The 141,906-nt window shown below is 36.1% G+C and overlaps 13 protein-coding genes, 2 long non-coding RNA genes and 2 pseudogenes across 32 annotated transcripts in view; 10 read left to right on the forward strand and 7 right to left on the reverse strand.

Moving 5' to 3' along the window:
• Window positions 1-505: 505 nt before the first annotated feature.
• On the reverse strand, window positions 506-1,345 carry LOC110658348 (uncharacterized). The gene has a single exon (XM_021815922.2). The coding sequence runs from the start codon at window positions 1,250-1,252 to the stop codon at window positions 629-631; it is 624 nt and encodes a 207-aa protein (XP_021671614.2). The 5' UTR covers window positions 1,253-1,345; the 3' UTR covers window positions 506-628.
• Window positions 1,346-3,709: 2,364 nt separating this feature from the next.
• On the reverse strand, window positions 3,710-5,769 carry LOC131175440 (uncharacterized). Its single transcript, XM_058139789.1, has 4 exons — window positions 5,337-5,769; window positions 5,096-5,249; window positions 4,600-4,664; window positions 3,710-3,925 (listed from the first exon to the last, which is right to left on the reverse strand). Exons 1-4 carry the CDS (start codon window positions 5,418-5,420, stop codon window positions 3,788-3,790), a joined length of 441 nt encoding a protein of 146 aa, XP_057995772.1. The 5' UTR covers window positions 5,421-5,769; the 3' UTR covers window positions 3,710-3,787.
• A 1,922-nt stretch (window positions 5,770-7,691) lies between these two features.
• On the reverse strand, window positions 7,692-15,326 carry LOC110658332 (E3 ubiquitin protein ligase RIN2). 4 transcript variants are annotated; one of them, XM_021815890.2, is made up of 13 exons: window positions 15,181-15,326; window positions 14,231-14,603; window positions 13,453-13,530; window positions 12,949-13,035; window positions 12,727-12,848; window positions 11,908-12,004; window positions 11,689-11,794; window positions 10,652-10,809; window positions 10,400-10,537; window positions 10,254-10,321; window positions 9,938-10,162; window positions 8,812-9,175; window positions 7,692-8,278 (listed from the first exon to the last, which is right to left on the reverse strand). In XM_021815890.2, exons 2-13 carry the CDS (start codon window positions 14,468-14,470, stop codon window positions 8,222-8,224), a joined length of 1,740 nt encoding a protein of 579 aa, XP_021671582.2. In that variant the 5' UTR covers window positions 14,471-14,603; window positions 15,181-15,326; the 3' UTR covers window positions 7,692-8,221. The 4 variants fall into 4 exon arrangements, with proteins under 4 accessions (XP_021671582.2, XP_021671584.2, XP_021671586.2 ...); XM_021815892.2 differs by having other exon boundaries at window positions 15,185-15,322; XM_021815894.2 differs by having other exon boundaries at window positions 15,147-15,312.
• A 2,778-nt stretch (window positions 15,327-18,104) lies between these two features.
• LOC110658331 (putative glycerol-3-phosphate transporter 1) lies at window positions 18,105-21,640 on the reverse strand. The gene is made up of 3 exons (XM_021815889.2): window positions 21,482-21,640; window positions 19,364-20,441; window positions 18,105-18,929 (listed from the first exon to the last, which is right to left on the reverse strand). Exons 2-3 carry the CDS (start codon window positions 20,361-20,363, stop codon window positions 18,364-18,366), a joined length of 1,566 nt encoding a protein of 521 aa, XP_021671581.2. The 5' UTR covers window positions 20,364-20,441; window positions 21,482-21,640; the 3' UTR covers window positions 18,105-18,363.
• Window positions 21,641-23,134: 1,494 nt separating this feature from the next.
• Window positions 23,135-41,724, forward strand: LOC110658329 (conserved oligomeric Golgi complex subunit 7). Its single transcript, XM_058139927.1, has 7 exons — window positions 23,135-23,340; window positions 23,971-24,116; window positions 38,557-38,755; window positions 39,499-39,862; window positions 39,965-40,207; window positions 40,437-40,769; window positions 41,360-41,724. The coding sequence occupies exons 1-7, from the start codon at window positions 23,135-23,137 to the stop codon at window positions 41,636-41,638; spliced, it is 1,770 nt and encodes a 589-aa protein (XP_057995910.1). The 3' UTR covers window positions 41,639-41,724.
• A 1,640-nt stretch (window positions 41,725-43,364) lies between these two features.
• Window positions 43,365-47,591, reverse strand: LOC110658330 (uncharacterized). 9 transcript variants are annotated; one of them, XR_002495550.2, is made up of 9 exons: window positions 47,335-47,591; window positions 46,993-47,121; window positions 46,850-46,889; window positions 46,018-46,093; window positions 45,723-45,923; window positions 45,215-45,421; window positions 44,723-45,130; window positions 44,572-44,628; window positions 43,365-43,578 (listed from the first exon to the last, which is right to left on the reverse strand). XR_002495550.2 is itself a non-coding variant. In XM_021815887.2 (8 exons), exons 1-7 carry the CDS (start codon window positions 47,375-47,377, stop codon window positions 44,765-44,767), a joined length of 1,062 nt encoding a protein of 353 aa, XP_021671579.2. In that variant the 5' UTR covers window positions 47,378-47,591; the 3' UTR covers window positions 44,181-44,628; window positions 44,723-44,764. The 9 variants fall into 9 exon arrangements, 2 of the variants coding, with proteins under 2 accessions (XP_021671579.2, XP_057995074.1); XR_002495549.2 differs by having other exon boundaries at window positions 43,365-43,851; XR_002495548.2 differs by having other exon boundaries at window positions 43,365-44,140.
• Window positions 47,592-49,929: 2,338 nt separating this feature from the next.
• LOC110658296 (peroxisomal membrane protein 11B-like) lies at window positions 49,930-51,005 on the forward strand (annotated as a pseudogene).
• A 403-nt stretch (window positions 51,006-51,408) lies between these two features.
• On the forward strand, window positions 51,409-55,476 carry LOC131175378 (cell number regulator 6-like). Its single transcript, XM_058139466.1, has 4 exons — window positions 51,409-51,793; window positions 52,040-52,154; window positions 53,615-53,880; window positions 54,950-55,476. The coding sequence occupies exons 1-4, from the start codon at window positions 51,686-51,688 to the stop codon at window positions 55,166-55,168; spliced, it is 708 nt and encodes a 235-aa protein (XP_057995449.1). The 5' UTR covers window positions 51,409-51,685; the 3' UTR covers window positions 55,169-55,476.
• A 561-nt stretch (window positions 55,477-56,037) lies between these two features.
• LOC110658327 (uncharacterized) lies at window positions 56,038-57,119 on the forward strand. The gene is made up of 2 exons (XM_058140097.1): window positions 56,038-56,491; window positions 56,875-57,119. Exons 1-2 carry the CDS (start codon window positions 56,198-56,200, stop codon window positions 57,073-57,075), a joined length of 495 nt encoding a protein of 164 aa, XP_057996080.1. The 5' UTR covers window positions 56,038-56,197; the 3' UTR covers window positions 57,076-57,119.
• Window positions 57,120-57,397: 278 nt separating this feature from the next.
• Window positions 57,398-59,588, forward strand: LOC110658325 (probable aquaporin TIP5-1; annotated as a pseudogene).
• Window positions 59,589-59,987: 399 nt separating this feature from the next.
• LOC131168812 (structural maintenance of chromosomes protein 2-1-like) lies at window positions 59,988-69,712 on the forward strand. 2 transcript variants are annotated; one of them, XM_058139628.1, is made up of 20 exons: window positions 59,989-60,631; window positions 61,357-62,037; window positions 62,206-62,349; window positions 62,467-62,757; window positions 62,854-63,039; window positions 63,126-63,290; window positions 63,380-63,439; window positions 63,745-63,807; window positions 63,996-64,087; window positions 64,256-64,352; window positions 66,116-66,232; window positions 66,376-66,594; window positions 67,235-67,375; window positions 67,445-67,612; window positions 67,688-67,872; window positions 68,068-68,161; window positions 68,244-68,332; window positions 68,480-68,705; window positions 69,115-69,189; window positions 69,400-69,712. In XM_058139628.1, exons 1-20 carry the CDS (start codon window positions 60,314-60,316, stop codon window positions 69,517-69,519), a joined length of 3,531 nt encoding a protein of 1,176 aa, XP_057995611.1. In that variant the 5' UTR covers window positions 59,989-60,313; the 3' UTR covers window positions 69,520-69,712. The 2 variants fall into 2 exon arrangements, with proteins under 2 accessions (XP_057995612.1, XP_057995611.1); XM_058139629.1 differs by lacking the exon at window positions 66,376-66,594 and having other exon boundaries at window positions 59,988-60,631.
• A 10,511-nt stretch (window positions 69,713-80,223) lies between these two features.
• On the forward strand, window positions 80,224-83,378 carry LOC131168805 (MDIS1-interacting receptor like kinase 2-like). Of its 2 annotated transcripts, none has more exons than XM_058140134.1 (2): window positions 80,224-82,846; window positions 82,947-83,378. In XM_058140134.1, exons 1-2 carry the CDS (start codon window positions 80,278-80,280, stop codon window positions 83,264-83,266), a joined length of 2,889 nt encoding a protein of 962 aa, XP_057996117.1. In that variant the 5' UTR covers window positions 80,224-80,277; the 3' UTR covers window positions 83,267-83,378. The 2 variants fall into 2 exon arrangements, with proteins under 2 accessions (XP_057996117.1, XP_021641249.2); XM_021785557.2 differs by having other exon boundaries at window positions 80,224-82,822.
• Window positions 83,379-96,805: 13,427 nt separating this feature from the next.
• Window positions 96,806-97,733, forward strand: LOC131175430 (uncharacterized). The gene is made up of 2 exons (XR_009145624.1): window positions 96,806-97,208; window positions 97,363-97,733. It is a non-coding gene; the product is annotated as an uncharacterized LOC131175430 (long non-coding RNA).
• A 761-nt stretch (window positions 97,734-98,494) lies between these two features.
• On the forward strand, window positions 98,495-102,722 carry LOC110636030 (pentatricopeptide repeat-containing protein At5g64320, mitochondrial). Its single transcript, XM_058140270.1, is given in 5 exon segments — window positions 98,495-98,829; window positions 99,235-100,047; window positions 100,049-101,653; window positions 101,728-101,952; window positions 102,487-102,722. Coding segments are annotated over 2 exon segments (2,172 nt in total). The 5' UTR covers window positions 98,495-98,829; window positions 99,235-99,322; the 3' UTR covers window positions 101,496-101,653; window positions 101,728-101,952; window positions 102,487-102,722.
• A 3,192-nt stretch (window positions 102,723-105,914) lies between these two features.
• Window positions 105,915-127,759, reverse strand: LOC110662473 (uncharacterized). Of its 5 annotated transcripts, XM_021821440.2 has the most exons (16): window positions 127,473-127,759; window positions 127,309-127,392; window positions 126,890-126,963; window positions 126,714-126,747; window positions 126,455-126,513; window positions 126,129-126,243; window positions 125,989-126,026; window positions 125,457-125,554; window positions 125,230-125,285; window positions 124,330-124,597; window positions 124,074-124,186; window positions 123,837-123,893; window positions 123,373-123,438; window positions 122,523-122,597; window positions 121,871-121,950; window positions 121,466-121,729 (listed from the first exon to the last, which is right to left on the reverse strand). In XM_021821440.2, the coding sequence occupies exons 1-16, from the start codon at window positions 127,632-127,634 to the stop codon at window positions 121,711-121,713; spliced, it is 1,398 nt and encodes a 465-aa protein (XP_021677132.2). In that variant the 5' UTR covers window positions 127,635-127,759; the 3' UTR covers window positions 121,466-121,710. The 5 variants fall into 5 exon arrangements, 3 of the variants coding, with proteins under 3 accessions (XP_057996255.1, XP_057996256.1, XP_021677132.2); XM_058140272.1 differs by lacking the exons at window positions 121,466-121,729; window positions 121,871-121,950 and adding an exon at window positions 105,915-106,057; XR_002496293.2 differs by lacking the exons at window positions 121,466-121,729; window positions 121,871-121,950 and adding an exon at window positions 122,201-122,215 and having other exon boundaries at window positions 122,344-122,597.
• Window positions 127,760-137,873: 10,114 nt separating this feature from the next.
• LOC131175406 (uncharacterized) lies at window positions 137,874-139,281 on the forward strand. The gene is made up of 2 exons (XR_009145598.1): window positions 137,874-138,452; window positions 139,018-139,281. It is a non-coding gene; the product is annotated as an uncharacterized LOC131175406 (long non-coding RNA).
• A 2,050-nt stretch (window positions 139,282-141,331) lies between these two features.
• Window positions 141,332-141,906, reverse strand: part of LOC110662475 (F-box protein At5g51380) — a 3,097-nt gene continuing 2,522 nt past the window's right edge. The window contains exon 2 of the mRNA XM_021821441.2: window positions 141,332-141,906. This exon is cut by the window's right edge and continues 168 nt beyond it. Coding sequence (XP_021677133.2) covers window positions 141,780-141,906 — 127 coding nt within the window. The 3' untranslated portion in view covers window positions 141,332-141,779.

Genomic DNA, 141,906 nt, shown 5'->3' on the forward strand with positions numbered 1-141,906 from the left:
AGTAATCATTATTATATAAAGTTTACACCATACATAAATTTGTTTTTTATAAAGTAAATTGATAAATTTTAATAAGAATAAAATAAAAATATAGTAAACTAAACATTCCTAAAAATAATAATAATTAAAAATTCACATATAAATTTGCAAGTTAATTAAAGGGCAAAGAAAGAAACTTATCATTAACTAATTTTCCTCCGTTCTGTCAAAATTGCCCAAAATCGACAGAGTAGAGAGGGCAATTCCTCTTAACCGTTTAACTTGTTTCTTTTTTCCTCCTCTCTTATCTCTAAACCAAATTAATATAGTGTAAATATGCAAGGTGTTCAAAAATTATCAAAAATCCTGGAAAATAATAAAGCAGTAATTGAGAAAATGAACAAGAATAAATGGTTAATCAAAGTGATTGTTTTTATATATATATAATCATTTCTAGTTTTGCAATTCAATAATATGTATTTGATTTGCTGCAATTAATAGCTCCTGCAAATTCATATATGTGGATCAATATGATTGCAAAACTACAATTATATTTAATTACATTGCATAAAATGTAAGACATGGAAGCTAATTTCTGCATATATCCTCAAATCTAAAAATACAAGAGTATAGCAATGTCAAAAGTAGTTTAAGTAGGAGGAAGGCACACATACATAGTAGTTTCTCCACAAGCAAAACGTCTACATAACCTTGCCATCACAAAACCCATCAAAGCCATGCCAATTAGCATCCCACCAGCCATACTCCCCAAAACCCACCCAACCCCCTTCTCTCCTTTCCTCTTGAGCGGTGCCTTCTCATCTTCTACTAGAGCTTTAACCACATGTTCCTGCATTTCAGGGGAAGCCTCAGCTTCATCATTGAGACACGACTCGGTGCATGAACACGTTGAAAACATCTCTACATAGTCATGCGTGGTTCCTTCCTTCTCCAGCGGAGCCTTCTCATCATCTTCTACCAAAGCTTCAACGTACCCATTTTCCTGCTTCACATGGTCATGCGTGATGGTGGTTCTGAACTCGTTCCAATTACCGAAAGCAGTTTCAAGGTCCGAGATTTTGGCAATGTGTTGAAAGTGGTGTGGTTTTGAGGGGCTGGAAGTGATTTCCGCTGATAAGAGAGTTTTCAGGAAGTCAAGGCTTTGTTGAATGTCTTGAGAGTAGAGTTCATGGTATGGGGTTTCAAGAACCTGATTAAGTTTTGATTCAAGTTCTTCCAGTTTCTTGTCCAAGATTGAGTTTGGCTTCGTCATTGTTTATGGAATAGGATGATTTTGCAAGCCAACTTTGCAGTTAATAATTTGGTGACTTCTCCTTGAGGAGGTTTTGGGATTTCGACAGAAACGGTTATAATCATTCTTGACGGTTGAGTACTTGAGACCCGTACCTGGTTTTTTAGGGCCTCCTCCAGGGTTAAGCCCTTCCTGCCAAGAAAACGTTCATGGTTAATGCTTATTAATTAATCAAAGCCCATGAAGTCCAACTTACTTACAGTCTATGGGTCCAAACCAATCCAAGTTTTTCTCATCATAAATCATTGTGTGCACTAAACAAAGCCTTCGTCTTTCATAATAAGAAGAGTTTTATTAATTTATACTATTTCTTACATGGTGATAGAAAAAATAATTAGATAATATTATTTTTATAAAAATATATTAATAATTTACTAAATTATCATTTATCTCATTTAATTATTTATTATATTTAATAGAAATAGAGGGTAAAATTAAAAAAAAAAATAATACTCCTTAATTTTTTAAATATGATAAATAATTTTAAACAAAAAAATACTTAAATGTAATAGATAAAAATAAATAAAGAGAGTAATTAAATTAACGAAAATAAAAGATTTTGTATTTTTTTTAATATTATTGAAACTTATTATCCTACTCTCTTTCTTTTTTCCTTTCACCAATAAACATAGAGATGTGCTGTTGAAGAAACCAAAAAATAAAATTCCATCTCTAAAGTTAAACCAGAACTAGCCTGAATCAAAAAATCATTTGAATTGAAACATCAAGGCATTGTCTGCTCAACTTGGGGGACACATCCCTAATTATTAATTAATTAAGGCATGTTTATTGTCGAGAGCAGATTAGTGCATGCTAATTTACCTCTCTGTGATCATGTCATTGAGATCCAATTTAATTTGTCACTATGCTTGCGTCCTTATTGAAATTTTTCTTGGGGATTTGAGCTTCTATAGTCAATCAACTCTTTAACTAAGTTATTCAAAATTTTAATGCATATCCTTGATTTTTGTTATAAGGAATTAAGGATTGATTGAATTTGTCTGGGAGACATACAAAATGCTAACACATTCCTTTGTCTTGGTCTCCTAATAAAGTTAACCCTAGCTACATTCCACCAGCTCACTATCCTTCAACATATATGTAGTATCTAGTTTACAGTGATAAATTGATAATTAAGGTTCAAGAACTACTGTTGTAATGCAGTATTTTGGAAAATGTTACATAACAGAACGAGTGTAGTCGTATAGCACATCATTTTACTTGTAATACTGTGTAAATTTGTTGATTTTTAGTGCATAATGTTGATTTGGTACCAACAAAAATATATAATGTAGTATGAAAAAAAAAAAAATTTGAGATAGACACTCAATCAAGGCCGATTCAAGTATCGAATTGGACTAGAGACGGCTCAGATTAAATTTGGAATCATTACAAATTAAGATTTAAGAGTTTGAATTGAAATCGAATCTAAATTAATTACAAGGGTTAGTTTAAGTCTCCTTCCCTAACATTAAATTAAATTTAGACTAGAACTGTTAGTTCTAATACTATTCAAATTAATTTTATTTTTTTTAAAAGTTGCAATTTTAGAGGGTGCCATGTAAACTAAATCATTTATAAATAAAAATAAAATGTCAAAAATCAAAATTAAAATTAAACCGTATCAAGATCAGAAAAAAAAATTAATTAAAATGTATAGCTAATTCTATTCCAATTCATTTTTTAGCTAGAACTATTCATACTAATTTAAAATTGACTCTAATCGAATTAACGATCACCCTTATTGAGATATATATATATATATATATATTGCTTTATAATGAAAATGACTTCGAAAATAACTAAAGTTGAGAGGCTATTTAATTACCAACTTCGTAATGTTTTAATTATAAAACAGGTACCATATATATATGTTAGAATAGGTAACAAGCATTGTTGTCAATATTCAAAACCAAAAGCGAAGCACATGATATTAGAGCTTATTTTATATCAGCTTATCTAGGCAAATTGAAAGCAACAATCCAACCACTGCTAATTTATAGTGTAGGGCTGGGACCAATTTTAACAATTATCACTTCACTTATTATATGCGAAAACCAAAAGGTAATCATTCCCCTACTGGCTACCTTCAATAGATCACGCAAACTTATCTACGTACTGTTGAAAATGAAAGTGAACTTCATCTTATTAGGAAACATGATTTGACTCTACATATCTATCTATAAAATGACGTTTAGGATGAGTTTGAAAAATGCCCATTTACAAAAATGTAGTTTTACATATTTAGAAAATTGTAAGTAATTTATATCCAATAATTCTAATCCCTTTATATATATATATATCTTAATTTGATTAAGAATAAAAAAAACTTGAGCTAAATATAAGATCGAGACTTAATTTTTAAGATAGAATTAAACTTAATTTATTTTTTTTTATAAGGATGACCAGTAATTAAGAAATATTCCTCCATTTTATTATACATAAGAGAAAATTAGGGTTGAGCATTACATTATGTATAGCTAGGCGGCTATATATCTAGACTTTTCTATTATGAATCGGCGGTGTCCGATGTGGTGGGTCATAATCTATCACCTCTGCAACTTCATGTACTTTGCGGTTGAAAAGATTGGAGCCAAATCTTACTAACGAAAGTCCTTTTCTTCTTGTTGATCCCTACGTACACAAGCAACACCATAATTTCCATGCATGTTTTATATTAATATCAACAACTCTATCCATCCAACTTTCATTTCTAATAATATAAATCAATTATTGCCAATTGTCGGTCAATATATATATATATATATCATTTTCTTCTTATAGTCCGTACCATTAGTTACTTCATCCATTCCTCGAATTATTTCAATTCTTATGAAAAATGATCCCATAATTAACTTTTTCCCTCTTCACTTCACTGGGACTAAATTTTGAATCTACATGCCATATATGCAACCAAATTTATTCAATAAAATTATTGCTATCTATACAAACATCGTATGCCCACTGATGCTTAGATGTGCACTTGTATTGATTCATATGCATCATGCATGCTAACTGTACATTATCTCGCTCTCATTTCTTCGACTTAATATTTATAAAAAATAGATCATATACGTGCATATGGTATTTTCTTCACCTTTAAGTTTTAATATAGTTTTTTTGCATTCGAGTTATTTTTATTTATATTCGGTGCAAATTTTTATAGAATATATAATTGATATATTATGTAAAATTATGGTGATTTCTATACAAAATCAATGTGTAAATTAATTCATTCCTGTATATCAAGTAAAGGTCCAAACTGATGATCACATGAAAATCATTGAACATATATTATTAATAATTACCTCTACACTTGTTGCCTTTAGTGGTACCACGAGGGAAGAAGGAGACTTAAATATCTCATCATCTCCTGCATGTTCCATTCCTAATGCTAATATTAGTGATGAATATTTAAGAACAAAAGCAGTGGCACATTGTAAAAGGTATAAATTAATCTAGCTATGGTGTACAAAATTGGCAAGGGAAGAAGGAATTATATATATATGTTGGAGATAGGGTAGAAGCAGCAAGATTAATATATATACAGTTCTTAAGGTTCTTAGCTAATCTCTTAATGCCACAAATTAAAGCTCATATCAAGTAAAGTATGCGCATAAATCGCAAGAGAAAATCGCAGGTAGTAAAATGAAGGACATATAGAGAGAGGAAAACTTCAGTTGTGAGATGGAGTGCGCATTCTTGGCATAGAATAATCAGAGTGAAACCCAGGTTTTTTGTCTGATCTGTTCTTGCTGGGCACTCTCCAAGAAACCGAAACAGGAGGCTTGGTGGGAACTTGACCTGAACTTTCTCCGACAACCTTTGAGTCGATTTTTGGTTCTTGATGGTTAGTCATCATAGCACCATCAATGTTATCAACGATGCCCTCTCTAATTGTCCCTTGAACTGGTGGGTCGACATCGATCTTGATCTTTTGCTTAACCCTTCCTCCAACCTGCACCGGACACAACAGATTAAAGCAATAATACTTGAAATCAGGAAGCATATTTACGAACATATACAGTAGGGCATATGAACCAACATTGACTGAACCAATATGCCGAGCGATACATGCATGCATGGAAAGACACAAGAAGACGATGAAAAATGAGGGAATGAATGACATGATTAGCCAACGAGAGGACTCTTAAGGATCACAAAGTTGAAAAGATAAAAGAAGAAGTTGGGAGTATATGTCTCTGTGTTGTCGTGTAGAGGACTATTTGTACTTGAAGGGTTTGTAAGAGACAAGAGAACATGCAAATACATCGAGTGATGAACATTCTAATTGAAAGGTATATATATGGTGGCTTCAATTCTCTTGTTTCCTTTAGCTAGTCACTTCTTTGCAAGCTGTGAACCCCAAAAACAGGATTACACTAAAAAAGCTAAGAGATTAAGTACAGAAAAATAATATTTAATTGAAAACCGTGGCCAATTCTGCCTCTGATCGAGGATTGCTAGTGAGTTTAGAACTGTTCTTTCTACCTGTGATTAAGGATTAGAAGGTTGTCTTCATAGGGACAAATCACTATAGGAGCCACACATGCAATTTTTTTTTTTTCTGAGGGAATTAAATTAACGAACTTGGCAGCACTTTGGAACATCTTTCCCTGGATATGTAGAGTGAGAATTGATGGGTATATTAGAAAAAAAAAAAGGTATGAAATTGTAGAAAGAAAAATTAATAAGAGGGGTGAAAATGTATACAAAGAAGAGAATTGTCCACGTCATTACCGTTTTGATTATATAAAATGTTATTGTAAATCAAAAGAATTTTATTATATAAAATTTTAAAATTTAAAGAATTTCATATTAATTTTTAAATTTAAAGACGTTTTTATTATAATATCTAAAAATAAAATGAAATTTATTCCTAATTTTTAGGGTAGGATTACAAAGCCATGAGAGGCAGCCCTTTCGTTTATAGTCAAGAATAGTGCCAATTTTTGTCTTCCGATTTCATGCATGTGGTGCTCCGTGTTTGTTGGTCTTCCCCATGAAGCTAAAAAATAAATAAATAAAAAGTGTCGTTCTGGTTTTATTTTTTTTTATTTTTATGTAAGAACTTTCAATCTTGGCAAATTTAATAAGTTTGGAATGTTATTACTATATTATTTTATTTTTGACAAATTATATGCATTAAAAATGTGCACTAATTACTCACAAAATGACAATTGAAGTTTCAATAGGGCAGTATATATAATAATAATTTATTTATATTTTAAAAAATTTTAAATAATAGTAAATAATAAATGTGATTCAAATTTATACCTATAACAATTTTTTTTTTAACTTAAATATAAGTTTATTTTAACATTAAATATAACTCAAAATATGACTTTTTACTTATTAACATAATTAGGATTATATGATTGTATATATTGTAAGATAATATCATTCTGAGATTTTTCTAAATATTAAAGTGAAAATTTCTAATGCTAGATTAAGGGTCTCTCCCTAGATTCTTCTTTAATTGCAGCTACTGCGCGTTGTGATAAATAAGAAAAATATTCCAACTTGGATCAATAGATGAGTTTGCTCTCTCCCGCAAACTCAAGGATGCTGTGCTTTTATTATTTTTCCCATTTATTTAATTTTAATAAGGTTTTAGTTAGAATGAAGATATCTCATATAATTACTTAATTGTAAATCCTTGAGCAAAAAGTAAAAATGAATTTGGTGTTGGGTTTGGAGCTCTGAATCTGAGGACGCAGACCTCAACAGCTATCTGGGAATGCCGGTCGTCGGCGGGCGAATACGCGCACGGCACGGCAAAAGATCTTCGGGCTGCGGACTGTCACAGGCAACTCAGCATGTGCTTTCCGTTTACCCAACATCTCGATCTCCGCAGCGCCGTTGTTTGCGCTCAATTACCCCTTCATTATTCGTCTCCTTTAAAATCACTAATCAAACTGAAAAAGGCAACAGATAATACCTACAATTAAAGCTTAAATTCACCTCTAAATAACTTTTTTACGATTAATTTGGGTTAATACATAAGAACGATTATTTCATTTTATTTTATTTTAATAAGTATTTTAAATAAATAAAAAAAAGTAAAACCTTTCCAAAAAATTAAAATTTTCTTAAATACACAATCTCTCTTAAAAATTTCCTTCGAACGATAAACCAGCCTAAATGCACTTGTTCGAAATAGAATTGTTCATTAATATGATCAAAGCTCCACTTTCGTGTTTCATTTCTCTCGTCTGATTAACAAGCTTCTCAATCACTCAGTCACTCTCAGGTTGAATTATTTTACATTCTTTAATTGTAGGACGAATTCAAAAGTCCTTCAATCTAACATTAATTTCCACCGACATTCAAACTGAAATTCTTTAATTTGCTGGGTTGGGCGTTTGAATCATAACACTTTAAACAATAGGCTCAAAAGTCAAAAAGCGCCAAGAAACATTTTCAAGTTAAAATAAGCATTGTTGAGGTCCTCCACAAATAGCTTCATTAGTTCCCTCAGAATCTAACAAGAGCTACTTGTGCATCTTAGCATTACAAACAATTCATTCATTATTGTACACTATATATTCAGAAATAGAAAGCAAAGCTTCGTCCCTGTCATGCTTGGACAATGAAGCAAACACAGTGGTTAGCTCAAAATCACAATGCAAGGCCGAGCTGTCTATCTATGTGTACGGCCCAACTTTATTTTTTCCATGGAAAACCAAACTCAAAACGGTAATAATGTGCCTTTTCCCTTCTTTTATAAAATAAAACCGACTTGATATATACACAGAATGAAGCTTGTAGATATTTGAAAAAAGGCAAAAATGAGATGACGAGAAAAGTGTTGGGGGTGTAATTGAACAAGCTCAATTAGTGCACAGCTCCAAGCCTTCCGATATTTGGTGTGCACAAGACAGGTTTGATTACTTGGAGACATTAAACCATGTCATAATATTACTCATTTCACATCTGGAGAAGATTGTTCACAGTAACAGTGACAGAATTTGTTCGCTGCAAGTCCTGCAAAGTTTAATGCATTGGATTCTTAATTCACAAACTAGGGGACTCTAGTTACTGAAAGAAAAAGAACAAGTTCCTAGATCATCACCCTTTTAAGCTAAACAAGTTGGTCCAATAATAATAAATTTCAGCACAATAACCATTGTTCTAATCTCTAAATGAAAATTGTTGATTTCATTAAATTCATATTGTGCTTTGGACACACAATTCCAAAATCTAGCGCTTAGACAAAAATGGGTCGAAACTATGATAATAATGGTTAGGAACCAAATAGGCCTTCCGCCTCCACACCGTCAGATTATAAAAAAAGACAGTATTGTAATTTTTTGCAGTATTACTCAGCAAGTCAGCAATCAGTCACACAAAAGCAAAGCCTAAATTTCAAAAAAAAAAAAAAAAAGCACAAAAACACAAACACAACTCTCACTTGGCACTTACACACATGCATATATATTTATAGAGCACAAGAGATATACTAATCAAAGATGGGAACATTTAGGAACCTATATGTTACAAGGAAATTCAAGCCATACCTGAAGAATCAACTCATCTGGAATGTGAGGCAAAACCTCCCGTACTGTCTCAGCCATGGCAAGCATGTTTACCATGTTGTCACTTGCAGAGCGTGAGGCAGTCCTCATGTGTAAACCACCAGAACCTCCAGCTGATCTTCCAAAACTAGGAGTGACAGTAGATCCAGATGCAACAGCTTGAGAGTGATTCATGGGCCACAGGCTCCAAGCAGCATCTTCAAGGGCAGTCTGAGCGTAGGTTTCTCCTACAGATGCAAGATGTCTCATCATCATTCCTACTGATCTCATGGCAGTAGATGGACCAGCTCCGTCTACACTCTGGCCAGGCCAGGTGTGCAGCCAACTTGAATCCGAACCTGCGCTTCTATAGACCACCCACCAAAAACAAAGACCTATTACAATATTACGACCATACCAGTGGGCAAAGAGAGAGATTGAGAGAGGTATTTGGTCTTTGAACCACATTTTATGCAATGAGAACTTGCCATTCACTTAATATCAAAAGATTTGATGAAAGATTAAATGATTTGTTTAGTTGTTTTAAACCAGATAACATTCCAGGCATCTGAAGGGCATCATATCTTTATTTTGGTCTGCATCCTAAGCAGATAGACATTGTACATGTAAGGAATTTACATAACAAGAAGAGGCTTAAGGAACGCTTGGTTAAAATCAAGTCAAACATAACAATATCCAATGGATAACAGCAGTCAGACAGCTAAGGCATAGGTATAATATTTATCCCAAATATACCAGTTTTCAACTCTTCTGGCAAAGGAGTACACCCAAGATATAGTTCTATTCAGTTTTGTTGCAATTGTTGTTGCGAAAAGAACACTCTTCAAAATTTTTTTATTAAAAGCAACTAAAAGCTACCTTTGAAAAGCATTTTGGATGTTTTGGCCATAAGATTTACAAAATAATATCAAAAATAGTTTCCAACTGCTTTTTTATTGAAAAAAAAAATAAAAAGAAAGAAAAATCTAAAATGGTACTTTTTCCAAAACCCAAAGTAGCCTTTTCCAAATGTAATTTAACCCTTAAAAAGAAATTATTGGTAGGTAACGTGAACATTGGCCAACAGCAGAAAAAAGAGACTATTCTGATATCAAGTAAGAATTTGAACCTCCAGGGGCGGCCTTCTATAGAGTTATGAGTCTGATTTGGTAAAACTCCAGCAGATAGAGTAGATGTGGTTTGTTGATCAAGCTCTTCACTTATTTGACGAGCAAGCTGCTCGTCAGATAAAATGTCTCCACCATGACGATTTGCTTCATTGTCAGGTCTGCCTACAAAAAGCGGCTTTCGACAAGTGGGACATGAATACATTTCATTTAAACCCTGATCCAACCTGGCATTATTCAGCGATATTCATCATTGTATTCTGTCACATGCAATGCAAGCCCAAGAATATTTTTCGGAAAAAAAATTTTACATCATACCAGGATCTCAAGCATGCAAGATGAAAAATGTGACTGCAATGTAGCTTCTTTGCCTTAGCCATAGGTTCCTGTTATTTGCCCAATGCATTATATTTCATAGATCCAATGAAAAACTGAAGGGAAAGGAAGGAAAAACCTAAGTGTACCCTGCAGATAGCACATTCATCATCATATGCTCGTAGCTCTTCATATGTTGCATCTGGAAGTGCTGCATGAAGAGCACCTAAAGCTATTCTTAGTTTGGCATATCCTTTTACACGCTTTATGATAGCACTAAGCAAGGCCTGCACAAAATTACAGGCTCCGTGAATAGAAAGGACATGAAACTGTAGTGAGTAAATGATAACCAGGCACGGGATGCTAAAGGGTCCCTTTAACCAGCAGAATAAGATGATTACACGTGTATTTAAAAAAAGGACTGCATCCACTAGATGAAATGCCACACCATGAAGCCACCAAATATGCATGTAATGACCAAGTGCCATCAACAAAGTTGCCATGTCAAGGGAAAACCCTAAATTCCGGATAAGAATGTTTTTCCACTCAGACAAAGAACCTGCAGTAGCACTCCTTAATCAGAAGACGCTAGCACATCAATTCCACTAAAAGCATGGCAAATATTATTAAAAGAAAGAAGAAGAAGAAAAAAGCACTACCAATCAAATCAACCAACATTGTCAAAATCATCCTAGGCACCATTTGGAGCAAGGGTGTGCTTGCCACAACACAGTGCTTTCACAATGCAGCTTTGAATTGCAGGATTGATTCGCACAATCGCAGATAGGTCATAGGTGCCAGTAGACCCAAGTGCAGGTTTACTTGCATTACCAAATAGGTTGCTTTCGCAACTGTGGCTGTAGGTGTGTGGGGCCAAAAGTCCATCTGGCCACACAAACTGCAGTACTAAATGAGGTTCCAAAGCACAATAGAACATGCTTTTAGCTGACCTGCTAGGTGAAAGCTAAAAAGGCTTTGTCGTCTTTTATTAGGATGTGAACATAAAATGCATTTAACTCTTGATCAACATTTGTTACAAATTAATTGTTGACTACTTGGACATTCTTATTGCATCCACTATGTTACACATGTTTTCCAATTATCTTAATGGATAAGGTCTCAAAAACCTTGAAGACCAAGCAATGAGATCACTTCTAAAGTACATAAACTGCAGAGTAGAAGGCCCTCCCTCCCTCTATATTCTAGCTTCCTATTGCAGATTCTTAATGTTTCTCTTGCAAATAACTGTGCATCGCCTCTTTAAAATACACGCTTTATTTTCCTAGGAATACTCCTGCATTTTGTGCTTTAGACATACGCTCTACGAGATCTTAGCACTTCAGTGAACTTTCCACTTTTCACATAACTGCCACAAGCTACCCCCATACAGCTCAGGATAATCACTTGCACACACCATAGCAAAAATTTCAGAAAATACCTGCTGCTATTGCATCAAAAAATTTGAACCTTTGGCAATTTGTACTATTCCCAGCAGAATGATGGAGCCAAATGTCAAGCAACTGAAACCCATGTACCAACATTGCCTACAGTGAAAATTGGCTGGGTCAATATCACTTGTACTAATTCATAAAATACAAAATCAATAAATAGATTCATTCATCATCAAGGACGAGAACAATTGCTTCAAATACATTACCTGCATAGTCTCAAATGCAATACTGAACGGCTCAAAAAACAATAATAGAAACATGGATGAACCCAGTGTTCTGTATATCACCAAACACAGCCTTATCCTGTAACCACCAAAACATGCATAAAGAAATATTTTTAATGCTATTGCTATCTGAATTCATGCAGAATTTAAAAATTTGAATATCAGTTAAAACAGGAAAATAAAAACAAGATTTAAAGGAGAAAAATAAGTTAAACAATCTCCATCCTGTCTGCAAAATGCAAGTCTTTCGTGATTGTGAAGCAGCATTCCCTTTTGGACCTGTAGAATTAAAAAGTTATGTAGCTGGTAGGAGATCAACTCCTGTTTAGGCTCCTCAGAATTTAAGACTGATGTTTAAAACAAACAAACCAGTTCTAAACTTGCTATTCTCATTGTCTGTCTCCATTCTCAGCCCCATCACAGCTACCACAATTGCTTATATTGAATCCGTACACATCACCACTAATCTAGAAAGATACAATTTCCATAGACACAAGAACAAAGAACTTGCTTTTTTCTTATTAAAAACAATTTTCTGTAGTGCTCCCGCTTTCTAGTTTCTAACACCTGCTGAATAAGAATTTAGTTTCTACTAAAGAAATACACATTAACTCTCTAGTTTATACCAAAGCCAAATATTATTTTTCTCTGGAAGAAATACTAACACCCTTCATACATTTCACACAATTAGGTTTAGTGTTTCTCATTCAGTTTGACTGTTAATATTACAGAAACAATGCAATCGCAATGCCAGTTCCTAAATCACATTTATCAATAAAAGATAGAGATTCCAGAGACTACCAGAAGAAGTCAACAAAGAGGACCAATAACAGTGCTGAATACACACGAAAATAAGTCCATGGCAATGCAGAAGGAGATGCATTCAGACGTTCAAGTCGATCTCTAGCCAAAACTTGAAACATCTGTACAGATATAACATCAGACATTTAAGTATGCCTTGTAGCAATTCATTATGTCTACTACCAAAACAACATAACTATCATAAAATATCACATCACATACCTTTAAAGAACAGAGAACAGTCAACCAGATCGACCACAATCCTGCTTGAAATATTGTTCCAGGAATAACCAATGGCAGAAATGTCCCCTGTTAAACATTCATCACCAAAAATATAGAATTGCTTAACCACAAACATCACCAAGAAAACAGGGTATAGTGTTTTGACTGATATGTAGCGTATTCAAATGTAAAAAAATTTAAACTTCAAAAACAAATCTGACAACAACCTATATTATTACCCGATACCCACCAAACTGTCCAAAACAATGAGGGGGAAAAAGTGGGACATGATTTACATTTGAATATCTACATAATTTTTGCTTCGAAAAGTGGGGGAAAAAGTGAGCTTATCATATTTTTTGCTTCAACAAATCATTATTTTTGACCCAACAACAAGAATATCTAAGAACAAAATGCAATAAACTAAAATAAATTAGCACATCAATAGCATTACAAATGAAAATCAAAAATATGTTCCACCAGTTGCTTGGTAAGAAATTTTACCTTGTAAATAACATAATTAATAAGACGTTCCACAAGTTTTCGAGTTTCAGAAGGGTATAATTCCACAAAGAAAATAGTCTGCATATTGAATACAAAAACTATAACTAAAGTGATAAAATACATAAAAAAGCAAATGCATCATTATGACAATATCAAAGTGGGAAAAAAAAAAAATTCCACATTCTAAATACAAACATGAAATTTGAAGAAGCTCCTTTGTCAAGTAGCAAGGTGCAACTATTAGGGCCTCTTTCAATAGCTAAGGCTCAAGTGCAAAATCCTTTATTTATAGATTTACAATTTATATTTACTTAAAACCAGCAGCCTCTAAGACATGTATGGTTTGCTTTGAAAATAGAGTGGGAAAGGAAATGGACATCTTAAACCAATGTCTGCAGCAACATAAAAAATTCTTTCACAGCAGCAAACTAAAGTGAAAGCAAACTAAAGTGTGTATTTTGATTTTAGGACTTGTACGGGTAAAATATAAATATCTGTTTAGGATCAGAACATCAGAATTATGGGTGATTACAGTCAAACATGAACAATTTTGAAAATTTCTCTTTGTTAGAATTGAACACAAAGAATATCAGGATCTTAAGGGAAGATATATTTAAATGGGAAAATATAAGATCTTGTTTTCACTGACATTGCTTACGTCTGAACTGATGAGAACAACACTTCTAAATCAACTCAATTTGTTAATCACTAGCAAGACATGATTGTGAATATCTAATACGTGAAATCCAGCAGTCCTTTGGTAAAACATCAAACTGACCTTAAGACAAAGATTGATTAGAATGAATGCATTAAATACAAAATTTGCCAGCAGCGCAACAGTGGCATAAGAACCCAGCAGCAACTCAAGAGCACGGTTCGCATTCTCATGGCTAATAAAATTATCGCTAATTAAACCATCTGCTTTTAGTTTGTCTACCGACAACTCTGTCCAACATTGTAGACCCACGAAGCTCAGGGCTGTGAACGCTGCTGAAATTGCTAAATAGCCCACACCCATTAGTAATAAGAAAGCCTCTTCAGCACCCAAATCCCAGATTCTCAATAAAAACTACATTAGCATGGTTCTACCGGGCATTGATCAATAATTTGCATTGACATGCCGAGAAGCAGATATGTCAAGTGAGCTGAAACTGTCCAAAACCAACGTATTTTAAATAAATAATTGTAGCAAAATATAATATACATATATAAGGAGTGATTTGTCATATCATGATCAGAAACAACAACCGACTACAGAGAAAAAAGCAGAAGATAATTTTATATGTGATTACAAATAAAATTTCAAAGAAAACAATAAGCGATTAACAATTTACTGCGTTTTCTTACCAGTCTCAATTGAGGTCAGCTGCCATGAACCAAATTAATATAAATCCAATAAAATTTCAGAATCCATAGAAATATAGAGAGCCATTTGAAAAAAAAAAACTAACAATTAAGTGCAAAAGGTCAATTCCAATTCATTTTATAGCTCAATCAACAAAGAAACACAAATACAACTTAAAATACCTTTATAAAAATGGAAAACATGAGAAATAAACCCTAAGTTTTGAATCCAAAACGAAAGAACCAACTAGGAGAATGATTAGGTGACAGGAGGAATACAAAAGAATTCCCAATCGGCAAATAGATTATAACAACAATCAAAATATCGTGATTGGAAGAAATTTAAGAACCTGAATTGATCTGAGAAGGAAGTCAAAAACGTACTAACATGGCGTCGGTGGCAGTCGCATTCTGCGTCGAACCAAAAATTTTTCTTTTTTTCCTAGAGAGAGAAACTAAAAATACCAAAATTTTAGAGGGTGGAAGAGATATATAGGGGTGCTCTGTTTTTGCGGGAAAGCGAAAGCCATATTCTAAAATAAATATACTGTCATTGTATACATGTAACGTAATTACAATAAAATAAAATATCCAACCTTTTTTTTTTTAAGTATATCCACTTTTTTTTTAATAAAAAAGTTTTTTAATTATGCCACCCTCATTCCATTTATTTCATTTGCTATTGACTTAGAGTCTGTTTGGTTTAACAGTCGAATACAACTGATAGCTATTAGCTGATAGTTATTACTGTTAATTGATAGCTGATAACTCATAGTTGTTTTATGTTAATGTTTGATAAAATTATATTTAACTGTTGTTGTTGATATGTGAAATGACTAATAAGAGTATATATTATATAATTTATTTTATTATTTAAATAAATATAAAATTATAAATTTATTACATTTTATTATTTATTTTATTATTAAATTAAATATATAATTATTAAATTAATATATTATATTATTTAAATAAATATATAATTATTAATATTTTATATTATATCATTTATTTTATTATTGAAATAAGAAAATAATTTTTTTTAGATAATTAAATAATTTTAAAAATATAAATAAAATAATAAAATAATTATTATTGTTAATAGAAAAATTTATAATTAATTTTAAGTTTTTAGATATAAATAAATATTTTATATTTTATGTTATTAATAAAAAATATTTTATCAAAGTTGAAATAAGTTAATTAAAATGTCAAAATTACAAATAAAAAAATAAAAATACTAATAATATTAATTTTTAAGTTAAATAAAAAAGAAAATATGGTCAAAATAAAAAATAAAATCAAATCAGCTATCAGCTGATGAGAAACAAGCTGATACAAACTGCAGCTGATGGGTATTATATCAGTTACCCATCAACTATCAGCTCTTTTTTTTAACCTTGCCAAACACTATAATTTACTTGTTTAGGTATCTATCAGCTATCAGCTGCACCCAATAAATAAACTAAACACCCCCTTAGACTCTATTAGATAAGAGCTTTTGAATAGTATTTACTGATCAAAGCGCTGATTTTTTTTTATTTATATTAATATTTAAAAATTATTATTTTTATCAAATATTAATTTAAATAAATAATTAATTAATATATAATTACTAATAATTAGTAAAATAATGAATAATAATTAAAATAATTAACTTTTATTAGATCAGGGTTAATATTTTAAAACAAGTGTTTGTGCTTACTCAACTGTCTTGGACACATCAATTCTTAAATTATTAACTTAGCCCCCACTTTGTTTTTAATAAATAATACATTTAAAACAAATATCTCCTTGATAAAGTGTCCTCAATTATTTAAGATTATTGATTGATTTAGAGATAAGTGGAATTTTAGGACGGGAATATTTTTATAGATGAAATTAATTAATTTCACGTAAAGTGTTGATCATTAAATTGTTTATTTTTTGAAGAAATACAAAAAAATATAATAGTAATGTAATTATGCAAATTTCTTATTTAATTTATTGTATTAAAATAAAAAATAATTATTAAATATAAATGAGTGGCTAATCATTAAGATACATGTTATTCATTTAAATTTATTTATTGATTTGATGAAATGTACGTCAAAGCCTGTAATGAGATTCCACGTTCGCTGCGGTGGGAGCTGCTTCGCCAGTCGCGAGTCATGGGATGTTGTAATATTAAAGTATTTTGCTTTACAATAAAACGACGTCGCTTAATTAAGATGATGGCGTGATTCCCTTTTCACTGAACCGGACTGCCAAAGAGACGTTTGATCTTAAAGATGGGCTCAATCATGCCTAAACTCGTCTTTTAATTTTAGCAAGGGTTGGATTGCACTTGCTTGAGGTAATCTCAATTTTGACCCTTAAAATGCCAAATGAGATAAAAATTAATTTTTGGTTAAATTAGAATTCAACTTTTTTTTTCAACTTAATTTGATTAAATTTTAAATTATTTGATTACTACCTATAAAAGCTAAAACTTTATGAATAAAGAAAAATAAATTTGTAAAAGTTTAATTTATTTTTATTTATTATATTTAAATTTTACATAATAATTAAAAAAATAATTAAATAATTTTATTTCACTTAATTATTTTTATATAAATATTTATTATATTTAATAGAGATAAAAAAAAAAACATTATATTTAATATTTTTTTTGGCTTTTTTAGGGGAAAAAATTCAGATTTATGCAAAATTATAGATTTATCGGGTCGAAATCTGACGTGCATATCACGACATGACTCACCTCTTGTTGTCTTTATTAGGCTCGGCAAACCGCAATTGATTTCCTTGATTAAGCAGAAACGCAGAGACTGAAAATTGTAAAACTTTTACCTTGGGCTTTCGTTGACACTGCCATCAGCATCTGCCTTGGTATCTGATTTTCAGAAACATGTTTCACGAGTCATCCCGTGGTGCAAAGATTTCTTGCTCATATTCCAAGTTTGTACCAATATTATCTTAAGAAGATATTTCTTTTTCCCGTTTGATAGGGAATAAAGAGATTGTTGGGATAAATTACTCAATATACAAGGTCATATACTCTTTTTAAAATAGTGTTATTTTCTCATAATTATGTCAACTTATTTTTTAATTAATTTCAAGCCAAAATTATGATATTTGCAACAAAAATATTCGCAGTTTCATGGGAGAATGAATCCAAGTAATTTGCAACACACACTCAATGCCTTTGCTTGTTAGCCGGCCATGGGTATGGGATGCGGGGAATTCATGCTTTGGTCGGGTAGATCCCCCTGGAGAGCAGGGAATCCCTGTCACATTTCCCAATTCAACGGAAACGAAGAAGCCAACTCTGAATTAACAAAGAATCCTTCTTGATGCTCTAATAGTCAAATTTATATGAAACATACAAAAAATGTACATACAAAGATCGACATGATCAACCCCAACCTGACCCCCTCCCATTTTCTTTTCCAATCTTTCCTTTATGTGAAATAAGAATATAAAGCATGGAGAAGATTTTAAAACATCCTCTACCATCTTCAACTACCATCAGAGGAATCGTTCATTTTAATCATTAGAGCCCATAAACACTAAGAGAAATTCTACAAATCACACATCAATCTGAACTGCTGGTGTTGTTGATGCTGCAGATGTTTGAGACCTCGATTCGGCCATTTTCGCAACAAGTTCAGCGATAACAAGTCTAGTCAGAAGCAGACCAGCAATTAAAGCTGCCCCCATTAGCATTGTGAAAACTGCACTCCAGCTAAAAGCAGAAATATAACCTGTTAGTAAAGGTCCAATTGCAGCCCCAACTGAGCCTGTGCCATCTATAATTGCTGTAACTGTTGCCAATGCCCTTGAGTTCTCTTTCAAAGAACTGTGGGTTCCCAAGTCAGCTGAGACTGCTGTTGTTATAAGAGCATAAGGCCCATTCACAAACATGCCGGTGATCAACATAAGGGCAATATTTACAGCCAAAGAAATATGTCCATAACTTCGGTATAAGAAGAGAGCAGGGATTGCACAGTACATGAAACTTGCTGCTGTAATGGCTCTGGCATCTAGACGATCAGACATGTGCCCAGCTAAGATTCCTCCAATCACCCCTCCAACATCAAACAATGTTGACAAGTTCCCGGCTGCGCCACTTGATAAATACTTCCCATCGATAGCTGCAATATTGACAAATCATTGATTCAACATATGTAAGGAAGCCTAAGGACGTATTCTATGATCTATAAGTTGATAAATACAGGTTTTAATTTTTAACTCTAATAATTTTTATGAATGCATATGCTAAAAAGATATCATAAGAGCAATGCATGTTGCATCTGAAAGTTTTGTCTAGTTGAGTTGGATTGAGCACAGAATTTCATCAAAAGCAAACAGATGAACCTCAAACAAATTCAACCAAAGGTCAATTAAAAGGTGCAATTCTCTTGCATTGAAGAGATGACATAATCCACCACTCCGAATTCAATCCATATTATACCCGAGAGTTAAATTTTCAACTGCAGTAAAAATTTTATGGGCAGTTAAGCATGTTCAACACTCTGCAATGTCAAGCATACCACAAAATTAAAAAAAGCCAGCAAGCCCAAATTACCTGTATGGCTAATGTAGAAAGGAAGCCAGTAGAGAAACGTGTAAGCCACCAATTTGGTGAAGAAAAGGCAAAGGGCAAATGGAGCAACCCCTGGAATTTTCCATGCTTGAATGAACCCAACTGCTGTCTCCTTAACCTCAGAGTTTGATCCTAAAAGAGGCATTCTAACTTCCTCTCCAGTTTTCCTTGGAGAATGAAATTCATGTTCATCTCTGTCAATTCCAACAGATTCAGGACTATCAGGAAGAAATAGAAAAACCACCAAGCCTATAAAAGCAATAAGGAAACCAGGCACGACAAATGACCAGCCCCATCCATAGCTCAACATTGCAGCAGCAATCAAAGACCCTGAAATGTTCCCAACAGAGGTGTGAGCATTCCATATACCCATAATTAGTCCTCTCTTTCTTTTCCCAAACCAGTTTCCGACCACAGCAACCACTGAAGGCCATCCAGTTGACTGAAACAAACCAGCAACCATTTGCATTATTAAGAAGTAGTATAAGTTATGTACACTTGCCCAATATCCAACACCGAACAGCGAAGTAAATAAACCGGTTCCTATCATTCCTATTGTCAGAAAGATCCTTAAATTCATCCTATCACCTATGTGTCCAGCGAAATACATTCCAGTAGCATATATACAGAGAAAAGCCAGGTCCAGTTCACCGAGCAAGGCAGTGCCGTCTGATCCACTAAATGGAGCCCAACCATCTCCAAGTGCCCATGAAAATCTTCTTTCTTCTGGTTCACTTAAGTAAGTTATCCTCCAAGGAATAAACTTCAAACCCACCTCAGTCGATTGAGGATCAAGGGCACTTTTGACAATGCTTGTGGTTTTTCGAGCAGCATGGTAGCTAGCGTATGCTAAAAATGTTACAATCAAGACAATGGCTTGGTAGGTTCTATAGGAAAGTCTGCTTTTCTTCACGCATTCTAAGAATTGAATTCCATAGAGTTTATTTTGATTTTCGGGTACTAGTTCTGATAATGGACCCATGTATGAAACCTTAACTCTGAAAGGAATAAAAAGGAATTGGGAGCTTTACCTTCCTTTCTTACACCAAAATGCAACAATCTGCAAAGCACACAAGTGGGATATTTAAGATAAGGTGAAAAAAAAAAAAAAACCTCCAGATTCAGGACATTAATACAGCATAGATTGCTAAATTATACAAGTAATTCGCATCTTGCAAGCAAGTTTAGAACAATAACAGAAACCAAGCAAGAGAATTCAATTGACAGGATTATTTACTTATCACAGTAATAAACGACTGGTGATTGAAATAATACCTCAAATTTGAACAAATTGAGCAGGTGACAAGTTCAATTTTACAATTAACTAGCTATTCTAGACCCTCTCATATCTTAATGAACACTTGGTGTGAAACAGTCAAACGCGTGAAATAGGCGCAGAGACGTGAAGGCAATATAAACGGAGTGCAGAGTGGGCATATCATATAAGCCCAATCTTAAAATCAGATATTAAGGTAAGAGGTACTAAGTGTTAAAAAGCCGCAATACAGCAACAAGCATTCGCCAGATTCGGAAATCACCAAAAACAATGTCAGGTCAAACTGAATCAGTTAAAAGTAGTATTAAAGGAGAAAACAGAGAAAAATTCTCACAACAGACAAGATAAGTTTTCCCAAGGAAAAATCATCAAACTTTACTTTTTTAGGCACAAATCGAACTAACCACAAGTTTGCTAGATTCATGAATTCATAAAAGCACACAATCCATACAAACCAAACGCAAAGATCATTGACGATCAAACAGAAGCCACTTCACCAAGAAAAAAAAAAAAAACAGAAAAAGAAAATCGTTAAAAATCTCAAGCATTCACTGCAAAACAGGTTTTAAAAAAATTTTACATTAAAAAAAAAAAGAACTTTCAACAATCAGAGACAAACCAAAGAATTCTTAGTCACAATTTGACTTCATATGAAATACCCATTACTTTTGCCAATAAATGTTTTGATCCCAAAATAAAAACCAAATTAAAAACCAAAATGCCAATAGCAAAGATAAAGAGAAACAAAAATACTAAATGAACGTAATTGTCAACCATATCAGAATATAAGTTAACAGATATATAAACTGAAGTAACATTTTTACCTCTTGGTCTGGGTCAGATGAGCTCACTCTCAGTTGACGTTGTCACTTTCTCCCTCCTTTCACTCTTCCTAAAAAAAACTCTCATTTCTCTCTGGTTTTTCAGTAACAAGAACGCTGCAAGCAACGGGAGAAGTCTTAAGCTGAAAGTTAATTAATAAACTATTGATGTGAAATACCGGTTTTATCCTGGTCTACAAATTGGTGACAAAGAAACAAAATTCACCACCTCCGCCGCCGTGGCGTCACAACCTCAATGGGGGTATCCTCGTAATTCCATGCCGTCTCCATTTAAATCTTAATTATTGGAAAGCCCCCGCGGCAGGGGGAGGGAAAGCATATTCGCATATGGAAAAAGAATTGAATTGTTCAATAAAAACAAAAATCAAAGTTATTATAAGCCAATAGCGTGGCTCACTCTATAGTCAATTTGGCTATTAATTTAGTAGAGGTTGAAAGCATTTGGAATCGTGGAGGAAGTTTCTCATCCTGCTGTGTTTCTTTACTCTTCTGTTGCTTTTTAATATATTATAATTTCTTCTAAAAAAATTAAAAACATACTATAAAACAAATTAATTCATGTACATGATGATTTTAGAATTCACTTCAGAATTTATTTATTTACTATTATTATTACATTTTATTATTATTTATTAAAAATTTAATAAATTGAATAAAAATTAATGATTATATAAGAAGAAGAATAATATTTTTTTATTATAAAAATGATTAATTTTAAAATAAATAAATAAAAAAATTCAAATTCGAAACGATTTCATTTCACACAATTTAAAAAAAGTAAAGATCATTTGTACTACTCTAGCTGATATGTCAAATTGGTCGTCCATCATGCTCCGAGTTGGCCAGAATGGGTCCACCACGTCTGCATACATCGTTAATCGTACGAATACGAATTTATCCTAACTTGGGACCCCTTTAAAGAAACTCCTGACAAGAGTTTTAAAATCAGAGGCTAAACTTAGTTTAAGCTTAATTAACATGGTATCAGTCTATTAGTACTCTGTTAAGAAAAATAAAAATATTCGAAATTTCATGATAATAATTGTAATATTCCCATTCTCTGCTTATGGAAAACAAAAGGATAAGGAAAACTAAATATGAAACTTACAACTTAAAAGAGCTAAGAAAATAATACCTGATAAGAAATCATTTTGATGGCATGAGAAGGTTGCGGTTAGAGTGGCGATCGATTTCTATGCCACCCTCGTCTTCATTATCGTCAAACTGGCGGACCGCGTTGGTGTTGAAGATTCAATACGCTAATTCCGCAATGAAAAGAGGTAGGGATAAGGTTTGGAGAAACCATCCTCTTGAGAGCAATTGAGGACGCCATTGCTTGGAGATTAGAAAATGAAGCCCTAATCTTTTGGTGGGTAATTGTGAATTCAATGGGTGAGCAGAGACGAAGATGGGAGTTCTTTAATATGGGCTATATGAAGGTGATACTGGATTGAGGAGAAAGAAATTTGACGCTATCACCGGGCTATAGACGGCCTTCTCTCACTTTGGTTCAACTTTTCATATCAATATAATGACCAAATATTAATTATGTTCAAGGGCGAGCCGATAGCTAGTTGTCTAACAGTGTATCTCATTGAGTGCTATATAGGAATTGGGAGATTCAACTCTTTGGAGATGCATTATACAAAAGTTCACCTAAAACCAATAAAGCAGCTCTGGGAAGATTTTGACTCTAGACAACGAGCTAGGAAGCTTGCGGGTGAGAAGAATGAATTGGAAAGTCTATCAGTCAATAGTGATTTGCCTACAATATTATTCTCAAGTTGGTTGCCAAGTTTCCATGATGAGTTGCTGCTTTATCTTGAACAAGAGTGGAAGTGGTATTGTTTACATTTTGCTTTTTCCATAATATCTGATTCTTAAGAGTTTGTCCATTCAAAGAGATAAAAACAGTAGTAATTCATTTCTCAATCTCAGAAATCTCAGAAAATCTATAATGTGACGCATGCTGTTATTAGTATTTTCTCTCAAACAAAAGCTGAAATTGTGCTATACTATCATTAAAACAACAGCCTTGACTAGAAGTTGTTGAAGATTAGTGGTGTCAATTAGTCTAGCTCAAAATATGGCAAATGTCATTATTTTGGCTTCTTTTAGTGATACATGGATTAGTTTAGGAAAGGTCTGATCCTGCATAAAAGAACAGATGGCTGCATGGTGCAGGAACCTGATTTTTAAAATCAATTTTTTGACTTATGAAATGAAAAATACTATGTGATTCTAAGAATATATTTGAGTCTTGTTCACTCTCATTCTGCTACTCTCATTCTGCTAGTAGCAGAACGTTTTGTTAAGTGTAGAACTCCTTTCTATCATGCTTGCCAAGCTTCTTAAATATGTTATCTTTGGAATAGATGTAGAATTTGGCACCTATCGTCCTAAAAACAATTTTTGTTGCTTCAATGCCTTCTCTTTTTTAATAATATTCTTCTTGTTGAATGCAATTGCAGTTGTATGGTCGCTTTTCCTAGTGATTATAAAATTCTTGTACCAAAGCTACTGATTGAGACAATGCAAGCTATAGGCCCAAGCTTTGTTTCCGGTATCAATCTTGCCACTGGAGATGTTGTCCCTGAAACAAAAGTACTTGCGAAAGGTTTAATGTCGCATCCTTTTATGATAATCATATTGTTCTGCATTATTTAATGCCGGTAGACCTTGTAATTCTCATTTAATGTTGCTGCTTCATGTCATGACTCCACCTATTGGCCGGACCGGCACTAGGACCTGGGCCAGTCTAAAGCCTCCAAAGCCCGTAGTAAACCTAATTATTCCTCAACCCAACTCTAAGGCCCATTTGGGCCCAATTTCAAGAATTCAACCGGACAGAGTCCGGCTATAAAATGAACCATTTAACGGGGAGTTTTTAACTCGCCCGACCTGTAAACACAATATATAATAAATTAGAGAGCTCAGCTCACCCTCCACATAATTAAAATGTTATAACTTAAATGGGAGCTCAGCTCCCTCATCCATTCCCATCATGCATACAGTTAATAATTTTACAGGTCCAACATAACTTTTATAATACATGCGCAAAATAAAAATAAGTGCTTCTAACACATGCGGAGTCTAAAATTTAACTCAATTGTACAAAATATATTAAATACTATTAATGGACCTGTGAAGAAGAAGAGTAGGTTAGCCATAACAAATAATCCCCCTATAGCCTGGAAAAATAGATGAACAGGAGTGAGCGTTCGACTTAGAGAGTAAAATATCAATTTTAACCACAATCTCTATAGCCATCTAAAGCTAATACACCTTGTGGAGTGAAATGCAACATCGTCATAATTTTCATATCATAACAGCAAAAAGACAATTTGGAGCACTCACACACCCAAAACTATCAAACAATATATATATGGGAGCTAATCTCCTATACAACCCTCTTAATCCAACCTCTGCCAGCGAGTGTCTCTCAAGCCGGACTTTCGCTTAATAAACCAAATGCGGTATCCCAGCGAGTGTCTCTCAAACCGTGTCTACCCCGAAGGACTAGGTCCCACCGAGTGTCTCTCAAGCCGTGTCTACCCATCCTATCCATATCCAATACCATACCACACGCACGCTACGCACACACACTACTCCAAATTACCACAAACAACATCCATGGCACTTCAATAATTATGAATACAATATAAAGCGTACCTAGTATTTAACTATATAGATACATATTTATAAGTGATGTATGGGCATGCTTGAACATATAATAATATCGAAATTACAATTAAAATTAATATTTTACTCACAGACTTAACCGAAGTCACTGTGGCTGCTGAGCGGAAGAAGAAGGTTGTCCCGGCTCACCTGACAATTTTATTATAATTATTTAATACATTTGACTCAATACAAACTAAGAGTGACCAAAGATGTTCTAAGTCGTGCCGAAAATTCGACAGAGTCTCCTCTATACCTAGGACCTACCCAACCTGCAAAAGGGCTCAAAATGTACTTCTATATTCATAAATCACACATCCACAACTCAATCACATCACATAGCCCCTCCTGGGCTCATCCAAACAGTCAACAATCACAATGTGAAAAATTACAGTTTAGTCCTTATAATTAATCCTTTTTGCAAAAACTACCCAAATGAACTCTAAATATTCTAAAACTTTGCCCTGCGGTCCTTAGCATTATTACTAAGCTAACGCAAAAGGAATTATAATTTTCTAAGTTACCATGAATATTTTATAGATTTTTAATTAAATTCAAGCGCTAGATAATTAAGAAAAATTGAGGTTCGAGTTTACTCATGCCGATTCTGACCCCGGAAACGCGCACGGGACATCTGACAATGGTGGGGTAGCCAAAATCTCGACCCAATTCCAAGACTTTTTCGGTAACCTGTCTGCCGGGCCGAAATTTATAGACTCGGGCAACCGTTGAATTTCTGTGAATTGAAGGTACCTACACGAAGCCCACAACACGGGGGGTTAGTATATAATTTTTACGGAATTTTCTAAGCTCATTTAGTACTCAGAAAAATACTACGAAGTTTCGCGGGACCCACCGAAAAACAGTGTCGAAAAATTTTGAAATTGGTATTGTCGCTAAGCTCTCGACGAGTGGAGCACTCCGGTACTCTTGGTTTTCTCGTAGGGTTCACGATTTGCGAGAAATTTAGCCCAAAAATCAAAATGAGCTAAAACTTCCTGGATAAAAATTGGGCAAACCACTCAATGAATTTTGGTGTTCTTGGTGTCTATGGAAAACTCTCGAGGTGTAGAAGAGGTTTGGCACAAGACCTGATCCAATTGGTGGCCGGATCAGTCGGAATCGGCCCAAGAAGACGAATCGGAGAACTGCGCATTAGGGCATCTTCGGGCGTATTTTCTCAGCGCCTCAGGCAACGACCAGCGAGGGGGATAGGCTGGGGTGGCGCACCGACGAGCTGGGAAGGCTAGGGCGGCAGTGGGGCAACGAGAAGAGGAGAGAGGAGAGAGAAAACGAGAGAGAGAGAGAGAGAGAGAGAGAGAGAGAGTGTCGGACTCGAGCGAAGGGAAGAAGAAAAGGAAATGGGCCGGTCTGATCCGGTCTGGTTCGATTCGGCCGGTCCGATTCATGATATAAAATTTTAAATTTTTACTCTGCCTTGAGACCGAAATGAGGCCCAAAAATTCTGAAAAAATTCTAGAAAACTCAGAAAAATTCGTAGAGTCCAAATATATTTTTAGTTTTGCCACGTGGTCTTTAAATTAATTTTTAAAAATCATCAAAGTTTTATATTTTTGAAAAATCAAACCTGATTTCTAAAATCTGAAAAATTTCAAATAGTTTCCTAAAATTTAAAAAAGATAAATATTAATATCTATTCATAAAATAATTAATTTAAAAATTAGGGGTGTTATATTCTTCACCCCTTACAGAAAATTCGTCCTCAAATTTTACACAAGGTAGAATAAAATAGCAGAATTACACATTAAATAGATAAGGGTACTTGCTACGCATGTCCCGCTCTGACTCCCAGGTGCACTCTTCCACTGACTGGCTCCTCCACAAAACCTTAACCATAAGGATCTGTTTTGATCTTAGCTGCTTCACTTGGTAGTCCACTATGGCTACAGGTTGCTCCTGAAACGTCAAGTCTTCCTTTAGCTCTACTATATCTGGTTGTAACACATGAGAAGGATCAGGTATGTGTTTCCTGAGCATGGAGATGTGAAATACAAGATGAACATGAGAAGGTTGGGTGGTAACTCCAACCAATAGGCAACTGCTCCAACTCTATCAGTAACCTCAAAAGGTCCAATATATCGAGGTGCCAACTTGCCCTTATTTCCAAATCTCATGACTCCCTTCATCGGAAAAACCTTCAGGAATACGTAATCGCTTACTGCAAACTCCACATCCCTCCATCTGGGATCTGCATTGTAACACCCCTATTTGCATAACCTGGTATATTTCACTGTTACGGTGACCAGTGTCGGTCCGGACAATTAAGGGGATTAAAACCATACTTAAGACAACTAGATAAACCATAAACACAAATAATTAGTAATTGCCAATTAGTTAAGTATGAATAAGAAAAACAGAACATAAGAAGTTAAACAAGCCGAGAGTCACAGCGATGGGTGACCTTCTCGGGAATGACTGCGAAGTCGTTTTAAACTCAAATTCGAACCGTAAAATGTGACGCCGCGGTCCTTAGGACCCTTATAAAAACAGTGAAAAAGAGAAAATCACGAAAAAGAACTGTTAAGCCAGTCAAATAATTAGGTCAGGGAGCCAGAAGAAATATAGAATTAATTGCAAACCGGGATGATCCGGCGAGGGGCAATTTGGTCAATTGACCCTGAGAGCTGACTCCTAACCTAACTATCAAATAAAATCGGAGAAAAGAAAATTTCGGAATTGAGAATTAAATTAAAAAAAGTAATAGAAAAATAAATAGAAAAAAAAAAAGAGAAAATGGAAAAGTCAAAAGGTGATGACATCATGCATGAAGTCATGCATGATGCCATAAAGAATAAAATTAATTTATTTACTTATTTAGATTTTTGGGTCTTCTATAAGGATAAAACAAAACAAAAGAAAAGAAAAATAAAAATCAAAGTCTTCTTCCACCAAACTTACCGCCCTCACACACTCTCTCTCTCCCTCACCATTTCAAACTCCATTAAAGCTTGTCTTCAAGCTTTGAAACCCTCACTAAACCTCAACTTCTCCCATACTTGCTTCACAAAAACTTGTTCTAGTCACTTGGGAAGGAGCTTGACAACAAAAAGAAAAAGAAAGGAAGAAGTTTTGAAGAAAAAGAAATTCTACATAAAAGGTTAGTAATCAAATTTGATCATTTGAGTTTGATTCTTACATTTCTAACTTATTGAGCTTGTAAATAAACTTAAAATGGAAAGAAAATTTGTTGAGGGATTATATAGAATTTTGGACAGCTAGGGTTTGGTTTGACAAAATATAAATTTGTTTGAGCTAAACATGTTAGGAAGCTTAATTGAGTTAAGGGAGCATGTTTATAAGTGTTTAATTAGCTAAATGTAACAAATGACATGAATTAGGGTTTTGAACATTAGGATTTAGAGACCAAAAATGTGAAGAAGTGTTAAATGATGTCTTTGACATAGTTTAAGGAAAGAAATGGCCATTTGTGACCTAATTAAGTGTGTTAGAAGTGTTTGAATCAAAGCCAAATTCAGATTGGGTATGCACCATGACCAAAAGTCAACTTTAAGGGACCAAAAATGAAATTTTACAAGTCCAATGGATATGGGACCAATTGGGGATGAAAATAGGCACTAAATGACACAATTTTCATTCAGGAAGCATGCCCAAAAAGTGACTAAAACCTAGTGAACAAATTGACTAAAATTGAAAAATTGCAGGCTACTCTACACAAACTGACCAAATGAACAATGTTTGTTCATTTGGTCATAACTCGAGCTAGGCAGGTCAAATGACCTGAAATTTTACCAGTGGTTAGATGAGATATAGACCTAAGACTTTCATGAAGAAATAAACCCAAATTATGCCATTAACCAAATCAAATTACTGAGCAAATTTGAGCTACTGAATCTGCAGAATTGCAGATTTATCATATGAACAGTAAAGTTTCAATGGCTATAACTCTCTCTAGAAAACTCCGATTTAGGTGATTCTTAAACCGATGGAAACCTAAGATATAGTAGAACATTTCATATGAAGAAAATTAGATCAAATTATAGACTTAACTTAATCAAATTACTGAACGAAGTTGGAGCAATAAATCTACAGAACCAAATTCTACAGCATGAACAGTAATTGTATTTTGGCTATAACTTGAGCTACAAAACTCCAATTGGAGTGATTCAAAAAGGAGAATAAACTTAAGACAATAGGGAACATTTTTTATGAAGAAAGTTTTGCCAAATTTCAACAGTAAAAGACCAATGAAATAGTGCAACTTAGGACTCCAAAACTAAAAATTGGCAATTTTGCCTAAAAGACCTAAGTTTTGAGAAAATGACTAAAACCAACAAATTTAGTGACCAAAATGTGGTATGTGAGTGAATTTGGAGTTCCCATACCTATTAAGCCTTAGAAAGTCAACAATTTGAATTGAATAGTATAGTGAATAGTAACCCCAAACACAAAAATTTCAATAACGTCGAGTTTAGCACATTAGAGTTAGGTAAAAGTGAAGCTAAATTTATTTTGGGTTTATGTTAAGTTCTAGTACTGAAACATTGTAAAATTATGTGTTTCAGTTGGAAAAAATACTGAGAAAGAACCCGAGGAACCGAGTCGAGGCCAAGAGGCAACTCGCTTGAGGTTTGTGCACAACGTGTAATTTTTATAAATTATTTGCTGCATATTGTTTTGAATGATTTGAAAATGTGAATTGAGACATTATTTATGATGCTTTGATCAAAATTGTTGAAAGTTAGTTGTGTATATTTGAAATGACAATGTTTAGCAAAGTGTTAAGATAAGTTTTGAAACCACAGTGTCATGACCATATATTTGAACACTTCACTAGCACCACTAGTGGGGGTAATTAGTTTCGAATTTTGATTCATTCTCTGGAGAAGTGTTGAGGTGTGCCAGTAGAAGAGGATGTGAATGGATATCCATATATTTGAGCTAGTTAGCCTTGTGATGTGATTTCTCTTTAGCCTCTGGCTATTGAGATTCTATTTGTTTCAAATGGCGTGATCTAACTGTGGGTTTTATGAAATGTGATTTGATGCTTCAAAATGAAATTATTTGGGATTAAAATCTCATAATGCATGATTTATATTTAATTCTTATGTTCAGTCAAAGTTTCGAATAAATGTGATTTAAGTTCTGCATAAAGATTATTTTAGTATGTTGTGCACCACTGAGTCCTAGTACTCAGCGATAGCTTTTATTGCTGTCGCAGATATAGAGACTAGAGGAGCAGCAGACTGAACTGCTGAGGATTGAGGATTTATCAGCTTGAAGTTATAGGGTATAATTTGTACCCTACCTATAAATATTTATTTTGATGTATGTATTGCACATAAATGTATGGACATGTAAATCGGTCTTGAGCAGTTTGTACAAAATTTGTATGAAGTTTGTAATAAAGTTTAGTTTGTGTTTCTTTTGATGTAAATTTGTAAAGATGTATATAAATTATTTTGTCGTTAATGAAATATGAGTTGAACTATTTTATTTAATTTGAATGAAATGTATTGCTAGTATTTTGAGGATTATTGAATTTTGAACTTGAGAAATTGATTGAATGATTGAGAAATTGAAGTAGTTGTTGAGAAAACATTTTTAGAAGTGCTTTTTACAGGTATTTGAAGAACTGGTTTCTCAAAATACAGACAGAACTCTGTCAAAATTTTTATAAAATTTGCGGAAAAATAAAATAGACCAAAAATATTAACTAGATTTACTTTTAATCATATATTTTAAATACATATTAGAAAATGCTCACCACTTATTAAAAGTAAGAAAATTATTTTAAAATCCCTTGTAGGGTACTTAATGATTTATCGGTAGTTGAAGTTCAGTAGTTCATTAGGTATTATACGGGATCATGTTATGCCTTACAGAGGGGTAAGGAGTGACATGCATAACTTTTCTACCTACTGAAAGCTATTTTCAATTGTTCTCTGAGTAAAGGAACCATCTCTGAAGTGTACTGCACTAGGTCTATATCATGCACCTTCGCTTCTCCCATTTCCGTCCAACATAGAGGAGATCTACACTTTCTGCTATATAGTACCTCATAGGGTGCCATCCCTATGCTAGAATGATAACTGTTGTTGTAGGCAAACTCCACCAAGGGTAACTGATCATCTCATTGACCTCCAAAATTCAAAACACACATGCGAAGCATGTTTTTCAGTGTTTGGATTGTCCTTTCGGACTGCCCGTATGTCTGAGGGTGGAAAGCAGTACTAAAGTTCAATTGTGTGCCAAGTGCCTCCTGCAACTTCCTCTAAAACCGAGAAGTAAACTGGGGCTCTCTGTCAGATATTATGAAAGCAGGAACTCCATGCAATCTGACTATTTCTCGAATATAGAGATGGGCATACTGTGCAACAGAATATGTGGTCTTCACAGGTAAGAAATGAGCTGATTTAGTTAGACGATCTATAATTACCCATATCGAATCATATCCCCGCGTGGTACGAGACAACCTAGTCACAAAATCCATAGTAATTATTTTCCACTTTCATTTTGGGATAGGGAGCTCTTGCAGCTTCCCTGACGGCCTCTGGTGTTCAAACTTCACCTTCTGACAAGTCAAGCACTTGGACACAAAGTCTGCTATGTCTCTCTTCATGCCATTCCACTAGTAGCTATCTTTCACATTATGGTACATCTTGGTGGAGCCAAGGTGGACATTGTACAGTGTATAGCATGCCTCTCGCATAATTTCATTTCTGAGATTGTCCACATCAGGCACACATATCCTGGAACCTTGCATAAGGGCGCCATCATTGCCAAATCCAAACTCACCACCTTCACCCTGCTGTACTCTTTCTATGATCTTCATCAATTGCTGGTCTCTGTGCTGGGAAACTCTAACTCTATCTTGCAGGTCTGGTCTCACTGAAAAATGGGCCAACAATACCCCCTCATCAGAAAGATCTAAAATCAGACCTTGATCCATCAACTCATGTACGTCCTGAATCAACGGTCTCTTCTCTATTGATATGTGTGTCAAGCTGCCAAAAGATTTTCTGCTCAAAGCATCTGCTACTACATTGGCCTTCCCAGGGTGGTACTGGATGGTACAATCATAGTCCTTCAGAAGCTCCATCCATCTCCTCTGTCTCAAATTTAAATCCCTCTGTTAGAAAATGTACTTCAAACTCTTGTGATCGGTGTATATCTCGCACGCTTCACCATACAGGTAGTGTCTTTAGATCTTTAGTGCAAAGACTACAGCCACCATTTCCAAATCATGGGTGGGGTAATTCTGCTCATGCCTCTTTAGCTGCCTTGAAGCATAAGCCACTACTTTTCCATTCCGCATCAAAACACACCCTATGCCAACTCTGGAGGCATCACAGTACACGATATATCCTTCACCACGCATCGATAATGTCAACACAGGGGCAGTGGTTAGACACTCATTAAGCTTCTGGAAACTCTCCTCACAATCATCTGTCCAAATAAATGGAACATTCTTCTGAGTAACTTAGTTAGGGGAGCTGCTATCCTAGAACAATCCTGCACAAAACGCCTATAGTAGCCAGCTAGGCCCAGAAAACTTTGCACCTCAATGACTATTGTAGGCCAAAGCCAATCAGTTACAGCCTCAATTTTCTTGGGATCCACTTGAATTCCTTCACTAGAAATCACGTATCCCAAGAATGAGATTCTTTCTAGTTAAAATTCACATTTTGAAAATTTGGCATATAGCTGGTGCTCCCTCAAAGTCTGCAACACCATCCTCAAATGCCACACATGTTTTTCCTCGGTCCGAGAGTATACCAAAATGTCATCTATGAATACGATGACAAAACGATCCAGGAATGGCCTGAATACCCTGTTCATCAAGTCCATGAAGGCCGCTGGTGCATTAGTGAGTCTAAAAGATATTACCAAAAACTCATAATGACCATATCTTGTCCTGAATGTTGTCTTGGATACATCCTCATTCCTGATTCTCAACTGATGGTAGTCTAATCGTAAGTCTATTTTGGAAAAGAATCTAGCCCCTTGGAGCTGCTTAAACAGATCATCGATCCAACAGTCACCTTGTTTAGCTGTCTATAGTCAATACACAACCTCAAAGACCCATCTTTCTTTCTCACAAATAGAACAAGAGCACCCCAGGGTGAAGTGCTCGAACGTATGAAAGTCTTGTCCAAAAGCTCCTGTAATTGCTCCTTTAACTCTTTTAATTCTGCTGGTGCCATCCTGTAAGGCGGCATTGATATGGGGTTTGTACCTGGTACAACATCAATGCAGAACTCTATTTCCCTTCCTGGTGGCAACCATGGAAGCTCCTCAGGGAAGACATCCATGAATTCTCTGACAACAGAAATATTTTCCATGTTGACACCTTCTACAGATGTATTTCTCACCAATGCCAAATACCCTTGACATCCACTCCTTAACATTTTTCTAGCACTAATTGCTGACACCAAATTATATGGAGCCACACTCCTGTCACCATCAAAGCTAAACTCTTCCACACCAAGTATGTGGAAATACACCTTTTTGTTCCTGCAGTCTAAAGTGCCATAATAAGTTGCCAACCAATCCATTCCCAAAATTACATCAAAATCCATTACTGGTAGAGGAACCAAGTCTGCTGGGAGGATCATTCCATCCACTACTACTGGGTTACCCGAAAAAACCATATCCACATCTAGGTTGTCACTAAGCAGGGTAGCTACAGACAAAGAGCATTCTAAAGTTGCAGAGTTCCTACCCAATCTCATGGCAAAAACAGGGGAGACAAATGAGTGCGTAGCACCCGGATCTATTAAAACACGAGCCTCATAGGAGCAGACTAGAAGAATACCTGCCACAACTGCATTAGAAGCCTAAGCATCCTGGTGGGTCAAGGTGAAAACCCGAGCTTGACCCCTACCCTGCGTTGCAGAACCCTGATATTGACTTCTACCTCATGACCTACCTCCAAATCCACGTCCTCCTTGTCCTCGGCCCTGTTGGCCACTGAACTGACTGCCTGCCATGCTGGAAGCATCATGATACAACTGACGAGGAACATTTGCAACAGAACCCTATGACCCCATCTGTGGCTCGCTGAACACTAGACATTCTCTAGCAAAGTGACCCTGCTGGCCACACCGGAAACATACTCTTGAACCCATCATACAAGGTCCTGAATGTCCTCTTCTACACTGTGTGCAAGGTGCAAAGGAGGATCCTGAACTAGACCCAGAACTGCTATAACCTGAACTGTGACCACTGCTGAATCCGTACCCTGGTATGAATCCTTGAGATTTGTGTTTAAAACCACCCTTCTTGTTGCTTCTACCTCTTCCTCTATAATGACTTTGGCCACCACTATCCGTGGTACTCGTGTAGGGAACACCTGAAGAACCTTCTGCTCTATTTTTCTTTGCTCTTCCACTGTCATCTCCTGTATAGCTAATCTCAATCTGTCGGGCTCGATTAACTACCATATCAAAAGACTGATCAGACATCATGGTTAGGTTTGCATACCTCCTGTCTAGCCCCTTTAGGAACCTTTTTACCTTCATACTTTCTGTAGCCACTGCTGTAAGGGCATACCTGCTCAGTTCTAGAAATTCTATAGCATATTCATCTACAGATCTGCCATTTTGCCTTAAGGCCTCAAAGTCCCATTGCTTTTGATCTCTGAAGCTTTTTGGCACAAACCTGTTGATAAACAGTTCCACAAACTGAGTCCAAGATAAACCTTTAATCCAAGGTAATATGTAGTCATTCATCCATTGCCTAGGCACAGGCCCCATGACATGCTACACACACTCTATAAGCCTCCTATCAGTCAAGTGTAACTCCATTCCTGCCTGTTTGCAGGAATCCAAAAACCGATAGGCATCATCTTAAACATCATAAGTACCAGGCATTAACTTCTTGAAATTAATTATTTGTTTGTAAGGTTCCCCTCTTGGTGCGGTAGACTGCTACTGTTGGGGAGGGTGTACCATATACTGTGCCATAATATCGATGGTTCTTTTTAATTCGGCTAAGGTAGCTGCCATTGGGTCCATGGGACCCTGAGCCATAAAAGACTATTCCTGAACTGGTGACAGCTGCTCTTCTACTTGAGCAGCTCTAGGCCTCCTACCCCGCCTCCTCAGGGTGGGCGCCTCATCCTATGCCGACACCTCGTCAGGCACATCCGGTTCTGGTTTAGTGGCAACTCTTCTGCTTCTACGCATTTTTCTGAAATTCAGCAGCATTATCCCACAAAATTTCAAAATGGCATGTTACACAGCTCTACAGACTTATATTTACACACTATTATATAAAGCAGAAACTAGAAGCAAAGATGACAATGCAAGACGACTGTGGACCCTATTCTCCACATGTGACTCCTGTTAGACTCTTCCCAATGCTTTAGACATGTATTCCCTATGAATCTGGAGCCTAAGCTCTGATACCATATTTGTCACAACCCAACCTATGGCCCGGACAGGCGCTAGGACCTGGGCCAGCCTAAAGCCACCAAGGCCCGTGATAAGCCTAACTATTACTCAACCCAACTCTAAGGCCCATTTGGGCCCAATTTCAAGAATTCAACGGGGAGTTTTTGACTCGCCTTACCTGTAAACACAATATATAATAAATTGGGAAGCTTAGCTCACTCTCCACATAATCAAAATGTCATAACTAAAATGGGAGCTCAGCTCTCTCATCCAATCTCATCATGCATATAGTTAATAATTTTACAGATCCAACATAACTTTTATAATACAGGCCCAAAATAAAAATAAGTGCTTCTAACACATGCGAAGTCTAAAATTTAACTCAATTATACAAAATACATTAAATACTATTAATGAACCTGCGAAGAAGAAGAGCAGGTTAGCCACAACAAATAATCCCCCTGTAGCCTAGAAAAATAGATGAACAGGAGTGAGCGTTCGACTTAAAGAATAAAATATCAATTTTAACCATAATCTCTATAGCTATCTAAAGCTAATGCATCCTGTGGAGTGAAATGCAACATCGTCATAATTTTCATATCATAATAGCAAAAAGACATTTTAGAGCACTCACACACCCAACACTGTCAAACAATACATATATGGGAGCTGATCCCCTATACAGCCCTCTTAATCCAACCTCTGCCAGCGAGTGTCTCTCAAGCCGAACTTTCACTTAATAAATCAAATGCGGGGTCCCAGCGAGTGTCTCTCAAGCCGTGTCTACCTTGAAGGACCGGGTCCCAGCGAGTGTCTCTCAAGCCATGTTTACCCATCCTGTCCATATCCAATACCATACTACACGCACGCCACGCACATACACTGCTCCAAATTACCACAAACAACATCCATGGCACTTCAACAATTATGAATGCAATATAAAATGTGCCTAGTGTTTAATTACATAGATACATATTTATAAGTGATGCATGGGCATGCTTGAACATATAATAATATCGAAATTACAATTAAAATTAATATTTTACTTACAGACTTAACCGAAGTCACTGTGGCGGCTGAGCGGAGGAGGAAGGCTGTCCCGGCTTACCTGACAATTTTATTACAATTATTTAATACATTTGACTCAATACAAACTAAGAAAAGACCAAAGATGTTCTAAGTTGTGCCGAAAATCTGGCAGAGTCTCTCCTATACCTAGGACTTACCCAACCTGCAAAAGGGCTCAAAATGCACTTCTATATCCATAAATCACACATCCACAACTCAATCACATCACATAGCCCCTCCTGAGACCATCCAAACAGTCAACAATCACAATGTGAAAAATTACAGTTTAGTCCTTATAATTAACCCTTTTTTCAAAACTACCCAAATGAACTCTAAAAATTCTAAAACTTTGCCCCGCGGTCCTTAGCATTATTACTAAGCTAATGCAAAAGGAATTATAATTTTCTAAGCTACCATGAATATTTTATAGATTTTTAATCAAATTCAAGCGCTAGATAATTAAGAAAAAGTAAGGTTCGGGTTTACCTATGCCGATTTCGACCCCGGGAAAGCGCTCGAGATGTTTGACAACGGTGGGGTAGCCAAAATCTCGACCCAATTCCAAGACTTTTTCGGTAGCCTGTCTGTCTGGCCCGAAATTTACAGACCTAGGCAACCATTGAATTTTCGTGAATTGAAGGTACCTACACGAAGCCCACAACACGGGGGTTAGTATATAATTTTTACGAAATTTTCTAAGCTCATTTAGTGCTCGGAAAAATACTACGAAGTTTCGCGGGACCCACCGAAAAACGGTGTCGAAAAATTTTGAAATTGGTATTGCCGCGAAGCTCTCGACGAGTGGAGCACTCCGGTACTCTCGGTTTTCTCGTGGGGTTCACGGTTTGCGAGAAATTTAGCCCAAAAGTCGAAATGGGCTAAAACTTTTCGGACAAAAATTGAGCAAACCGCTTGATGAATTTTGGTGTTCTTAGTGTCTATAGAAAGCTCTCGAGGTGTAGAAGAAGTTTGGCACAAGACCCTATCCAATTGGTGGCCGGATTGGCCGAAATCAGCTCGAGAAACTGAATCGGCGCCCTGCTCGTTGGGGAGTCTTCGGGAGTGTTTTCCCAGCGCTTCAGGTGACGGCCAACGAGGGGGACAGGCTGGGGTGGCGCACCAGCGAGCTGAGAAGGCTGGGGCGGCGGTGGGGCAGCGAGAGAAGGAGAGAGGAAAGAGAAAACGAGAGAGAGAGAGAAAGAGAGTGTCGGGCGCGCACAGAGGGAAGAAGAAAAGGAAATAGGCCAGTCCGATTCGAATGGTCCGATCCTGTCCGGTTAGATTCGGTCGGTCCGATTCAGGATACAAAATTTTGAATTTTTACTCTGCCTTGGGACCGAAAACGAGCCCAAAAATTTCGAAAAAATTCTAGAAAACTCAGAAAAATTCGTACAGTCCAAATATAATTTTAGTTTTGCCACGTGGTCTTTAAATTAATTTTTAAAAATCATCAAAGTTTTATATTTTTGAAAAATCGGATTTCAAATTAATTTCCTAAAATTTAAATAAAATAAAATATTAATATCTATTCATAAAATAATTAATTTAAAAATTAGGGGTGTTACACTTCATGATTTGTAAAGCTGATTTAGGCAAAATTGTCCATTCCATTTATCTGCTTTCCATGAAATTTTTTTGCGCATTCATATGACTGGTTAATTTTGTTTCTAATGGCTGTCAATGCTGCCACAACAGAGTGAAAAAGTATCTGTTAGTGGGGGTGGGTCATGAGTTATTTTTAATTTTTGTTGTAATTCTAGTGTCATTGAGCACATAACATTTGCTGTAATTTTTGTACTTTCACTTTTACATTTGCATGATTGCAATTTCATGTTATCTCTTTTCCTTTAACATTCTAGATAATTTGAGGATATGACAGTTGTTTCATCTATTGAATCTTGATGATTTTATCCTTGTGCTTCTTTCTCTTAGGCATATTAGATATTTTATCTGGAGATATGCCAAAGGGTATCAAGATTCAGACTAAGCATCTTGAGGCCCTTATTGAATTGCATAACATGACAGGGAGCTTTGCAAGGAATAGTCAGCACCTATTTTCAGAATCTGATCTTCGAGTTTTATTGGATACAATGAAGGCAGTTTACCTTCCTTATGAATCATTTAAACAGAGGTGACCAACTGTAAACGAAAATTAGATCTTCCTTTTGATTAATTGATTCCTCAGAGAGTGCATGTCATTAAAACTTTTGTTCAGTAGTCAATATGAGTTTAATTTGGGGTTAAGACTCAGTCAAATATCTGTTTAATTTGAAGAAGAATTAGTGATGCACCTTCTTTAGTGATGGCCGACAATTTTCTTTGTTTGCATAGTTTACAGGCTTGGTGTGACATCAAATATGGGAAACAGAAATGTGAATGTGGTTGGTCTGTCTCATTCCACCAAGAAATTGGTAAATGCTCAATTATGCACCTGCTTTTGCTTGCATAAACTATTATCTAGTTCTCATTGGTCAGTAAAGCCCCATATTTCTTTTTGTATGTTAAATTTGAAAAAATTATTGATCAAATTATGATTTAATTTATTTTAATTAGAGTTTATATAAATAATTAAATTGCTTTACACGTCAAAATGATTAGCTAAGTCAATGTTGTAATCTAACCACTTATATTTATCCTTTTATCTTTATAATATTCGGATGTGAGATTTAGAATCCCAACACTGTAAAATTGTAATAATCTGTCTTAGCCTCTAATTCTTAAAATTTAGCTTAATAACGAAGAATGCAGCCATGTCACGTACTTTCCATCACCCATATAATTTCTCATCTACCTATTTTTTCTCTTTCTTGATCAATAAACCAAGAAGTCATACTGGTTTTCCACTAGCTGACAAAGGGATTAAATGTTTTGTAGGTATGGCCGGATGGAACGGGCCATCCTGTCTTCTGAGATTGCTGAGGTTGACCTAAGGGGAGCTGTCACTCATGGTGTGGGAGCCCAAGGAATTGAACTAAGTGAAACAGTTCGGAGAATGGAAGAATCTATTCCCCAAGTTACTGTACTTCTTGAAGCAGCTGTGGAGAGGTGCATTAACATTACTGGTGGCTCTGAGGCAGATGAACTAATTCTTGCCCTCGACGACATCATGTTACAGTACATTTCTTTCCTGCAAGAAACCCTTAAATCACTAAGAGCTGTCTGTGGGGTGGATAATGTCAGTGATCCAAGGAAGGACATGATCTTGGAGAAAAAGGAAGGCAGCCAAAACATACGCAAAGTAGACTTAATGTCAAATGAAGAGGAATGGTCTATTGTCCAGGGGGCTTTGCAGATATTAACAGTTGCAGATTGTCTAACAAGCAGATATTAACAGTTGCAGATTGTCTTTGAAGCTTCCTTAAGAGCCACTCTGGCTAGACTGAGCACAAGTTTGTCTCTTTCACTGTTTGGATCCAGTTTGGACCAAAACCAGTCACAAATTGCTGCTCATGATGGAAATAAGGAGCCATACTTGGGTGGAAGGGCTGCTTTGGATGTGGCAGCTGTCAGGCTTGTTGATGCTCCTGAGAAGGCTCGGAAACTATTTAACCTTTTAGAACAGGCACATGACTTTAGTATCCCTGTATTCCTCTCTCTTTCTCTCTCTCTCTCTCTCTCTCTCTCGGGAAAGTTCAGGGGGGGCTGTGGTTGTGGCCTTTAAAGTGTGACTGCCTTGCAGTGATTTTCTGTTTCTCCTTTGAATTTAAATTTGCGAGTCCGTGATGCTTTTTCTTTGGCTTCAAAGACCCTTTATTTTTTCTATGCTGTTTCAATGATGCTCAGATAAATGATATTTTTATGTTGTCTTGCAGTCCAAAGATCCTCGGTTTCATGCACCTCCACTAGCATCACAGAGAGTTGCCGCATTTTCTGACACTGTGAATGAACTTGTATACGATGCGCTCATATCTAAAGTACGGCAACGCCTCAGTGGTGTGTCTCGTTTGCCAATTTGGTCCTCAATAGAGGAACAGAGTGCATTCCCTCTTCCAACCTTTAGTGCGTACCCACAATCCTATGTAACAAGTGTGGGTGAATATCTTTTTACTTTGCCCCAGCAGTTGGAGCCTCTTGCGGAGGGCATATCTAACAGTGATGTTAACAATGATGAAGCCCAATTTTTCGCAACTGAATGGATGTTCAAGGTAACCAACCTACGCACACTGGAGCATTATTTTTATTTTTCTTTTTTAGTGGTTGGCTTGCGAATGACTAGCAGGGATCCAACGTCACATTGATCCTGACTAGAGAATGTATGTACAGTAAAGTCTAGAAGATCAGGCTGCTTAGTGAAAGACTAACAAAGTCTATAATTTTCTGAGTTTTGTAATACAGAGATAATGAGAAAAATGGCTAAAATATGTAGTAGGGTTGGCTTTCCTTAAGAGCAGGAAAAAGCTTGCAAAATGTGCATGAATTAAGTAGGAAAAAACGTTATTAATGTAGGCTGGTAATCTTTCAGATATCATATCAGCAGACAGCCTCTCTAAAATTTTTTATGATAATATAATTTTGATATAAATGCCTTTTATAATTTTGATATAAATGCCTTTTGGTTCATAAACATGTGCCCAGCGTCAGATTATAAACCTTTACATTGTTGATAGAACCCCTTTAAAGCTATGGATTCATGTCACTTGAAAAACATCATGACGATTAAGTATCTTAATTTCTATTATTGAAAATGAGTAAAAACAGCCTATTTGACTTGGGAAATTGTTTCTTTGTGTTTTAGGTTGCAGAGGGTGCTACTGCTGTTTACATGGAGCAGTTGCGGGGTATTCAGCACATAACTGATCGTGGAGCACAGCAGCTGTCTGTTGATATCGAGTACTTGAGTAATGTACTTTCTGCTCTATCAATGCCGATTCCTCCTATCCTTGCAACATTCCACACATGCCTCTCAACCCCGAGAAAGCAGCTGAAACATCTTGTGAAATCGGATGCAGGGAACCAGCTTGATCTTCCCACAGCAAATCTCGTGTGTAAAATTCCGCGTATTAGTTTAGATTAGAATTACACAAGAACGTTACTTATAAAAAAAATGTGCTCTTTTTGTTTTTTTTTTTTTTTATATTAAAAGTATAGTTTACTTTAATAGTCCTGCACTTTCTTTCTTATTTATGCATTTTATCTCTAAACCTTAAAATGGACTAAGTTCACAATAACAATCTGCTAAGAAATTCAGTAATTAATGCTTAGCAAAATCGTAGGGAAAGTGTGATGGTATTGTGCTTGTTGGCTCCAGGTTTGCTTCCCACAGGTACTGTACTTCACATCTTCTCGCTTTGCCTTGGGTTGGAAAATGAGCGTAAAAAGGTCCTTATTAACTTGCACTTTTCAATTTATTTTTCCAAATCGTTAGAAGTTATGCTCTCATTTCAATTTATTGTTTTGCTATAAAACTCTTTCTCTCTTTCTACACACTCTCTGGAAAAACACTTTCAAAACAGATCTGGATCTAGGGAGGCGTTGTCGCTTCCTCCTCCCTGCTCATCTCCTTGTTCTTTTTTCGCGTAGCTTCCTTGGTTCTTTGCTCCCTCTTCATCTTTCTTCCTTTTCCTTCATCCTCTAGTTTCTTTAAATTCTTTCTATGTTTTTGTCAATTTCAATGAGGAACTTTTCCAATCTTTTGCTGGTTCCCTTTTATCCTCTCTATTGAGGTGTTTGCGCTTGGTAAAGGAAGACCAGATCTTCAAGTGTTTTAGACCCAGCTACTCAACATTCAAAATAGCCTCACTACCACCCACTATTCTTTAACATCAAAGTGACTTAGAGCAGTAATCCGCAAATGATAATAAAAGTTTAATCAAACCTACCTAGAAATGAACAAGGCTTCTTTGTTTCCCACCACCCGTTAGGTTCCGACAACGGTCTCATCTAGTCTGCTTTCAACCCCAGTTGCATCACTCCCACCTATTTCAAGTTGCTTACTATGGTTTACATTCTTCCTCAAGCTTTGTAGACACTGAGCGTATTAAATAAACTAGAAATCAATTTGTTCGGAGTTCTGAATATGCCTTAGATTTCTAGTCATGTACTCTCCACTCTGTTTGATTTGAATTAAATTGGCATTCCGGTAGAATATATATATATATATATATATATATATATATAAACTATCCATGCAGTATTTGGTTGGAATTACGAAGGAACAGGAAGGGGAAAGGGAACAAATGAAGATAGGAAGAGGTTGGGAGCACGGGGGTGAAGTAGATGTTAGCTGGATGGTTATGCTTTTCCTCGTATAGGAGAAAACAGGGCGTAATAAGATAGCTCCTTCACTTGATTAGTGCGAGAGTGTGAAGGAGATACAGAAAAATTAATATCAACTCAAGGATAACATACATTTACTTTAATAATGAAAATAGTTTTAAGACAAACGAAGATGACCAACCACTTTCCGTCCCCATTGAGGATACCATTTCGATGACCTTCACAATAATTTCCTGATTGACAGTTGACGCGCACACTTTTTTTTTCAGCCTTGTCATACCACTATCCTATGTCCATTGGATCTCCGTAATCCAAGCATCCTCAGGCACACAAACCAGCTCAAAGCCTAAGTCACTTCACTACAGAAATCACAGGCCCACATGCATACGATCATAAATTTCCCTCATGATCACATTACATAAAATGACAAATGCCAAGCATGGTTTATATTAGTAACAACCATAAACCAATCGAAGACATTTTTGGTAGTTTTATCTTCAATTGAGAAAATTGCAACATTAAAAGACCTGCCAAAAAACGTATAGTCCTGGCGCTAGTGGAAAATTAATGCCAGTCGCAAGTTGCTCTTACAAATGGTTTCTTTGAGGCATTACATCTCAGTTCTGTATCTTTCAATTAGAAAATATTTTCCCCTGAACAAATCATTCCCTAGGGATGCACTTAACTGCGGCAAATATTGCCACCAGGGTTCACCAGATTTCATGTCTTTCCTGCAAACTAGAATAGAAACATACCATTCGACATATCATAAACATGTTCAAATTACCTCCAGGCACCCACAAAATTGCAAGTTAACAGGTTTTGCAATGCAGTTTAACCTTGCATCCCAGTCCGCTGAAGTAGATTTTCAAACAAGTGTCAAAACATTATTAAAGCAATTATGCTTTTACGAGGCTAAGATGCTATGAAAATTACTCTACAAAGAAGAGTGTAGTTACCTACAATTGTCTGACACTGGTTTTGAAAGTTTGACTCCAAAAATAACCTACTCTGTAAAAAAGGAAACCCATTTCTGCATGAAGATGAGTGTGGAGCTTTTACATTTATTACCCTAAAAAACGCAATGACCATTGGCCTTAACTGCAGCTCATGTGCATAACCCATGCACCATCCCAATGGTTCAAGTTCCCACCAAATAATGGTGAAGGCACTAGAAGAAGGAACAATGAGCATCCCTACCTTGTAGATTGCCAACATGATAACAAGTTACATTGAAATCATATCATGAAGATCAAGCAGATGGTCACCTGGTAAAATAATTTTATCAAGCATTGCCACCCTGTCAAATAATTTTAAGCTGTACATGGTTAATCCCGATAGATTTTGGAATTCTAGACTTTCTTTACTGTTCAGCGGAGAAAGCAGCAGTTGCAAACAATATTACATCGACTTGAATTGAGAAAAATTAAATCCATGATAAGGAGGGTAAGTCTACCATTGTGGCCATGATAGAAATAAGAATTATGTGTTACCTCAAAATTGTGACACAAAACCATCGTCCCTATCAGCAGCAGTGTCATTCAAGCATATAATTTGGTTCTGTCCTCTTAAATACAAGAGAACAGGATATCCATCAATAACCCCAATACAAGGAGAGGGACACTAGACTCTGAAAACAATGTTCTAAAGGCAATCGCTTAAAAGAAATTCAATTCAGCCAAAGCCTAAGATGAATATAAAGCACTTATAACAATAACAAGTCATACCTACCTCAACCCTTTTCTCCTCTATTAATATTGATGAAAGGGAGGTATAGTCTCAACAAAGCTGTGAGATAGCAAGAAAAATTTTACCCATGATGCTGATTAAACTTAAGATTCCAAAAACACAAGCTCATAAAACTTCAAGATTGAAAGTCTACCTCATGTAATTTAAAAGCTCTGATATCTATCTACCAATCCATTTAATATTGGTGAGCTGGACTTTTAGGTGATCTCCTGTGACCATGTCTAACAGGGGACCGTGACCTACTCCGGTCACGGTACCTATCCCTGCCGCTCTCTCTTCCATTCCTGGACCTCCACTCTGTCCCCTTTCCTCCATCCCCACTACCTCTACCATTCCACTCTCGTGACCTTTCATGATCCCGTTCACGTTCGCGATTGCGGTCCCTCTCCCTGTCTTGATCTCTATCATGATAACGGTCCCTATCATTAGAATCACTCCTCCTCCTCCTCTTCTCATATTCCTTCTCCCTCTGCTTCCTTCGTTCTTCAGCTTCCTTCTCCCTAGCTAGTCTCTCCTCTTCCCTTGCCTTCTCCTTAGCTGCCTGTAAAATGTATTCTTCATTCTCTGTGAAGTGCAAGAACAATCAAATCCCAAACTGCAATTCACTCTTGGAAATGTAACTCACCTTGTACTCTGTGATGAAATCTCGGACCATGCCGTAACCTATGTGCTGCTTCCCTAAGACATGAGACTGAGTCCTCTCAGCAGCATCATTTGCTACTAGAAAAGAACCACAAATCTCACACAAGGCCATCTTTTCTTCCCATGGAACCATCAATAATTGATCGCTCTGGGATTGAATCAAGGCCTTCTCAGAATTGAGTTCATCCACCTGTAAAGAAACTCCAAAAGTTACGATTTAACCAATCATGCTTGACAAAATGACAACACTAAATTTCTGGAAACTTTTTTACTTTGGAAAATAATCTATTCAAACACATTAAAGAACAAATAAGGAGGAACCCAGATAATCTTAACTGCGAAATGTCACTTAAAGTTCAAAGTACTTCTAATGAGTGAGTTCCCATAAACTAATTAAGTTGGCTTTTCTTTTAAATTATTTCATAATATTTTGTTTTTCCAGATCAGGAGAAGGTGTTGGATGTTGCTAGATAAAGTTAAAATAGCAACACCTTTTTCATAAGTGCTTGAGCTTCATCCACCTTCCCAGCTTCACCAAGGGATTCCACTTGCACCAGCAGGTTCTTTATTTTCTCCTCCACCACAGATAACTGTTCAGACTTTCCAGCTGACAGTGGAGGAGGTGGTATTGGTTCCTCCCCTTGAGCAAGGCGTTCTCTTCCACGCCTAACTCTTCTATCCAAATCCATGACCTAAAAAGAAAGAAAAAGGAATTATAACAGAAAAAGAATTTACTGAAGGTCAACCATAACAAACAATCAAAAAACAATGAAGTATAGAAGCTACCAATTTCTCACAACGCTGAGCAAGTTCAGCTTCAAATTTGGGCAGATATCTGTCGTGTCTTGGGGAACTCTCAAAGCTAGAGTCAGAAATTAATCAAACACCCATTAAACAGGATTGAATTATATAGTAGGAGAATATCATATGTCCAGACTCAGAGACACAGCGAAACATAGCACAAGCAGAAAAATCATTCCTATAATATAGATGTCACATGATGGATCCGATGCTTAGAAGACATGATCTATGTTCAAACATGTCTTTTCATATTATCATTGCCACAAAAACAAACAGCACCATGCAATACAATAAAAAAGAATATGAATTTAGTAAATGACAAGAAATTTAAAAATTTGGTGAATCAAAAAATGATTCACCCCTTCTTGAAATAATATTGTCAGCATCTTTAGATCACTTGCCCAGAACAAACATCAACATCTTAGCACACATAGGATGATGCAACACAAATTAGAGTTCCATCCTTCGTTACACATGCTAAACAACTAATTTGATAAGAATAAACAAATTCAACATTTCAAGTAGACCCAAAAATTACCAATATCAAGAGGAAGCTAATTTAATAGAAATATTTAATGCAATAAACAGTTGTGTCAATAACCATCCGATGTATATCAAGAGAGAACAAAGTTTTCCTAAAGAGATGGCAAAGGAAACTCAACATTTGCAGATAGAACATATAGCGTTTCCCAAGCTCACAACAATAATGCAAACACTATCCCAGTATTGATTGAAGGCAAAGTGACCACATCAAGCATGGACTCTGTAACAAGACAACAAACACTAACAATTTCATAACAAAACAAGGAGCTCATACCTTTCTTTCAACTTTGGATCATGAATCCTATCACATGGCCCTGTCACAGAAACGAGACAACAAAAAGTAACTAATGAAACCTTCAAATCTCTAAACATGGGATATAAATAAGTAAATCTGAAGGAAACAACAATAGAACGCACCTAGATCACTTTTGGTGTTAACAAAGAGGTCATGTGGACAAAATCGAGCCATATAGTATGGACAGACCTCCTTAGAATCCCACGTAATTTCCTTGTACTCTTTCTTCTCTTCCTCCGTCAAATTACGATCTGATAAAATCAGAATTCAAAAATTGTTAAGATTCAATTAAAAAGGAAATACGATTATATATCACCAGCAAGAACAACCTATAAAAAGTAAATAGATTAAACTGCAGACCCTGATAATTAGGAATTCTAAATCAAGAAACTTTGAGCAGCCAACAATCTCAGTGTGTCGAGAGAGAGAGAGAGAGAGAGAGAGAGAGAGATTGCGGAGAATACCAGAACCCATGAGTTCGTCTAGCATAGCTCGCTGGAGGTCCATGTCTGACAATGGAAGCTTTGAGATAAATGAGGTTATGAAGAGAAGAAGCAGTGGCTATGATAGAAATTGATAGAGTATAAGCTAGGGTTTGAGGACTGGGAGATTTGGTGGGGGTTAGGGTTTGGTTATCCCAATAGCAGGGAGAGAGACGGTAAGGCTAGTAGGAGGAGCTTGGCTTGATGATTTCTATCGGCTCAGAACAATCAAATCTGTGGCACGTGCCAAAGACACGTATTTGTAATTAAAATATATAAAATATAATTTAAACGAATTTTTAATATTTTTAATTAACATATTTAAATATATGCCTTTTTAATAACAGTTTTAATGTTAATATAAAACATTTATTATCTATAAATTAATTCAGTATTATGTTTGGAAAATCATATACGGCAATCTCGAAATTCAATCGAAGTAATTCTAACGGCTATAGACTCCTAAGGGGGAGATTTTTCAGATGGGACCAACTACACTGGATTTGGTGGCTGTTTTTGATGCAGGCAAGGAGAGAGATTCGACTGTCGGATTGGCTATATGAGATCACTATTGAACTCAAAGCTCAAAGCGATGAAACCTTTGAGATGGGACCGACCTTACTCCAATGGATCATCAAACCATCTAAATTGCTCAATGAGATTTTTGAGTTTTTTTTTATGTCCGTAAATTAAATATAATTATATGATAATTATAAATAATTTATGGATTTTATTTAGGTGCGATTGGATTGGTGATAGCTCTTCGGCCCTCGAAACTGAGTTTCCAACCTGATCTGGATGTCTGGCTGTTCATCCCATAACATAATCAATATTACAGTCATTTTCAACATTTTGAAATGTTTCAGATACGTTCCAGATAATAGAATTTGTAAAGGTAATCTCGAACTTAAAGTTGTGTAGTTTTTGCCTTGGTTGAGCTAGTTGATAAAACTTGTAAAATATTCATGATTGAGTGTAATAAAGTAAAAATGAATTTAAATAATATGAGAACGATATACAGGACCCCCGGAATATTTTTATGATTTTTGAAGTGTTTAAAATAATTATTTAAACTATAGAGGATTTAGGCACTCAAATTTGAGACTAGACGTTTGGACCTATATTAGGTTTCTTGTAGGCCCTATATGGGTATTATAATTATTGTTGTGGGCCTTGTTATTGTTGCATTTTCTTGCAGGGGGTTAGGTTCGATTATAAGAAAGATTCTACTGAAATTTCGGCAATACCTTATAAATTATTTATGCTTATTTAATTAAATTAATTGATTAATTTTGTCAATAAATCGATAAAGATCATTATATTTGTATAGGTGATTGGTGCTGGCTAACATTTTTTCTCTCTAACCGGACTAGCTACAATCAGGTTGACTAGTTCATGAGTTAGATATTGATTATTTTTGTAATTTTAATATTTATTTATATATCTTGCATGCTCATGCATTTTATAAATATTTAATTATGCACATAAATAATTAATATATTAGGAATTTTTTTTGTTGTTGCATATTTAATTATTATTATTTGTTTGTGATGGTCGTCCTATGGATAATTTGGAGCCGAGTTTATTATTTATATATAGTATATATAGATATGGATTGAACGGGTAGTCTTAGCTTGAGTTGGTATTGCTGGAACGTAATCCTTGTGGATATGGAAAGTCAGGATGAGGCACGGCTTTAAGTTGATATCGCTGGCCCTGTAATTGGATTTAAGCGAAAGTCTGGCTTGAGTTGAGCTAGCTGGCAGGATTTGGATTGAAAGAGCTGTATAAGGGATTAACTCCCATATTTATGTATTGATGTGACACATTGGGTGCACGAGTAGCTCTAAATTATCTTATAGTGCGAATATTGAGTGAATTACTTATTACATGTGCTGGATGTGCATTTCATGATAATATTGCACTAATTGTAGATAGTTATAGAAATTACATATGTAATCAATATCTAAACTTTCTGAATCGAATACTCATTACTATTAAAATATTTTCTTCTCAGGTTTCAAGGATAACAAATTTATTTTCAGGTCTAATATGTTTTTTTTTTTCTCCGCAAGTTATGATATTTCTTAGTTAATAGTTTTTATTTATTTATTTAACTATTAGAACCCTACTGTGACAATATTATATTTATATATTATATTAATTAATGGAGATTAAGTGGTTTGTAAGTTGGACTCTCATAGTTTTAGTTTTCTGATAGTTATTGAATTGAGTTGACCCAAATAAATTTATAATATTTTATTTTATTTATATGTTAAGTCTTGATTTTGATACTGATTATGAGTTCAGGAATAGTAAAACTTACTACAAATTTCAAGGACTTTATACTAACTCAAGTCTTAGTGCCAGTCTGATTCGTGAAATCGGATCGTGACACTTTGACTATATCTATTTGAGCCTAAACTCATGTAGGTAAGTCTACTTCACTGATCAACCATATGATTATCACTCATTTACTATTATCATTATAAATAAATTAAATATTATAATAAAAATTATATTATATTATATTATAATATTTCTATTTTTATTTTAAAGTTAAATATAGAATTAAATATCAATCAACTCTTAACTAGGGGTAACAAGGAGCAAAACATGGTCCAACCACACGTTCAGCTTACAGAATTATCCAAAGAGAACGAGCACCCACATGTGGCTCTCCTCTTTAGTTTAGGAAGTACTCAAACTCTGCACAAAGCCAAATGAACTGTTCCTCAACATCATCATCGATACCAAGTAACATCAGCCATTAACCTCTCGCTTCTACGCCATGACCGGCAAAATGGACAAGTTGGTTGTCTTTTTGGCAAAGAGAGATGGCATAGACAAGCTTGTCAAGACTTTCCAGTATGTGTCCAAGCTCGTTCACTGGCATGTAGAAGCTACTCACCCAGATATTCCACCGAGATTCAAGCAATGGGAAGTTGCCTCGGGCCTTAGTAGGAAAGCCTTTAGAACTGGCAGGTTTCTCACTGGCTTCAATGCCCTGAGAACGAACCCTGGCTCAACCCCAACTTTTAAATTCCTAGCTGTTCTAATGCAGGAGGAATGGTCGCTTTCTTTGGTTATCAAGAATTGGAACTTTGGATGCAAAATTAGCAAGCAAGATGAGCTTCGTCTCAGCATTTGGTGAATCTTTTGGCTATATATTTTTCATAATAGCTGATTTTATTATTATCAGAGAGGGAATAAGATCAGAGAGAAAGCTGCTTGTTTCTTCCAAAGAAGATTCCAATGAAGTGAAAGACAATAGACGACGGATTCGAGCAGACAGGGTAACGAGGCTAATGGCCATTGCCGCTAATATCGCAGACTTGATTATTGCACTGGTGGATATTGCGCCCAACCCATTTTGCAACCATGCAGTTGCCCTCGGTATTAGTGGGTTCATTTCAGCATGGGCTGGTTGGTATAGAAATTGGCCCTCGTAGATAAAATCCTAACAACAGCAGCAATCAAACGTTGAGCCCATGAAAATGAAAATGGAAGTATTTCATTGACTTCGTTGCAAAGGAAACTGAGCAATATAGCCTGTCTTGAAATGATACATGATCATAAATTCATAATTGATTGTACAATGAATCAACTCCAAAGGTTGAGCTATTTTATTTTTAGTATCTTATATGTCTAGTTTTTCCCCAATAATATTCTTTTTGTTTCCTTGATATATATTATAGTTTGAATAATTCAAAATTCACATAAATAACAAAGTTCAGCAACCTCTTGAAGGAAATTGTCTATAAAGCCCAACCCAAGTTATTTAAATTTTTCCTTTAGGGCGGCATCGATTATTTTAATTGATGATTAGGTATTTAAGTGGAAATTCAACAACAATTGTGGGGAAAAAATGTTGAATAATAGCATAAGGAAAGGAATAATAACGAGCAGAAATTTCAACTTTCGTCACACCATTGAGGTGGCGAACATTTATTCGTCCAATGACGTGGAATTACATTACAATGGACCCATCCCATGAGCCAAGGCCCATAACGGATGATCCAATCACTAGGCTTGAAGCCTCAAACGCCTTGCGAGTTGCGTTGCGACTTGCTTGGTTCGCGTGTTTGAGGAAACCGCATGGACTACAGATCATAAGAGTTGAAGTTGACCTTGTAATTTCCTTGCAAGCCTTTCGATGTTCGAGGATCTGAAGGTCCAGATATTTCGCTTCTGTCTCTCTTAATTTGGAGACAGCTTCCGCAGATTTGCCTGATTTACACAGTCATATCTCACCGGATTGAAGCCCAAGGTTAGAATTTTCTCGCATTTGCCTTATTGTTCTGGGGTTTTTATCTTGGGTTGGTGAGATCAGATGGCAGAGGCAAGCGCGAACTCACGATATGTGAAGTTGACAAAAGAGCAAACGGCTGTAGAGGACATTAAGCCTGGCGAACTCAATCAGCCCATCGAAGTTCCTCAGGTTTCAATCTCTCTCCCTCTCTGTTGTACCCTTTTTGTTTCAAGACTTTGAGATTTAATTTTTAGCGTTTTCACTGTGATAAGACTTCAATGTTTCTGATTTGCACTTGAGATACCATGCCTGATTTTCTGGGAGTCCAGTTGACTTGAATCAAATTCGATTTATATATTCTGTGTGGGATTTCAGTTTTGTGGCCCAAACCGTGTAAAATTGACTTTTGTAATGTATGAATAATCTCTTTGGCAGTTGGCTGTTCGCAAGTGCAATGAATGTGGGCAGCCTTTGCCCGAAAACTTTGAGCCTCCTGCAGATGAACCTTGGACGACTGGGATTTTTGGCTGTACTGAAGATACTGAAAGTTGTAAGTTGATCTACTGATTATAAATGTTGTAAGATGATAAAATTAGACCACACACAATGCGAAATTTAAACTACGTTGAGAAAGATCTGTATTATTAAATAGAGAATCAAGGAAGGAAATTACAAAATATAGACAGACATGTGGAAAATATGAAAAAACCATATGAATGATTTTGTTACTCTTCGTGATCTTTTTTCCTTTGTAAAGTACACGTGTTGTAGTCCAGAATGATTAAAGTAATTGGATTATTTATTATATCTTTTATACATTGAAAGACTATGCAATACGGTATTTTATAACCATCTTATAACCGTCTGGGGTGTTTGGTTAATGCTAACTTTTGTAGGTATTGCTTCGTTAGCCATAAGTACATGGTGTTCCCTATTTATTATATCTGACCCGAAAGTTTGTGTTGCAACTATTGATGGCAAAAGTCTCCAAACCCGATCAATTTTACCTGACTACGCCCCAACCCCGATTTTACGGGGTGGAGATGAAAAGACCTTCTCCTCGCCTTGAATTCCTGTAACTCAGCCGGTACAGTAATATATTAATTTTTTTTTATTAAAAATCATTTATTTTTATATATTTATACATTTAAATATTATAATTTTAAAAAAATATATAAATATATTATTAAAATAATATATACAACTAGCATTTCTAATTATATTTTATTTTTTAATAAATAAATTTATATTATATATTAATAAATTAAAATGAAAAAAATAACAAGAAAATTCCCCGTGGGGAAACCTGCCCCTCCCCGACCCCGAACTCATGTGGGCCGGGGACGGGAGGATCGATCCCTGCTCTTGACCCGCCCCATTGCCATTCCTAGTTGCAACCCAATTAGAATATTTTTTGAGGTATGTAGTGGTAGCAGAGGATGTAGAGGACACAGTCTGATAGGCTTGCAGGAACTAGTGCGATAATATTTTGATAAATTTGGGAAACACATTGGAGTTAGAATTTGAGAATTTTGAATGATTGTATCGTGCTTTTTTTCACTATATTGGAAGTTTTTCTCTTGTCTTGCCCCATGGATATAGACCTTATGGTCGGATCACATAAATCTTGTGTCTATTATTCTTCTCTTCTTTATATATTGTGTGATTGTGTGATCGTGTGTGTATCTTAATTTTGCATGCCAGTTTTAACATTTTCTTGTTCTAATTATTATTGTTGTTCCTTGTGGTAGTGCTGCCTGATTACGATAGAGCACACAATTTTAGAATTCGCACTTTATTTCTTTTCTTGATGGGATGCGGAAAGGTGGTCAAATTTTTAACTCTTCCTCAGAATGGATGACATTCTATTGTCCTCTTCTATGTGGTTGGCTCTCTTTTGTTTCTTTGTTCTTTTGACAAGTTTGTCCAGGTCCAATTTTCTAAGCTGTAATTGGTCATCCACACAAACTGTGATCAATTTTACAATTTCCTGATTTCACTACTCCACAGGCTGGGCAGGACTATTTTGTCCTTGTGTTCTATTTGGAAGAAATGTTGAAAGCTTGAGAGATGATACCCCTTGGACTAGACCATGCATTTGTCATGCCATTTGTGTTGAAGGTGGAATGGCACTGGCAGCAGCAACAGCAATCTTCCATGGTGTTGACCCAAGGACATCATTTCTAATTTGCGAGGGTTTACTTTTTGCTTGGTGGATGTGTGGCATATACACTGGTCTTGTTCGGCAATCACTACAGAGGAAATATCACCTGAAGGTAAGCCTGACTTTTCTCTAAATAGCACATTTTTATGTTGGCAAAATGCTCCTGCAGGTGTAAAAGAATATTAGTTCTACATTTGTAGATCCATAGATGCACAGAAGATTAGTGCTTAATGCTTCGTTGCATATTTTATAGAAGCACGTGGTTGTTTGAGAGTTGTTAAATATGGGAGTTTTGGAGGTAAGGAGAAGGATAGAGTTTTGTGCTAGAGGTAAGCACTTTAAAGAACTTCCATGCATATCAGTCTATCTGCCTGCTGATACCACCCAAGCATGTGGGAGAGACCAAATGAGAGGAAGACAGTGCAAAATGTTATGGTTTTTTTCTTTAATAATAGATTGGTGTCATATTAGTTATGCCATAGCCAAGCAAAAGTCTTGCAAATATGCTAATGTGGTTGAGATCCTGCTGCAATTTATAGTTTGCCATTTAATTAGCATGATGTGATTTAAATTGTTGTGATGGAGTGGAAAAAGAGAATCCATATAGCCGACTCCAAATTTTTGGGATAAAGACTTAGTTGAGTTGATGTTACTTTCACAGCCATATTGGCTGCATAAACAGCCTGTTCAATAAAAAGACACAAATCTGGTAATACTCATTTGCCATTCCTCAGATTGCATTTGATAAATTTTGTATTAATTGCATTTTTATAACCTGGTGGTTATTATGGCTTACTTGCTTCCATTAATATTTAACTAGACTGGTAATGCATTATGTGCTCACAGGATATCAGATAATTAGTGAATACAAGACCTTTCTTTTTTTCCTTTTTCTATATATATATATATATATATATATATATATATTGGGGGAGGGGTGATGCTGATGCAGTATTGGATCCTTGTTCTACATCAGGGGGTGGAATGTTTTCCAAATGGTTGGATTACATAATGGGATTCTGTCCCTAACAAGGTTTGATCATAGGTTCAACTGACTTATAAAGCTAGCCTATGCCTATTTGTTTGTTACTAGTTTGGCATGATGTTGTATCCTTTGAAGGAAATCTGAGTATAAGTTGTTGGGCTTGCAATTTACTAACCTGTTCTGTTGTGGACTGCAGAACTCACCGTGTGATCCATGCTTGGTGCACTGTTGCATGCACTGGTGTGCTTTGTGCCAGGAACACAGGGAGATGAAGGGCCGCCTTTCAGATAACTTTGTCATGCCAATGGCCATTGTCAATCCTCCCCCTGTTCAAGAGATGAGCTCTGCTACCGAGAACCGGGATACTGAACCCTCCACTGAAAAGGGCACCAGCTTAGAGATGCAGGCTTTGTGAATCCATGGTTACACACAGTAGTCGACAAATAAGCAATTTTCATTTGGAAAATGTTTTCCTTTTAGCTGTAGGACAATATCTTTATACAAGAATGATGAATCTTTTAACGTTGATGATACTCTTTGTGTAGAGAGAAGTATACTTTTAACGAGTATCGATGTTTCCCATTTTTGGTCCTTTACTACCGTGATGTTATAGCTGCTATCTAGTTTTCATTTGTATACACATGATTGCATTTTGTATGTAACAGCAGCCTTGGGTTGCTCTGTTTATGTTGTTAAATTTAAAGCAGATAATCGCTTCTTGTATTATTGTGGACTTTGCTTCTCGTCTTGGTCTACAGCAACTCAGATTCGTACAGGATGCTTTATGGACTGTTCAAATCTTTTTATTTTTTTCTAAGGACTGTTCAAATCTTTGAATTTATCAATTTGCAAAACGGATTGAAAAGAAGAAGAAGAAGAAGGAGAAGATAATGATTGGGGGTAGCGAGTGAGCAGTGGCTAATAATGTTGAAGTAGGCCCGCAAATGATGATAGATCAATTAAATTATGGTAGTTTCCGTTCCCGAGCTAAAAGGCCGAGCCAGAGGAATGCCTCGAAGCTCCCGATTCCTCATAAGTTCCATTATTTATTGATTATCATGGCTCCCGATTCCTCATAAGTTTCATTATTATTAATTATCATGGCTAGAGTAGTAGCAGCTGTGGCAAGCAGTCTGAGGCCGTACCTGCTTGTATCTTTTACCTCTGCATCTCACTCTCTTATTTTTTTTATCAGAACACTTTAAAAAAAAAAAAAAAAAAAAAAAAAAATATATATATATATATATATATATATATATATATATATATATATATTTGTTTCCCATTTGTCTCTTTCACCATCAGAATCAGCAAACGCATACAAAGCTTGCCTGGTCAAAGTTCAAACATATCTGCCACCCACTAATACGTCTCTTAATTTCTTCCCTCTAACGAGCCCCCATCTTTCTATCTGTTTCTCAAAGACTTGAACTTGTTTCAGTTCATGGAGAGACCACAGTCAGAGCATGGAGGAAGGAGGAGGAGACTGGCAAGAAGCAGAGAAATAGTGCAGATTCAGTGTTCCCCCAGGCCCATGTTACCGGTACCACCCATGATGCGGCCAACACCCAATCAGGCAAAGCTAGCTGCAATTGCCGTTGATTTAAACATACGGCTGAGATCGGCCGATATGCCAGGTGCCATGCAGGAGCGGGCGTTTCGGTGCACCAGAGCAGTCCTTGACGCAAATCTCGAGAAGAAGCCCAATCCTACTCATGTTGCCATGTGTCTCAAGAAGGTAAGCAATGCACATACAAAATACTAGTATAAATTTTTGCTTCAAGCAAGTATTCAACTTCGAAGGGTTTCTTAAGTCTATGCTGCTTTGCAAGGCTTAATAATGTTTGTCACGGTTTCTGATTGCTAAAATGGGGCTCACAATTGATGATGGTTTTGGGGCATTTTCAATAGCCTTTTTTTTTTCAAGATTTCAATAGCTTTTGTTTGAATTGATGAACAACCGTGAATTTTCCATTTAGGTTTAATTTATTATCAAACATCCTTGAAATAATGAAATGTTTGCTGGCTGAACAGAAAAATCATTTGTCAAAAATCTAATTGACCTTAAGCGACTAACCTTCTTGTTTTTCCGGAAACTCAGTTGTTTGCCCTTCGTTTCAGGAGTTTGATGCAGTGTATGGGCCGGCATGGCACTGCGTTGTGGGTCAGAGTTTTGGATCATTCGTTACTCACTCGAGTGGTGGATTTGTGTATTTCTCCGTGGACAAGCTCTCTTTTCTTCTCTTCAAGACAGAGGTCCGACCAGTCAGGAGTTCTCTTCCTCCTCCTCCTCTTCTGTTGAAGCTTAATATTAATGCTTAGCTTGAAGTTTATACAAATGTAATGTGTATTTGATTTACATCTGATACGGGAACTAATTTGCATTGGCATGGAAAATCGTACTCGTATTAGAGGGTTTTGAGGATGTAGGAATTAATCTGTTTCTCTTCAGATTTGCTGCCAGGTTTTCGAAGAGACTAGCCTAGTCATTTGGCCAATCAAGTATTGTATTTGACTAGTAATTGCCTTGGTACGAAGGTACTCACACATGAAACTGAAACCTGCATGTGATTTCACTGCAAATTACTTTCACATGGTCCCAATAGGGAATTACCAAAACCATCCGAAAGAAAACAGAAACTTTTTTTTTTTGCGCCTCTTTGACAAGAAAAGGAAATTGGAAAAGAAATGTTCCTCTATTTTGGCTGAAGAAGAGAGATACATAGCTATGCTTCGTAGGGCAAGGTGAGAGGACAAACTGTTGTAATCTGATATTAAGCAAAAGATTTTTACAGATATGCTTGACTAGTTGACTGACTATTCAAAACAGATGAATTAATTATTTCTTGAAAATATTCTGAGGAACACATCTTGCAATACGGACAGCGAAGTTTAATCCTGCATGGGACTTTCTTGTCTCTGTTGCAGTGTCCTCAGTCCTCTGTTCACTTGGATTTCAAAAAGCAGGCATAGAGAAATCCGCCAAAATCCCCTAACTAGCTATCTTTATTCCTTTGCCATTAGAATTTTATCCACTCTCCTCTACATATTTGTACTTCCAAACAAGCCTAATCAAATCATGATGTAGCATTGGATTGACAATCAAATTGTTTATTACTTTCTTGACTAAAGAAGGTGCCAGCGAAGAAGTAACTCTGCTTCCTCTGATTTAATTGAAACTTTTACTGATCATTCTTTACGTCCATCATGCAACTTGGTCCACCCCTTTGTTGCATTTTTGCGATGATAAACTATATGCAGTAGCTGTTTTTTTGGAAATCCTGCTCATCTTCTTTAGAATTGCAAGATTTCGAAGACGTTCCTCGAATTTAGAAAGGTGGTGAGATATAAAAAGTTAAAAACTACCACCACCCAAAACTTACAATGCAGTGATGCCACGTGAAATTTAGCGGTTTATTTTTCAAATTACTTCCAAGCTTTTTCACGAATGGTTGCTTTTCTTCGCACATATATATTTATGGCAGAGAGATTCTGTTCTAATCCCTCTTTAATTTACTTTAGCCATAAAATCCAATTATCATTCTTCTGTTTTTCTTGGCAAAAATGGCCCCAACATCACTAAATGATCGTTTCAAGCAATCTGTTACCCCCGACGCTTTAAGATCATATCTTGCAGAGTTCATCTCCACTTTTTTTTTTATGTGTTTGTAGTCGTTGGATCTGCCATGGCTTCACGTATGTCTTCAGTAATAATTTCTTCTATTTTATGCAAATGGGATTATTGATTTTTCTTCTTTCTTGTAGCATAACACGAGTCTTAGTGATTCTTGTTGTTGATTTACAACTTCACTAAATATAAAACTAGCAAGTAGAGTGGGAATTTGGTAGTGTTTTCCTTGTTCGAGGATTTGATATGCTAATTCTATTTTCTAAGAATGCATTTCTCTTCTTGCTAACATTTCCAAAGAGTATGCTTGATTCTTCCATGATACAGAGAAATTGATGCCAGGAGCAGATCCATCCAATCTGGTAATAGTCGCCATTGCTAATGCTTTTGCGCTTTCATCGGCTGTGTACATTGCTGCCAACGTCTCCAGTGGGCATGTGAATCCTGCTGTCACATTTAGTCTGGCCGTTGGAGGCCACATTAATGTCCCCACTGCTATATTCTACTGGATTTCTCAGATGTTGGCTTCTGTCATGGCTTGCCTTCTCTTGAGAGTAGCCATTGTTGGACAGGTAATGAAATCTCCCTGCGTTTCTGCAAAAAATATTTATAATTTTTATCCTTTCTCCCAATTGTGATTATGGACTGATTTTCTTGCAATCTGTTGTATGACTCCTGTCTTTAAATTTTGCAGTCTCTTCCTACCTACACTATTGCAGCAGAAATGACAGGATTTGGGGCGTCAGTGTTTGAAGGTGTGCTAACATTTGGTTTAGTCTACACAGTTTACGCTGCCGGCGACCCTAGATGCAGTTTGCTGGGAGCCACTGGACCCTTGGCAATAGGGCTCATGGCAGGAGCCAATGTCTTGGCCGCAGGACCATTCTCAGGTGGCTCAATGAACCTGCCTGTGCATTTGGGTCTGCAATCATTGCTGGAAGTTTCAAGAATCAAGCTGTTTACTGGGTTGGACCCTTAATTGGAGGCACAGTTGCAGGGCTTCTCTATGATAATGTTGTCTTCCCTAGTCAAGTTCCTGATTCTATTGGGGTGTAATTGCAATTTCGTAAAATGAAATGTTACTTTGTACTTTTTTGGTACGTAGTTCTTTTTTCCTTTATTTTTGCGACATGTTGCAATTGTGGTAGCCAACATTTGTATGATTGAGTGACCACAATGCCATTTTAATGGTCAATTCATTACCTTACCTTACACGTGCATATAAATTCATTGAAAATTTAATTTCAACGGTAGAAAATGGACCGAATGATCCCAAATTTGTGGGAAAAATATGTTGGATTAAGCACGCACGGGCTGATTCCTTGTGAAGCAACAACGTTAATATGCAAATAATTCCAATTTCGAAGAAAAAAAAAGTTAACAATGGGCTAAAAGGAAGCCTCGCAGGCTGGTGGTTTCACCCATACCCATTCCTCACAGTCAAGAGGCTTTCACCTCATTTTGGATTGTGAAGGCCGATTGTTTAAAATAATGGGTCAGATAGGTTAACTGCAATTTGAAAAAGCCTGGCCCATCTGGAAAAGAAAAGCAAGCCTGGCATCTTCCCGCTTCTAAATTTAGAGGGAGTGGCTGGCTTGACTCCCTGAAATTCAAAAATAATTAAACCCCCTCCGCGTCTAGAAATCCCCAGGTCCCTTCTCCGATTCCTCACTCAACTCACTGACTTTTGGGTTTCTTCTCTCAGAAATCATCAATTTATAAAACATCTCTTGCTGTATCACTCTCTACACTGTGCACATCCTAGTTTCTTTCCCCCTCTCTAAAAGATTTTCAATTTCGCAGTTTGAATTTTCAAGCAAGCTCGATTGGTTAGGTATCCTTGGCCTCGGGGACTTCTACGGTAATGTAGTTGGAAACTTTCGCTGTTGATTTTTCGATTATCCTTCACAGATCTTTGAATTTAGGGGAAGAATGTATATCAAGGAGATATGTTTAGAAGGGTTCAAATCATATGCGACGCGGACAGTGGTCCAGGGTTTCGATCCTTTCTTTAATGCAATAACGGGATTGAATGGGTCAGGCAAGTCGAATATCCTTGATTCGATCTGCTTTGTGTTGGGTATAACAAATTTGCAGCAGGTTCGTGCAGCGAACCTCCAGGAGCTGGTTTACAAGCAAGGGCAGGCTGGCATCACTAAGGCTACAGTGTCTATTGTGTTTGATAACTCTGATAGGAGCAGGAGTCCTCTAGGATATGAGGATCATTCAGAGATCACAGTAACAAGACAGGTTAGTTAAATGCTTGGTGAATTTGCTAAATTTCTTTCAGTTGGTGAATTGCATTTGTTAAAAGAAGGAAAACTTTAGAAAGGCAGGCAGGTAAGGCTTAAACCATCGAGTGTACGTGGGCTTTGTGTGAATTTGTGAGTCAAAGGTAATTTCATGTGTAACACTCAGCTTTTGAGCTAATTTCGTTTCGTTTTATTGTTTCTAGAGTTGACTCAATTTTTTCAATTGAGTGTACGCAGGTTAGTTTCAAGATAAAGTGGAGAAGTTTATTTTCTATTTAAAGTTTATTCATATAACTTGGTAAAAGCAGTGTTCCCGCTTCCCCTTTTTGTAATGCTTGTAGGAGATCAAATTAACTTCTCGAATGATTCTAATTTTGTCTTGCTATACTTAAATATGAGTTGCTTAAAATTTTTATTTTTAAGGAAAATTTACCTCTACTTCTCTTTTTGCTGGATTTTCTGATTACTCCATGGTACAAGTGAAGGGTGGAAAAGCATATGATGTAATATGGACATGATCATGCCATGTGAATTTGTTTTTCTGAAGTGAAGTTCGAGGCCTGTGACTTTCATTTGGTTGTCAAACTAAAAGCTTAAAGTTTGCCTAATAATTTCATGCTCACTTGAACTTGGCTTATTTGCTCCAATGGGGCTTAGCTAGTTTACTTCAATTGAACTGAATGTTTGTTAAGGATTTTCAAATATTTATTACTTATCCTGCAGATTGTGGTTGGTGGAAGGAACAAGTATCTGATTAATGGAAAACTTGCCCAGCCTAGTCAAGTTCAAAACCTTTTCCATTCAGTGCAGCTGAATGTTAACAATCCACATTTTCTCATTATGCAAGGACGCATCACAAAGGTCCTAAACATGAAGCCTCCTGAGATTTTATCCATGCTGGAAGAGGCTGCTGGGACTAGAATGTATGAGACAAAGAAAGATGCTGCACTGAAAACACTTGAGAAGAAGCAGAGTAAGGTTGATGAGATTAATAAGCTTCTTGATCAGGAAATACTTCCTGCTTTGGAGAAGTTGAGGAAGGAAAGGATGCAATATATGCAGTGGGCCAATGGAAATGCTGAATTAGATCGACTCAAAAGATTTTGCATTGCTTATGAATATGTTCAAGCAGAGAAGATTAGGGACTTTGCAGTTGGTGAGGTGGAACAAATAAAAGCCAAGATTTTTGAGATTGACGATGACAAAGAAAGGACACAGGTGGAAATAAAGGAAATGGAGACAAAAATATCTCAATTGACTGCTGACAAAGAAGCTAGTATGGGTGGGGAAGTAAAAGCTTTGTCAGAGAAAGTACATGCTCTCTCTCAAGATCTTGTGCGAGAAGTATCTGTATTGAACAATAAGGAGGACACTTTAAGGAGTGAAAATGAGAATGCTGAGAAGGTGACTGGCTATTGTAACTCGTTTATTTCTTTTTATGTGCTTTATAACTTTGTGTGCCCACGCTAGCGTTTTAAATAAGAGTTTCTTCTTTTCTGCCACCCTTATTTTTTTCTAAATTCCTTGGCAGTTGCGATATCACATTCAGATTTCATGTTTTCATGTTACCAGATTGTCTGTAGTATTGAAGACTTAAAGCAATCTGTGAAAGAGAGGGCCACTGCTGTGAGAAAGTCTGAAGAAGGAGCAACTGATCTCAAAAAGAGAGTTGAGGAACTCTCTAAGAGTTTGGAAGGACATGAGAAGGATTACCAAGTAAGAAGTACTTATAGTTGTCAGTCTTGTTAATTTTACTCTGTAGGCGTTGGGCATGTTTTTGCATTGATTGCAAAATAAACTGTTCTTTGAGAAAGTTTTAATTGCTATGGATAGGGTGTCCTAGCTGGGAAGAGCAGTGGAAATGAGGAGAAATGCCTAGAAGATCAACTAGCTGAAGCAAAGGTGGCTGTTGGGAATACAGAAACAGAATTGAAACAGTTGAAAACAAAAATCAGCCATTGCGAAAAAGAGCTAAAAGAGAAAAGGCATCAGTTGATGTCAAAGCGTGAGGAAGAAGTTGCTGCAGAGAATGAGCTTAATGCTAGAAAAAAAGATGTGGAAAATGTTAAATTGGCATTGGAATCTCTTCCATACATAGAGGGCGAGATGGAAGTTTTGCAAAAGGTTTGTTTGCTCTGTCCTTTGGGGTATCCCTTCACCACCAGGATCGTCTATAAAGTCTTTTTGTTATTGATTTTGTAAACCAAACCTCTTCTTCAGGATCGTGCATCTGAAATAGATTTGGTGCAGAAGTTGAAAGACAAAATACGGGATCTTTTAGCACAATTATCAAATGTTCAGTTCACATACCGTGATCCTGTGAAAAACTTTAATAGATCAAAAGTAAAAGGTGTGGTAGCAAAGCTTATCAAAGTAAAGGATAGCTCTACTATGACTGCCTTAGAGGTTAGCAATGCATACATCATACACTTGGTTTTACAACAGTGAATTTGTATTGGGGGTGGAGACTCTTATAATGAGTTATTATGCAGGTAACTGCTGGTGGCAAGTTATTTAATGTTGTTGTAGACACCGAAAATACAGGAAAGCAGCTACTTCAAAATGGTGATCTTCGGAGAAGAGTAACAATTATTCCTTTGAACAAAATTCAATCCCATACTGTACCCCAACGAGTTCAGCAGGCAGCTGTTAGATTGGTTAGTTATTATTTTGATACTGTTTCCTAGATTTAATGTCAGGTGGCATTTTTCCTCTTTTTCTGTTGATTTTCTGTTTGCGGTTACAGGTTGGCAAGGGGAATGCAGAAGTGGCACTTTCTTTAGTTGGTTATGATGAGGATTTACGAGTATGCTATCCCTAGGCCTGTTGTTTTATTTTCAGGGAAATTACAAAAAATCTGTAGAGGCTTGGTCCAATATCTATTTTGGCACTTCCTTTTTCTAATAATTATGGTTAAGTTCTTTCATAGTCCATGACTGTGTAACTTGGATCCGATGCAATAAGATCTACAAAATTTTTTTATCTTAGGAATGATGAACAATTCTTTGCATCACTTTCACACATTTTTATTTGTTTTTTGTCAGAATTTAAGTACTTTTAAGTTTCGATTCCTTTAATATTATTTTTCCCTAAAGTTGATTTGTACTGCAGAATGCTATGGAATATGTTTTTGGTTCGACCTTTGTATGCAAAACCACTGATGCAGCAAAGGAGGTATGTCAATCTTTGGCCAAACATTCTTAAGTAGTGCATTTGTCAAACAATAAACATTTTCAGTTACAATCATTTATATTAACAGTTTCCAAAAGAACATTCTTGGATTTTTTTCCTTGGTGAACTAGTTTGTTCTAGTCAAGTCTTTAATGAGTGTTTTGAACTATTCTCTATTGGACGTTTCATAGATTGCTTTTAATCGAGAGATTTGCACTCCCAGTGTCACTCTTGAAGGTGATATATTTCAACCAAGTGGTCTTTTAACTGGTGGCAGCCGAAAGTAAGATGCTTAAATGCTATGGAAAATTTTCATTGTTTCTTTTGGTGTATTTGTTTGCTCTATCAACTCAAATGCAGCTATTACTGTTCCAGTTGGCATCAAGTAATGCTTTCAAATTTTTATACACATTTCTTTTTAGCAAAATTTTAAATGAGATTTTTCCCCTAGGGGTGGTGGCAATCTGTTAAGGCAACTTCATGAATTGGCAGAGGCTGAATCAAACCTTTTACTGCATCAAAGAAAATTATCTGAAATTGAAACAAAGGTAGACTTGAATGCCATTGTATTTCATGCATAAGGAGAGAGAAAAAGAGAGAAAGTTCTTGTGGTCATCGAGAATTTTTGTGTGTTGAATATGTGGACAATGCATTTCAATCCATGTTTTGCATCTTCTTGTTTGTTGAACTTTGTTGCTTTTTATTTGTGCAATTTATGTTTGAATTTTCATGTTGATTAAAATGTTTGCACTATTTTGGTTTCTTAAAGTCTATACAACAAAAGTGAAGTCACTGGTTATTATATTTTTCCTTTGTTCTTATATGTTACCTTAATGTATTTTGGTAGCTTTGTGGTCTAACAAACAACAATAATTAGATTATTGTGAGGATGTTTGGTTTAATTTATGAAAATTAACTTATAAGCACCTAATGCTTAGAAGCTAATTTGAGCTTATAAGTATTTAAAATTTTAATTGCTTACGTGTTTGGTTAAAGTACTTAGAATTGACTGATAAGCAGTTATAAGTGAATGATAAACAGTTGATATATTTGGTAAAAATTAACTTATAATCACATTTATTATTAAAATGACTAAAAAAGATATTAAATGAGATTTATGGTGAAATTTTAAAAATTAAATGAGGATACAACTCAACTCAACTAAGCCTTTATCTCAAAAATTTAGGGTCGTTTATATGGATTCTCTTTTTTCATTCTAAACGATTTTGGGTTAATAAATTAAATGAGAATAATATGATAAAATACTTAGTTACATTAGCTTATAAGTACATTGTTTATAAGCACTAAAATAAAAAGTTAGTCTTTCCTGGCTTACTTTTTTAGCTTACAAGCTCGAAAAAATGTTATAAACAAATATGTACTTTTATTTTTAGAACTTATAAGTTGGTTTGACCAGCTTTATAAGTTAAGATAAATATGCTCGTAGTTTTTTTTTCATTTATTTGTGTCTTTCTCTCCCTATTTCCTTTAAAGGATGTTTAGTTTAGCTTGTAAAAGTTAGTTTATAAGCACTTGTTGCTTATAAGCAAATTTGAGCTTCTCAGCACTTAAAATTTTAAGCAGTTATATGTCTTGTTAAAATTCTTTTAAATGGCTGATAAGTAGTAGACACATTTGATAAAAAAACAACTTATAAATATATTTATTATTAAAATGATTAAAAAGTACTAAATGATTTTTTCAAATAATAAATTATATTAACTTAATATTTTATTATAATATTGTCAAAATATATTTCAATCATATTGTAATTAATCTTAAATTCAGTAAACAAATATTTTGTAGACAAATATTTAATTAAATTTAATAAGAAATATTTTTTAAATTTATTAAAATTAATGTAAATAATTTGTTTAAAGTATTGCAGGAAAATAAATTTTTTAACATGAATATGAGAATATATAAAAAAAAATATATAGTGGAATTATAAAATTAAATGACGGTAATGCTGTAATCATTTGGTCAATTTAACTTATAAGCATTTAGTTTATAAGTACTAAAATGAAATGCTCTTATCTCTAGTCTATTTTTTTTTTTTGGCTTATAAGCTCTAAAAATATTGTAAACAAACAGGCTAATTTAAATTTATAGCTTATTAGCTATAACAAACACCCTCTTGATTGGATGCTTTGCTTTTTTAGTTTTTCAAGCACATAATCTTAGATTTGCAACTTTTAAGAGCTTTGTTGTTCTTTTAATGTTGGTTTTTATTTCTTGAGCTTTTAGATGCAATAATAGTAATTTTGCAACCATTTCAATTCAATTGCTGTTGGGAATTTTGAAATTGCAGATTACAGACCTCTTGCCTGTCCATAAAAAGTTTGTGGATCTTAAAAAACAGCTAGAGCTTAAACAGTATGACCTGTCATTATTTCAGGGCAGGGCTGAGCAAAATGAGCATCATAAGGTTTTTGTACTTTTCTTTTTTTTACATAGCTTGTTTAACCTGTTTATTTTAACTTGTCATGATGCAGTTTTTTTATTTTATAACTTTTCATGCAATATTACCCTTAGGCCTTATGCTATATTTCTTCTTTTGCTGCTTTTAAGCTTGGTGAGTTAGTGAAGAAGATAGAGCAGGAGCTTACGGAAGCAAATTCCACAGTCAAAGAAAAGCAAGTTTTGTACAATGAATGTGTTAGTATGGTTTTGATGCTTGAGAAATCGATCAAAGAGCATGATAATAATCGAGAAGGCAGGCTGAAAGACTTAGAGAAAAAAATTAAGGCTTTAAAATCTGAAGTGCAGTTAGCTTCAAAGGATCTCAAGGTAGTTTTTGATATTGAGGGCTTACCAGATATCACACAATGTTTAGATTCTAAACTGTTACAGCTTTTGTATTTCTGATATGGTCAATAATTCATTCTGGAAAAATCCTACGAATGTGGAAAGCCTGAAGATTTTTCACGCTCTTGGCATGAATACATATTTTGAAATTTAAGTTTGTCTCACCATCTTGTTTTCTAGTCCCTCAATCTCACACAATGTCAAAAATTGCAATTCAAAGATAAAGAGCAAGCAATTAGAGTATTGCTACCCCATAATTGAGTATTGTTCTTTTATACTATTTCTCATTTAATGTGGGGATGAGGTTTTGGGACATGAAATGCTTTATAAACAAACTTTGCAAGATTTTCTGCAAGCGCACTGCATCTGTCATCAATAGTCCATTAGCATATCATTATCAGATGGCATAATATATCACTTTCCACCTCCCCTCATCTAAATTGTAAGAAAATTTTTTAGGTAAATCAATCTTCATTTTGGGTTAGTCAAGGAGAAAAGGACACTGTTAGATGGAGGGAACTGAAAAATTTTTTCTAGAACCTTAATCCTCTTTGTTGGTTTGATTGATTGCTTATCTTCAATAGCACTTTAAAATCCTGGGCACGGTTTTGGTTGCAATTAGGGTCATGGAAACGAAAGAGAAAGACTTATTATGGAACAAGAAGCTGTCATTAAAGAACAGACATCTTTGGAGAGTCAATTAAATTCTTTGAGAATGCAAATTAATCATCTCAATTTGGAAGTGGAAGAACAAAAAATGAAGGTAAACTTTGATATAATCTTTTGGAAGTTTATTGGTTTGAAGTTATTACCATGCATGTCCATCTTGCAGGTTGTTTCCATTCGTAAAAATCATGATCAAGCTCAATCGGAGCTTGATTTGATTCGTAAAAAGATGAAGGAATGTGATTCTCAGATTAGTAGCATTCTGAAGGAGCAGCAAAAACTTGAACATAAAGTTGGTGAGAGAAAGCTTGAGAGGAAGAAGCTAGAAAATGAGGTAATTTGGTTATAGTCTTGTATGTCTACTGCCAACTTGAGATACTAAAAAATACATTTTCAATTGTTGGAATAGGTGAAAAGAATGGAAATGGAACAGAAAGATTGCTCTATGAAGGTGGACAAATTAGTTGAGAAGCACGCCTGGATTGCTTCTGAGAAACAGCTATTTGGAAGAAGTGGGACAGATTATGATTTTATGTCCTGTGATCCCTGTAAAGCAAGGGAAGAACTTGAGAAGTTGCAGGCTGAACAATCAGGGTAGGTGACTCAGAAAGCCTTAATATTTTAATTGCTGTTAGTATTACAGTAGTTTACATTTTCCTAAAGCAATTTTGGTTCTTAGATTGATTGTTGTCTATGCATGTGTTCTAGATATTGTATTGTTAACCTTTATCTTTTGCTGACTTGAGACCAAAGGGCTGACTTTCTTTCTCTTTTTTCATGTTTATGAAGCCTTGAGAAAAGGGTGAACAAGAAAGTTATGGCGATGTTTGAGAAAGCAGAAGACGAGTACAATGATTTAATGTCCAAAAAAAACATCATCGAGGTAGTTTATCCCAAATATGCATAAACATATTTGTAGCATAGCTTCTCTACACTTTGGCAATGCTAATTTTATGTTTAACTAGAATGACAAGTCTAAAATCAAGAAGGTGATTGAAGAGCTCGATGAGAAAAAGAAGGAAACTCTAAAAGTTACTTGGGTTAAAGTCAACAAGTGAGTATTTTCTTCCTTCATTCCTTTTTTAATTTTTGAAAAATCATTCATTTTATTTGTGCTTGTGACGCATGCCATAATCTTGATTTCGTAAAACTTGACCATAGTTGCTTTTCCAATTGCTTTTCCAAATTTTTATTTCTTCAGTGATTTTGGATCCATTTTTTCTACCCTATTGCCTGGAACCATGGCAAAACTAGAACCTCCTGAAGGTTGCAGTTTCCTGGATGGTCTGGAGGTTCGTGTTGCATTTGGAGGTGTTTGGAAACAGTCCTTGTCAGAACTGAGTGGAGGTCAACGATCTCTGCTTGCCCTTTCTCTAATCTTGGCGCTGCTTCTCTTCAAGCCAGCTCCACTTTATATCCTGGATGAGGTGTGCTTTGCTTGAATTTTCCTTTATTATTGGCTCTTACAAAAACACCTTCCAAAGTTCCAATGCTTTTTACATTTTGGATTTATTGTTAAATCTATGATTACATTGTATTTGCAAAATTCAAGTCTAATCCAAGTTCATACATTAGGTACTTGACAGGAAAGAGACACCTGTGTATGCATTTGAAAATTTTTGTAAAATTCTTAATCGCATTGTAGGAGCATTATTGAGGGGATTTTAAAGGCAACTGAAATATGCACTACACTCGAATATTTTTTTTCTACACTATAGCTACTTCATCGAACCCTACTACCTTTGATTTCATATTTGTTTGACCTCATAGTTTACATATTTGGAGTGAAACTCTGATGGACTTGCAAATGATTCATTTCTTGATACTGTTTGACAGGTTGATGCAGCTCTTGATTTAAGCCACACGCAGAACATAGGCAGAATGATCAAAGCTCACTTCCCACATTCCCAGGTCCAAATTTATTATTTTTTTTTTTACCATTTGTGCATTTAATGTCAAAGGAAATAGTTTAGCAACAAAATATAAAGATTTGAAGTGAATCAAAATTTAGGTGATAATGTGGAATAACGCATTATTTTATGATTTTTAATTTACTTTTAAGCATAATATATGTTGACATTTTTTCTTATGCAGTTTTTTCCTTTGGATTTTGTGTTGTAGTTTATTGTGGTTTCACTGAAAGAAGGCATGTTCAACAATGCGAATGTTCTTTTTCGAACTAAATTTGTCGATGGTGTTTCAACTGTCCAGAGGACTGTTGCTGCTAAGCAGAACAAATGATTGCTATTATATTACCAGGTTGTATCGGTCTACTTTGTTGGAGTTTTATTATTTTCATTCATATGTTTGATGGAGTTATTGTTGTAACTAATGTTCTGAAGTTGTCCACTAATGCTTATTTAATATGTAATTAATATTACACTGTTGTAAGTGTAACACAAAGTTCTAATTTTCTAAAATTCATGTTTTCCAATTTTTGTGGTTTGTAATTCAACATACCACCATGATGTTCAGTTCCCATTGGGATTTATTGGAGTCGTGTGAGTCAGCTGCATTTGTTTGCGTCCAAGAGATTGATTCACTTGAAATTGGATGCTTGCAGAATTCATAGAGTCGGCTTATACAATCAGGAATTGGCTTGTGGTTTAATTTGCATAAATTTGATTAATCAGTAAGTACGCGTGGGTCTTCTTTCGCCACGTGACCTGATAGACGCAAAAAGAGTTGGCATGTTTGCACTATGAAAAAGCTGAACTCGAGCTACATGGTGGCATTCCCAGTAATAATTATATTGTTTGATCTTCATTGCATCATCAGGTCAACGGTTATGATGTTTTCCTGTTCATGTACAGTGATACATTGAACAAGTCAGAATGGTGCCTAACTGAGTGCCCTCTTAGGTAAATCTCCACTAGCCTCTTATTGGTCAATCGAGGGGGCTCTAAGAGAACCTAAGTGGATATGTTACCATATATTTTGTGCCGTAGTTGACATAGTTCTATAAGCTAAAGAATAAGAAAAACATGGCATTGAAGGAGCCTTTCATTACTTGGGTGGTTCTCTTTGTTGTTATGCTTTTGCTTACTTCACAATCGGCAGCAAGGGAGCTGGGACTAGGCTCTTCTAACCCTTTAATGTCTAGTAAGTAAAATATGCTTCTTGGTCTATTATATGTTCAAATAAAATGCATGATGAGCAGTTTTATTATGGAGAAGAGTATAATATTATTCAATGATAAATGTAAAAGACTGCTTAAAGTTAGGGATTGAGTAGGTTATTTTTGAGTATTGGATTTGGAATTACTAAGATAAAATTTGGAATTATGATAAGTTTGATTCATTCCTAATAAGATAAGTTCAAATAGTTTGTAATTGGATTTAGAATTAATTTCAATTTAATATTATTTATTATGATTTTGGATTTAGATTTAAATTTTATGTATTGGATATTTATTGCTCAAATTTATTTATATAATAATTAATTAGGCATAAAATATATTTTTATAATAATATTTATAAATTTTGAGGTATTATATTTTAAATAGAATTTAAATAATTTTTTTAGAATTGTGAATTACTGATAAAAATAAATTTGTATATAAAATTTTAATTAAAAATATAATGATATTTGAATAATGATAATTGAATTTATGATGAATATACATAATTTAAAATGAATTTTAATTAAATTGAATATGATTTCAAATAATGAATTTATTAATTAAAATTAAATTCAGATAAAATTACTTTTTGTGAATATTCTATTGGTTGTTATTCCTTTTTTTTTTTTTTTTTATGGACATTAACAATAGCGTTTAGCACCACAACAGCTATTAATTAGTGTAATCATACAGGATATTCTGTTGATGGCATGTTTATACACATTTGCACCTGTGGAAAATCCTATTCATGATACTTGTTTGCTTATATTGACATGTCTCAGATGGAGTGCAGCGCACAAAGGTTCCAACGAGGAAGGAACTTCAAAGTCATATACCACGTGGGGGAAATTACGTATGATATTTTGCTGTCTTGAATTGAATTATATATGAAAATAAAATGAAGCCAAATTATATCATGCATGAAAGGGTCCTAATGCAACCCAGATCCATGATTTTGGCAGATGATAATAACGCCACCTTGCATATTAATTTGGCTAAAGTGAATTCAACTTATTTAATTTAAAATTTTAATTTAATTTTTTTTTATAGTTTGATTTAATTTAATTTATAATTTTAAAAAATTTAGTCTATTTAATTTGATTTAATTATCTAAAAAATTGATAGAATCAAATTGATTAGTTTATTTTTTTAATTAATTATTATTCGGTTTCAAATTAGAATTAAAAATATAAAATATAACTGAAATTGAATTTGAAGTAGGTCTAAATTAAGTCTAAAAAACAAAAAGATATACCTCAAATTGACAAATCAAATAGAATTGGTTTAGTTGGATTTAATTTACTAAAAATTTCAATTTATTTAATTCAGTTATTTTTTTATTCTATTTAATTTAATTTATTAAAAATTTTAATTAATTCAATATTATATATTTCTAAACTAAATCAAAGTAAACCGATTAATACTTAACTTATTTGCATATGCATCTTATTATTATTTATTTTTCATTTTATGTCAAATATTGATAATGGTATAATCCTAGGGTAGTAGTTGTCTTGGGCTTTTCAATGAAATCTGAGCGTCATTGGAGCCCAATGGGCTTTCGGAATCATTGCAGTTGCTTTTATTATTATTTTGTACTTTAATAATAATATGTTTTACAGTGTTTATTAATACAATGATATTTATTTTGTTAAAAATAAAGTAAACATAAATATGCCACAATGGACACAACAATGAAAACCTTTTGAGAAGTGCAGTCATGTTTGTTTATTTTATTTTTTAAAAACACGTGTTTATTTTCTCCTAGCAAAGAAGAAAAGTAATTTATATGGATAAATTTTTATGGATATTTAATTTAATTAAATTTTAATATGATAAATTTAGGTAATATATAATTGAATTTAAATAAATTTAAATTTAATATTTAATATTTAAAATGGGTTCAAGTCAATTATAAATTTTATATGTTAGATACTGTTATTTGAATTTGTTTATATAAATATGTAATTAAATATAAAATATATATATTTTTATAATAATTATAAATTTTTATATATTTTATTTTATATAAAATAAAATTAAAATATTTAATATAATTATTAAAATTTTAAAATATAAATTGTTAAAAAAATAAATTTTATGTAAATTTTTAATTAAAAAATATAAAATTAAATGAGTTTGGACTTTTTTAAATAATAATGATCTGATTTGGAATAAATTTAAATAATTAAAAATAAATTTTAATGAAATTTAAAATAAATATAAAATTTTAAAATATTAATAAATTTAAATTTAAATAAAATAGTTTTCACTATTATCCTATTCATTGTGATTTTCCACCTGCATCATTACTATAATTAGCTCTAATGGCAGCCCCGCACAACACAAGCACACATCCTCAACAATAAGTTTCTTCGATATCTGGAAAAAGATAAAAAAAAAAAAAAAAAAAAGGCAACAAGTCTCTTTGAATATTTAATTACGGTATATTACAAGAAATTGCTGCATTTTGTGAATTTTACGTTTGAATCCTTATTCTTTAAAAAAATAAATTAAAAAAAATTCATAAACTTGTCTAAATTATATTATTATTCCTAAATTAAAAATTTTCACAATTATACTATAATTCTCGATAATTATCTAATTACACCCTACCATTAATCACACTACTTAATACTAATAGAAATATCACGTGGCACCCTTGTAATTAGTGGCATTTTTATAAAATTTTTTTGGGCATGAGTGTTTAATGGCATTTTCTATAAAATTTGTAAAATCCAAGGGCATCACTTTAAAGGAATCTGTCATGTTCAAGCTAAGAATGTAACAGCCATTGAAGCGGACCACTAAAAAGCAAGGGTCACCACAGCCCCATCGCCGGCGATGCTGCGGGCCACCATGGGCTGTAGCGTTTCTGGCGAAGCGCCTCGGTCATCCTCCCTTCTGCAATTAGATCATTGCAAAATTGGCCAAATGACTTGGCAACGTCACCATGGTAGCCAACATTTTCGTAAGGATGCCAACAGCCTAATCCAATCTAAACGGCACAAATTTGAGTATTATACGCAAAAAATTTCTCAGTTCTCATAATATTAATATAACACCCCTAATTTTTAAATTTATTATTTTATAAGTAATTATTTATATTTTATTTTATTTAAATTTTGAGAAATTATTTAAAATTTTTTAGATTTTAGAAATTGGGTTTAATTTTTTACAAATAAAAAACTTTGATTATTTTTAAAAATTAATTTAAAGACTACGTGGCAAAACTAAAATATATTTAGACTCTATAAATTTTTCTGAATTTTCTAAAATTTTTTCAGAATTTTTGGGTCTCGTTTTCGATCCCAAGGCAGAGTAAAAATTCAAATTTTTGTATCTTGAATAGGACCGGCCGAATCGAACTGAACCGGATCGGACTAGTCGAATCGGACCGGCTCTCTTTCTCTTTTTCTTTCCTCTTCGCGCGTTCTCGACGTCTCCTCTCTCTCTCCCGTTTTCTCTCTCCTCCCTCCGCCTCTCGCCGCCCAACCGCCGCCCCAGCCTTCCCAGCTCGCCGACGCACCACCTCAGCCCTTTCCCCTAACTGGCCGTCTCCTGAAACGCCCAAAAAAAGCACCCAAAGGCGCTTACGCGCACGCCACGCCGTTTCACCTTCTCGGTCAAAATCCGGTCGATCTGGCTACCGATTGTACCGGGTCTTATACCAAAACCCATCTACACCTCGAGAGCTTTCTATAGACACCAAGAACACAAAAATCCATCAAGCGTTTGCCCAATTTTTGCTCGGGAAGTTTTAGCCCATTTTGATTTTTGGACTAAATTTCTCGCAAACCGTGAACCCCTCGAGAAAACCGAGAGTACCGAAGTGCTTCACTCGTCGAGAGCTTCGCGGCAATATCAATTTCAAAATTTTTCGACACCATTTTTCAGTGGATCCCGCTAAACTTCGTAGTGTTTTTTTGAGCACTAAATGAGCTTAGAAAATTCCATAAAAATTATGTACTAACCCCCGTGTTGTGGGCTTCGTATAGGTACCTTCAATTCGCAGAAATTCAATGATTGCCCGAGTCTGTAAATTTCAGGCCGGGCAGATAGGCTACCGAAAAAGCCTCGAAATTGGGTCGAGATTTTAGCTACCCCACCATTGTCAGATGTCCCGAATGCGTTCCTGGAGTTGTAATCGGCATAAGTAAACCCAAACCTTACTTTTCTTGATTATCTAGTGCTTGAATTCGATTAAAAATCTATAAAATATTCTTGGTAGCTTAGAAAATTATAATTCCTTTTGCATTAGCTTAGTAATATTACTAAGAATCGCAGGGCAAAGTTTTAGAATTTTTAGAGCTCATATGGGTAGTTTTTGCTAAAGGGGTTAATTATAAGGACTAAACTGTAATTTTTCACATTGTGATTGTTGATTGTTTGGATGGGCCCAGGAGGGGTCATGTGATGTGATTGAGTTGTGGATGTGTGATTTGTGAATATAGAAGTGTATTTTGAACCATTTTGCAGGTTGGGTAGATCCTATGTATTGGGGAGACTCTGCCGGATTTTCGGCACTACTTAGGCTGTCTTTGGTCTTTTAAAGCTTGTATCGAGTCAAATATATTAAATAATTATAATAAAATTGTCAGGTGAGCCTAGACAACCTTCCTCCTCCGTTCAGCAGCCATAGTGACTTCGGTTAAATCTGTGAGTAAAATATTAATTTTAATTGTAATTTCGATATTATTATATGTTTAAGCATGCCCATGCATTACTTATAAATATATATCTATGTAGTTAAATATTAGGCATGATTTATGTTGCATTTTAAATTGATGAAGTGTTATGGATGTTGTTTGTGGTAATTTGAAGCAGTGTGTGTGCGTTGGCGTGCGTGTGGTATGATATTGGGTATGGACAGGATGGGTAAACACGGCTTGAGAGACACTCACTGGGACCTGGTCCTTTATGGATAAGTGAGGGTAGGCACGGCTTGAGATACACTCGCTGGGACCCCGCACTTAGTTTGTTAAGCGAAAGTCCGGCTTGAGAGACACTCGCTGGCAGATGTTGGATTAAAAGGGTTGTATAGGGGATCAGCTCCAATATATGTATTGCTTGAAAGTGTTGGGTGTGTGAGTGCTCCAAATTGCCTTTTTGTTGTTATGATATGAATTGTATGAAAATTTAAGAGGATGTTGCATATCACTTTACAGGGTGCATTAGCTTTAGATAGCTATAGAGATTATGATTAAAATTGGTATTTTACCCTCTGAGTCGAACGCTCACTCCTGTTCATCTATTTTTCCAGGCTATAGGAGGATTATTTATTGTGGCTAACCTGCTCTTCTTCTTCGCAGGTCCATTAATAGTATTTAATGTCTTTTGTATAATTGAGTTAAATTTTAGACTCCGCATATGTTAGAAGCACTTATTTTTATTTTGGTCATGTATTATAAAAGTTATGTTGGACCTATAAAATTATTAACTGTATGCATGATGGGATTGGATAAGAGAGCTGAGCTCCCATTTGAGTTATGACATTTTGATTATGTAGAGAGTGAGCTAAGCTCCCCAATTTATTATATATTGTGTTTACAGGTCGGGCGAGTCAATAACTCCCCATTGAATGGTTCATTTTATAGCCAGACTCTGTCCGATTAAATTCTTGAAATTGGGTTCAAATGGGCCTCAGAGTTGGGTTGAGGAATAGTTAGGCTTACTATGGACCTCGGGGGCTTTAAGCCGGCCCACGTCCAAGTGCTAGTCTAGCCCATAAGTTGGGTTGTGACAATCAATGAGTTTAAGTAGCAATGAAATTGTCTAAAAAATTTTGAGATTTTTAAATTCGAGTTGAAGTCAAATAAAAAAAAATGAATTTGTTGTGAGTGCAAGAATATTGAAATCTGAACTCTTTAAGGGTAGTTTTAAAAATCTAAAAACACTGGTGTGAAGATAGGTAAGGATCACAACATGTTAGATTTTTGTAGATATCCAATCTTATTGAACTCTAATAAGACGGATTTATGTGTTATATAATCGAGTTTGGGATGGGTTCAGATTTGAAAAATAATACTTGGGATGGGTTCAGATTAGATTCAGGTTTTACAAGTTGCCTATCTGTTACCTAAATCCGTTTATATAAATACTTAATTAAATATAAAAAATATATATTTTTTATAATAATATTTATAAATTTTTATATATTTAATTTTATATAAAATAGAATTTAAATATTTTATGAAATTATTAAATTTTTTAAAAATAAATTATTAATCAAAATAATTTTTTATGTAAAATATTAATTAAAATATATAAAATTAAACGGATTTGGAGTTTTTTTCTAGTAATAATAATTGGGTTTGGAACAAGTTTGAGTAATTAAAAATAAATTTTAATCGGATTTAAAACGGGTTCAAATTTTGATAATATTAATCGGATTCGAATTTGGGTAAAATAATTTTCGCAATACTCTACCCGTTGACATTCCTAAAATGGGAAGATCGAAGATTGGTACGGAATCTGATGAGGTTCTATCCAAAGGAAAGATATTGGATTTTACTAAGTCAATTCCTCTGATTCTTGCGAAGCCATATTAAATTACTTACAATTCCCGCGGCTGAGAGTAGAACTCAATGCATCTGCCAAAAACTTTCTTTAAACTTCGTTTCTTTTTTAAATTAATTCCAAAAAAACGCATACGCATACACACAAGTTACAGGGAAAACTTATTGTACACACTTACATCTTGAGATAATTGCTGACTGAAAGGCAGTTATACACACATTTATGTACCATACACACGTTTCTTTAAACTTCATTAATAGCTACACTTTAGCAAATGAAATTGAAATTTGTCAGATAAATAATATAATCCATTCAGTCAGATTGATAATTTGGGTTCATATCTTCATGCAAAATTTCAAAGTGCTATTCTCCAATGCTGATTTTGATTCCAACTTAACCCTCCAGGATATGGTGCTAATTAATGCTTGGAAAAGGTAAACGAAGAGCCAAAGTCTTGCCTGGACTGGTTCAGTCGATTAGGTGAAGGTGAAGACTTTGGTAGAGATTATAGGTAAATAAATTATTTAATTAAGAAATTGTCTTTCCAAGTCCCCACAGAACATGCACATATCCATTCACTCACATTGATAATTGGGCTTCAAATTTAAATACAAAATTTCAAAGTGTTATTATCCAATGCTGATTTTGATTCCAACTTAACCCTTCAAGATATGGTGCTAATTAATGTTGGTAAAGGTAAACGTAAGGAGCCAAAGTCTTGCCGGGACTTGTTCAATTGATTATGTGAAGGAACGAGATTATTGGTACCGGTTGTAACACTCTTCATCTTCTCCTCCGTTTTATTTTATTTAAAAATAATAATAATAAAATGAATAAAACAGCTTCTATGAGATGAAACAATTCTTTATATCATTCCAAGGCAAAAATGGTTGATTAAACAGATGCAGATGTGAAATGTGAATCTTTGACAGGTTTGCCTGATATCAATTCAAAGTCGAGAACTGCCTCTTTTCAGTTGCCTTCTATAATGTATGGCTTGTAAAACATTGCTGTCAGGCATCGCTGCCTGTCAATTCTTTAGACTGAAGGGCACACTGAATTATCAGGAAAAATGGAGGAAGCTGCATTATGTGCTCACACACAACTGTGTATATTTGGAGTTCTAGACATGGTTATGTATGCTAAATAACAAGATAAATATGGCCTTGAAAAAGTTCCTAGTTGCATGGATGCTTCTATTTGCTGTCTTAATTCTGTTAATTTCACAGGCAGCAACAAGGGAACTGGTACGGTTTTCCTTCCTGCATTTTTTGAATCGTACTTCCTCATAAATTCTTATATATATTGATATAAAATGTCTAGGCTCAGTCCTTCAAGTAGATGGGGGGATGTGAGGAGGATATTAGTCATAGGATTAAAGCCGGATGGTTGAAGTGGAGACGTGCCACGGAGTTTTTCCCAATAAATTAAAAAGGAAAATTTTACCGTACAGCTATAAGTTGAGAGAAGGGAGATTAAGGTAGTTTGGTCATATGAAGCGTAGACACAAGACATAAGGATAGAAAGAAAAAAAGGGGTAGACCTAAATTGACTTGGAGGAGAGGAGAGTAGTACAACATGACTTATAAGCATTACACATTTCTGAGGATTTAACCAAAATCGTTCAGAGTGGAAAAAGCGAATCCGTATAGCCGATCATAAATTTTTTGGATAAAGGCTTAGTTGAGTTGAGTTGAGTTGTATATTGATATAAAACTTCAAATAATGGTCTGTAAGAGCTTTCGCTGGATTAAAGTACGTGCACAGTACCCTGTAATCCAAGAACATTTAACAGATCGCTTAAACGATGTTTCTTTGTTGCAAAATGGAATGGTTAAAATGATCTGAAATTGCACTTTCCTGGCACAGACTATTTGAAATTACGTAAAAACTTTGGCTAATGCATGCACTGATCTTTCAGATGGAGAGGCCAGGATGCAGCTGGTGGAGCTTAAAGTTGGAGGGGTGCCTATAAAATCATCAGATACTCCTTGGGTTGGACACCACTGACCTCTTAGTGGTCAATGACTATATTATTATCCTCTGTAAGCACCATCACGTTTGATGGAAATCTTATACAAATAATAAGAGCAAGGAAATTGCCATAATAGTTCTGCTAGGTTCTGGCTTGCCAGGAGGGGTACCTATACAATCATCAGATACTCCTTGGGTTGGACGCTACTGACCTCTTAGTGGTCAATGACTATATTATTATCCTCTGTAAGCACCATCACGTTTGATGGAAATCTTATACAAATAATAAGAGCTTGGAAATTGCCATAATAGTTCTGCCAGGTTCTTGGCTTGCCAGGATCAATTTCCTGTTCATTTGAAGAATATAGATACACAGGCTGCATTATGTCATCTGCTGTTAAAAAAAAGTGTGAGATATTGAATAGAAATAGAAGATGTTATCTGGCAGCCATGAATACGACATATGATATTTTGATTTGTTTAATTACCTCTAGAAAGTCTACAATGAAATGAGGATAGATTTGAAAATAGGAAAAAATAATTAGAAGCATGCTATTACTCATAGGTTAGTGATGGTGATGTATCTGCCACAAGTAATAGCGACTTTCCTTTCCTTCACAAAACGCAGCCCAGATCCTTGAATAAGACATAATGAGACTTTTTGGCTGTTTAATTACCTTTCAATGTTATTCATTTTGGGTATCTAAAGGCAGTAGCCTAAAAACTTGACTTTTCTAATAATGGGCACATACCTTAGCCTAAAAGCTTGACTTCAATCACAGCTTGTGCACATTTAATTTTTCAGGTTCCACTAATACACACACATATAGTTATGCGAGATTTCAAACAGGTAATTATTTTTATTGAGAAAATTAAAGCAAATGATTAGTCTAAATACATTTATGTGGACATTACTATCCACCAATACTTCAATGCCAACCTCATACCTTCTTCTAAATGGTGAATCTGACATCCACCATCGAGGGACTTGAAACATTTAATTAATATCTCATTGGACTTGGACCTCATATTGCGTCAACACGTGCCCATATTGGTGGATGCTACTATCAAAACTTGCTAAGATGATGTTTAATCCAAAAGGCATCCTTCATACAATTATTTATCAATAAAAAGCAGCCATAACACGATTTGACAGAGTTAGTCGGTAATTTGGCAATGAACAGTATCTCCATATTCTTTTTGCTTCGGGATAATGGTTCAATGAATGCCTGAGCATTATGTGAACGCGGACATAGTTTTGTTCCACAAATTTGATAGAAACTAGTATTTGCTGGAGGCAATTAGTAACAAAACGTAAGCCATGCGTGTGCACATAAGATAAATGTCCAGCAACTAGCTAGCGGGAAACGAGAACCTTCTCAGCTATGGCCAACCAAGGGAACTGTATCTCATATGCGCTTTTGGTTTCTTGGATAGTATTACTATCTTCCTGTAAAGCAAGCTTCGCTTTAACAGCAGAGGCTCTGGCCCTCCTCAAGTGGAAAGAAAGCCTTGGAAATCAGTCAATTCTCCAGTCATGGGTACCTTCCCCGGAAGATGCCAATTCCAGTAACACAAATCATTGCGAATGGCGAGGAATAATGTGCAATGATGCAGGAAGTGTTACTGAAATAAATCTTGCATACACAGGCTTGACAGGTACTCTCCAATTCTTAGATTTCTCTTCCTTCCCAAATCTTCTTCGTCTTGATCTTAAAGTAAACCGACTCACAGGCACCATTCCGTCCAACATTGGGTTACTTTCTAAACTCCAATTCCTTGACCTTTCCACCAACTCTCTTAACGGCACTCTGCCTCTTTCTCTTGCCAATCTCACTCAGGTTTATGAGCTTGACGTTTCTCGAAACAATATTACCGGTGTGCTAGACCCGCGCTTGTTCCCTGATGGAACAGGTGCTGCCAAAACTGGCCTTGTTAGCCTAAAAAATTTACTCTTTCAAACTACAGGGCTTGGTGGCAGGATTCCCCAAGAAATAGGAAACCTGAAATATCTGTCTCTTCTAGCGCTAGATGAGAATCATTTTTATGGTCCTATCCCTCGATCTTTAGGAAATTTGAGTGAGTTATCCGTTATGCGCCTTTCCGGCAATCTCCTTTCTGGGAACATCCCACCAAATTTAGGCAGATTAAGCAAGTTAACTGATTTGCGCTTGTTCACAAACAAATTGTCCGGTTTTGTGCCTCCACAATTGGGCAATCTTTCATCGTTAACCGTTCTTCACCTTTCTGAGAATAACTTCGCTGGCCAATTGCCACAACAAGTGTGCCAAGGTGGAAAGCTAATTAACTTTACAGCTGCCTTCAACAATTTCTCTGGTCCAATCCCATTAAGCCTAAAAAACTGCCATACCTTGTATAGAGTCAGGCTTGAACATAACCATCTCACGGGAGCTCTAGACCAAGATTTTGGAGTGTATCCAAATCTCACTTATATTGACCTAAGTTTCAACAATTTTAGAGGTGAGCTCTCCGCAAAATGGGGAGAATGCCAGAACCTCACAGTTATGAGAATTGCTGGGAATATGCTGAGTGGCAAAATCGCTGTTGAGATTAGTCAACTGAACCGACTAGCAGTGCTTGACCTTTCTTCCAATCAAATTTCCGGAGAGATACCGGTGCAATTCGGAAAATTATCCAAACTGTTGCTTCTAAGCCTGAAAGATAACAGGATTTCAGGTGAGGTGCCAGTGGAAATTGGAGAACTTTCAAGGCTGCAGTCTCTAGACCTCTCTATGAACATGCTGAGTGGACCAATTCCATATCAAATAGGCGACTGCACTAGACTTCAACTGTTAGGCTTGGGCAAGAATAACTTGAACGGGACAATCCCATATCAAATTGGTAATCTTGTAGCTTTACAAGATTTGCTAGATTTGAGCCATAATTTTCTCACTGGAGGGATACCTTCTCAGCTTGGGAAGCTTACGAGTTTAGAACGACTGAATATATCTTCCAATAATCTCAGTGGTTCAATTCCTGCTTCTCTCAGCAGCATGTGGAGTTTGATTGATGCCAACTTCTCATACAACAATTTAGAGGGTCCACTTCCTGATAGCAACATCTTCCGTTCATTCCAGCCAAGTGCTTATAGCAACAATAAAGACTTATGCAGTGGTCTGGTCCAAGGTCTGAGACCGTGCAACGCCATACCTGAGAGAAAAAGTGATGGGAATAAGAAAAACAGAGTTGTAATTGTTGTTGCTCCGATAGCAGGTGGACTTTTCCTTTCACTTGCATTAGTTGGTGTTCTTGGATTTCTCCGGAGATGGAGATCAAGAAATATGTCAAAAGATAGAAGCAAATCAAGCAGTCGGGAAGATCCATTCTCGATGTGCTATTTCAATGGGAGGATTGTGTATGAAGACATCATTAAAGCCACAAAAAACTTCAATGACTTGTACTGCATTGGAGAGGGGGGAACTGGAAAGGTTTACAAAGTGGAAATGCCAGGTTCTCAAATGTTAGCTGTGAAAAAACTGAATTATCTGGGCAGAGATGGAGAGGTTGAGAGGTTAAAAAGTTTTACCAATGAGGTCGCAGCTTTATCAGAGCTGCGCCATCGTAACATTGTGAAACTCCATGGATTCTGTTCTCGAGGAAGGCATACATTTTTGGTTTATGAGTTCATAAAAATGGGTAGTTTGGCTAATATGCTAAGCAGCGACAAAGGAGCCAAGGAGTTGGATTGGGAAAAGAGGATTAAGGTTATTAAAGGTGTAGCTCATGCTTTAACTTACATGCATCATGATTGTGATCCTCCTGTAGTTCATCGAGACATATCGAGTAAAAATGTCCTATTGAACTCTGAACTTGAAGCGCATGTTTCAGATTTTGGCACTGCCATGTTTTTGAAGCCTGATTCATCTAATTGGACAACCATTGCAGGCACATATGGCTATGTTGCTCCAGGTAAGCTCCAAATCTATATTAATGGTTGCTCTTCTGAATTTTACTCTATTAGGTTGCTTACTTTTTGTGCTTCCAGCAAAATTCCAAGTCCTGTTAACATATACCGTTCATTACTTATTTGCAGAGCTTGCTTACACAGGCGTGGTGAGCGAGAAATGTGATGTTTATAGCTTTGGCGTTCTAACATTAGAAGTTATGATCGGAAAGCATCCAGGGGAACTCATATCCTGTCTGCAATCATTGACTAACCGATGCATCCACTTAGAAGATGTGTTAGATGCACGTGTATCGCCTCCCCCAGGCCAACAACTTGCTGATAAATTGTCCTGTATGTTAACTATCGCACTCTCATGTTTACGAGCCGATCCTCAATCTCGACCATCGATGAGAACTGTATCTCAGCTTCTTGAAATGAAGGCTAGTTCCGATAAGGAAATCTGCTAGGCTGGTCCAATTGGTTGAAGAAACTTGCAATTGGACTGGCTCCAGAATTTCTGGCAGGCTTAGAAATTAAACTTGTTAATTTGTATATATCACGTAAATGTCCATCTTTAAATCGCCCTCGCACTATATTACAAAAATATGCAGTTCTTAAACCTTTTATCATTATTATTATTATTATTGAAAAGCATTAAGCTTCTTTATGTATGATTGTCTGTTAGCCCATCTTCAAATTTCCAGTGAACTCATCTAAAGTCTGTTAGCCCAAAGCTGAGAAGAATCTTTTATTTGTTTTATAGCCTTAAAGAAATTCATAAATTTGACATTATATTTAATCCAAAATTTTAAGGCAATAAATATATGAGTATGTAATACTCACTTACACATTCTTAACTCATTTTATCTGGTTTTGATATAAAAATTTTACATTTACATATTCTCAATAAAGTTTTAATATGGTAATACTGAAATTATTTTTAATATTATGAGAATTTAAATTTAAATTCTAATCAAAATTAATTTTTATTTACAAAAAAAACTCATAATGCATGGAGAAGCCAAGAATGCAACAGCCCAAGCAGGCAGTAAATGAACCCATGTTTATTTTTTGAAAGATAAATAAACCCATGTCATTTATCATGGCTTGGCTTCCACCAATTTGCTAATTTTTTTTGGTACGTAAGAAATTGCTAAAGGAATGGGATTATTGGAATTTAAACCTCCAACTACAAGACAATACTTGATGACTCACCAATCACATTTTGCTATCTTTTTTTTTTTTTTTACAATGTACTCTTACTATAATTCAAATGTGAAACTTTATAAATCATAAATTATTTTTTAATAAGGGAGGAAAAGAAAATTTAAATTTAATAAAAAATATTTACACAGGTAAATTAGGGTTCCACGCCACATTGGGCTTGTGGACTTCCACGTTTATGAGTCAAGTCCACAGTTGTAATGATTTCGCTGATCCACAGCTTTCCGCCCAAGCCACAGTAAAAAGAATTGCATAAAATAAAAGCTATACGGCAAATATTCCTACGATAACGTACATAGACCGTAATTGAATACTGTTAATCAACGCGCTCAGCCGAAAATTTTGTCTCTGATTAGGGACTCAATTAAAAAAATATATAATTTATAAAATTAATATAAATTTATAAAAAAAATTTTAAAAATAAAATTTATTGGTTAAAAATTAAATAAAATTTGTTGTTAATTAAAAAAATTAATAAATATTTAACATTAAAAATTATTATATTTATAATATATTAATAGTTTAAAATTAAAAAATTTATCTAATTTATGTTGAATTTTATTTTTTTTATAGTAATCACGAAAAATAAATTTAATTAAAATTATAAATTAAATAAAATAAATGATATAATTTTAATTTATAAAAGAATTTTTTTTAATTTGAGTCAAAGAAAATTATAGTAAAAGAAAAATTTTAATAATAACAATATGATTATAAAAAGAAAATCACGAAAATTTTAAATTTAAGAAAAAAATGATAAAATAAATATACTAAAATTTTATTTGATAATTTATTAAATAATTTAAATTTTAAAGAAAAAAATTAGTAATTATAATAAAATAAAATTAATGATAAAAAATAAATCAAGAAATAATAATATCTTAAATTTTTTTATTTACGTTTCATTATTAATATCATCCAATTAAAATTTAAAGTTTTTATTTTAATAAATATTTAACATTAAAAATTATTATATTTATAATATATTAGTAGCTTAAAATTAAAAAATTTATCTAATTTATCTTGAATTTTTTTTATAGTAATCAAGAGAAATAAATTTAATTAAAATTATAAATAAAATAAAATAAATGATATGGCTTTAATTTATAAATTTTTTTTTAATTTGAATCTAAGAAAATTATAGAAATGAAGAAATTTTAATGATAGCAGTACGATTACGAAAAGAAAGCCACTAAAATTTTAAATCGATGAAAAAAATGACAAAATAAATATATTAAAATTTTATTTGATAATTTATTCAATAATTTAAATTTTTTTTAAAAAAAATTAATAATTATAATAAAATAAAATTGATGATAAAAAATAAGTCAAGAAATAATGATATCTTAAATTTTTTTATAAAAAAATTTGAGTTTCATTATTAATATCATTCAGTTAAAATTTAGAGTTTATATTTTTTATAAAATTAATAATACTCCTAAAATTTTTTAAAATATTAAGATAATAATTAATTTTTGAGAAACTACACTATATTATATTCTTAAAAGATTTTAAAATATTTATTAAAATTTTATGAGGCCTAATATCCCCATAAAATTTATATAACAATAATTAAAAAAATATTAATATTTTAAAAAATTACTATTATACTCTTAAAAAATTTTAAAAACTTGGGGGAGGCCAATGCTCCTTTGGTCTAAGTGTAGCTCCGCCCCAGATCCCCAGAATCACACACACACACACACACACACACACATATATATATTTTGGGATTATAAATTTTACAAATAAAATATAAAAATAAAAAATAAATATAAATAGTTAAATTATATGTCACGATCCAACCTATGGGCCGGACCGACACTAGGACCTGGGCCAGCCTAAAGTCCCCGAGGCCCGTAGTAAGCTTAACTATTCATTAACCCAACTCTAAAGCCCATTTGGGCCCAAATTCAAGAAAATAAATAGACAGAGTCCGGCCATAAAATGGACTTTCCAACGGGGAGTTTTCGACTCACCCGACCTGTAAACACAATAAATACTCAATTGGGGAGCTCAGCTCACCCTCCACATACTCATCAGCATAAAAATAAATGGGAGCTCAGCTCCCTCATCCAATCCATCAAACATGCATAGAATATTAAGTCTACAGGTCCAAAATAATAATTTAGTTTACAGACCCAAATCAAATAAACATTTCTAACACATGCGGAAATTCTAAGATTTAACAAGTTTATACAAACATTAGTAATCGACCTGCGAGGGAGAAAGCAGGTTAACCTCAAAAATATTCTCCTGTGGCCTGGAAAAATTTTTGAACAGGAGTGAGCGTTCGACTCAGAGAGTAAAATATCAATTTTAACCATAATCTCTATAACTATCTAAAACTAATGCACCCTGTAGAGTGAAATGCAACATCAATAACATTTTCACATCATAACATCAAAAAGGTAATTTGGAGCACTCACACACCCTGTAGTATCAATCATAATATATGGGAGCTGATCCCCTATACAGCTCTCTTAAATCCAACCTGGTGCCAGCGAAGAACTCAAGCCGGACTTTCGCTTAATAAACCAAATCGAGGGTCCCAGCGAAGAACTCAAGCCGTGACTACCCGTCCTGTCCATAGTCCACACCACATCACACGCACACCAACGCACACACACTGCTCCAAATTACCACAACAACATTCATGGCACGTTAACAGTTATAAATGCAACATAAATCGTGCCTAGAGTTTAACTACATAAATATATGCATATAAGTGATGCATGGGCATGCTTGAACATATAATAATAGTGAAATTACAATTAAAATTAATATTTTACTCACAGACTTGACAACGGTCACTGTGGTGGCTGGACGGAGGAAGAAGGCTGTCCCGGCTCACCTGACAATTACATTACAATTATTTAATACAAATGACTCAATACAAATCAAGAAAAAGACCAAATACGTCCTAAGTCGTAGAAAATCGTGAGTCTCCCTATACCTAGGACCTACCCAACTTTGCAAAATGGCTCAAAACACACTTCTATATTTACAATCCATATATCCACAGCTCAATCATATCACACAGCCCCTCCTGGGCCCATCAAATCAGTCATCCATCACAATATGTAAAATTTCAATTTAGTCCTTATAATTGATCATTTTTGCAAAAACTGCCCAAACAAGCTCTAAAAATTCTAAAACTTTGCCCCGCTGTCCTTAGCAATATTACTAAGCTATTGCAAAAAGAATCATAATTTTCTAAGCTACCACGAATATTTTATGAATTTTTAATTCTATTTAAGCACTAGAAAATTACGAAAAAGCAAGGTTCGGGTTTACCTTTGCCGATTCCGACTTCGGGAACGCGCTCGGGACGTCTAACAATGGGGGATAGCCAAAACCTCGATCCAATTCGGAGACTTTTCCAGAAGCAGTGCATGCGGAAATTCACGCACCGGACAACTGTCGAATTTCCGCGAATTGAAGATACCTACACGAAGCCCATAACACGGGGGTTAGTAGATAAATTTTTTAGAATTTTCTAAGCTCATTAAATGCTCGAAAAAACATTGCGAAGTTCCGTGGGACCCACCGAAAAACGGTGTCAGAAAATTTCGAAATTTATGTCGCCGCGAAGCTCTCGATGAGTGGAGCGCGCTGGTACTCTCGGTTTTCTCGTGGGGTTCACGGTTTGTGAGAAATCTAGCCCAAAAGTCGAAATGGGCTAAAAACTTTCCGAGCAAAAATCGGACAAACCGCTCGATGGATTTCGGTGTTCTTGGTGTCTATGGAAAGCTCTCGTCGAGTAGATGATTTTAGACACAAGACCCGGTCCGATTGGTGGCCGGATCGGCCGGATTTTGGCCGGGGAAGTCGAAACGTCGCGCGCGCAGGGGAGGACGTTCGCGCGGGTTTTCCGACCGTTTGGGGAGGCGGTCGGTCGTCTGGGACGGCTGGGAGGTGGCGCCGGTGAGCTGGGGTGGCAGGGGCAGGAGGAGAGAGAAAAGAAAGAAAGAAGGGGAGGAGGTCGGGACGCGCGGAAGAAAAGGGAAGAAGAAAAAGGGAGTCGGTCCGATTCGACCGGTCCGATTCGGTCCGGTTCGATTCGGCCGGTTCGATTCAGGATACAAAATTTTGAATTTTTACTCTGCCTCGGGACCGAAAACGAGGTCCAAAAATTCTGAAAAAATTCTAGAAAACTCAAAAAAATACATAGACTCCAAATATATTTTTAGTTTTGCCACGTGGTCTTTAAATTAATTTTTAAAAATCATCAAAGTTTATATTTTCGGAAAATCGAACCCGATTTTTAAAATCCAAAAAATCTAAAAAAATTCCTAAAATTTAAATAAAATTAAAATACCAAAAATACTCATAAATTTAAAATTTTGGGGTGTTACATTCTTCCCCCCTTACAGAAAATTCATCCTCGAATTTTTACACAAGGCAGAATAAAGCACATGATTATACATTGAACAGATAAGGGTACTTGCTACGCATGTCCCGTTCTGACTCCCAGGTGCACTCTTCCAGCAGTGACTCCTCCACAAAACCTTAACCATAGGGATCTGTTTTGATCTCAGCTGTCTCACTTGGTAGTCCACTATGGCTACAGGTTGCTCCTCAAACGTCAAGTTCTCTTTTAGCTCTATTACATCCGGCTGTAGTACATGAGAGGGATCTGGAATGTATTTTCTGAGCATGGAGATGTGAAACACGGGATGAACGTGAGAAAGGTTGGGTGGTAGTTCCAACCGGTAGACAACTGCCCCAACTCTATCCGTAACCTCAAAAGGTCCGATATACCGAGGTGCCAACTTGCCCTTCTTTCCAAATCTCATGACTCCCTTCATTGGAGAAACCTTCAGGAATACATAGTCGCCCACTGCAAACTCCACATCCCTCCATCTGGGGTCTGCATAACTCTTCTGCCTACTGAAAGCCGTTTTCAGTCGTTCCCTGATTAAAGGAACTACTTCTGAAGTGTACTGCACTAGGTCTACATCATGCACCTTCGCTTCCCCCATTTCTGTCCAACACAGAGGAGACCTACACTTTCTTTCATATAGTGCCTCATAGGGTGCCATCCCTATGCTGGAGTGATAACTGTTGTTGTAGGCAAACTCCACCAAAGCTAGCTACTCATCCCATTGACCTCCAAAATCCAAAACACTCATGCGAAGCATCTCTTCCAGTGTTTGGATTGTCTTTTCGGACTGTCCGTCTGTCTGAGGGTGGAAAGCCGTACTGAAGTTCAACTGTGTACCAAGTGCTTCCTGCAACTTCCTCCAAAATCGAGAAGTGAACTGGGGCCCTCTATCAGATATTATGGAAGCAGGAATTCCATGCAATCTGACTATTTCTCGAATGTAGAGTCGGGCGTACTGTGCCACAGAATATGTAGTCTTCACAGGCAAGAAGTGAGCTGATTTGGTTAAGCGGTCTACAATTACCCATATCGAATCATATCCTCGCGTGGTACGAGGCAACCCAGTCAAAAAATCCATGGTAATTATTTCCCACTTCCATTCTGGGATAGGGAGCTCTTGCAGCTTCCCTGACGGTCTCTGGTGTTCAAACTTCACCTTCTGACAAGTCAAACACTTGGACACAAAGTCTGCGATGTCTCTCTTCATGCCATTCCACCAATAGCTATCTTTCACATCATGGTACATCTTGGTGGAACCTGGGTGGACACTGTACAGTGTATAGTGTGCCTCTCGCATGATTTCATCTATGAGATTGTCTACATCGGACACACATATCCTAGAACCTTGCACTAGGGCGCCATCATTGGCAAATCCAAACTCACCACCTTCACCTTGCTGTACTCTTTCTATGATCTTCATCAATTGTTGGTCTCTGTGCTGGGAAACTCTAACTTTGTCTCTCAAGTCTGGCCTCACTGAAAAATGAGCCAGCAATACCCCCTCATCAGAAAGATCTAGGATTAAACCTTGATCCATCAACTCATGTACCTCCTGAATCAACGGTCTCTTCTCCGCTGAAATGTGCACCAAACTGCCAGAAGATTTTCTGCTCAAAGCATCTGCTACTACATTGGCCTTCCCAGGGTGGTACTGGATGGTGCAATCATAGTTTTTCAGAAGCTCCATCCATCTCCTCTGTCTCAAGTTTAAATCCCTCTGTTGGAAGATGTACTTCAAACTCTTATGGTCGGTGTATATCTCGCACACTTCACCATACAGGTAGTGTCTCCAGATTTTTAGTGCAAAGATTACAGCCGCCATTTCCAAATCATGGGTGGGGTAGTTCTGCTCATGCCTCTTCAGCTGTCTTGAAGCATAAGCCACTACTTTTCCATTCTGCATCAAAACACACCCTAGGCCAACTCTGGAGGCGTCACAATACACGGTGTATCCTTCACCGCTCATAGGTAGTGTCAACACAGGGGCGGTGGTTAGACACTCCTTAAGTGTCTGGAAACTCTTCTCACAGTCATCTGTCCAAATGAATGGAACATTCTTCCGGGTTAACTTAGTTAGGGGAGCCGCTATCCTGGAGAAATCTTGCACAAAACGCCTATAGTAGCCAGCTAGACCCAGAAAACTTCGCACCTCGGTGGTATTTGTAGGCCTAAGCCTAAGCCAATCGATTCTGACTTCAATTTTCTTGGGATCCACTTGAATGCCGTCACTAGAAACCACGTGTCCCAAGAACGAGATGCTTTTTAGCCAAAATTCACATTTCAAAAATTTGGCGTATAGCTGGTGCTCCCTCAAAGTCTGCAACACCTTTCTCAAGTGCCACACGTGTTCTTCCTCGGTCTGGGAGTATACCAAAATGTCATCTATGAATACGATGACAAAACGGTCCAAAAATGGCTTGAACACCCGGTTCATCAAGTCCATGAAGGTTGCTGGTGCATTAGTGAGTCCAAAAGACATCACCAAGAACTCATAATGACCATATCTTGTCCTGAATGCCGTTTTGGACACGTCCTCATCCCTGATTCTCAACTGATGGTAGCCTGATCGCAGGTCTATCTTGGAAAAGAATCTAGCCCCTTGGAGCTGATCAAACAGATCATCGATCCGAGGAAGTGGATACTTGTTCTTCACAGTCACCTTGTTCAGTTGTCTGTAGTCAATACACAACCTCAATGACCCATCCTTCTTTCTCACAAATAGAACAGGAGTACCCCAGGGTGAAGTGCTCAGACGTATAAAACCCTTGTCCAAAAGCTCCTGTAATTGCTCCTTTAACTCCTTCAATTCTGCTGGTGCCATTCTGTAAGGTGGCATTGAAATGGGGTTTGTACCCGGCACAACATCAATGCAAAACTCTATTTCCCTTCCTGGTGGCAACCTTAGAAGCTCCTCTGGGAAGACATCCATAAATTCTCTGACAACAGGAACATTTTCCATGCTGACACCTTCTACAGATGTATCTCTCACCAATGCCAAATACCCTTGGTATCCACACCTCAACATTTTTCTAGCACTAATTGCTGACACCAAATTATATGGAGCCACGCTCCTGTCACCATCAAAGCTAAACTCTTCCACACCAGGTATGTGGAAATACACCCTTTTGTTCCTGCAGTCTAAGGTGGCATAATGAGTTGCCAACCAATCCATCCCCAAAATTACATCAAAATCCATTACTGGTAGAGGAACCAAGTCTGCTGGGAGGATCTTTCCATCCACTACCACTGGGCTACCCGGAAAAACCATATCTACATCTATGTTGTCACTAAGCGGGGTAGCTACCGACAAAGGACATTCTAAGGTTGTAGGGTTTCTACCCATCCTCATGGCAAACACAGGGGAGACAAATGAGTGCGTAGCACCCGGATCTATCAAAACACGAGCCTCATAGGAACAGACCAGAAGAATACCTGCCACAACTGCATTTGAAGCCTGAGCATCCTGGTGGGTCAGGGTGAAAACCCGAGCTTGACCCCTACCCTGAGTGGCAGAACCCTGATACTGACTTCTACCTCCTAATCTGCCTCCAAATCCACGTCCCCCTTGTCCTCGGCCCTGTTGGCCACTGAACTGACTGCCTGCTATGCTAGAAGCACCTGGATACAACTGACGAGGAACATTCGCAACAGAACCCTGTGACCCCATCTGTGGCTCACTGAACACGGGGTATTCCCTAGCAAAGTGACCTGGTTGGCCACACTTGAAGCATACTCCTGAACCCATCAAACAAGGTCCTGAATGTCCTCTTCCACACTGTGCACAAGGTGCCAAGGAGGATCCTGAACCAGACCCATAACTGCTGTACCCCGAACTGTGACCACTGCTGGATCCGTACCCTGGTCTGAATCCTCAAGCTTTGTGTCTAAAACCGCTCTTCTTGTTCCTACTCTTTCCTCTGTAATTACTCTGGCCACCACTATCCGGAGTACCCATTTGGAGAACACCTGAAGAACCCTCTGCTCTGTTTTTCTTTGCCCTTACGCTGTCATCCACAGCATAGCTAATCTCAATCTGTCTGGCTCGATCAACCACCACATCAAAAGACTGATCAGACATCATGGCCAGGTTCGCATACCTCCTGTCAAGCCCCTTTAGGAATCTCTTCACCTTCATAGTTTCTGTAGCTACTGCTGTAGGGGCATATCTGCTCAATTCCAGAAATTCTGTAGCATATTCATCTACAGACCTGCCATTCTGTCTTAAGGCCTTAAAGGCCCACTGCTTCTGATCTCTGAAGCTTTCTGGCACAAACCGATTGATGAACAGTTCCACAAACTGAGCCCACGACAAACCCTCCATCCGAGGTAACACGTAGTCATTCATCCATTGTCTAGGCATAGGCCCCATGACATGCTGTATACACTCTATTAGTCTTCTATCAGTCAACTGCAATTCTGTTCCTGCCTGTCTGCAGGAATCCAAAAACCGATATGCATCGTCTGACACATCATAAGTACCAGGCACCAACTTCTTGAAATTTATGATCTGTTTATAAGGTTCTCCTCTTGGTGCGGTGGACTGCTGCTGCTGTGGGGGGTGGACCATATACTGCGCCATCATATCGATGGTCCTCTGCAACCCAGCTAGAGTAGCTGCCATGGGGTCCATGGGACCCTGTGCCATGAAAGACTGATCCTGAACTGTTGGCAGCTGCTCTTCTACTTGAGCAGCTCTAGGCCTCCTACCCCGCCTCCTCGAGGCAGGCGCCTCATCCTGTGCCGACACCTCGTCAGGCACATCTGGTTCTGGTGCAGTGGCAGCTCTCCGGCTTCTACGCATTTTCCTAAAATTCAGCAGCATTAGCCTACAAAATTCAAAACTGCACATTACACAGCTCTATAGACTCATATTTATACATAATATATGGAGCAGAAACTAGAAGCAAAGATGACAATGCAAGATGAATATGGACCCTAATTTTCCGTATGTGATTCCTAGTAGACTCTTCCCAACACTTTAGACAAACATTCCCTAAGAATCTGGAGCCTAAGCTCTGATACCACATTTGTCACGACCCAACCTATGGGCCGGACCGGCACTAGGACCTGGGCCAGCCTAAAGCCCCCGAGGCCCGTAGTAAGCCTAACTATTCATTAACCCAACTCTAAGGCCCATTTGGGCCCAAATTCAAGAAAATAAACGGACAGAGTCCGGCCATAAAATGGACTTTCCAACGGGGAGTTTTCGACTCACCCGACCTGTAAACACAATAAATACTCAATTGGGGAGCTCAGCTCACCCTCCACATACTCATCAGCATAAAAATAAATGGGAGCTCAGCTCCCTCATCCAATCCATCAAACATGCATAGAATATTAAGTCTACAGGTCCAAAATAATAATTTAGTTTACAGACCCAAATCAAATAAACATTTCTAACACATGCGGAAATTCTAAGATTTAACAAGTTTATACAAACATTAGTAATCGACCTGCGAGGGAGAAAGCAGGTTAATCTCAAAAATATCCTCCTGTGGCCTGGAAAAATTTTTGAACAGGAGTGAGCGTTCGACTCAGAGAGTAAAATATCAATTTTAACCATAATCTCTATAACTATCTAAAACTAATGCACCCTGTAGAGTGAAATGCAACATCAATAACATTTTCACATCATAACATCAAAAAGGAAATTTGGAGCACTCACACACCCTGTAGTATCAATCATAATATATGGGAGCTGATCCCCTATACAGCTCTCTTAAATCCAACTTTGGTGCGTGAAGAACTCAAGCGGACTTTCGCTTAATAAACCAAATCGAGGTCCAATGAAGAACTCAAGCCGTGACTACCCCTCGAAGGATCGGGTCCCAGCGAAGAACTCAAGCCGTGACTACCCGTCCTGTCCATAGTCCACACCACATCACACGCACACCAACGCACGCACACTGCTCCAAATTACCACAACAACATTCATGGCACGTTAACAGTTATAAATGCAACATAAATCGTGCCTAGAGTTTAACTACATAAATATATGCATATAAGTGATGCATGGGCATGCTTGAACATATAATAATAGTGAAATTACAATTAAAATTAATATTTTACTCACAGACTTGACAACGGTCACTGTGGTGGCTGGACGGAGGAAGAAGGCTGTCCCGGCTCACCTGACAATTACATTACAATTATTTAATACAAATGACTCAATACAAATAAAGAAAAAGACCAAATACGTCCTAAGTCGTGCCGAAAATCCGGCAGAGTCTCCCCTATACCTAGGACCTACCCAACCTGCAAAATGGCTCAAAACACACTTCTATATTTACAATCCATATATCCACAGCTCAATCATATCACACAGCCCCTCCTGGGCCCATCAAATCAGTCATCCATCACAATATGTAAAATTTCAATTTAGTCCTTATAATTGATCATTTTTGCAAAAACTGCCCAAACAAGCTCTAAAAATTCTAAAACTTTGCCCCGCTGTCCTTAGCAATATTACTAAGCTATTGCAAAAAGAATCATAATTTTCTAAGCTACCACGAATATTTTATGAATTTTTAATCCTATTTAAGCACTAGAAAATTACGAAAAAGCAAGGTTCGGGTTTACCTTTGCCGATTCCGACTTCGGGAACGCGCTCGGGACGTCTGACAATGGGGGATAGCCAAAACCTCGATCCAATTCGGAGACTTTTCCGGTAACGGGTCTGTCTGGCCGGAAATTCACAGACCCGGACAACTGTCGAATTTTCGCGAATTGAAGATACCTACACGAAGCCCATAACACGGGGGTTAGTAGATAAATTTTTCAGAATTTTCTAAGCTCATTAAATGCTCGGAAAAACACTGCGAAGTTCCGTGGGACCCACCGAAAAATGGTGTCAGAAAATTTCAAAATTTATGTCGCCGCGAAGCTCTCGACGAGTGGAGCGCTCTGGTACTCTCGGTTTTCTCGTGGGGTTCACGGTTTGTGAGAAATCTAGCCCAAAAGTCGAAATGGGCTAAAAACTTTCCGAGCAAAAATCGGACAAACCGCTCGATGGATTTCGGTGTTCTTGGTGTCTATGGAAAGCTCTCGTCGAGTAGATGATTTTAGACACAAGACCCGGTCCGATTGGTGGCCGGATCGGCCGGATTTTGGCCGAGGAAGTCGAAACGTCGTGCGCGCAGGGGAGGACGTTCGCGCGCGTTTTCCGACCGTTTGGGGCGGCCGTCGGTGGGGCCAGTGGGAGGCGGCGCTGTGAGTGGGGTGGCGAGGGGAGGTGGTGGCCGGCGAGGCGAGGAGAGAGAAAAGAAAGAAAGAAGGGGAGGAGGTCGGGACGCGCGGAAGAAAAGGGAAGAAGAAAAAGGGAGCCGGTCCGATTCGACCGGTCCGATTCGATCCTGTTCGATTCGGCCGGTTAGATTCAGGATACAAAATTTTGAATTTTTACTCTGCCTCGGGACCGAAAACGAGGTCTAAAAATTTCAAAAAAATTTCAGAAAACTCAGAAAAATACGTAGACTCCAAATATATTTTTAGTTTTGCCACGTGGTCTTTAAATTAATTTTTAAAAATTATCAAAGTTTATATTTTCGAAAAATCGAACCCGATTTTTAAAATCCGAAAAATCTAAAAAAATTCCTAAAATTTAAATAAAATTAAAATACCAAAAATACTCATAAAATTTAAAATTTTGAGGTGTTACATTATAATTATAATGTAATTAATTATTTTAATATATAAAATAATTTAATTATTTATATTAATTAAAATAAAATAAAATAAATTATAATTTAATTAATATTTTACTCGAATTTAATATTATAATAATTTTTTTTACTTTAAAAACTAGAAAAAAAAATCATAAAACTTAAAATAAGGAGAAACCTGAAATACGCATTTTAAAACTGAAAAAGTAATTAATACTTGGATTGTATAGTACTGAATTTCATAATTACCCCCTCCTTTTTTTTTATTTTTTTTTTTTAGAGTCAAATTGCCCTGGTGGGAGCAATGTAGGTAAGTCAGGCGCTGCAATCGGAACTGAACAATAGAAGATAAGGGAAAGAATTTCTTATGTTTTTTTTTTTTTTGTTAAAGTAAATTACATATTTATTACTCATTTAATTTATAATTAATATATTATTTAAAATTATAATGAGTTTAATAAAAATTATTATATATTTTACTTAAAATTATGATGTGCTAATTTTTTAAGAATATAAATTAAATATTATATATATATATTAAGGAATATTCATTTAATGTTAATAAAAATAACTTGTAAACTGATGAATTGGTCAAATTGAGAAGGATTTCATTTTCCTGTTTCACCAACTTCATAATTTCTCTCAAGACTAATCCATTTTTCTGTGGAGTTGTTGAAGTAGTAGACTTGAACCTAAGAAAAAAAAAAAAAAAAAAAACCCCAACCTACGGCTATCTGTATGTATGCTAGTTTTCTTTCTTACCGTTAGGGAATTATTCTGTCAATTGTTGAAGATTGAAATGTCAAATCAAATTTATATGTTTCATTAATTTTATTTAATTTATTTTTATTTCTAAAGAATTTTGATTCATTCTTAATTTGAAATTTGAATGTCTTAAGTTCTTAGCTCATGAAAAGTCTTCCTTGCACAATAAACAGTTTAAATTGAAAGCAGGTCTTCATAAGGAGCCTATTAGCGGCTATAAATGTAGAAAAGATGAACTCAATTGGTATATTAAGAAAATGGGTACCAAGATAACTTTGTTTCTCGGGCAGGTTTTCTTGATTTTCATTCTCCTCTTGGCCTCTGCAATGGGAGTAAGGGATCTGCTAGAGTCTTCCAAGCCTCATGTGACTGGTAAGTACCCAAGTCTATTGGTTCCTGAATTAACTCATAATGGTAGCTTTTAGCTTTTGCAGTTTCTCTTTTTACATGGAATTTTAAGTGCACACATATGAAGTTACAGGACGAAATGAAGTATATGATATTTTTCTTCTTCTTCTTGTTGCAGTCAAGGCGATGGATGATCCTTGGGATGGCCACTATAGGACTACGACGCCTCCTGCCGTTCATTAACTTCTTTTAATGCAATCTTCCGGTGGAAAATCCCCTAATTTTAATTTGCAATGCTTAATTAATTAAATAATTATAAGAAAGGAATAATGAAGATCATTTGCTACAATAATTTAATATCTGCAAGTGGATCTGTCTGCTGGAGTTCTTTCCTGGATTCTGCCAAGCTAGCTCCCTCAATTGCTATTGGCGATATCTTCTATCTGCTCGCTGAAGTTCTGATGTGATCTTTGCCTTGTCTGGACTTGTAAATTGTTGCTTATTTAGAATAAAAACGAAAATGGATGGTTTATCTAAAACTTTACGATACATGGATTAGCAAAATCCCATTTAATTATTATAATTTCTTTTTGGTTATATCAATAATTTAAAAAAAAAAAATTTAATAGCTAAATGACCATCAATAAAATAAAATTTTTAGGCAATTATTTAACTATTAAATGTCTCATTGGCACTTAAATGAATCGCTTTTTATTATTATATTTTTATTTATTTATTTATTTTTCTTTTTAATATCAAATTGAAGTTCAATTTAAGATTTAATTGGTTAAACAAAAAAATAGAAGAAAGTTGGGAATAATTATAATGCTAATCATGGGTATTATTACTAAGCTCTAATCTTATTTATATACTAATTAAATTTATTTTATTAAAGGTTAATTAAATAAAAAAGAATTTGAATTATTTTATTTTAAATATGAAAAATAATAAAAAAATAATTAAATTAAATTTTTATAAAATTATAATTTTTAAATAGAGTAGTAATATTTTTAAATAGGTTAATTATGAAATTTAAAGAATAAAAAAAAAAAGAAAATATTAACGATGACGAAGTGAAATTGTGAAAGAAATAAAGTTTTGATTTTGAGTAATTTTCTTAATTTTATATAAAAGATTAAATTGAAAGTTAAAATATAAAATATAAAAGATTTAATTAATTTAATAAAAAAATTATGATTATTAAATTATTGGACTTCTGTTAAAAAAGAAAAGTATCGGACTAAAATTAAGGGATTAATTTAACTTTTTACCTAAAATTTACTTTCTCAAGAACTACTTTCAATCCATAAAACACACCCGCGATTTTGGTTCCCATCCCTAATTCTCTTTCCCTTATTCAAGCTTCCATTTTTTGTTTTGAGCTTTCGATTCGGCTCCCTCAAATTCCCTAGGCGACAGCGACGGCCGGCGACGATCAGATATTGAATGTCCCGAATTTCCTTTCCTTCCTTGCTTTCCCTGTAAGCTTCCGCTTTCTGTTTTGAACGGCTCCCTTAATCTTCTATGGCACAGACGACCTCACAACATTGACAACCCACTTTCTATTTTGTCTTGATTCGTTTCCCTGAAGCTTTCTCAACTCGAACGACGCCGCCAGTCGGACAATTGAAGCTCCGTGTTTCAGGCACCACTTCCTCCTCCTTCCCTCTTGAAATGCTATTACAATGATTTTGATTTGTTGATTATATAGGATTAATGTGGCTTTGTTCTTCGACTTGATCAGTTGCTTGCTGTTTGAGAGAGAAAAAAAAAAAAGAAGAAGAAGAAGAAGAATTGATGGGCTTTTCCCACCATTTGATGAATTGCTTGATGCTTGACTAGTGTTTGGGGAGCAAAAGTTGGAGCTATAAAGTAGCTTGGCTCTTACTTGCGATATGTTACGTATTTCTCATTTAGGCACACATTTCTTCATGCCCATCCTATAGGGTGCTGTTTTATGTTTCCTTTAGAACTATACATTTCCCATTTAATATCTTTCAGTTTTTGAAACTGTATATATAGTCTCAAACTCATGTGCTTTCTTTTACAGGTGGATAATAGTTTTCTAGCATGCAAATTAAGAATTGAGGTAAAGTGAACTCTTTTTCGGGAGATGCCCGAGTTCTTTCTGGACACTAATGCTAAAAGGAGCGAAGCTCACAGCTCATGTGGGCAAAGCCCTGCAGTCTTTGCCTAAGAACCCTTATTTCGTTCTTTTTCCATCTGGATTTTTTAGATATTATGGTAATGTTAACTCGAAACATGATGGGGCAATACATGAAACTGAATGGGAAAGATTACTCAGACCGTTTGACCTCAAAGAGCTTCGAAAATCTTTTAATCAAATCACCCCATTTCAACTCTGTAAACTGCTTGAATTGCCACTTGATGTATCCACATCAATGGCAATATTCCAATGGGCAGGTGCCCAGAAGGGCTATTGTCACACATTTAAGGTGTACTATGTGTTAATCAAAAAGCTTGGTGAAGCCAAAGAGTTTAAAGTTATAGATAGGTTGTTGTTGCAGATGAAAGAGGAAGGGATTGTTTTTAGAGAGCCCCTCTTCATATGTATTATGAAATCTTATGGGAGAGCCAGTTTGCCTGGTCAAGCTACTAGGCTGTTGTTGGATATGAAATGTGTTTATTCTTGTGAGCCAACATTTAAGTCTTATAATGTTGTGTTGGAGATACTGGTAGCTGGTAACTGCCCTAGTGTTGCATCAAATATTTTTTATGACTTGCTGAGTAAGGGTGTATTACCCACTGTTTACACATTTGATGTGGTGATGAAAGCGCTCTGTATGGTTACTGAAGTTGATAATGCTTGCTCACTGCTTAGAGACATGACAAAATATGGGTGTGCCAAATTCAGTGGTCTACCAGACTCTCATACATGCACTTTCAAAGAGAGATAGAGTGAATGAAGCATTGAAATTTCTGGGGCAAATGTTCCTGATGGGATGCATTCCTGATGTTGATACCTTCAATGATGTTATTCATGGATTGTGCAGGCTTAATCGAATTCATGAGGGGGCAAAATTGGTTGACCGGACGCTTCTCTGTGGTTTCACCCCTAATGATATGACTTATGGAGTTCTAATGCATGGGTTGTATAGAGCCGCACAAGTAGATGAAGCCCAGGTGTTGTTGAACGAAATCTTTGTTCCAAGTACAGTGCACTTCAATATCGTGATTAATGGATATGTAAAGAGCGGCCGCTTGGATGAAGCTAAGGGTTTTTTGTATGATAAGATGTTAATTGATGGATGTAAGCCTGATCCTTTCACATTTAACATACTGATACATGGGTTTTGCAAGAAGGGGCTTATGGGTTCAGCTCTTGAATTGGTTGATGAGATGGCTGTCAGTGGTTGCAAGCCCAATGTAATGGCATACACTATTTTGCTTGATGGGTTCTGTAAGAAAGGTCAATTAGATGAAGCTGGTCATGTTTTAAATGAGATGTCAGCTAAGGGACTTGGTTTGAGTTTAGAGGGATACAACACCCTAATATGTGCTTTATGCAAGGGTGGGAAGGTTCATGAAGCTTTGGAGATGCTTGGTGAAATGTCAAGCAAAGGATGTAAGCCTGACATATTTACATTTAATACTCTAATATTTGGTTTATGCAAGGTTGATGAGATGGAGGAAGCCTTAGGACTCTATCGTGATATGTTATTGGAGGGTGTTATTGCCAATACTGTAACTTACAACACATTGATTCATGCTTTTTTGAGGAGAGGTGCAATTCAAGAAGCACTTAAGCTTGTAAATGATATGTTATTCAGAGGATGCCCTCTTGATAAAATCACTTACAATGGCCTAATAAAAGCATTCTGCAAAGTTGGGGCCATTGAGAAAGGATTGGGATTGTTTGAAGAAATGATCAGGAAGGATCTAATTCCCAGTAATATCTCATGCAATATATTGATCAATGGCCTTTGTAGAGTTGGCAAAGTACGTAATGCACTTGAGCTTCTAAGGGATATGATTCATCGAGGATTGGCACCTGACATTGTCAGCTACAACAGCCTGATTAATGGTTTATGCAAGATGGGGAACATTCGGGAGGCTGTCAATCTCTTTGACAAATTGCAGGTTGAAGGAATACAACCTGATGCTATTACTTATAACACTTTGATTTGTTGGCATTGCAGAGATGGAATGTTTGACGATGCATGTTTACTCCTCCATCAAATTGTCAAGAATGACTTTGTACCTAATGATGTAACATGGTATATTTTGGTCAGCAATTTTTTTAAAAAAAGTGGCAATGAGAGTAAAACTTCATCCTATTCTCAGTTTTAATTCACTGGAAGGGAGCTTCTGATCTTGGAAGACGAATTTGCTTAGGCATCGTTAATTGATCCCTTCCAGCTGCATCCAAATGGAAAATATTGTTCGTTGCAATTTCACACAATATGAGTTGCCTGATCCTTCTACTCCTTGCTACTTAATGGTCACTGGTTGGTGATTTGCATTTCTTTTTTTTGGATTTTACATTAATGTTGATTTGCTAACTTTCATTTACCTTTTGCAGATTGGTCTACTACAGGAGATGAGTGTATCACCATGTGTTTACGAAAGGTTGGCGCTGCTCTAAAAGCTGAGTAGTTGAAGTTGAACATAGATGATGAGTATCTGAAGTTAATCCTGGTTTGTAGATTAACTGAATATGGATATCAAGAGGGCCTTTCTAAAATCTGGATTACCATTGGTTCAATATTCATAGGGGTGCTGTCCAGCCAAGTCAAATCAATACAATGTATTACTACTCCTCTAACTTGATTTGATTAGAAAACTCAACTCAAGCTTGATCTAATCCTGTATTCCTATCTTTTCATGTTCATTCACAACTCGGTTGGACACACAAACTTAACTCAATTGCTATTAAAGTTATTGATCTTGAATTAAGGCTTGAGTTGAAACTTAATATCGTAAATTATTATTTAAATAGTATAGTATAAAATATATTTGAAATGCTAGATTAGGCTCCCGAACTACTTTGGTCGAGGATTATCATACTTAAATTTGGCTTAACTTGCTACTCGTGTTTGAACTCCACTCGGTGAATATGTTTGCTAGCTAAGTCTGAGTAGTTTGTCTCAATTACACTTAAATTTTCTTCTATTTTGTTCCCCTTTCACTGTTTTTTTTTATTATTTTTATTTTATTTTATTTTTTTGCGTGTGCCAGCTACTGGTTAGATTTGTTGACTCTTACTTCGTCCTTGTGTTATTTCTTCATTGTTCGTTTGTTTTCTTCATGGTATTACTGATATTTTCTTTTAATTCTGCAGACAAGGCACCGGGGAATTTCGTTCTTTTCGGTATTCATCCAGTAACGGAATGAAGCAGTGGAGCTTGGTGCCTGGTACAACGTAATGTATCAACTCTCTTGTGCTATATATAAGAATGCAGGCAATAATGTATGTACGGAAACAGGCGTCTCCTTTTTTTTTTTTTTTTTGGCATTAAGAGGAGTAGATTTCAAGATGGTTCCAAACTATTCCAATTTGAAATGTGGAATTGATAACTTTTATGTTCAATTTAGCCCTAAAAATAAGAAAATAAAAAAATTAATTTCTTAATTTTTAGATTTAAATCAAGAAATTAAGAAATTGAACTCTTTTTTTTTATTTAAATCAAGAAATTTAGTACATGAATTTTAATTTTTGAGATAATCGGGTCTTTAGCCGGCTTTGACAACCTTTTAATCAATGGATTACTGTCATATTTTGTGGGAATGGGTAGCTTTCTGTGAATTAATGTTCTATCAATGCAACAGTTAAACTCTATGAATGCCTTAGTTAACAGGCCTCGCTCAAGGGGTTTCTGATAACCTTTTCATTTTTTGAATTTGACTTGATTTCTTTAGAAAAGAAATATAAAAATGGCTTGATTCTTTGCATGTCGAGACAAATTTTATTTTAAGTTCAAAGTCAACAAATATTTAGGCATATTTAATTATTAATTAGAAATCTGAAAAATGGCAATGCGCAATGAAAAGGATGTAGTGATTTAGAATCGCATGTCAATTATAGATGAAATGTGTGAGTGGCTTATATAGAAATATTAAAATTGTTAAGATTTTAACAGTAGTCTATTTCCATCCTTGAATTGTTTTTGTATCTTCTATCCATGTAAAAAAAAAAAAAAAGAAAAAAGTGGTGACTCTGCATCTAAACTGGTAGCTAGTGAAGGGATATTTCTTGCCTTTCCTTGAACCAAAATATTGATAGTTCTATAGCTAGCTAGCATTTTCATGTAATACCCTAACATATATATGTGTCTTGACCCTATAGGATAAATAATATAAACAGCAATTAATGTATATCTTATATGTACGATCTACTTAACAGAATCAATATCTATACATAATAAAAATTGTTATCATGCACATATATAGTTTCCAAGTATTGGTCTAGGGAAGAGAGGAGAATCTAGAAAAAATTCGATACAATCTTCTTTGGTCGTAGTTGTAGAAACATGTATTTTAGATGTGTGTTGTTACTTTGTGGATTATAGAAACTTGGTGATAGAGTATCTGGTGCACTGGCCAGTGAAGCTGAAGCCCGGGGGTTGTGATCCTGTGCATGTGCCCAACGAAGATGACTTTGAGGTTGAATCCACACGGGCTGGAACGGAGAGATCCTTTTGGGAACGTGTAGTTGCATAGGTGTCAGCAACTTCTCTAGCAATGAGATAGTAAAGTTATTGGATTTTGCTTCGGTACTGTTGTGCTGCCCGGTTTCGGATAAAATATTTGTGCTTTTTATAAGGTTTAAATAAATTTTTTATTAAATTAATTTTTGAGATAAAGTTAAACGACCTCCAGCAATCAGAAACTGTACTGTTATATTATATATATGATATTTTGTTTTTACACAATAGTTTTTATTAAAAAATTATATAATTTTATTTTTAACAAAATAGAAATTCGATACAAAACAATGCTAATTAATAAAGTCAGTGTTAATATGAATTTACATCACTAATTAAAAAAAAAATTTGTTAGATTAAAATAGTGACCAAATTCTTTATTAGAAAGTGTTTAATATTTTGATACGAGGTTAATAAGGGTAATTATATTTTTATAACTTTTAATCTTTTATTAATATTATTTGGATACTAAATTAATTTTTTATGCCTTCTCATCAAGTTAAATGTTGACATTTGAAAGTTTAGATTAATAATTATCCTTATTAAAAGTTAAATTTATAAAGTTAACATTTGATTTTTGATTTTTTTAACTTTCTATCAAATACACTTTAAAGCTTAATATAAGATTTATTATTTTTTTTTTTTAAATTTAACTTTTAGTGAAACTCAACCTACGTGACATATCACAAATGGACATATCACGAATCGATAGAAGTAAGTCAAGCACTAAGGGGTAAGCACCCGTTCACCACTTGGTGGGCCTGGAAATTCATGGAAACAACTGTGTGGATGAAAGCCCAATCGTAAAATCCATTGCTCTTAAACACAACACCACTTCATCTCAGGCAATGAAAATCACGTTACTCCCTGTATCATCTAAGTCCAAAGATCAAGCCAATTCAATTTAGCCAATTGAGCTTTAAAACATCTTTAAGTAACAATAGAGCCCGACCTTTTAAGGTATTTTTTCAGGTTGTGGGGCCTATCCAAAGGGGCTAGCAGCATTGTAAAAAGCTTCAATCAGAAACATGGAGGCCTGAGATCTCTAATTGGACGAGCAAGATTTTGTCGGCATTGACAAATTGGAGGTAAGGAAGATCATGAAAGGAGAGGTTTATGTTAAAGAGACAACAAGTCTATCCAAGACAGTTGAAGATCTTTGGGTCGATGAAATTTGTACTTATTACGTTCCGCTACCTATTTGGCAATTTCTCATTGTCAATCAACCAAATACCAAGGATTCGTCTGTACCTTTCACCTTCATATAACTCCTTTCTTCTCATCTTTTATCGTATCTGAATTGCAAATTATGCAAGACTGCTGTTCTAGTGTCGCATAATACCACAAAGAAGAACATGTTTGCACCCCAGTGTCACCTTTGTTGAAAGAAAACATTCCCCTGTATGCTAGACTGATTGCATTATAGAACATGTCTGTCTCAAATTTCTAAAATCACTGGAATGTAGCATCCTTTTCCTTTGCTATAATTGTACAAATAATATTTATTCTTTTATTGTGTCTATAAAAGGTTTCTTTTGTATTTCCCACATACCATACAGGAGTTTAATCCACAAGAAAGCTTCATATTTCTCAGTAAAATGGAAAGGAGAAAAAGAAAAGAACAAAGCTAGAACAAGTTAACGTGCCAGCATCAGACACGCTTGCCAGGAAAGCATGAAAGCACAATTTCTCTGTAAAGACTGGAAATAGACGGGCAAAAACCATTTCAAAATTGCTGACATGTTATTGTTGTAATCAGCTTTTATAAAGTTGCAAATGTATGGTGAATATAAAGTATACATCAGCCATGAGAGAACAGCATATCACTTACTGACCCCTCCATCTATCCCCAGGAGTAAGCACTATCACTAATATATTTCATTGATAACACGAATGATCTGCTGGGCAATTTCCAAAGCCCAAAATTTGGTCCATCAGATTGGACAATTGAATTACGGAAAAATGCAAGTTCTGCAATTGCAAGAAGCTGAAATTGGTTAGTCTGATGAACAGTGATAGAACTCCACATCCAACCTACTAAAAACTCAGTTGCATTTAAATTTACTGTAACTTTTTATACCTACATGAATTGCTGAAAGGTTCAGTCCTTACCTGCCACTGCTGAAGCAAACATTTGCATCTGATCTAATTTTCAGCTGGCTGTCTACCAATTTCATTGGACACTGATGAAATTCCTTGCTCAATGCACTGGTTAGAAACAGGAAAGAAGGGTATTTAGAAAAACAGGATAAGAAGCTCACGATGAAACCAAAAGAAAATCTACAGCTGATATGATAAGAAACCGGTATAGAGGCATAACTGCATCAGAAGAAACTCAGTAAACAATAGTCTTAAAAGAAGGTTAACTCTAGTATATGAAGCAAAATAAAGATAAAGAATACAATGAACAGAGACAAATATTTCCAGAGTTGGCAAATCCATCTACCCATATTTTTAGCAAAATAGTTTAACTTGAGAACATGACATAGGAGAGAAAAGAAGAGAGAACAGAGAGTATCAATTAGCAAAGTGAGAAATAAAGAAATTAGAAAGAAGGGAGAAAGGAAAAGAACTATTGGAAGAGACAAGCAAGAAATCCTTTGTCTCATTCCTGCTGCAGCACTTCCAATCTATGATGCTTGTCAGTGCAAAAGAAATAATATGACTACGAACCAGCCATTGGACTCCAAGGCAACTAAGTTGCGGGGTATCAAGTATCACCGAAGTCAGTGGCCAGCAAAATTTATAATATGACAACATTTATTAGAAAAAGTATACCTGAAGAAGATTTCCATGCGGCCAATCAAGTGTTTGAGGGAATGTTGTCGCTGACATATTGGCAACAGTCAGACCCTGTTCCCCAGAAAAAAAGGGAAAAATTTAAGAGAGAAATAGAATTATAGGTTAAAAAGTACCTTTATTTCTTTCAAGCAACTAAATAGAAAGTGGAAATTTGGAATGCAATGCAATGGTATGATACAAGTACTCCTACAATTATAAAAAGTGAAGCAGCCCTTGGAATAGGAACATATACAACCCTGTAATTTCTCTTTAGAATTTACTCGTTAGATTGATTTCTTTCTTGTAAAAAATAAATAGCTTTATAAATAACAGCAAATTTTGACCTAATATGATAAATTCAAATGGTATGTAATTGGATATGAAATTAATTAGAATTTAATATTATTTACGATGGATTTGGATTAAATTTAAATTTTATGCATCGGATACTTATTATTTGAATTTATTTATATAATAATTAATTAGATATAGAATATATTTTTATAATAATATTATAAATTTTGAGGTATTATATTTTAAATAGAAATTAAATAATTTTTTTAGAATTGTTAAACTTTTAAAATGTAAATTATTAATAAAAATAAAAATATAATGGTATTTGAATAATGAATATGTATAATTTAAAATGAATTTTAATTAAATTGAATATGGTTTCAAATATTGAATTTATTAATAAAATTTAAATTCAGATAAAATTATTTTGGTGAGTATTCTATTGGTTGTTATTCCTCTTTTTCGTAGACATTAACAATAGTGCGTAGCACCACAACAGCTATTAATTAGTGTAATTATACAGGATATTCTGTTGATGGCACGTTCATGCACATTTTATATATGAAAATAAAATGAAGCCAAATTATATCATGCATGAAAGGGTCCTAATGCAACCAAGATCAATGATTTTGGCAGATGATAATAACACCACCTTGCATTTTACGAGTCTGCAGAATTTGGCTAAACTCATTTAATTTAAAACTTTCATATAATTTGATTTAATTTAATTTAATTTATTTTATAATTTTAAGAAATTTAATCTATTTAGTTCTATTCAATTATAAAAAAAAAATGATAGAGCTAAATTAAATTGAAAATTAACTGCAGAAAATAACCAGATTAATTAGTAAATGTATCATGTATTTAACCAAAATGATTATGGTCTTTTAATCAAATTGGTGCTCCACTAACTTAGCGAATCCTACACTTCCAAAGTAGAAAACGAAAATCCTAGTTGGATGAATTTCTAGTAGGTGTTTGAATTCTTATAGTCTTATTGATCATCCTCAGGCACATCCATTATTGGAATTATAATAAACTGTAAGTGAGCAACTCCTTGCCCATCACATCTCATGTAAGGTTCAATTCTAGCCCCTAATGCTCAAAATCTCAGGCACATCCATTATTAATTTATCTTGTATTAGTTAAGTTGATCCCATTAAGCCAGTAAACATGCAAATAATTTTAATGTTCTCAGGCACATCCATTAGTAATATGCCATTTTGAATTTTTGTGGGCTAATGCTGTTGAATTTCAGGAAAATGCGTAGAAGTAGAAGAGCTGCCACTGCACCAGAACCGAATGTGCCTGACGAGGTGTCAGCACAGGATGAGGCGCTTGCCCCGAGGAGGAGGGGTAGGAGGACTAGAGCTGCTCAAGTAGAAGAGCAGCCGCCACCAGTTCAGGAACAGTCTTTTATGGCCCAGGGTCCCATAGACCCAATGGCAGCTACCTTAGCCGGATTGCAGAGAACTATCGATATGATGGCACAGTATATGGTCCACCCTCCCCAACAGCAGCAGTTCACCACACCAAGAGGGGAACCTTATAAACAAATAATTAATTTCAAGAAGTTGGTGCTTGGTATTTATGATGTGTCAGACGATGCCTATCGATTTTTGGATTCTTGCAAACAGGTAAGGATGGAGTTACAGTTGACTAATAGTAGGCTTATAGAGTGTGTGCAGCATGTCATGGGGCCTGTGCCTAGGCAATGGATGAATGACTACATATTACCTTGGATTGAAGGTTTGTCTTGAACTCAGTTTGTGGAACTGTTTATCAATAGGTTTATGCCAGAAAGTTTCAGAGATCAAAAGCAGTGGGCCTTTGAGGCCTTAAGGCAGAATGGCAGATCTGTAGATGAATATGCTACAGAATTTCTAGAACTGAGTAGGTATGCCACTACAGCTGTGGCTACAGAAAGTATGAAGGTAAAGAGGTTCCTAAAGGGGCTGGACAGGAGGTATGCAAACCTGGCCATGATGTATGATAAGTCTTTTGATATGGTAGGTAATCGAGCCTGACAGATTGAGATTAGCCATACAGGAGATGATAGTGGAAAAGCAAAGAAGAATAAAGCAGAGAGTTCTTCAGGTGTTCCCTACATGGGTACCACAGATAGTGGCGGCCAAAGTCATTACAGAGGAAGAGGTAGAAGCAACAAGAAGGGTGGTTTTAAACACAAATCTCGAGGATTCAGACTAAGGTACGGATCCAGCAGTGGTCACAGTTCGGGTTACAGCAGTTCTGGGTCTGGTTCAGGATCCTCCTTGGCACCTTGCACATAGTGTAGAAGAGGATATTTAGGACCTTGTATGATGGGTTCAGGAGTATGTTTCCAGTGTGGCCAGCGGGATCACTTTGCTAGAGAATGTCCAGTTTTCAGTGAGCTACAGATGGGGTCATAGGGTTCTGTTGCAAATGTTTCTCGTCAATTGTATCCTGGTGCTTCCAGCATGGCAGGCAGTCAGTTCAGTAGCCCACAGGGCCGAGGACAAGGAGGACGTGGATTTGGAGGTAGGTCAGGAGGTAGAATTCAATTTCAGGGTTCTGAATTACAGGGTAGGGTTCAAGCTCGAGTTTTTACCTTGACCCACTAGGATGCTCAGGCTTCCAATGCAGTTGTGGCAGGTATTCTTCTAGTCTGTTCCTATGAGGCTCGTGTTTTGATAGATCCGGGTGCTACACACTCATTTGTCTCTCCAGTTTTTGCTATGAGATTGGGTAGAAACCCTACAATTTTAGAATGCCCTTTGTTTGTAGCTACCCCGCTTAGTGACAACATAGATGTGGATATGGTTTTTCCGGGTAGCCCAGTAATAGTAGATGAAAGGATCCTCCTAGCAGACTTGGTTCCTCTACCAGTAATGGATTTCGATGTAATTTTGAGAATGGATTGGTTGGCAACTCATTATGCCACTTTAGACTGTAGGAACAAAAAGGTGTATTTCCACATACTTGGTGTGGAAGAGTTTAGCTTTGATAGTGATAGGAGTGTGGCTCCATATAATTTGGTGTCAGCAATTAGTGCTAAAAAAATGTTGAGGCGTGGATGTCAAGGGTATTTGGCATTGGTGAGAGATACATTTGTAGAAGGTGTTAACATGGAAAATTTTCCTGTTGTCAGAGAATTCATTGATGTCTTCCCTAAGGAGCTTCCAGGGTTGGCACCAGGAAGAGAAATAGAGTTCTGCATTGATGTTGTGCCGGGTGCAAACCCCATATCAATGCCGCCTTACAGGATGGCACCAGTAGAATGGAAAGAGCTAAAGGAGCAACTACAGGAGCTTTTGGATAAGGGTTTCATACGTCCAAGCACTTCACTCTGGGGTGCTCATGTTCTATTTGTGAGAAAGAAAGATGGGTCCTTAAGGTTGTGTATTGATTATAGACAGCTGAACAAGGTGACTGTGAAGAACAAGTATCTACTTCTTCAGATCGATGATCTGTTTGATCAGCTCTAAGGGGTTAGATTCTTTTCCAAAATAGACCTACGATCAGGCTACCATTAGTTGAGAATCAAGAATGAGAATGTATCCAAGACAGCATTCAGGACAAGATATGGTCATTTTGAGTTATTGGTAATATCTTTTGGACTCACTAATGCACCAACGGCCTTCATGGACTTGATGAACAGGGTGTTCAGGCCATTCCTGGACCGTTTTGTCATCGTATTCATAGATGACATTTTGGTATACTCTCGGACTGAGGAAGAACACGTGTGGCATTTGAGGATGGTGTTGCAGACTTTGAGGGAGCATCAGCTATATGCTAAATTTTCAAAATGTGAATTTTGGCTAGAAAGCATCTTATTCTTAGGACACGTGGTTTCTAGTGAAGGCATTCAAGTGGATCTCAAGAAAATTGAGGCTATAACTGATTGGCTTAGGCCTACAACAGTCACTGAGGTGCGAAGTTTTTTGGGCCTAGCTGGCTACTATAGACGCTTTGTACAGGATTTCTCCAGGATAGCAGCTCCCCTAACTAAGTTAACTCGAAAGAATGTTCCGTTCATTTGGACAGATGATTGCGAGGAGAGCTTCCAGAAGCTTAAGGAGTGTCTAACCACCACCCCTGTGTTAACATTACCGATGAGTGGTGAAGGATATACCGTGTACTGTCATGCCTCCAGAGTTGGCTTAGGTTGTGTTTTGATGCAGAATGGAAAAGTAGTGGCTTATGCTTTAAGGAAGCTAAAGAGGCATGAGCAGAACTACCCCACCCATGATTTGGAAATGGCGGCTGTAGTCTTTGCACTAAAGATCTGGAGACACTACTTGTATGGTGAAGTGTGCGAGATATACACCGACCACAAAAGTTTGAAGTACATCTTCCAATAGAGGGATTTAAATTTGAGACAGAGGAGATGGATGGAGCTCTGAAGGACTATGATTGTATCATCCAGTATCACCCTGGGAAGGCCAATGCAGTAGCAGATGCTTTGAGCAGAAAATCTTCTTGCAGCTTGGCGCACATATCAGCGGAGAAGAGACCATTGATTTAGGAAGTACATGAGTTGATGGATCAAGGTCTGATCTTAGATCTTTCAGATGAGGGGGTATTATTGGCCCATTTTTTAGTGAGACCAGACCTGCGAGATAGAGTCAGAGTTTCCCAGCTCAGAGACCAACAATTCATGAAGATCATAGAAAGAGTACAGCAGGGTGAAGGTAGTGAGTTTGGATTTGCCAATGATGGCACCCTTATGCAAGGTTCCAGGATATGTGTGCTCGACGGGGACAATCTTAGAAATGAAATCATGTGAGAGGCACATTATACATTGTACAATGTCCACCCAGGCTCCACCAAGATGTACCATGATGTAAAAGATAGTTACTGGTGGAATGGCATGAAGAGAGACATAGCAGACTTTGTGTCCAAGTGCTTGACTTGTCAGAAGGTGAAGTTTGAACACCAGAGGCTATCAGGGAATCTGCAAGAGCTCTCTATCCCAGAATGGAAGTGGGAAATGATCACTCTGGATTTTGAGTTTTCTAGAATTTTTTTAAAATTTTTGGGCCTCGTTTTCAGTCCCAAGGTAGAGTAAAAAATTCATTTTTAAGTATCTTGAATCAAACTGACTGAATCGAACCGGATCGAGTCGGACCGGTCGAATCGGACTGGCTCTTCCCTTTTTCTTTTCTCCTCCCGCGTCGCGCGACCCTCTCCTCTCTCTCTCCCATTTTCTCTCTCCTCCCTCCGCCCCTCGTCGGCCAGCCGCCGCCCAGCCCTCCCCCACACTCTGGCGCACCTCCCTCCCCTACCGCTAGCAAGCCTCCAGGCCGCCAGAAACGTCGCGCGAAGCCCACATAGCGCACGTGCCGTTTTGCTTTCCCTGCCAAATTTCGGCCACCGATCGGATCGGATCTTGTGTCAAAACCCATTTACACTTCGAGAGCTTTCCATAGATATCAAGAACACCAAAATTCATCTAGCGGTTTGCTCAAATTTTGTCAGGAAAGTTTTAGCCTATTTCTATTTTTGGGCTAAATTTCTCGCAAACCGTGAACCTCACGGGAAAACTGAGAGTACTGAAGTGCTCCACTCGTCGAGACCTTTGCGGCAATACCAATTTCAAAATTTTCCAACACCATTTTTTGGTGGGTCCCGCTAAACTTCATAGTATTTTTCGAGCACTAAATGAGCTTAGAAAATTCTGTAAAAATTTTGTACTAACCCTCGTGTTGTGGGCTTCGTGTAGGTACCTTCAATTCGCGGAAATTCAACGGTTACCTGGGTTTGTAAATTTTGGGCCGGGCAGACAGACTACCGAAAAAGTCTCAGAATTGGGTCGAGATTTTGGCTACCCCACCATTGTCAGACATCCCGAACAAGTTCCTGGGGTCAAGATCGGGATCAGCATAGGTGAGCCAAGACAACCTTCCTCCTCCGCCCATCCGCCACAGTGACCTCAATTTAAGTCTGTGAGTAAAATATTAATTTTAATTGTAATTTCGATATTATTATATATTCAAGCATGCCCATGCATCACTTATAAATATGTATCTATGTAGTTAAACACTAGGCACATTTTATATTGCATTCATAATTGTTGAAGTGCCATGCATGTTGTTTGTGGTAATTTGGAGCAGTGTGTGTGCGTGGCGTGCGTGTGGTATGGTATTGGATATGGATAGGACGGATAGACACGGCTTGAGAGATATTCGCTGGGACTCAGTCTTTTGGGGTAGACACGGCTTAGGAGACATTCGCTGGGATCCCGCATTTGGTTTATTAAGTGAAAGTCCGACTTAAGAGACACTCGCTGGAAGATGTTGAATTAAGTGGGCTGTATAGGGGATCAGCTCCCATATATGTATTGCTTGACAATGTTGGGTGTGTAAGTGCTCCAAATTGCCTTTTTGCTGTTATGATATGAATTATATGAAAATTATGAGGATGTTGCATTTCACTCCACAGGGTGCATTAGCTTTAAATAGTTATAGAGATTATGATTAAAATTGGTACTTTACTCTCTGAGTCGAACGCTCACTCCTGTTCATCTATTTTTCTAGGCTACAGGAGATTATTTGTTGTGGCTAACCTGTTCTTCTTCTTCGCAGGTCCATTAATAGTATTTAATGTATTTTGTACAATTGAGTTAAATTTTAGACTCCGCATGTGTTAGAAGCACTTATTTTTATTTTGGGCCTGTATTATAAAAGTTATGTTGGACCTGTAAAATTATTAACTGTATGCATGATGGAATTGGATGAGGAAGCTGAGCTCCCATTTGAGTTATGACATTTTGATTATGTGGAGGGTGAACTAAGTTCCCCAATTTATTATATATTGTGTTTACAGGTCGAGCGAGTCAAAAACTCTCCGTTGAATGGTCCATTTTATGGCCGGACTCTATCCGGTTGAATTCTTGAAATTGGGCCCAAATGGGCTTTAGAGTTGGGTTGAGGAATAGTTAGGCTTACTACTGACCTCGGGGGCTTTAGGCTGGCCCAAGTCCTAGTGCTGGTCCGGCCCATGGGTTGGGTTGTGACATTACTGTTATATATTTTTTTTGTAACATTCTAATCTCCCTCTCCCTCTCTATTTTTCTATCAATATCTCTTTCTCTCAGCCTGTAGTGAAAGTAAGTTCCAGTGCATTTTGACGTATTTTTTTAATTATTAATGTCATATTACAAATTATTATATTATAATTTTTTATGACACTCTAATCTCTCCCTCTCAATGTCTCTCTCTCTCTCTCTCTCTCTCTCTCTCTCTCTGCCCATAGAGAAATTAAGTTGCAGTGAATTTTGAGGTAAATTTTTTTTATTATTCATATTGCATTTTTTTTAATTATTGATGTTAAATACCAATTTTATAATAAAAAATACTATAATATAATTTTTTATAATACTGTAAACAAACTACTATTAATTAAAATTCCTGCACACTCTAAAAAAATAATTTTTTAAGTGTAAAAGTAAATTTTTTTAATTATTATTGTTAAATAATATTTTTATAATAAAAATAACTGTTGTATAAAATAATTATTTCCAAATTCTTCTCACACGTGGACTGCAATAACATATTCAAACATAATATAAATATGACAATATAAATAAATTTACAATCCATTTTAAGTAACATTATAATTATAAACATACCTGATCTTTTCCTGTTTTCTCTATGACAATATATCTTCTGTGAAACAGTTAGAGTTTCTATCCATGTTAAGGTACTCTCTGTATTTGGGATGACTTCCTCAAGGAAAAAAGTTAAAACTAGTCATTATAGGTGTCAACACCTTCTTGTTCCCAAATTCGAGATAGCAAATGGAAATATCGAATGGGAACAGTTTCAATGAGGACATTAACTTTTTCTGTTTCTCGTATATGATAGCCAATATTAATGATTTTTTTGTAAGAAATTATTAATTTCAACAACATGCTCCATTATGCATCTTACAGGCTTCTATTTAAGTTCATAAATGTTCTGCAGACTAAACCTAATATTTTCTATTGCATATTACATATTACCCTCTTAAAACGCTTGGAGTGAATTTCATAATGACTATCTACAAAATAAATAAAAAAATAAATAAAAGGACTATTAAACATACTAAAAATTAAGAAAACATAATAATGAATAAAGCAGAAAATTAACAACACATCATCAAGTCAAATACACGTGAGTGACAACACATAATAATTAAAAAAAGTAATAATTGAAAATATAGAATAACATTGTTATGAATTTATTATAATAATATCAATTCACTAACAACATGGTGGAAGACAATATGGAAGAAATTTTACAAAATCATTATCGTCACTATCACTGAAATCAGAAATTTCATCATAATCAATAATTAATTATGATGTAGTTAGACTTTATTTTTCACATGCATTTTTGTATGGACTAAACTGATTGTAAAAATGTTCAAGATGACTATTTATTTTATCTATCTCAAGTTGCTATTGTGCTTTCACTTTGCATATTTCTTCATCAGTATTTCATTTTAATTCAGCTGAATGCACTTTCAGGACTGATAAATCTTGAAATCTATAATATGCTTCCATCTTACAACGTATCTCCCATAATCTTTTCCATTCATGTTGTGGAGAAATTGTAACTCTACCAAAATCAGCAATATTCTTTGAATGCTTTCCAACAAATATATGGTTTGCAAAGCCTTTCTGAATACACGTGTAACTAGGCAAGTTGATAAAAGGTCTTTTATGACCATACCATGGGCATCTATTGGGATCAGTATATTTGTCTACAACATCACCACCTACATGAACACATGATCGCGTGAAATATTTCTTCTTCGATGTTTCACCACCAACGTTTATCCTACCCATATTGCCTATTACATTAGCGACAAAATTGAAATAAATTTATTCAATTGAAAATATTCAATTTCATTAATGACTTAGAAAAATACATCAATTCATGAAACATATAAATAACAATATTAGCGATCTACATTCTTCATAGGACAACTTTGTTAATTATGTTGTAGTTCATGACAAATTGAACAGTAGATTGTTGATATCTCCCATAATTTTTCCTTAAGCATCCAATCCATTTCGTTCTTCCTTCTACTAGACATTGGTCTCCCTTTCTGCCTTTTCCTTGTTGAGTCAAGAACAAGAGGTTCATCATTCGATTCTAGCCAATAAGCTTCATCTCCAAGAGCATGGAACATTAACTCGTAACATTTCAATGTTCGTTCCAACTTATAATAATCAGATACATGTTACTCATAATCTATTACTTTGGATTGACATGCTGTAAAGACATGAGAGCAAGGGATTCTCATCTCTTGGAATTTTCCATAACTGTAAGTTTGATCATTTAGCTTGACCACCTGCTTATGACCTTGCCTACTAGTCCTCACTTCAAATTCACCACAATTGGTGTTGAAGACACGGACATGATGTCCATTTACTTTTTGTACATCTTTCTTGCAAAATTTTGCTACACAATTGCTTGAACTTAAAGCCCATTTGTTCTTATTTTGGAAACATCTTGCGTCGTGCATCAAAATACTCCATGCATTGGTAAAATATTTTTTCTACCATTGCAGTTATTGGTAATGCACGTAATACTTTAAGCATTCTGTTCAACGACTCAACAATATTTGTCGTCATTGAACCATACCTTTTACTTCCGTCGTGAGATCAAGTCCACTTTTGCAAATCTATCTTTACTGCCCAATCATATGTTTCTTGATGCATATCTCGAATTTTGTTCATTGCTTCATACAATTTCTTCTTTTAGTTTTGATGCGCTGTAATCATTTAGAATGAAATTTTTTTTTATTAGTTATTGCCTTATATTACTACTCTATTTAAATTTAAAAATATACATAATAGTTTTTGTACTAACCAGCCTTACGTAGTGCTTCTTTCATGACTAGATTCTTGAACTTGGTATTATAATTGCTTAAGATGTGCCAAATGCAAAACCGGTGATGAGCTGTAAGAGGTTGCCGCCAATCATCCTGCATTGCCTTTATAATCCCTTTGTGTCTGTCTGATATGACATATATATCTTCCCGATCAGTGACAAACGCACTTAAACATTTCATAAACAAGTCCTAATTCCTTCCATCTTCACAATCAACAATGGCCCATGCAATGGGAAAGATATGGTTATTTCCATCCAGGGCTGTTGCACAAAATAAAAAGCCTTTATACTTCCCATATAGAAAAGTGGAGTCAATGCATATAACAGGGCAATAATGCTTAAATCCCTCGATTAATTGTTTAAATGACTAAAACATTTTGTCAAAAACCCTGTATCCCAAAACTCAACGATTATCGATAAATAATTCATCATCTTCAATTAGGACAGGAGATCCAGGGTTTTGCTTGCACAATGCTGTCATTAATAGTCTTAATCGACCATAAGATTCTTCCCAACCTCCATAAATCTTTACAATTGCCATAAGCCTTGGCTTCCAATTTTTCCTATAACTCGGTTCATAATCAATTTTGTCTTTACATTCAGCTTGTAAGGCTGAAATCTTTACACTTGGTTGTTGTTCAACTATAGGCATTATGAAATGACAAATAATTTTTGAATCCAATTTGCAATGATCCTTTGAGATGGCTGGATTTGAACACGTATGAGGTCCATTGTAACAAGTAATTTGCCATACATCTAGACCTTCCTGTCGGGATGCATGCATTCTCCACTTACAATTACTATTCTTATCACTGCATCTAATAGCATATGTTCGACTCTTGGTCTCTTCCTTACAAAAGACATGGTGTCTTAACATGTGATATTTTTAGCAGCATTTTTAACAGCCTTTCTTGACGAAAATAACATACCAACTTCAAACTCCCTTGACTCATCCCAAAGTGAAGAAAACATCCGTTTTGAGCATGCGTTAACAGTTAATAAGGAAAAATCTATTTCTGAGTAAGGTGGAGGAGGCACAATTGGGATAACTGGGTTTGACACACTACTGTTATAGTAATTAACCAAATTCAAATTGGCACCACAGTCATCATTATCTGTGTCATCATTGTAACAAAAAAATTCATCTTCGTCTTCTGAATCTTCCTCATCTTCATCATTGATGCAATAATCACTATCGTTCGATTCATGTTCGATATCCAATTGACTTGTACCAACATCATGACCTTGAATTCGAACATCAATTGCACTGTTATTGACATCATCCGCAACCTCAGCATTTTCTGATGTACCGGTATTTGATGGGCCCACTTCATCTACTACATTTACACTACCATTGGGTCGCTAAATGTCAACGTACAATTCTATCGATTCCAAACCCCTAATTTGCTCAATGAAATTAAACATTATTGACACATCATCAACATTTCTCAAATCCAAGCAAGCCCAATTCAAAACACCTTTGCTCAGTTTTAGTTTTCCAAAAATGATACGCTTAATGAATTCGCGTCCTTCTATTGGGGAAATTGTACGTACTATTCTCATTACGAGATTTGCATATTTTAATCTACTACCAATACTAAACACAGTTGATCTACCCTCACAATAATCATATCCATCATCACCTAAAATAATCTCGCCGTCCTAGTACACAGTACCAAAACGTGGACTTAACATCTTCACATATAAAAAATTACATTTCTTACAATTTATAATATACATGTAAAATAACACATAAACAGAATACAAATTTTGGATATAAAAATTTTAATACTGTTTCATACAATTGGACCGGTTAATGTATGAGGGCAAAACAAAACATAATATAATTAGCTTTTCTATTAAACCAATAGGACCAATAATTGCAATAATATAAAATTTTAATGTAATTATTTGTAATAAATTTATGATTAACTAGGCAAAAAACAAAAAAAAAATTATTATCTTTTTGTAAATCAAATAACATATTCACAAATAAGTTATACAATTATATTTTTTTTTCATGATAATATAAATTTAAATATTTTAAATATAAGACACATTAAAATAAATCATTTCAATCTATTTCTTTTAAATTATTATACTTTAAATAATTCTTTTCCTAATTTCAATTTTGCAACATAATATATCAATTTCACTAATAATAATTTTTCTTTTTATATGTTTACTAATACAAACTTTTTTACCATACTACTAAATTTATTAGACATCAAAAATAATATATAAGTAGATTTTATTCTATTTTCCTAAATCTAATAATATATTGACATTTATACTACATAATAAAATTTTTCTAATAATATAAATTTACCTCACATTTATTTTAAGTACTCTATAAAATTTTTCTTAAAAAAATACGTAATATATCATCTATATCTTACCTAATTAGTTTTATCAAAAAATATAATACACATTAAAAAAAATTACCTCAACATTTTTTTTTAGTTTTTATACTTTTAATATTTTTTCATTATTTACAACTTTTCAATTACATTTTATATTATTTTCACCTAATTTTTTCCCTCATAAATTTAATGAATAATATTCAAAATAATAATATTATTTTTTCCTTTTTTTATTATTTTTTTACTTTCTTTACACATAAAATCATGTTCTAAACCTAATAATTTTTCAAATTTAAATTTTACAACATAATATTTAAATTTTATTACTAATATTTTTATTTTAACTAATTCAAATTATTAACTACACTATTATATAATTATATAATATTTAATTTCACTATAAAATTTTAAAAACATTTTACTAATACATAAATTATTTTCTTTAATATGAAATTTATTATTACATATCATTAAAAAAAAAACACATAAATATATATATTACTCATACATTACAATGTTGGAGAGAGCCAGTGCTTTAAATGGTTGCTCAAAATATTATACAGTGAATAATGCCGATGCATAAAATCAGTGCAGGATATGAGAGCTGATGCATAAAACCAGTGCAGAAAATGAGAGGAGTTGGGTCGGTATAAATAGTGTCACTAGACGCTATCATATTTAGAGACTACCTGCCATTTAACTATGCAAACTGACACCGTTATGGAAACTAAGACTGAGGTGGGGGAGGACAAGCTGGACACTACCTTTGGTAGCATATGGGGGCTGGCACTGCAGCAGCTTGGCGCTACCTTTGGTAGCACCCAGCTGCTTGCCTCTTCTTTTTCGACAAGTGTGGAGATTCTTTACTGTTCACTGCAGTTAGACTTTATCATGGGTAGCGCCTAGCTGCTTACCCTCTTTTTCGAAAAATATGGAGATTCTTTTCAAAAAGTAGGAGAATCTGACCTGTTCATTGCTGCTAGACTCTACCATGGGTAGCACCCAGCTGTCTATCCTTTTTTTTTTTGAAAAGTGTGGATGTTCTTTTCGAAAAGCGGGAGAATATACACTGTTCATTGCAGCTAGACTCTACCATGGGTAACACCCAGTTGCCTCTGCCGTTTTAATTTTTTTTTTTTACATTTTAGTCCAAAAGAAAGTTTTTTGTTACAAGTTGGTGCCTAGTCACTACTCATAATTGAGTCTGCCTGTCTCTTTCCTTCACGTCATCAAAAATAGCCCCTTTTGGTAAATAATTTTTCCCTCACTCCCTTTTAATAATTTAGTTTTTAAATTACACCCTTTAGGTAATTTCCCCCACGAATGGATAGAGGTAAGTCGAGCGCTAAGGGGTAAGCACCCGTTCACCACTTGGTGGGCCTGGAAATTCCTGGCAACAATTGTGTGGTTGAAAGCCCAATCGTAAAATCCATTGCTCTTAAACACAATACCAGTTCAGCACAGGTAATGAAAATCACGTTCCTACCTGTATCATCTACCAAGTCCAAAGATCAAGCCAGTTTAATTTAGCCAATTGAGCTTTAAAACGTCTTCAAGTAACAATAGAGCCCGACCTTTTAAGGTATTTTTTCCGGTTGTGGGCCTTATCCAAAGGGGCTAGCAGCATTGTAAAGAGCTTCAATCAGAAACATGGAGGCCTTAGATTTCTAATTGGACGAACAAGACTTTGTCGGCATTGACAAATTGGAGGTAAGGAAGACCATGATAGGAGAGGTTTATGTTAAAGAGACAAGAAGTCTATACAAGACAATTGAAGGTCTTTGGGACGATGAAATTTGCACTTATTACGTTCCACTACCTATTTGGCAATTTTCCATTGTCAATCAACCAAATACCAAGGATTCGTCTGTACCTCTCGCCTTTCTTCTCATCTTTTATCGTATCAGAATTGCAAATTATGCAAGGCTGCTGTTCTAGTGACGCATAATACCACAAAGTGAAACATGTTTGCACCCCAGTGTCACCTTAGTTGAAAGAAAACATTCCCCTGTATGCTAGAGTGATTGCATTATAGAACGTCTTCGTCAAATTTCTAAAATCACTAGAATGTAGCATCCTTTTCCTTTGCTATAATTGTATAAATAATATTTATTCTTTTATTGTGTCTATAAAAGGTTTCTTTTGTATTTCCCACATACCATACAGGAGTTTAAACCAGAAGAAAGCTTCATATTTCTCAGTAAAATGGAAAGGAAAAAAAAGAAAAGAACAAAGCTAGAACAAGTTAACGTGCCAGCATCAGAGACGCTTGCCAGGAAAGCATGAAAGCACAATTTCTCTGTAAAGACTGGAAATAGACGGGCAAAAACCATTTCAAAATTGCTGACATGTTATTGTTGTAATCAGCCTTTATAAAGTTACAAATGTATGGCGAATATAAAGTATACATCAGCCATGAAAGAACAGCATATCACTGACTGACCCCTCCATCTAACCCCATGAGTTAGCACTATCACTAATATATTTCATTGATAACACAATGATCTGCTGGGCAATTTTCCAAAGCCCAAAATTTGGTCCATCAGATTGGACAATTGAATTATGGAAAAATGCAAGTTCTGCAATTGCAAGAAGCTGAAATTTGTTAGTCTGATGAACAATGGTAGAACTCCACATCCAGCCTACTAAAAACTCAGTTACATTTTAATTTACAGTAACTTTTTATACCAACATGAATTGCTGAAAGGTTCAGTCCTTACCTGCCACTGCTCAAGCAAACATTTTCAGCTGGCTGTCTACGAATTTCACTGGACACTGATGAAATGCCTTGCTCAATGCACTGGATAGTGACAGGAAAAAGAAGGGTATTTAGCAAAACAGGATAAGAAGCTCACGATGAAACCAAAGGAAAATCTACAGCTGATATGATAAGAAACCGATATAGAGGCATAACTGCATCAGAAGAAACTCAGTAACCAATATTCTTAAAAGAAGGTTAACTCTAGTATATGAAGCAAAATAAAGATAAAGAATACAATGAAGAGAGAAAAATACTTCATGAGTTGGCAAATCCATCTACCCATATTTTTAGCAAAATAGTTTAACTTGAGAACATGACATAGGAGAGAAAAGAAGAGAGAACAGAGAGTATCAATTGGCAAAGTGAGAAATAAAGAAATTAGAAAGAAGGAAGAAAGGAAAAGAACTATTGGAAGAGACAAGCAAGAAATACTTTGCCTCATTCCTGCTGCAGCACTTCCAATCTATGATGCTTGTCAGTGCAAAAGAAATAATATGACTATGAACCAACCATTGGACTCCAAGGCAACGAAGTTGCGGGGTATCAAGTATCAACGAAGTCAGTGGCCGGCAAAATTTATAATATGACAACACTGATTAGAAAAAGTATACCTGAAGAAGATGTCCATGCAGCCAATCAAGTGTTTGAGGGAATGTTGTCGCTGATATATTGGCAACTGTCAGACCCTGTTCCAAAAAAAAAAATTTAAGGGAGAAATAGAATTATAGGTTAAAAATTACCTTTATTTCTTTCAAGCAACTAAATAAAAAGTGGAAATTGGGAATGCAATGCAATGATATGATACAAGTACTCCTACAATTATAAAAATGAAGCAGCCCTAGGAATAGGAACATACACAACCCTCTAATTTCTTTTTAGAATTTACTTGTTAGATAGATTTCTTTCTTGCAAAAAATAAATAGCCTTAGAAATAACAGCAAATTTTGATCTAATTATGGATTTGGACTTTCTAAATTGTTAAACAGGAAAAATTCAAAATATATGCATTCTAGCAGATCCACAAGTCCTAATATCATCCAACTTCCCAAATCAAAGCTCAGATACCCAAAATGTGATACAAATACAATAGATCAAAACATAACTTTTCTTTTCTCCCTTTTTTTTTTTTAATATTATAACGTGTGCTTGGATCCAAGAATGAAATTGTTAAAAAAAGTAGTTATATTTTGATAAGGTGTTTTCAAAAATTATGTACCTGATTCCTTCAATTCTTAACCCCAAAATTAGCTAGATGCTTACATCTATAATCTATTTGATACAACAGCAGAAACAAGCCTGATTAAACTGGTTCCTCATTGATTGAGGTCCCTCTTTAACACAATATTTCAGCTAAATGAATATCTATGGAATATTATTGATTGTCTTGAATTTAGCAAAAGGAGGAGGATTTAATTTGGTTTCATGCTATTTAGTAGGACAATCAGACATGAGACAGCAAACCTGTGACGTAAAAGAGCAAAGGTAGTCCTGAATGATTTTCAGATTGGCAATTAGCCTACCTTTATCCTGAAAACAAAACAAAAATAAAATAATAGATCTCAAAAACTAGGAATCAATAATGAATTATTTATGAAAAATGATAAAAAAAAAATTCAGTTGATCATTTATTTAGATAGTAAACAACCAAGACACGGATATGGAAGAAACACAGGTAACACCATGCCTCATGGTTGACCAGAACCAACATAAATGCATCATGCACTCACACACACACACACACACACACAAGATGGATTCCTTCTTTTTTTTATTCTTGTACTTCGCATGCAAACTTGTGTTTCTTTTCTACTGTTTGACTATTTAGTTTACTACTTCATTAACCATATAAACTGATGAAACCTAGCTGAAGCAATATCCAACTTTACATTTATAAATCACAATAAAATCTCAGCAGTTCCCAATACCTGGACTAGGCATTTATCACTAAATGTACGAGTCACAATCCACTCCTCAAGTAATGCCTGTAAATAAGAGGAAAATATTGAGAAAGAGAAATTAATTGTGGAAAATTGGAGAAACAGATGAAATTGAATAATGTGGGGACAATTTAATACTATAAAGGAACTACTACCATGCATTTGCATTAACAACATAGTAGGATCTCATGAAATTTTGGACCGAGTGCTAACAGAAGTACAAACCTTGTGATCAAATTCAGCCATCTTCAGAATTATGGGTATAACTATTGGTTTAGGTCCCAATTTTTCTTTCCTAACAGAAGTATTTCTCTCTCTCCCAGCACTTGTAAATTCACCTGCATGACCAAAACAACAGTTTCAAAGTTACACTTTGTGTCTACATTCAAAATTGATGTTACAGACACCTGTACATAGAAGAGACTGAACAAAGCTTAGCATCAAAATACAAGGCAAGAGTTGCACTTATTATCAGAAATACCTTCTGCTGTGTTAACAGGTTCTTGTGAATCTGGGACTTTATTCACCTGATCAGTAAAGTTCCCCTCCTCCAAACTCACATGCTCAGGAATGGAACTGATATTTTCAGTATGACTTACAGTAACACTTCTAGGATTTTTTTCCACCTGTTTCAAAGGATCATTATCAATCACAGCTACAGGATTTGCTTCCTTGGTTTTTTCTGGCACATTAGCCGGTGACTTGTTTTCTTCATCCATTAAATAAATGCTTGGATCCAAATGTATACCCTGCCATCATTGTCAGAAATAACAGAGATCAAACAAGAAAGCACAGTAGCATTATCATGCTCCATGGTCTTAACAAGAATAAGATAAAGCAAATGAAGTATAATCAACAACATACTGTTTTAATGCTCACACCATGCCACGGGCAGATGCAATGATAGAATTTGCATTTAGAGGAAACATACAATTTGTTCTTCTTGGTTTGGTTCACATACGGTCAATCCTTTTCAGTTGTAAATTAAAATCTTGCTTCTTAGGCAATGCCATGTTTATGCTTGCACTATCAATTATCTTCTAATGGCTATTCCAGCTTTTGGATTTGGTAAAATAATTGCATTTGCACTATATCTAGATCCTGACACAAAAATCCACTTCTTGGACCTCCAAGATTTTTGCAGCATAATAAGCCCCCTAACAGACTCTTTTTCTGATGCGCACACACAAAGAATCCTAGGTCCAAAAGGCATATAATCATTTACTTTAACAGCATTAATCAATAAACAGACATGCAAAATTTCAGAAGGGGAAATATATATGTGTGTGTGTGTGTGTGTGTGTGTGTGCAAAGAAATGTAGAAGAATGTTAGGTACAGTCTATAAACTACAACCCATATTAACAGAAAAATTATTCATACCTCAATTATAATTGGCTTTCCATCTTTCATTGCTTTCTTCAAATCACCAGCCAAACCTAGGTAGCAAACATTATATTAACAAGGAACATCAATGTTATTGCATAGCAGACTAACAACTATGGCCACAGAGAGCTGAGGAAAAAATTGGCAGGCTCTGAAATAACATATCTTTTCTGCCAATAAGAGGGTAAATTGCAAAAGTGTAATGGTAAGACCAGCAGACTCACCTTTACGAACAATTCGGCACTCTCTACAAAATTCCGTAATTAGCTCCTCAGAGGAACTGAAGTCTCGTGCCCATACAGGAATAGATGCCAATGGTGCACTATATTAGATAAAAGAAGATAACAAGCATTTTAATGCGGTCCATCAAAACAAAAGGCTAAGCATTAGCCATAATGAATCATTATTTTAACCATGGGAATATGCATCATGATATGTGGGAGATATTGGTGATAGGCAGCAAAATAAAAGGTATGGAAAACAGAGAATACCAAAGAAAATAATGTAGCGTCAAACCTATGTAACTTGGTCATTAATACTTCTTTGTTCATGATTTTCCAACTTACACATCCTTGTTAACTCATGGATACATCCTTATTGATACATTTTTTTCTTCTCTCAGTATTTTGACATTCTAGATACCTCTTGGCATAAAGTTGCATTCTTTCTACATGCTCTAGGCAAAAGACTACTAGTATTGGAGAACAAACTGCACAGAATGAGAAAGAGGACAATCAAATAGGTTCATTTGCATACTCTGTTGATGTCCGTAGCAATTCATACACCATATCTGTCTGCAACAATAGAAACATACATGTCAAAAGGCATCAATGTGAAACCCAAATGAATTAGTACCAAACACAATAAGTTCTTCAAGGCTAGGTGGAAGGAAAAACCTGCAAGACATTAGGCAAATTCAGCCTTTGTGCGAGTTGGGTAGCTATGGTAGACTTCCCGACACATGCAGTTCCACAAACAAGAATGACCAATGGCACCCTTTGATGGTGAAATCTAAAGGGTGATGATGAGGGAAATAAAATACTTGTTCAACAATCTAATCAGCAAAAATGAACTACCCCAGAGCAGCCAATTATCAAAAGAATATCAAAGTGACATTTCAGATGAACATGCCAGTTATGTATATAAGAAAACGAAAAAAATAAAACAAAATAAAATTGTGCATGAGAGAGAAAGAGAGTTGACCCTGTAAAAGCTTATTCACCTTGTCATCATCTTGTAACGACTGATGTACTCTTCGCCATAACCCCGCCGCTCCATGAGCTGCATATAAATTATATAAGAAGGATTCATGAAACAAATCCATTTTTTTCTCAAGGATGCTTAGTTTGCAATATAATCCCACCATTCTAACCATAAAAAGAACATAAAAAAGGCATGCCTTTCTCCCATATAGAAGATTGCACCATTTTTTTCAATAGCCATTTGATAAGTATGAAATTGTAGAATGAAAAGGGACATACCTTAAATAGATTAGCTTCTAGATCAGACTGAGAGCTGCAAAATGAGACATTAACCATTACTTGAAAATTTTAAACCAATAAACAAAGACAAAAAGAAAACCTGAAAGAAACCTTTACGTTATTCTTAAAAAATTTGAGGGAAAAAATAAAAGAAAGGAAAGAGGGAGATGGCATACACATCTAGAAGGCTGTTATCTATGAGCAGCTTCTTGAGTTCAAGAGCTATTTTAATAGCTACATGATTTGGGATCTGAAATCATCAAGTCAGCACAAATAAACCAAAACCCGAGTTCAGAATTACCTGCTCAAACTCACTTTTTTTCAAATGGTAAACAGATATCATGTTCATTATCTATGAATTTATATATGAATTAAAGTTAAAAAAAAATTATAAAAGAAATGCATGCATATAATGTTGAGAACAGACTAAGCTTCTAGCAAAAAGAAAAAAAAAAAAAAAAAGAAACATTTCGCCATCATAATTTGGTAACATTGGAAATATTAAGTAATAGTAAGAGGTTCAGCAAATTCAATCATCAAAAAATATATGAAAATAAACAAATAAATAAAATATTGAGCAAAATATGATAGAGACCTTAGTGACAGTCAACATTCTGCTAAGCAAGAATCTGGAGAGAACGTAGTAATGATCAGCGTGATCGCCAAGCCACACCTTAACCTGTAAAACAAAGAACAATCAACTGAGAATCAAGAATCAAATTGGTTAGTAGATAAAGAAAGAGAGAAGAAGGTAAGAACCTTGACAAAGTCGTATTTGGAGGAAGCATTGCGAGAAGAGAAATTGACGGCGGAGAAAGAAGGATTATTGAAGAGATCGGAATCATCTTCACCAATGTAATTGTTAGAGTGGGTAGTAGGGCTTGAAGAGGAAGCTGCTGGTACTTCCTTGTCCTTCCCCATCTTCTTCTTCTTCTTTCTCTTTTTGTTTTTCTGGTTGCACAGATCAAAGTTTAAGTACCAATCTCTTTACCAGCTGCCCATTTTGGCCCCAAAAAACTTTCCACCTCACCCTCTCTCTGCTTCGCTCTTTACCAATATTTAATATATTTTATCTTTATATAGTTAATTTCGTCCAATACATTTTTCTTAGCACTTTCATTTAAAAAGTCATTTTCCATCTTTTACACCGTTAACATCTGACGCTTAAATTAGTTTGGATTATTCACCTAATAATTTGAGTCTCTAATTTTCTTTTTTTTTATCAAAATAAAATATATCTACTCTCTCAAGTAGAGTTTCCCTTTTAGATTTCTTATTCTGCCTTAGTTGTAAGAGTTTCTCTGCTCTTTTGAGCAGGGAGACAACTTCATGATTCAGGGTTGATTATTGAGTTTTCACTCTTTCCTTAATTAATTTCAGTGTAGATACTTTTAGACTGATTATTTTTTATAGATCAAGTATAAAAGTAAGAGTGTTATCATTGGAGATCTGTAAAATGGGTTGGCTATGAAAGTTCTATTTTTGAGTTTCTTTTCGTTGCGTAGCGGAAAGGTTTCCTTGATATTGGTGGTGGCACCTCCGGATCTTTGCGTCGGTTTAGATTTCGATATCAGATCTATCAACTATACAAGATTAAGAAGCTGTGGAGCTCTACCATCCCCCTTCCTCGTTTGGCCTGGCTTACCTTTCAAGGTTCTTTTCCATGATTGTTAGCTTATTTGTTATTAGGTCCTTTGCTTGACTGCATCTCGAAAGTTTTGCATGAATTTCTGATTATGGCCGAGGATGGGCTCTTTTCGCCTGCATGCTTGTCGTCGAGTTGCTATCCCTACTAGGTATAAAAGGTGCAAGAAGGCTGCTGTTGAAGTTTTAGCTCTCTGGGTCGAGTTGATACCCAATCTAACCTAGGGTTCCTTGTTTGGGCTCTTGGGCTTGCATAATTAAGTTGGTTGGTAGGTTTGCAACTGAAACTTTTCTCTTATAACTAGTTTATTAGCCCGGTGGGCTTTGTAATGAAATATCATCTTTCGTTAAAAAAAATATATATTTAGTGCTTAAATTTAAAACAATATTATTATTTAATTTTTATAAAAAATTAAAAAAAATACCATTTACTTTAAAAAATTTTAAAAAATACCATTTACTTTCACTCTTTAATTCACAACAAAATGATTTTGTGCGATTTCGCATCGTTAATGAGTAATAACTTTTCATCTTTTTTTATTAAAAATTATTGATGTGAAATAAAAAGATACTGACGTGAAAAAAAAAATATCGACGTAGAATAAAAAAAAGTAAAAATTATAAAAGATGTAAATTCACTCATTTTTATTTCAATATCTCTGATTTATTATGTGACAAAGTGATACATGAGATTTTGCACTATTAGTAAACTAAATGAATTATTTAACTCTAAAAAACAGTCAGAATATAAGAACTTTCACTTTTTGAAATACCATGAAAAAATTTATGTATGTTCTTTTTAAAAAACTCAATTTATCAATTTTCAGTATTTTATGATCAAATCTCTAAGCCAGAAAAATTTGACACTGTATCTAGAAGTGTTAGAGAGCTTAGAGGGCAGCTTCAGGCATGAACTCCTTAAGACAGTGCTGGAAGCCATGCCCAAAGTAAAGGTATTGACTATCTCATAAAAAAGAATAACAGGTGACAAGTCAGTCAAGAGCACTTGTAACACCCCAAAATGTTATTAATTATGAGTATTTTTTATGTTTAAATTTTTTTTAAATTTTAGGAATTTTTTTGAGATTTTTCGGATTTTAAAAATCGGGTTCGATTTTCCGAAAATATAAACTTTGATGATTTTTAAAAATTAATTTAAAGACCACGTGGCAAAACTAAAAATATATTTGGAGTCTACGTATTTTTCTGAGTTTTATGAAATTTTTTTCGGAATTTTTGGACCTCGTTTTCGGTCCCGAGGCAGAGTAAAAAATTTAAAATTTTGTATTTCGAATCGAACCGGCCGAATCGAACAGGACCGGATCGGACCGGTCGAATCGGACCGGTCTCTTCTCTTTTTCTTCCTCTTCCTCCCGCGCGCGACGCCCTCTCCTCTCTTCTCTCTCGTTTCTCTCTCCTCCTCCTGGCCGCCACGCCTCCCTCGCCCTCCCTCACCGGCGCCGCCTCACCTGCCCCAACACCGGCACCGCCAGAACGTGAAAACGCCGCTGAAGGTCCCTGCAAGGCCAGCTTCCTCGGCCAAATCCGGCCGATCCGGTCACCGATTGGACCGGGACTTGTGTCTAAAACCATCTACTCGGCGAGAGCTTTCCATAGACACCAAGAACGCCGAAATCCATAGAGCGGATTGTCCGATTTTAGCTCGGGAAGATTTTAGCCCATTTCGACTTTTGGGCTAAATTTCTCGAAAACCGTGAATCCCACGAGGAAACCGAGGCCACCAGCACGCTCCATTCGTCGAGAGCTTCGCAACGACATAAATTTCGAATTTTTCCGACACCGATTTTCGGTGGGTCCCACGGAACTACTCAGTGTATTTTCGAGAAATAAATGAGCTTAGAAAAATATGAAAATTTTATGTACTAACCCCGTAATGGGCTTCGTGTAGGTATCCTCGATTCGCGGAATTGACAGCTTGATCGGCCCGCAAAATTCCGCATGCACTGCACTGGAAAAGTCTCCGAATTGGGCCGAGGTTTTGGCTAGCCCCCCATTGTCAGACGCCCCGAGCGCGTTCCCGAAGTCGGAATCGGCAAAGGTAAACCCGAACCTTGTTTTTACGTAATTTTCTAGTGCTTAAATAGGATTAAAAATCCATAAAATATTCGTGGTAGCTTAGAAAATTACGATTCTTTTTGCAATAGCTTAGTAATATTGCTAAGGACCGCGGGCAAAGTTTTATAATTTTTAGAGCTTGTTTGGGCGCTTTTTGCAAAAATGATCAATAATAAGGACTAAATTGAAATTTTGCGTATTGTGATTGATGATCGATTTGATGGGCCTGGAGGGGCTGTGTGATATGATTGAACTGTTGATATATGGATTGTGAGTATAGAAGTGTGTTTTGAACCCTTTTGCAGTTGGGTAGGTCCTAGGTATAGGGGAGACTCACGATTTTCGCACGACTTAGGACGAATTGGTCTTTTTCCTTGTTGTATTGAGTCGATTGTATTAAATAAATGTAATATGATTGTCGTGAGCCGATGCCTTTCTTCCTCCGCCCACCGCCACAGTAAATTGTCGTCAAGTTTGTGAGTAAAATATTAATTTTAACTGTAATTTCGATATTATTATATGTTCAGCATGCCCATGCATCACTTATATGCATATATTTATGTAGTTAAACTCTAGGCACGAATTATGTTGCATTGATAATCATAATGTGCCATGAGTGTTGTTGTGGTAATTTGGAGCAGCAGCGCGTTGGCGTGCGTGTGATGTGGTGTGGACCATGGATAGACGGTAGACACGCTTGAGTTCTTCATTGGACCGGTCCTTCGGGTAGACACGCTTGAGTTCTTCACTGGGACCCCGATTTGGTATTTAAGTGGAAGTCCGAAATGAGTTCTTCATTGCACCATTGGATTTAAGAGAGTCAGATAGGGGATCACTCCCATATACTATGAATGATGTTACAGGTGGTGTGTGAGTGCTCCAAATTACCTTTTTGATGCTATGATGTGAATATGATGTGATGTTGCATTTCACTCTACAGGTTGCATTAGTTAAGATAGTTATAGAGATTATAGTTAAGATTGATATTTTACTCTCTGAGTCGAACGCTCACTCCTGTTCAAAAATTTTTACAGGCCACAGGAGGATATTTTGTTCAGGTTAACTCGCTTTTCTACCTCGCAGTTGTTTATCAATATTGTGTAATTTTAATTACTCCTAGAATTTCCGCATGTGTTAGCGTATTTATTTGAATTTGGTCGTAATATTTTTATCATGTTGGACTGTAAACTTAAATATGTTATGCATGTTGATGGATTGGATGAGGAGCCGAGCTCCCATTTATTTTATGTTGATGAGCATGTGGAGGGTGAGTGAGCTCCCAATTGAGTATTTATTGTGTTTACAGGTCGGGTGAGTCAAAAACTCCCCGTTGGAAAGTCCATTTTATGGCCGGACTCTGTCCGTTTGTTTTCTTGAAATTGTGCCCAAATGGGCCTTATATTTGGGTTAATGAATATTTAAGTCTTACTACGGGCCTCGGGGCTTTAGGTCGCCCAGTCCTAGTCTTGGTCCGGCCCATAGGTTGGGTCGTGACAAATGTGGTATCGAGCTTAGGCTCCATTCTTAGGGAATGTTGTTTAAAGTGTTGGGAAGAGTCTAATAGAGTCACATGCGGAAATATAGGGTCCACATTCGTCTTGCATTGTCATCTTTGCTTCTAGTTTCTGCTCCATATGTTATGTATAAATATGAGTCTATAGAGCTGTATAATGTACAGTTTTGAATTTTGTGGGCTAATGCTGAATTTCGGAAAATGCGTAGAAGGTGAGAGCCGCCATCGCACTGTAACCAGATGTGCCCGACGAGGTGTCAGACAGATGAGGCGCCGCCCAGGAGGCGGGGTAGGAGGCCTAGAGTCGCTCAAGTAGGAGCAACCAACCCCAAGACAGTCCTTTATGGCACAGGGTCCCATGGACCCCATGGCAGCTACTCTAGCTGGTCTGCAGAGAACCATCGACATGATGGCTCAGTATATGGTCCATCATCCACAGCAGCAGCAGTCCACCGCACCAAGAGAGGAATCTTACAAGCATCATAAACTTCAAGAAGTTGGTGCGTGATTTATGATGTGTCAGACGACGCATATCGGTTTTTGGATTCCTGCAGACAGGCAGGAACAGAATTACAGTTGACTGATAGAAGATTGATAGAGTGTATGCAGCACGTCATGGGGCCCATGCCTAGGCAATGGATGAATGACTACGTGTTACCCCGGATGGAGGGTTTGACATGGGCTCAGTTTGTGGAACTTTTTATCAATCGGTTTGTGCCAGAAAGCTTCAGAGATCAGAAGCAGTGGGCCTTTGAGGCCTTAAGACAGAATGGCAGGTCTGTAGATGAATATGCTACAGAATTTCTGGAATTGAGCAGATATGCCCCTGCAGCAGTAGCTACAGAAAAGATGAAGGTGAAAAGATTCCTAAAGGGGCTTGACAGGAGGTATGCGAACCTGGCCATGATGTCTGATCAGTCTTTTGATGTGGTGGTGGATCGAGCCAGACAGATTGAGGTTAGCTATGCTGTGGATGACAGCGGAAGAGCAAAGAAAAACAGAGCAGAGGGTTCTTCAGGTGTTCCCCACATGGGTACTATGGATAGTGGTGGCCAAACTACTTACAGAGGAAGAAGCAGAAATAAGAGGAGTGGTTTTAGACACAAATCCCGAGGGTTCAGACCAGGGTACGGATCCAGCAGTGGTAATAGTTCAGGGCAAGGCAGTTCTGGCTCTGGTTCAGGATCCTCTTTGGCACCGTGTGCACAGTGTGGAAGAGGACATTCAGGACCTTGTTTGATGGGGTCAGGAGTATGCTTCAGGTGTGGCCAACCGGGCCACTTTGCTAGAGCGCCGTTTTGATGAGCCACGATGGGGTCACGTGGTTCATGCAAATGTTCCTCGACAATTGTATCCGGTGCTTCAACATGGCACGATCGATTCAGTGGCCAACAGGGCCGAGGACAAGGGGGACGTGGATTTGGAGGCAGATCAGGAGGTAGAAGTCAGTATCAAGGTTCTGCCACTCAGGGTAGGGGACAAGCTCGGGTTTTCACCCTGACCCACCAGGATGCTCAGGCTTCCAATGCAGTTGTGGCAGGTATTCTTCTGGTCTGTTCTTATGAGGCTCGTGTTTTGATAGATCCGGGTGCTACGCACTCATTTGTCTCCCCTGTGTTTGCCATGAGGTTGGGTAGAAACCCCACAACTTTAGAGTGCCCTTTGTCAGTAGCTACCCCACTTAGTGACAACATAGATGTAGATATGGTTTTTCCGGGTAGCCCAGTGGTAGTGGATGGAAAGATCCTCCCAGCAGACTTGGTTCCTCTACCAGTAATGGATTTCGATGTAATCCTGGGGATGGACTGGTTGGCAACTCATTATGCCACCTTAGACTGCAGGAACAAAAAGGTGTATTTCCACATACCTGGTGTGGAAGAGTTTAGTTTTGATGGTGACAGGAGCGTGGCTCCATATAATTTGGTGTCAGCAATTAGTGCTAGAAAAATGTTGAGGCGTGGATGCCAAGGGTATTTGGCATTAGTGAGAGATACATCTGTAGAAGGTGTCAGCATGGAAAATGTTCCTGTTGTCAGAGAATTTATGGATGTCTTCCCTGAAGAGCTTCCAGGGTTACCACCAGAAAGGGGAATAGAGTTCGGCATTGATGTTATTCCGGGTACAAACCCCATATCGATGCCACCTTACAGGATGGCACCAGCAGAATTGAAAGAGCTGAAGGAGCAACTACAGGAGCTTTTGGACAAGGGTTTCATACGTCCGAGCACTTCACCCTGGGGTGCTCCTGTTCTATTTGTGAGAAAGAAGGATGGGTCATTGAGGTTGTGTATCGACTACGCATACAATGAACAAGGTGATCGTGAAGAACAAGTATCCACTTCCTCGGATCGATGATTTGTTTGATCACCCAAGGAGCTAGATTCTTTTCAAGATAGACTGCGGTCGCTACCATCAATTGAGAATCAGGAATGAGGACGTGTCCAAAACGGCTTTCAGGACAAGATATGGTCATTATGAGTTCTTGGTGATGTCTTTTGGACTCACTAATGCACCAGCAGCCTTCATGGACTTGATGAACAGGGTGTTCAAGCCATTTTTGGACCGTTTTGTCATCGTATTCATAGATGACATTTTGGTATACTCTCGGACCGAGGAAGAACACGTGTGGCACTTGAGGATGGTGTTGCAGACTTTGAGGGAGCACCAGCTATATGCCAAATTTTCAAAATGTGAATTTTGGCTAGAAAGCATCTCATTCTTGGGACACGTGGTTTCTAGTGACGGCATTCAAGTGGATCCTAAGAAAATTGAAGCTGTAACTGATTGGCTTAGGCCTACAACAGTCACAGAGGTGCGAAGTTTTCTGGGTTTAGCTGGCTACTATAGGCGTTTTGTGCAAGATTTCTCCAGGATAGCGGCTCCCCTAACTAAGTTGACCAGGAAGAATGTTCCATTCATTTGGACAGATGACTGTGAGGAGAGTTTCCAGAAGCTTAAGGAGTGTCTAACCACTGCCCCTGTGTTGACACTACCTGTGAGTGGTGAAGGGTACACCGTGTATTGTGACGCCTCCAGAGTTGGCCTCGGGTGTGTTTTGATGCAGAATGGAAAGGTAGTGGCTTATGCTTCAAGGCAGCTGAAGAGGCATGAGCAGAACTACCCCACCCATGATTTGGAAATGGCTTGTAATCTTTGCACTAAAGATCCGAGACACTATCTGTTTGGTGAAGTGTGCGAGATATACACCGACCACAAAAGTTTGAAGTACATCTTCCACAGAGGGATTTAAACTTGAGACAGAGAAGATGGATGGAGCTTACGAAAGACTATGATTGCACCATCCAGCACCACCTGGAAAGGCCAATGTTGTGGCAGATGCCTTGAGCAAAAGTCTTCAGCGCTTTGGCGCACATTTCAAAGAGAGAAGAGACCACCGATTCAGAGGTACATGAGTTGATGGATCAAGGTTTAATCCTAGATCTTTCAGATGAGGGGTATTGTTGGCTCACTTTTGGTGAGGCGGACTTGAGGGACAGAGTTAGAGTTTCCAAAGACAGAGACCAACAATTGATGAAGATCATAGAAAGAGTACAAAGAAGGTGAAGGTGGTGAGTTTGGGTTTGCCAATGATGGCGCCCTAGTTCAAGGTTCTAGGATATGTGTGCCCGATGTGGACAATCTCAGAAATGAAATCATGCAAGAGGCACACTACACACTTTACAGTTGTCCATCCAGTTCCACCAAGATGTACCATGATGTGAAAGATAGCTATTGGTGGAATGGCATGAAGAGAGACATCGCAGACTTTGTGTCCAAGTGCTTGACTTGTCGAATGTGAAGTTTGAACACGAGAGACCGTCGGGGAAGCTGCAAGAGCTCCCTATCCCGTAATGGAAGTGGGAAATGATCACTATGGATTTTGTGGACGGGTTGCCTCGTACCACGCGAGGATATGATTCGATATGGGTAATTGTAGACCGCTTGACCAAATCACCACTTCTTACTCAGAAAGACTACATACTGCGGGCACAAGATGCCCGGCTCTACATTCGAGAAATAGTCGATTGCATGGAGTTCCGGCCCATAATATCCGATGAGGGCCCCGATTCACTTCTGCCTGGAGAAAGTTGCAGGAGGCACTTGGCACACAGTTGAACTTCAAGATGCCTTCCACCCTCGCATGCACGGACAAATTGAAGGACAATCCAAACATCGGAAGACATGCTTCGCATGAGTGTCTTGGATTTTGGAGGTCAATGGGATGAGCTAGCTTTGGTGGAGTTTGCCTATAACAACGATTATCACTCCAAAGATAGGATGGCACCCTATGAGGCACTATATGGAAGAAAGTGTAGGTCTCCTCTGTTGGACAGAAATGGGGAAGCAAGGGTGCATGATGTAGACCTAGTGCAAGACACTTGAGGTAGTTCCTTTAATCGTGGAACGATCGAGGACTTTTGAAGAGATGTAAGAGTTATGCACCCAGACGGAGGGATGTGGAGTTTGCGATGGCGACTATGTATTCTGAAGGTATCTCCAATGAAGGAGTCATGAGATTCGGAAAGAAGGGCAAGTTGGCACCTCGGTATATTGGACCTTTGAGGTTACCGATAGAGTTGGAGCGATTGCCTCACGGTTGGAGCTACCACCCAACCTTTCTCACGTTCATCCCGTGTTTCACATCTCCATGCTCAGGAATACATTCATGATCCTTCTCATGTACTGCAGCCGGATGTGATAGAGCTAAAAGAGAACTTGACATTTGAGGAGCAGCCTGTAGCCATAGTGGACTACCAAGTGAGACAGCTGAGATCTAAACAGATCCCTATGGTTAAGGTTTTGTGGAGGAGTCAATCAGTGGAAGAGTGCACCTGGGAGTCAGAACGGGACATGCGTAGCAAGTACCCGTATTTGTTCAATGTATAATCATGTGTTTTATTCTGCCTTGTGTAAAATTCGAGGACGAATTTTCTGTAAGGGGGGAAGAATGTAACACCCCAAAATTTTATTAATTATGAGTATTTTTGATGTTTAAATTTTTTTTAAATTTTAGGAATTTTTTTGAGATTTTTCGGATTTTAAAAATCGGGTTCGATTTTCCGAAAATATAAACTTTGATGATTTTTAAAAATTAATTTAAAGACCACGTGGCAAAACTAAAAATATATTTGGAGTCTACGTATTTTTCTGAGTTTTATGAAAATTTTTTCGGAATTTTTGGACCTCGTTTTCGGTCCCGAGGCAGAGTAAAAAATTCAAAATTTTGTATTTCGATCGAATCCCGAGTCGAATCGACCGGACGGATCGGGCCGAATCGGATCGGTCTCTTCTCTTTTCTTCCTCTTCCTCCGCGACGCCCTCTCTTCTCTCTCGTTTCTCTCTCCTCCTCCTCCCGCCGGCCACCGCCTCCCTGCGTCCTCCTCGGCGCCGCCTCACCGGTCCCAGCCAAATGCCCAGAACGGCCGAAAAACGCCGCGCGAAGGTCCCCTGCGCGCGCCGTTTCAGCTTCCCCGGCCAAATCCGGCCGATCCGGCCACTAATTGAACTGGGTCTTGTGTCCAAAATCATCTACTCGGCAAGAGCTTTCCATAGACACCAAGAACGCCGAAATCCATCGAGCGGATTGTCCGATTTTTGCTCAGGAAGATTTTAGCCCATTTCGACTTTTGTGCTATATTTATATAAAAACGTGAATCCCACGAGAAAACCGAGGCCACCAGCACGCTCCATTCGTCGAGAGCTTCGCAACGACATAAATTTCGAATTTTTCCGACACCGTTTTTCGATGGGTCCCACGGAACTTCGCAGTGTATTTTCGAGCATTAAATGAGCTTAGAAAATTCTGAAAATTTTATGTACTAACCCCCGTGTTATGGGCTTCGTGTAGGTATCCTCGATTCGCGGAATTGACAGCTTGATCGGTTCGCAAAATTCCTACGCATGCACTGCTGAAAAAGTCTCCGAATTGGGCCGAGGTTTTGGCTAGCCCCCCATTGTCAGACGCCCCGAGCGCGTTCCCGAAGTCGGAATCGGCAAAGGTAAACCCGAACCTTGTTTTTACGTAATTTTCTAGTGCTTAAATAGGATTAAAAATCCATAAAATATTCGTGGTAGCTTAGAAAATTACGATTCTTTTTGCAATAGCTTAGTAATATTGCTAAGGACCGCGGGGCAAAGTTTTATAATTTTTAGAGCTTGTTTGGGCAGTTTTTGCAAAAATGATCAATAATAAGGACTAAATTGAAATTTTGCGTATTGTGATTGATGACTGATTTGATGGGCCCAGGAGGGGCTGTGTGATATGATTGAACTGTTGATATATGGATTGTGAGTATAGAAGTGTGTTTTGAACCCTTTTGCAGGTTGGGTAGGTCCTAGGTATAGGGGAGACTCTGCCGGATTTTCGGCACGACTTAGGACGTAATTGGTCTTTTTCCTTGTTGTATTGAGTCAGATTGTATTAAATAAATGTAATATGATTGTCAGGTGAGCCGGGACAGCCTTCTTCCTCCGCCCAGCCGCCACAGTAAATTGTCGTCAAGTTTGTGAGTAAAATATTAATTTTAACTGTAATTTCGATATTATTATATGTTCAGCATGCCCATGCATCACTTATATGCATATATTTATGTAGTTAAACTCTAGGCACGAATTATGTTGCATTGATAACTGTTAATGTGCCATGAGTGTTGTTGTGGTAATTTGGAGCAGTGTGCGTGCGTTGGCGTGCGTGTGATGTGGTGTGGACTATGGATAGGACGGGTAGACACGGCTTGAGTTCTTCGCTGGGACCCGGTCCTTCGGGGTAGACACGGCTTGAGTTCTTATGGGACCCGATTTGGTATTTAAGTGGAAGTCCGAAATGAGTTCTTCATTGGCACAGATTGATTTAAGAGAGTCAGATAGGGGATCGGCTCCATATACTATGAATGATGTTACAGGTGTGTGAGTGCTCCAAATTACCTTTTGATGCTATGATGTGAATATGGTGTTGATGTTGCATTTCACTCTACAGGTTGCATTAGTTTCAGATAGTTATAGAGATTATAGTTAAGATTGATATTTTACTCTCTGAGTCGAACGCTCACTCCTGTTCAAAAATTTTTACAGGCCACAGGAGGATATTTTGTTCTGGGTTAACCTGCTTTTCTACCTCGCAGGTTGTTTATCAATATTGTGTAATTTTAATTACTCCTAGAATTTCCGCATGTGTTAGCAGTATTTATTTGAATTTGGTCTGTAATATTTTTATCATGTTGGACCTGTAAACTTAAATATGTTATGCATGTTGATGGATTGGATGAGGGAGCTGAGCTCCCATTTATTTTATGTTGATGAGTATGTGGAGGGTGAGCTGAGCTCCCCAATTGAGTATTTATTGTGTTTACAGGTCGGGTGAGTCAAAAACTCCCCGTTGGAAAGTCCATTTTATGGCCGGACTCTGTCCGTTTGTTTTCTTGAAATTGGGCCCAAATGGGCCTTAGAGTTGGGTTAATGAATAGTTAAGGCTTACTACGGGCCTCGGGGGTTTTAGGCTGGTCCAGGTCCTAGTGCCGGTCCGGCCCATAGGTTGGGTCGTGACAGCACTGGTTCAATCTAGTCACTCTAACAACAAAATTGTTGCTCCTAATAAAATTTTTAGTAATACTAATCTAATAACTTAATCAGAAGCTTATGCTATATTAGCAATCTTTAATAGTAATTTCAAAAGTGAAAATGCAGACTTCAAGTTTAGAAAATCTGTTGATAATGATTTTAAAAGTTAGGGTCTTCGTATGATACTCTATATTAGCATACCTCACTTTCAAAATCACTATATCCAAAGTGAATAAAATCTTTTTTTTATATGAAATATCTTAGAAACGTATAAATTATTTTATTATTATTTTTTATTATTAAAATAATTAAAAATATTATTTTAATGTCACATCAATAAAAATTAATAGTGCTTGATAAAATGATGTGTTTGCTAACAGAGCGTTGCTATAGGGTACTACTTGTTACAAAGTAAACCTTAAATCCTAAAGTTAAAAAATAGCAAAATCATGGAATACTTTTTTTGTGATTTTTACTTTTTTTTATTTCATATTAGTTTTTTTTTTTTCACGTCAACACTTTTTTGTGTTCCATATCAACATCTTTTAACGAAGAAAAGATGCAAAGTCATCGATTACTAAAAGTATGAAACATCAACTATTACTTAAACTATAAACTTTAAAGTGAAAAATAAGTAAAATATCGTGATACTTTTTTATAATATCCCTTAATTTTTATTTATAGACACTTGCATCCTAATTTTTATATATAGACACTTACATGTACTTTAACTTTTTTAGTTATATTTTTTACAAAGTTTAAGAGTTTAACAATTATGCTTCGTCAAATTCAAATATCAAATATTAATACTTTTATAAATTTCAAATGTAAAGTAAATATGAAAGTGACAAGCGATCTCCTATATTTTTCTTTAGGCACCGCCTATTTTGGCAATCTAAATTAATAATTTAATTTGTAAATATTATAAAAAGTAAAAAACTCATCAAATAAAGCAGAGGGGAAAAATAATAAATCTATAGACTTTCTTTCACTCGTTTCTCCTTATATGGCTAAGATTAAAAGAAAAGAAAATTTCTACTTTTAAAGCTATCAGGAGGGGAAAAGAAACTTACCGTTCTCTCCCATTTTTAGTTCTGTTATGAACAAACATTTAAAAAAAAAAATTGTCATCTATTAGTCAATATGTGAAGATGAGCTCTTAAAATTTCTTGTTTAATATTTGCTATATTTCCTTTGTTAAAATTGACTTATACAATAATTTTATTATTTTTTTTAAAGATTGGATTTAGTAACCGTAATTAAATAATAATAATAATAATAATAGTAGTAGTACACGTAACTGCGATGAATAAATAATCACCTATCCCTAATAAATTAGGTTGTGAAAATAGAAATTGCTTTTTAATTATCCATCAGAGATAACTTAATTGTTAATTACCCAAAAAAATATTTCAGACTTTCTGCAATATATATTTTTGGTTATTTTCTTTGAAAAGCTAAAAAATATAAAAGTAAATAACGTACATTAATTGAACAATTTGATTTATCTTATTCTAATCTTCTTGCTGACCAAGTGAACATACCAGGAAAGAACACCAACGACATAATTTTCCAGGCAAATTGGTTCACTTTGAATTGGAGCGACAGAGGTTGGAGATGGTCGATACCCTTGCTCTTCCGCAAAGTGATCTGTCCTCGGGTCGACTTGAGGATATCAATTTTGCAAAAACATTCAAGAGATCCAACAATTGATTTAGATCAATCCGTGATCATAGTTTTTAATCTGTAACATATGTTCTTGAATAATTTAGCAGAATGAGCTGCTTCTTAAAGACCGAGGATTCAGTCTTCAAAAACAATTACAGTATACGTAACGTCCGATAATTTTGATAACTTTCCCAGCAAAAATAATAACATTCTGCGTGCTAGAAATCAACAAGCTAAAGGACGACGATACAACCTGCTGTTGATCAGATATATATTTTGACAGCCGTAATGATCTGATCTGTTATCTACGTCTAATTACAAACAGGAAGGATTAGCAGATACAACAAGTCAAAAGGCATGTTCTTTGCCTCCACAAGTTTGATACCGGTTGGACAAGCACCTGATGTCCACAGAGGATGATCTTCTTTACCAAGCTAGTATCCATCAAAGCTTAAGCTTGCTCCTCCATGTAAGTGAAGATCAAAAACAAGAAAAATTACCATAAGATTTATGCCAGCCGGCTATATGAATAACTAAATTTATACTGATATGAGTCCAATATTTGCAGCAGCAGTGCGAATCATCCAGGCATACTCAAATTGCAGAGGTTAATCATCAGACAACAACTTCAAGGCTTGTGACCTCTTGAAAAATTTACCGCCTTTCTTTCCCATGCCGGTCCCAACAAGACTGGACACAAGAAGGGATTTGGTATCTGGTCTCCATTTCAACTCT

Source organism: Hevea brasiliensis, chromosome 17 (assembly GCF_030052815.1).
Source record: "Hevea brasiliensis isolate MT/VB/25A 57/8 chromosome 17, ASM3005281v1, whole genome shotgun sequence".
NCBI classification, from domain to species: domain Eukaryota; kingdom Viridiplantae; phylum Streptophyta; class Magnoliopsida; order Malpighiales; family Euphorbiaceae; genus Hevea; species Hevea brasiliensis.

Bases quoted from the DNA above. Each gene is read 5' to 3' on its own strand.
- LOC110658327 (XM_058140097.1), top strand. From the start codon at position 56,198: ATGGAGAGACCACAGTCAGAGCATGGAGGAAGGAGGAGGAGACTGGCA. The intron at 56,492-56,874 runs GTAAGCAATGCA...CCTTCGTTTCAG, and splicing joins TTGCCATGTGTCTCAAGAAG to GAGTTTGATGCAGTGTATGG.
- LOC131168812 (XM_058139628.1), top strand. From the start codon at position 60,314: ATGTATATCAAGGAGATATGTTTAGAAGGGTTCAAATCATATGCGACG. The intron at 67,873-68,067 runs GTAGGTGACTCA...ATGTTTATGAAG, and splicing joins TTGCAGGCTGAACAATCAGG to CCTTGAGAAAAGGGTGAACA. The intron at 69,190-69,399 runs GTCCAAATTTAT...TTTGTGTTGTAG, and splicing joins CTCACTTCCCACATTCCCAG to TTTATTGTGGTTTCACTGAA.
- LOC131175378 (XM_058139466.1), top strand. From the start codon at position 51,686: ATGGCAGAGGCAAGCGCGAACTCACGATATGTGAAGTTGACAAAAGAG. The intron at 51,794-52,039 runs GTTTCAATCTCT...TCTCTTTGGCAG, and splicing joins AGCCCATCGAAGTTCCTCAG to TTGGCTGTTCGCAAGTGCAA. The intron at 52,155-53,614 runs GTAAGTTGATCT...ACTACTCCACAG, and splicing joins TACTGAAGATACTGAAAGTT to GCTGGGCAGGACTATTTTGT.
- LOC131175440 (XM_058139789.1), bottom strand. From the start codon at position 5,420: ATGTCATTCATTCCCTCATTTTTCATCGTCTTCTTGTGTCTTTCCATG. The intron at 5,250-5,336 runs GTTGGTTCATAT...TGTCCGGTGCAG, and splicing joins GGCATATTGGTTCAGTCAAT to GTTGGAGGAAGGGTTAAGCA. The intron at 4,665-5,095 runs GTCAAGTTCCCA...TGGAACATGCAG, and splicing joins GGTTGTCGGAGAAAGTTCAG to GAGATGATGAGATATTTAAG.
- LOC131168805 (XM_058140134.1), top strand. From the start codon at position 80,278: ATGGCCAACCAAGGGAACTGTATCTCATATGCGCTTTTGGTTTCTTGG. The intron at 82,847-82,946 runs GTTGCTCTTCTG...ACTTATTTGCAG, and splicing joins GCTCCAAATCTATATTAATG to AGCTTGCTTACACAGGCGTG.
- LOC110658332 (XM_021815890.2), bottom strand. From the start codon at position 14,470: ATGGGTGTGGGCTATTTAGCAATTTCAGCAGCGTTCACAGCCCTGAGC. The intron at 13,036-13,452 runs GTAAAATTTCTT...AATGTTTAACAG, and splicing joins TTAATTATGTTATTTACAAG to GGGACATTTCTGCCATTGGT. The intron at 10,163-10,253 runs GTATGATGTAAA...GAATAATGCCAG, and splicing joins CTTGCATGCTTGAGATCCTG to GTTGGATCAGGGTTTAAATG.
- LOC110658329 (XM_058139927.1), top strand. From the start codon at position 23,135: ATGCATTATACAAAAGTTCACCTAAAACCAATAAAGCAGCTCTGGGAA. The intron at 38,756-39,498 runs GTGACCAACTGT...AATGTTTTGTAG, and splicing joins TATGAATCATTTAAACAGAG to GTATGGCCGGATGGAACGGG. The intron at 40,770-41,359 runs GTAACCAACCTA...TTTGTGTTTTAG, and splicing joins CAACTGAATGGATGTTCAAG to GTTGCAGAGGGTGCTACTGC.
- LOC110662473 (XM_021821440.2), bottom strand. From the start codon at position 127,634: ATGGGGAAGGACAAGGAAGTACCAGCAGCTTCCTCTTCAAGCCCTACT. The intron at 126,514-126,713 runs GTATGTCCCTTT...ATTTATATGCAG, and splicing joins TAGAAGCTAATCTATTTAAG to CTCATGGAGCGGCGGGGTTA. The intron at 123,894-124,073 runs GTTTGTACTTCT...TCTTATTTACAG, and splicing joins TGGCTGAATTTGATCACAAG to GCATTACTTGAGGAGTGGAT.
- LOC110658331 (XM_021815889.2), bottom strand. From the start codon at position 20,363: ATGGGTCCATTATCAGAACTAGTACCCGAAAATCAAAATAAACTCTAT. The intron at 18,930-19,363 runs GTAATTTGGGCT...TCAATATTGCAG, and splicing joins TTTCTACATTAGCCATACAG to CTATCGATGGGAAGTATTTA.
- LOC110658348 (XM_021815922.2), bottom strand. From the start codon at position 1,252: ATGACGAAGCCAAACTCAATCTTGGACAAGAAACTGGAAGAACTTGAA.
- LOC110658330 (XM_021815887.2), bottom strand. From the start codon at position 47,377: ATGGACCTCCAGCGAGCTATGCTAGACGAACTCATGGGTTCTG. The intron at 47,122-47,334 runs GTATTCTCCGCA...TGATTTTATCAG, and splicing joins AGACGAACTCATGGGTTCTG to ATCGTAATTTGACGGAGGAA. The intron at 46,094-46,849 runs GTATGAGCTCCT...TTCTGACTCTAG, and splicing joins GATCCAAAGTTGAAAGAAAG to CTTTGAGAGTTCCCCAAGAC.